The sequence below is a fragment of the Pyrgilauda ruficollis genome, unplaced genomic scaffold (genome assembly GCF_017590135.1).
Source record: "Pyrgilauda ruficollis isolate IOZ18807 unplaced genomic scaffold, ASM1759013v1 scaffold24, whole genome shotgun sequence".
Classification (NCBI taxonomy): Eukaryota; Metazoa; Chordata; class Aves; order Passeriformes; family Passeridae; genus Pyrgilauda; species Pyrgilauda ruficollis.
This window is the reverse complement of record NW_024523648.1, coordinates 11,689,617-11,833,795: the sequence shown is the minus strand read 5'-3', so window position 1 is coordinate 11,833,795 and position 144,179 is coordinate 11,689,617. Positions and strand designations below refer to the sequence as shown.

At 39.9% G+C, this 144,179-nt stretch overlaps 2 protein-coding genes across 5 annotated transcripts; both read right to left on the bottom strand.

Annotated features, from left to right (window-relative positions):
- Positions 1-910: 910 nt before the first annotated feature.
- Positions 911-66,355, bottom strand: SYNJ2 (synaptojanin 2). Of its 4 annotated transcripts, XM_041470038.1 has the most exons (27): positions 65,638-66,354; positions 56,512-56,598; positions 48,095-48,365; positions 45,468-45,693; positions 37,197-37,283; positions 35,378-35,439; positions 32,528-32,624; positions 29,362-29,534; positions 28,871-28,952; positions 28,491-28,640; positions 28,228-28,393; positions 26,188-26,379; positions 24,007-24,091; positions 22,589-22,729; positions 19,505-19,697; positions 17,717-17,875; positions 17,343-17,499; positions 15,285-15,402; positions 13,299-13,517; positions 11,980-12,058; positions 10,466-10,634; positions 9,908-10,057; positions 7,185-7,319; positions 6,060-6,172; positions 5,240-5,348; positions 3,758-3,960; positions 912-2,018 (listed from the first exon to the last, which is right to left on the bottom strand). In XM_041470038.1, exons 1-27 carry the CDS (start codon positions 65,756-65,758, stop codon positions 1,248-1,250), a joined length of 4,515 nt encoding a protein of 1,504 aa, XP_041325972.1. In that variant the 5' UTR covers positions 65,759-66,354; the 3' UTR covers positions 912-1,247. The 4 variants fall into 4 exon arrangements, with proteins under 4 accessions (XP_041325973.1, XP_041325972.1, XP_041325974.1 ...); XM_041470039.1 differs by lacking the exon at positions 22,589-22,729 and having other exon boundaries at positions 911-2,018; positions 65,638-66,355; XM_041470040.1 differs by lacking the exon at positions 65,638-66,354 and having other exon boundaries at positions 913-2,018; positions 48,095-48,255; positions 56,512-56,586.
- A 13,767-nt stretch (positions 66,356-80,122) lies between these two features.
- SNX9 (sorting nexin 9) lies at positions 80,123-140,354 on the bottom strand. Its single transcript, XM_041470036.1, has 18 exons — positions 139,979-140,354; positions 121,835-121,921; positions 119,358-119,432; positions 118,075-118,197; positions 105,116-105,299; positions 104,184-104,337; positions 102,687-102,771; positions 101,838-101,963; positions 101,397-101,514; positions 98,447-98,577; positions 96,097-96,188; positions 95,104-95,207; positions 92,371-92,448; positions 87,227-87,303; positions 86,175-86,264; positions 84,634-84,748; positions 83,122-83,213; positions 80,123-81,845 (listed from the first exon to the last, which is right to left on the bottom strand). Exons 1-18 carry the CDS (start codon positions 139,988-139,990, stop codon positions 81,798-81,800), a joined length of 1,791 nt encoding a protein of 596 aa, XP_041325970.1. The 5' UTR covers positions 139,991-140,354; the 3' UTR covers positions 80,123-81,797.
- Positions 140,355-144,179: the final 3,825 nt, after the last annotated feature.

Below are 144,179 nucleotides of genomic sequence, written 5' to 3'. Positions count from 1 at the left end.
GCTTAGCACTGGGCTTTATGGGCTTGGCCTTTGAAGGTTCTGGGGATTTTTTTGAAGTGTCTGGCAAACAAGAGAGTAGAGGAGGATGACAGGTGCTCGAAGGCAGCATCCTCTCTTAGAGGATCTCTTGTGTTCAAAATTTGGCAGTGGCAGAGAAACAGGTAGGCATTGTAAGGAAGAAAATGGCTGCAATCCCAGTGTTTGGGAAGCTCAGAACAAGCTAATTAATTTTCCTGTGGAAAAGGGAAAAAAACCTTCTTAACTTTTTAAATACATCTTAAACATTTTTTTGAAAATTAGTTGTTTTTTCAGCTTCACCACCTGCTTAAAAATGTTCTCTTTCCTTTACTAATGAAAGATCTTGATGCTTCTCTTAACAAGTTACCATGACAAGCTGCAATCTGGTTATTAACTGCCTGCTTTGCACAAATGGCATCTATCGTGCACAGTTCCACCCCACAGGCAAGGCAAAAAGGACCAGCTCGCTCCTCGTCTGCGCTGTGGAAATAGAAGACTGACATGGCATTTGCTTATGAAGACAGAGTGGGAACAGGGACAGAACTATGAATTGCTGAACTGCCTTTAGCGTAAGACATGCCTGAGCCGATACCTGTGGCATCAGCTGGTCTCAGCCATTCCCCGTGTTTCCTCAGGATCTGCTCGGACAATGCACAAGCAGCCTAGAGCGTTTCTTTGCAGTGAAACAGCATGTGGGAAACTACAGTCCCTTTTCAAAGTATGCTGTTGGACATGGGCTTGGGAACAAAAACCAGGGTGAGTTTTGGAAACTTGCAGCAGAGCAGTACCAGTGTTACTGCTGTTATACTGGTGTACATTCCTCTTGGGATGTTTGTTCCAGAATAACTGGCAGACTAACTCTTCAAAGTAAGGATGCTTTATTTCAAACAACCGAAATTGATTAAAATACACATTCCAAAGGAAATTTTTTTTAATGTCTTTTTTTCCATACATGTTCTTACATATGATTTGTACCTGAAATGAAATAAAACATCTTAAAATGGATTAATAAAAAGAAATAACTTAGAATAAGGAAGTTTTCAAATGAGCTGTAGGTAATGTTAGGTTGTATGTATTTTATATACTTCCCTCCAGGGGCCGTATCATTAAACATGAAAATGAAATGTAGCATGGACAGATGATCCAGTTCATTAAATATAAAAAAGATTTTTTTTTTAAATTTTGCATCATAATTATGATTTCTTTTGGAAGACTAAGGAGGTAAAATTTTACAATTCTAAATCACTATTTGTTTTCATAAAGGTATTTTTGTTTTGTTCTGAGACAAGCAGTTTGTTGAACCCTTCTGCCACTGCACTGCTGTCTTCATCATCACTAAATGTAACCCAGTGACTGAAATCTTTCAGATTGGGGTGATTTAAATTTTCTGAAGTGTGTGCTGGAGAAGTAGCTGGCGGTGCCTGTGTGGAAAGAGGGAAGGAAGAATGAATGTCCAGGTCCAGCAGATTGGTGTTCTCTGGAAGGGAGCTGGTGTGCAGTCGTTGTGGATGCTGGCCTGCTGGTGCAGAAGGGCCCTGGAGCTTCACCATCAGTTCTGCAGCACTTGGTGCCAAGGGCTGAGTTGTGCTGTTTTCTGGGCTGGCAGAGGCTGAGGGAACAGGGACATGAGTCTGAGGGCAGGACCCAGGGTTGTTGTTGTTGGAGTTGAACAGTGACGCACGGAAAAGGGGGTTGTCACTGCTCTGGAGAACTTGGAGATGAAAAGCTGCAGGAGCCGACTTTTTTCTTCGTGGAGGCACCTTTGGAGCAAAGGGAGCGTTCTGGGGAGGCAGTACCATGGCCTCAGCTGTGCCTGCTGACAGAGGCTGCCTTTCACTGCTTCCCCTGCTCTCTTGAGGCTTCCCAGCTTGTGTTCTGGGTTTAGGGACTGGAGTGATCTTGGTTGGTCTAAGAATAGCTCCAGCTTCTAGATGGGGCTCTAGCAAGCCAAAAGGAGACTGTGCTGTCTGTTGGTCGAATTGGTCTTCTGGAGACATGGCCTGAGGAGGAAATAGAGGAAGAAATGTGAGAACAAAAAGGAACCTTAAACTTTGAGTCACTACTGGTGCAAGTTTAATTGACAGCGTTGCTAAGAAAGGCTGACAGTCCTGGAAGACAAAAAAGCACTGTGAAGAGGAGGCTTGACAGCACAGTTCTGCACTGTACCTGCTGGGCTCTGGGCCCATGCATTGCGCCTGGCACTCACCTTCAGAGAGCTAGTGAAGGACCAGGACCCTACAGGCTGCTTAGTCACAGCTCTTTCTGACCATCTCCCTTTCAGGTTAGGATTTTTGCTCTGGGCCAAATCAACAAAGTTCTGAGGAGTTATTTGTTACATCTCTCTGCTGACTAATAGTACTTAAGCAAGATTGCATAGGGAGGCCCATGCCTTTAGGTGTAGCTTATTTGGATAGATAAGATTGAAGGAGAATTAGCTTAAGCTAACCCAATAAATGCATTAAGGGCTGTGTCCTGTCTCACTGATGCTGGCAACTGAAGATAAAAATAAGCTCTCAAAGTCCAGTCTAGCATACATTTACCACCATTTAAAAGTATATAAATAACAAGCCCAGCTCAGTCTAGGAGGGCAAGGACTGCTTCAGATTTCTCACACTCTGTGTGACTGAATGAAAGCGTTTCAATTCTTTATTGCTCTTGCACAGTATTAAAAGATAATGTACAGGATTTTTCATGCAGGCAAAATATTTAGTCAGTATCTCATGCTGGACATATCCCTTGGCACTTCTTCCTATGTGCTGTTAAGTTGCCTACATTTGACTGTGGTAGAGGGGGATTGAGTAGAGCTTTTCAAGTACACACCTCCCATCTGACTTCCCTCAGATGGAGGAAGGAGTGGAATTCCAGGGCAGAGTCAACCTGAAATAATCTATTCCTGCAGAAGCTCTCACATAACTAATACCAAAATAGCAATCCCTCTCAGCACCTTTCAAGAGTGACTTGGAAATGGTGACAACTTCAACAAAACAAACTGACCATCCTCAGCATAGACTGTGCTGTCTGGGTTGGGTTTTTTGGTGAATCTGCTAAGTAAAGAGAGCACAACGTCCATTACAGACAAGGGGTGAATGCCTTTACCAAAGGAAGGTAAGGCAGGAGCCCTAAAAATTTAGAAGAGAGCTTCTTTAGCAGAGATTCTGTCAAAGGAAGAATATAAAGGCTGCATTTGTCTTCCTCTTGTACTCAAACTGCTTTACAAATTAGATAATCATTTTAGCAGCTCTAGAGATGAACTACTGTCTCCATCACAGAGACCTGACATATATTAAAACCTGAACACCTACAGCTTTGTATTTTTGAGAACATGAACTGTTGAGTAGACTTCAGAATTCAAACTGAAAGGCTGAATCCCATTACAAGGTGTGTAAGGAAAGCAAGAAAGGACACAGGACACAAAACTGATGAAGAAGCTGCCTCAAATCTTTACAGAGCAGACCACTCATGGTCAAAATTAGAGACTGTGATAAAGAACAAACAAGTCTTAAATCCTGACAAGGTTTTGTTCCAGAAGAAAAACAAGAGAATGGACTAACAAATAGAAAAGCTGCATATGGCTCTCTTTCCAATCTTTCTTTCATTTTTATGCCTTGGTGACTGTAATACACAAAATTATTCCAGCACCTGCTGACATGACAGGACCTCCTGCAAAAAACAACCAGCCCACCCCTCCATCATTCACACTGTAATGGAGGCTGGATGCATTTTGCTACAATTCTCTTACATTTTCCCCCTTGGCTCCGGTCCTTTGCAGGGGCACTGGCTTCTTTGGGGTTGGAACTTTGGGTGGTGGACGATGAGGCACAGGCACTGCTCCCGCCTGCGACCCTTGGAATGAAGCTGACTTTGTGATGCTGGGAAGAGCCTCGGGTTTGGAGGAAGTTTGGTTTCTGGTTGGAACAGGCTTTACTGCATCTTCCTGTGCTCCTGAAAAGCAAAAGCAAATATGGCATCTCGGGCTGATCAGAACATAGACTCAAGATAATTTCTTTCACAACCATGCTTCTCAAAATGTTCATGCCTACAGGGCCAGCTCAGGTCAGGAAGGTAGGTTTTGGAGCTAAGCACAGACCTTTGCAATCCTGTAACATCTGTAAGAGGCTGTTAGGGGAAAACTTCCCTGCCTGAAATAATTTCATGCCAAACCAGCAGTGCTGTGCCACCATTTGGTCAAGTGGAAAAAACACTGGCTGGGGGTTCAGGAGTACTGGGCTCAAGCTCTGAGCATCCTTTTGCCATTACCTGGAAAACCAAGTTTATGATACCAAGTGCATCTTGTAGAGTGTTTTAAAAAGAACTGTAAATGCCAACTGGTGGTACAGTACAAGGGACTGGAAGTGATGCTGACCAGACTAGTTTTCTTACCCACAACAAGTGAATGTGAATTTCAAAATCAGTGGAGAATAAATCTGATTTCAAAATGAAATGAACAGCACTGAGGAACAAACATCAAGATGCCTTTATATTTCCATATATTCCCATATATTTCTGAATAAATGGGATTATTCCAGACTGCATTCATTCTAGGTATAAATGAAAAGGGATGGTTTTCTCCTAAACTGAGAGCCTTGCAACTCAGGTAGCCATTTTCATTCACAGAGCATCAGTAGAAAGACTCCATGCAACCCTGGGGGATACATTCACAGTACCTAAGTTAGTTTTGTGCCCTGACTTGCCCTAGCAAGAAGCTCTCTACTCCAGGGGCTACACAGAGAGCCTAAACACAGAGTAGCCTTTTAGCTTAGCTATTCAAGCTGAAGTAGTGCAAGCTTTTATCTAGGTTACAGTTGTACTTGCTGTCCAAATGTGAACAGAATCCAGGTTATTCCTCCTAGAGCTGCATTTGCTCTGTAGTTCTGCTTGGAATAGTGAGCATTCAGTAAATAGAGCAGTAAATATCCTTTATGCAACTCTGAGCTAACACAGGCACCATCAGTTTAGTAAAATCTCATCTTCATATTTTAATTTTTCTGACTAAATCTGGGCATAAATAACCCAAGGTTCTACTAGTAGCAGGTTCTACGACAAAATGTAAAATTTTAAAAATTTTGAAAAAAAGGTTAATATTATCAGAACTGACAGAGAATACCACATACAATTTTGCAAAAATGTGTTCAGGTAGAATTCTGAATAGCAATATGTGCATTTGGGCTATGATGAGATGAATACACCTAGAGTTTTCTTTATTTAAAGATGCTGTGCTTACCTCCTTTGGCCTCCATAAGACATCTAATAGCTTCTTCTGCTTCCTCAGCTGTGGTGGTTTTGATCTGCTTGACGTTGTAAGGTTTGCTTATTCCAGTCCGGACTTTGGGCTTTGAAAAAACAGGAGAATGAGCCATCTTGAGAGAACTGGTTTTTCTTGTACACCTCTAATCTCACAGCTAAGCTCATACACCTGGAAAATTCTGTTCTTGCAAGTGGCTATTCAGTGACCTATAAATACTAAAGAAATGGGAATCTTTCAGCAAATTGTACACCTTTGCTGGCAGCTGACAGAAGGCCAGTGCCTGAGTGCCACAGCTAGTGCCGTAGCCATCCCTTGTCCAATGCGTTAGGGTCCTCATCCAGCAAGACAGGACTGAGGAGGCATTTCCATATTCTGCTCTTGGTCTCCTCAGGGGACCAACAGCCTTGCTGGCAGTGGCCAAGACTTTTCCTGAATTCTGGGCACTAGCATGGCCCACCAAAACAGAGGTGAGAAAATAATTAAACCATATGATGATAGTGTTAAAAATTCAAGTTAGCATCTGTCAGAAAGCAACAACAGTGCCCTGGTCTTACACCACTCATTCTCTTCTCCCTCTTTGGCATTCCTAACTCTTGTTAATTTATTAACATTTTTCTGCTGCCTAACAGGGCCTACAGTTCAGTATTACAGTACAAGAAGTTATCTTGGCATTTTCAGCTCAGACATGTGATGGACTTCCTTCCTTGTATGACAGGTGCATCCTGTACGTTATTCTCAGTGTGGATGGGAGGGAACAGGACAATGCCAAGGGGCCATGCTGAGCAGCAGGACTCACTGGCTGCTGAGGGGCTCCGGGAAGCAGCTTTGCCGTTGCCAGGATGGAGCAGGTGGATTGGCTTCCTGGAGAGAGGGAGCCATCTGAGGGAGACTTTTTGCCTGATGTTCCAGCTGGAAGAGGAATAAAAAAATGGCTTTGTACATTCAAGAGGCGGTAAAAAATCTTATCTGCAATGGAGCAAAACCAATGTGCATTCCATCGCCCTCACAAAATCTTGAACTGTTTCAGGAAGCAGTTTTGTAATTAGTCTTTCTTTCATTTAATTAATTAGATAACCTCAGCTGAGCATTAACATTGCATTCTAGGCACAGAAATATAGATAGCAATGTTGGCACTTCTGTGCAACAGACTCAAAAATGAATGGGAATAATCCTAAAAAACTCATCTATCAGGTGAGCATCAGAGAACTTCCAATTTGAGTCTGGAAAATGTACACAAAAGAGAGACTTTTGGGCTGCAAGAAAAACATGATGTATAGCTTGTCTAATACAGGAGGCAAAGATGATTAATGCTCATCTAGCAATCAGCTTTCATTCAGAAGTAGCCCTAAAAACAGGAGCAGCACAGCTCTGGATGGCATCTCAGGGGAGCAGAGCTTAGGTAAAAGCATCCCTTCCCTTTGTACCTCACTGAAAATCATAATTCACTTTGCATTTCTTTTATAAAGACAATTGCTTGTGAAGAAGGAAAGGAGAAAAACTGTTCTGAATAAGTATTTTGTCAAAGGTTTTTAAAATTCTGATTACAATTAATTCAGAATCAAAAAAACTGCAAGAAAACACTCAGTGACTTCAGAAGTCAGCAGGCATAAATACCAGTATCTTTATTGCCAAAAAGTGGCTGCTCAGCTCGCTAACCTGAGTAGTGAGCTAGTATGAAACATATTGGCTATTCCATCCCTACTAAAGACATTTATTTTGTGGAGTATGGGTTGTCCTGAAGACAAACTTCTCCCATTTCTAATGGCAGTAATACTCGGGCTGAAACAGACTGGGAAGCAAGTACGAGTCCCTCGACAACCTGACATTTCAGAACAAGCTATGACCTTCTTTGTCACCCAGAAATGGCAGGCAAAAGCTGTTCAGCTGGAGCCAACACCACCTTAAAGGAAGCTCAACTCACCGGGAGGGGGAGGCCTCTGTGGTGGCTGAAGTGGCCGAGGCCGGGTAGGAATGGACAGAGACCTGCTTGGAATGCGGCGGCTGCGTTCCCCACTTGCCTCCAGCTCCCGCTTCAAATCAGCGAGGTCAGCATCATCTAGGGACATTTTAGGAAGTGTCTGAATTAGATACACTCTGGGTGAGGCACACCAGATCTGAGAGATCAGGAGAGAGGTGACTGTGAGTGGCAAGCCTCAGCCAGGTCTCTCAGCAACACGTTCTCATTTTTTTGCTCTCCCACAATGTCTGCCTGCTCCCATTGCAGGAAACATCTACCCTTTTGTCAAATGCTTCTTTCTCTCTCTCTCCTTTTCCACTATTTATTAGCCGTTTGCACCAACACAAAGAATGCCTACATCTCATTCCAGGGTTACTGGGCGCCTTGTTAGATTCCGAGATTTTCATAGCCAGACTTAGTGGCAGCCTGCGCCCATTCAAACTGCCATGGCTAGTCGTGGTGAATTCCTCGCTTTCCATCCCAAACACAAGAATTCCATTTGAGGATTAGACACCTTTTCTTCCACAGGAGACCTGTTTTTATACCAGAGAAAAATCTGTCTGAATGGCTCAATCATGACATCTCTGCTTTCCAGCAACATCTCCTAAAAGGTACAGCTGCCTCAATCTGCTAGCTCTTGGCTGCACCTTACATCACTAACTAATTACTCAGTCTTTCATTCCACCTAAGCCTTTCTGACAGCTGGAGACAGGAGAAGTAGGGATTGTTTTGTTCTCCCCCATCTGCTATAGTGAGGACTTTCATTTCAGTCCTCTCACCCTGCCATGGCTGCCCAGCTATGCAGCTCTTGTTCTTTAGAGCACCGAGATTCACTGGGTTTAGTTTTGGAGAGATGGGGAAGGAATTATGCAGCAGCAGTCTCTTGCACTTCAGGCATTTGTAAACAAATTCTTGTTTTTCAGAAAGCTGTGCTCTGTAGGGGATCACGAGCTGCCTCACAGCTTCCTGCTCCCACTCAGCAGCAGATGGCAACCACAGAGACAGAGCCTGTGGTCTGCCCAGCCCGCCCTCCCTGTGCTCTCTGCATTTTCAGTACTTCTAAGCTGCAGATATGGGCTCATCAGTAGGATCCAAGCAGTCATGCAGGCACCTGGAGGCACGGTTTGAAGTTCTGGCAGTAAAACTGAACACAACAAAAGCCAGCCATTACCACTCAATTCCATCCCTGGAAGGCTGCTGGCAGGGACATCAGTTTCATAAAGCTGTGCCCTTCCCTGACCTCAGAAACACACACACACTATTGTGCCTGTCACTGTTTTCCATCTGTGTCTACCACCAGCTACACAGTCATCATATCTTCAATTAGAAGTTATTCAGCCAGAATTGGGAGCTTATGGAGGAATCTGAAATTGCAGACACTTTAGGATTAATTGAATATATCATATTTTGAGTTACGTGAGATCATGACCCCACCCTGACCTCCTTCAAACTATACTCCATTACCTCTATTTACTTTGTGATATTTTTTGTGAAGAAGAGTTAGTGTGAGTGACAAGATTCACTGCAATTCTCTGTGGCTTAATGAATCATCACACAATAGGCCAGAGGTGGTTTGAGGGCAAGGCACCCTATAATACAAAGTGATTGACTTCACAGTATTTAATAATGGGTGATCACTCCTTGACTCAGGGATAGACTTTTGGGTCTGGCCACACTGAACCCAGCCTATGACTCAAGGTGGGCAAGAAAGCCATAAATCACTCTGTTTGGAAAATCTGTCTGTGTAAGTGTACGAATTTCATTTAATCTTTTTGAACTCTACTTCTGACTCAACCTTTGAGGGTATTAAAAGTTTTCACTTTTATGTCAGAAGACAAAGCACTGCTGAGAGAGAGCAGAATGACAGCTACTGAATCACTGCTGTCACAATCAGGTGTTTAACACATATCCCAGCCTGTCAATGCTTGGCCACTCAAGCACATCCTGATCACATCCCATTGTTAGACAGGCTTGGCTAGTTCTTGCCTCAGTTTTTATCAGTTTTCTCTCCACAGCTTTATCTTCTTTTTACCAAGTCACTTCACAATAATGTGCAAGAGAGCCAGGTAACCAAGGAAAAAGGTTACACATTCATTAAGAACCTAAAGGATGATTATATGTATATATATTTTATGAACCTCAACTCCTTCGGGAATAAATCAAATGGGAACAAAGGAGAAACTTCAGGTCTCTGAAGTAATTTGAACACAGCAACCTCCCAGCTTACAGCTAACTCTTCTGCCACTGCTACTGCTCAAAGGACAGAGTTGAGCCCATCACTGAATCAACAGGATTCTTCTGGTTTGATTTTGCTTTGGCCCTCACCAATAAGAAAATAGTATGCAATAGTATCCAACAATTTTTTTGTTGTATGTTCTGGTGCCAAACAACATCAAATGGATAAAAAGATTTCATTTCCTCTGGCTAGAAAAGGAAAACCAGCATTTTTCAGCTTTCCTGCCTTGCCCTAGCCTAAAGAGAAGGAGAATCATCATGAGTTTCATCATTTGTATTGTGTTATGCCTGAGGACCTCACTAACTACAGTCACTAACTCAAGGAGAGTTGAGCATGAATAGGTATTACAGGAGAACTTGGAATGAAAATATAAATGAACAGGGAAATACAGACAACAGGAGAACAAACAACAATTCTTCAGGTCTTACCTTAAGGAAGGTGGATACTTTACCTTTATACAGGCGGGGGGGTTGTCCAGATTTGTTTGAAAGAGCTGTGGATGCACAGTGTCCAGGGCACTCCGACATATCTTCTACTGTGTCTGCTGCTAGGTGTTGACACAGAGCATCCTCTAAATAATCATCTTCATCCTCTATATCACCTGGATTAAAATATTAGATAACAAAGAATTAATGAGAAAATTCATTCTCTGTCTCTCTACACTCCCAATTAATTAATTTATACTATCAGTTAATTTAATAATTTAATATATAGGCTGGGCAAGATTCTTGTGTAACCATACCATGTGTTTCATTACAGTGTGTCTCTACAGACAGCTGTACCACGCACTGAATTTGCTAACATATAACACTGAATTGACAGGATGATCTAAGTAACAGTTCTATGCCCAGGCACAGAGTCAGGTCAAGGCTTTAATTACAGTCATCTTTTTAAGAAGTGTGGCTTCATTACAAATTAAGGTGCCACTGACACTCATACTGTACTGCACTGTGCAACCAAAGTCAGCAAAGCAATTTCTCACTACTTAGCTTAGAAACATACAGCTTACCTTCTGATTCATAGTCCAAACTTGAGAAGTCAAAATTTTCTTCCAGAAGGTGGGAGTTTGCCGTGGGGGACATGGGGACAACGCTGTCTCGTTTTCGAGCAATTTCCTCCTGAAGGCCCTTTAGCCAGTCCTTAGTCTTGGGCTGGATCTTCACTATTCTGCCTCTAACCTAAGCACAGAAATAATTGTTACCCTTTGCCAAGGACCTTCAAAAAACAAGAATGCCTGAACAGAATATTCAGATTCTGCCAGCCTGTTCAGAATCACACAGATCACAGATTGAGTTGGAAGGGGCCCAGAAGGATCATCAAGTCCAGCTATTAAAGGAATGGCCCATGCAGGCATTGAACCCAGGGCCCCAATGTTATTAGCACCATGCTCTGACCAAGTTGTACAACTGCTTCACTTCAAAAGTCAAATGGAAAGGAAACACTCTTACCCCCCACAACCAAGTTTTCAGACTGTAAACATATTCTTGAAAGAAAATTAGTTTCACAGCTCAAAAGCACTGCTGCTGCATTTGGGAAATACTGGAGAAATAGGTGAAACATCAAATATTGTCAAAATGATACTGGAATAGCAATATTGGCATGAAAAAGTGCCATTTTTGAGTCAGCAGCCTTAAAACACACAAGAGTTTTGTATCTGCTTCTACCTGTAAGGAGACTGACCAGAAAATCTCATATGTGATGTATATGGAAGGTGTATTTTCAAACCCATTAGGACTTCAGCTGCTTATGTGTGTTGCTCTATGACATTTGGGATGAAAGGCAGACAAGCCAGCAGCTTTGACAGGAAAATCAGTTTGAAAAGTTCCCAACTCAGATTCCTAGCACCTTCACATACTGTGTGCACAGAACCGTGTTTCAGTCTGTGCCATAAATTACATCAATGGCAGGAGTCAAATTAGAAGATAAAACTGCAAATACGAAAGAAGAATGAGAGTTAAAATCCATTACTTCAGAATTAAGTTTACAGGGCAGCACCACAAGCAGTTTTTTTTCAACAGGGGGTTGATGATTTGTATAGTGTGTGTGTGGGAAGGAAAAGCAGGGGACGGCAAGGTAAACGCCTACTGCTAATGCTGGATTGGCCATGGAAGCCAATGAATCATGTTGTTACAGCTTAGCAGAAGGAGCCTTTTGATACACTGGAGAAACAAAAAATCTCCAAACCACAATCTTGAGGATGCTTTGGCAACAGTATATGCCAGAATGTCAAGAGAACTGCTTCAAGCAGCCACAACCATGAACAAGTCCATTTGTTCTCTACAGGCGCCAGAGGCAGATCCTAAGCACTGCTTGGGATCCATGAAAAGTCACCTCGTGCCATCCTGAAACGAAAGTACTGCATTAACAGCCTCAGCAGATGTGAAAGTTAAGGACTTCATCAGCACTATCTCTCTTTCAAATAATGCTACTTGATTTAGGTAGAAACTCAAGTACCTCATTCTAAGCAACCACTTTTGAGAAATTTGTTATGCAGTTATTATTATGAGTTTGAGAAAGTCTTACTTTGGCACCATCTATATCCATAACACGAAGAGCTGACTTGCTGTCTGCAAATGTCACTAGCATTTGACCTCCACAGATCCTAGTGAAAAAAGGCAGAGAAAAACCATTTTATTTCACCATTGAATAAAACCCTTTGAAGCCCAGCATGATAGAAAACTACCATATAGATCTAGACACAGGACACATATGCCGTGATATGCATTTGGTGTTTTAGTTGTATTTTCCTTCACATTTCTGTTTTTTGAGAAGGAGCAGGTGATCTATGAATCCCAGCTGGGCTCCTTTTCTCTCCAATCCTGCCTTGTGTGACCCCAGCACCCTGCCCTTTTCTGGATCACCCCTGGAATAGCAGGACAAACATCTCAGTAGCTGTTGAAAGGATACCCAGTCCAATATCTACACTCCCCCTGGACTAACTTCCGTGGTTCTGCATATCCTTCACCTCAGATGACATGTGATGTTCCCACAGTAGTATTCCACCAAGATCTAAAGCAATTAAAACCAAAATAAACTAAGAACAATCCACCAAAACATGTTCTTTTCTTGCTCCTTTTCTTTACAAGCAACGTAGTGCTGCTCTTCCTGCACAGCTGCTTTTGAAGCCTCAGCTTATATTGGTGGTACTTCATAAAACTACACAATAACAGGTCATCAGCTTTCTCCACTAACAAATGAATCAAATAAACATGAACAAGTTTTTGGCAGTGTTTCTCAGAGGTCAACTGTTAGGTCTTTTGCCTGTATTTCTCAAAACAGAAGTCTCACAGTTGTGCTGGAGCCCTGTAGAGAATCAATCAGAATGAAATTAAGCTGCTCTGCCAGAAGGTATCACACTCTCCCTCTCAAACCCAGTGGGTGATAGCTCTGTGAGAAGCTGTACTGTTAACAAACAAGCAAAATGACCCCCAACAGGAAGGAGAGCCAGCCAGGAATTTCTGCCAAGTGTGAAAGAGTGGTGGAAGAGAGCAGACCCCCCATCCCCAGAGGAGGTGAAGCAGGGCCCGAGGATCCATCAGAAGCAGCAATGCTTGAAAGTGAGGCCTGAATCTAAAGATCATGATTTACATCAAAGTCTCTGCTTTATGACACTGTACTGAATAAAATTACCTTCTAGTCAGACAAGAGAGCTGTTGGATTACTTCTTTAAAAGGTTGTTGAGAGGCATAAAATATTCAAAACGCTTGCATTCAATTTCTAATGAAGAACTGAAAGTGCAGTAAAGGAATTCTACATACTTAATTTTCCAATACAGAGTTAACTCCGTCAGGACAGTCTGTGCTTTTTAATAGATGCCATGCCATTTCACATCCCAAACCCACCTGACCAGAACAACAGTGCCATAATCCTCAAACATCTGCATAAGCTCTGTACGCAAGTCTTCAGGAAATTCATTCTTCTCTTCAGGTGTTGGTGATAGCAGATTCACCACTACTGTGGCATCCAGTGGTCCCTGGAAAGATGACACTTCTCGGAAAACACTGTCACGGGCAGCTTCATTAACTTCCTGAACTTCCACTTCTACAATAGCTAACACTGGCCTACACAAAACAAAGGAAAAATACTTACTTAAAAATAAGAAATGCTTATATAAAATTAAAATCTATATAAAGAAGGAGGACAGGTAAGCTTCATTTTTTCTGCAGTGGTCAACATCATATTAATTATATTTCCCAGTCCTGCATTAGCTGAATGTAATTGAAGACACATCGTAAGTGAACTGAAATAACAATTCTATGAAGCACTTATGGCAAACCTACAGACCAAATATCAGGATACTTCACTCATTATCAAACAGCTGTGGCCCCAAACATCTATAAATCAGGATGGAAATATATTATTTTCTGTTGGACAAGGCCACATATCTTCTTCCAAAAATGAAGGACAAGGTATTCTAGATGTATAATGTTGTCATGTAGCAAATATGTGCCAATTCATTACACTATAAGCAGCCAACACTGCAAACTTGCTTCTTGAGCCATTTCTTACAAATTACTTCTCTGTGTGTTAGAGCTGAATAAAATTGAGAGAGCTGTCTGAAAGAGTAGAACTCATCTCATCTCAGTGGGTACAATCCACATTCTCAGATTTTCACCTGCACATACACACAGACCATGACTGGGACAGCTGCTCTTACAACTGTGTCAAAATTGCTGCCTTCTACTTGCAATAGTCCTGGCTCTTGAATACACATTACCAGAACATATGAAAGCAACAACAGCAGGGCTAGAAAGGGATAACAGAGGGGAAAATGTATAGGAAGCATTAACTATTTCCATAAGAATTGTGAAACATAATGCATTTCCATATGTCACAAAGATACAGCTATGCCCTTTTTCTAGCACAAACCATGGGAAAGCAAAGCTGCTGACTGTAATTAAAAAGCAGCTTTTGGAGTCAAGTTTGCTGAAATAGAAAACCATGTATAACAGTCATGTTTCACAGATCACATCCTCAGGGTCCTATATAATGAGAGCAGCAGCTCTGCTGTGCTTTGCAGAACACAGCAATGTCAGAGCCTTGACACAAAGAAATTGATTGCAAGAGGCATGTTCTTTCACTGCTAGACGAATACAGAACAGGCCTGGCATGCAAGAGCACCACCAGAAGCACAGACAGCTACTGGGGGTCACTTAGCCTGCTAGGAGGAGCAATATCGTAGCATTTCCACAAAGCATGCAAGGGATGAGACAAATATTCTGAATATAAGGGACCTTTCAAAGTGTATTTATCTCAGAATTTGTTTCTCAGAAGTGAAGCAGAGAACAATTTTATCAAAGACAGGCCATTCATACCCCTAAAGAGAAGTTAATTATATAGACCAACCAGAAACACTGGCCTTTGATTTTTCTACCTTCTCCCATTTCCATTTTTAAAGGAGGCACAGAAGCCCCACACTTGAGTACTGTGAAGAGGCCAAACTTGTCCCTGAGTGACCTGGCTTACACCCCTTCAAGCCACACAGTCCCAACCTCCTTTTCTTCTGCAGCAAGCTGAGTGGAAATCCATCAAAGCAGCTTCCTTAGGTATCAGAGCTTTTCAAAACCAAGCAACAGAAAGCTCTGTTTTCTATAGCTCTTGCTGCAGCTTATCCAACCCTTGTTGCAATCACTGTGCAGGAAAAATAAATACATTACTGTAGGTACTTGCCACTCTGGTATAAAACTCACCATGAGAGGAAAAGACCATCAAGCAGATACTGAACATGGAATAAAGGTGTAATTCCTGTTTTAATCAGACGTGGTCCCTTGCTCTGAAGGTGTAATTCAGCATTACATATTTTAAACTCTCTCTGATTGTTTAGTTACCTGTGGTCAGATGCTTGCAGCTCTGCTCTCCCATAGTACATCAAGGCTCCAGGGGTCCAAGTGTGCCTGACTTTAGTATCAGCACTCAGATCACTGTCCAGAAGATTGATCTCTCCAGCTATGCAGCACAAAACATGATTTAAAATTCACTCAAATCTAGTTTTACTAACAGTTAAACACTATTTTATTAGGAAGCTCTCCACAGACCCTACTAGTGGGTGGTGGGGGTTTTTAGTTCTTGTATATTTATCATTCAAAGAAGACCTTGTCTCCTACAAGATTTACAAATTAGGGGCTAGAAAGAAAAAAAAGATAAATGACTGGGAGTGAAACTGAGACACCTGATCAGTAGAGTAAGACACCTGCAAAATTGTTGACCAGAATGTTACCCAATTAATTATCTGTACAACAGGCGTTGATAGGTTCATATTAGTATTTTACCTCCTACCTCAACATTGAGCATAAAACCAGGCACTGTACTTGGAAATTATTTTGTAAATCTGAGTATTAAACAGGGATTGGAGAAATAATACACAAGAGATATGAGAAACCAAACCCATGAAAATCCAACCTCCAAATAATTCCATTGCAACCCTTAAAGTGACAGAAGGTGCTCCAGACATGATGCGAGAGTGAGGTACTGTATTGTTGTTAGTAACAAGGAAGTTTTTAGGTCATTGTTTGAATGAATGGATAACTCTGTCCCTCTTTCCTGTGAAGCTGAAAATGAGTTAACATGGAATATGGCATTTCTTCCTAATCACTCACACTGGGGCTGCACTTTCTTCTCGTAAAACGAGCAGTCATTTAGCCTATAACAACAACAAGATGCGACACAGTAAGAGCTGAGAGGCAGAAGAGCCTTGCCACCAGCAGTAAAGGAGAGGAACTCTGGCAGCAAACTAAGCAGACTTTGCAGGGTTGGGAATGTACCAGTCAGTTATGGACCCATGTGAGCCAGCTGTGGGAGGCCTACAAACTCTAAAGAAAGGGACCTGCCTTGACTCTTGCAGACCAGCCAGCTAGTTAGGTCCTATGAGCTGTGTGTACTCCAACTACTAAAGTTCCGAAGGGGCAAGTTTTGCAAGCAAAATAAGGAATATGCATTAGAAATGCTGAAGGGTGTTCTTTCTCCCAAAATGAAAACAGCCAGCACAAGAAGGCTGTTTTAACTTCCCTATTATATCTCATACAGCTTTCTTTCCTGGACTGCATCTCTATCAATGGTTTAAGCTCTTCATTTTACTTTGTTTTTCATTTCTTAGATAAGAGTGAATAACTGTATCATGATGACATGCACTCTCTCATTGCCCTAGTTTTGCTTTGTAGTTTTTACACTTAACATAGTCATGGTATGACTTAGATTCCAAGCAGAAATTTCCAGGCATGTGAAAAACCACATCTGCAGGCACAGACCAAATTAATTCTCCAGCAATTACACTTCTAATATGAATTGATTTAAATTTTAGAAACACTGGGGGATAGATATTCCTGCAGACTGAGAGAATTATTATGAGAACTATCTCTTGATACGCAAAGAAATACTTTTTATTTCTTAACTGCAACTTTTGAATAACAAGTGAAAACAGGCTTTCTGTTGTGTTGGCCACTCATGAATTCAAAGTACTTTATAAGCCCTAATTAATGAAACCTCCCCCAATTCTATAAACTACCAGAAATATTCCTAAGAATTACCAGTACAGAAGAAATTACAGAAAACTGTTTCTACATCTACTGAGAAGAGCAGTTTTAACAATCTAGCCATTATAACACAGAAACTTTATGTGGACTAATGATTCTGTTGAAAAACAACAGAATTATTTCTGTACTACTACAGCTGGGCTGTTTTCAATTCCTCAGTGAGCTCCCAGCACCTGTCGCATAAAGCCTTTGTTCACACACACAGGAAGAAAGGGCCTTCTCTATCTCTGACACTTAATCCAGTGAAGCTGAAAGAACATCTGCTCAAGTAAAGCACCATTCACTAGATTAAATCCCCTTAAGTGGGTTCTAGATGAATTCTAAACCAACTTTCAGGTAAAGAAGGATTCCACGCACCTGTTTTTTCAAAGGGCAGTTTCTTTCTCCACCAAAGCACTCTGTCAGTCCACGCTGGGGTTCTGCACTTATCACTTGTATCATAAGCCTCCGAGCCAACATCGTATTTATACGTTGGTCCAAAATTAATAGTCCCTTCATGGAAGTCTTTAAAAATCTAATTGAATAAAGAACATCTCTTTAAGTTACAGATGAGGAAGGTGCCACTGTGATATATCAACTTCCTTGCAAACAATGCTCTGATTTTTAAACCAATTGCTGCATTCAAGTGCTACAAACAAGAGACTGAATGCGCAACCTCTTCAATCTCTAGAGGAACAAGAAAGACCCAGCCAACATGCAGTTATTCAAGAAAATGAGACACACTGCCTTACTTTTCCATTGGATTTTTGCTGCTGTAGTTGATCAAATTCCAAAAGTGTCTTCCAATCTTGACGTTTGAGAAAATAAAAGACTTCTTCATACGTTAGATTAATGCGATAGTTAAAATCACCACACCAGAAGACATAGTCATGGGAGAACATGTTCTGCCCCTAGTTTTGAGGAACAGAATACTGTTAATGTTAAATCACATTCATGAAAACACCTTTAAAATGCACTGAAATGTAGCACTCTCTGAATTACTAAATACTGGACCTACTCATCACAATTTATTTGTCAAAATTCATTTTGTGTTAAAATATAATGGTTCCTTCACTGGCTTTGGCACCCCACTGAGCTGAATTTTGTAAACAAGAATGTCAGACTCTGACCCCTCTTTCCTGAAGGTATGTCTAAGCTGGATCCTAGCTTTATATTCACAATTTGTCTGTCATGAATATTCAAAATATATGTTTGTTTCCCTAACACATTTCACATGCATATATTTGCATATTCTAAATATAACACAAAATGTGCTTCTGGTACCAAGGCAAATTTAGCAACAATCTCCTGAGTAAGAACAACCTCCAAATTCAATCTTATGTGCACGTCACAGTTTTGTAAAGGTATTGAAATCAAACATTAATGAAAATTCACTCCAGTTCTAAATTTAGCATCCTACCCTCTAACCAGTCTTTTTTTTTTTTTTTTTTTTTTTTTTCCCCATAAACCCATAAGGGAAACGTTCCAGACCGCAGCTGTCACAGCACTAGAGGGCACTCTTTATATGCATTATACACACAAGGTACCTTTAGCTGTTTTAAGTGTAAAGGACACCAAACAGTTAACGAGGTTTAGAAGGAAAAACCACCATAAGCACAACTTTATGGCCATTTGGAACAGATCTTCTTTGCGGGACGTCCAGTCTGTCAGTATTAGCTCCTACATAAACCAACTGATTGATATGCTGCACGTGCCAAGCCTCTAAACCTTATAAACAACAGGAAGGTAACATTTTATGCTTTGCAACCTAAATGCCATTTTTTGCTGACAACCAGAATACACAAACCGGCCCAATCCCTTCCTGGCTTAGGCCTTTCCAGAGAGGCCCAAGAAAGAAGGTATTGTGGAAATTAAAGCAATCAACACTAAGGGAAGCAAAGGAGCCCTGCTACCAAATCTCATGGGTTATCTACTGGCCTGGAATTAAAACACTAGAGTGATTGGTTTGACACAATTTAGGAGGAAAGTTACTCATGCAGAGCAGTGGTGCCTACTTGCCATGCTCTGAGAGAAGCCAGCAGTTCCTTGAGAGTGACACATTCATGAGGACGAAATGAAGGGAACAGAGGGTACCATGTCAGTGTCCAAGAACTGATCCATCCCACCCGACCAGAAGCAGCCAAGGCACTGCTGCACTGAATGGCATGGATGGTCTTTAAGGAATTCTCACTCACTAGAGCCAGCAAGAGCTATCAATATCATGCTCTCCAGTTCCAACATCAGTCATCTAGAGCTTAACTGCACAAAGCCTAGGACTTTTCAAGCACTGGAGCAACTCTGTTTTTTGAAAGGATTAGTGCTTTTGTAAAGCAAGTGCTATATTGGGTAGAATCTAGTCTTCTGTGAAGCATGCTTCCCTATTTATTTATTTGCTCACATTTTCTTTAACATTTTCTTTCATGGTATTGAGATGCCTTCTTTGATGACCTGTCATCAAAGGCAGCCTGAGACCAGCTTTCATGATGTAAAGATACCAACTTTATCTCCAATATTTTTAGCACACATACATCTATACTTACCATTGGGAAGCTGAGTTTCTGTGTGATTTCTTTATAATCTTCATTCCTCTCTTTCACCTGAGTCTGCCCAGCAGTCAAGTGACTGCATATAAAGCAGAAACTGGTACTATAGAACTGAAAACGAATGCTCACTGCCCCTTTATTCCCAGCTTTTCCTCCCATTCCTGTCTTCACGGTGTCTATCGCTACATCCCTGCATTAAAAAAAAAATAGAAAGGGAATAGAGTAAAGGGCTTCAGGGACAAACATTCAATTAACTTTGACTGCAACATAAAGGGGAAAGCCAGTTTACAATGCCATGTCTTCTCCCCTCTAGAAAGCATGCTGCTTTTAGGCACATCTTTTAGTTTATTGATGTTCATGTACTTATATTTCAAATTAAGTTTCATATAATACTATAGAAATAAAACTATTTGAAAATATTTTTCTCCTTTTCTTGTCCCTTCCAAACAGATCAGCAAGACCTAATTTCTGAAATACTGGGAATTTCTATAGAATATACTTTTCAAGTTTCCCTGTAACATGATCCTTAAAATACTGACAATAACTAAATTTACTACTATGCTGCCTTTTCCTTTTGAACATATGGGAATCTGCTTTTCAGACAGTTAACAATTTACTGTTCATATGTGTTGAAACCCAACTTCACAATTCATGATGGATTTTCCATTTAATTAAAGAGCAACAGATCATAACCCATACTTCATTAAATCAGATGTGATAAAATCAGAGATTATTGGATGCAACTATTTATATGTAACTTCTCAAATGAGTTCTGTACTGATGACAAATTGCTTGAGGTCTCCATGTTGCTAATCACTTAGTATTTCAATGTGATGATTAGCACACACTTCACTGCAGAAAGATAACTTGATAAAGCAGACCACCTGCTCTCAGGGTAATTTCTCCCAAATAGCCAGGCTACTCCAAGAACAAAGCCTGGCTGTCTGATCAGATAAGTAATTGACGAGATCATTGTTTTACCAACCCCAGTACCATGCATGTCTTTCCCAGTGAGAAAATTTTACTTTCCAGAGAAAACATCAAGCAGATCTGACAAGAATATTACTGATATTAAAAAGGGGTGTGCAGAAAACTGCTAAGTCTTATTTGAGTTATTCTCAGAAATTCATTATGTAAATGATGCGAGATGTTACAGGTCTCCTTTCCCTACCCCCTTCATTTTCTTCTCTCTTCCTCCCCCATCTTTTGTACCTTTTTTCTCTATCTTTAATTTCCTGTCTTTTCCTGACAACAGGAGACCATCAGAAGACACCCTCAGGGAGGCAAAGGAGGAACATCAAAGTTTTCTGTGAAACAATGGGTTTTAAGCACTCCTACAGAACCACGGTGTTCAGTCTTTTCTCTCACTCCTGCTGCCTGCCTACCCATCTCCTGAGTGGTATTCAACTGATTTTCGTTCATGGCAAAGGTTATGCTGACATAACCCACTGTAAATTCAACTGCTTGTATTTCATCAATCCTTTCACTGATGTGTAAACCAGATATTGTCTCATTATTTCTCTACTCTCTATCTTCTGTCTAAATCTCTTCAATCTCTCTAAGCATACAAGCATTTTTTTGCACTTCTGATAATTTTTTCTTTCCTATTCTAGACATGGGAAAAAGACCTGCAAGCATACAGGTTAGATTTGATTATGCTCACATAGCACATAGCAGCACACCTGCATTAAATGAGGAAACTTGGTCACTAAAATCAAACCCTTCCCTTTTTCTCTTGAGTTTCAAAGGCCTACATCCAATTTCCAGCAGTTTGACAACTGCAACAGAACCACTGGGCTGTTCTGCTTCTGATTTCCATTTAAACCACGAATTTCCTACTGGATTACTCAAAGTTTTTGTAAGCCAGGTGAAAAATCACAAACTGAGAGAAACACTTCTCCTCTGGACTGCTTCATAGCAGCAAAAAAAGTAATTATTTTAAATTATTTTGAAGAAAGATTACTGGAAAGCAGCAACGCAAGACCATCAGAGTTACCTGCACTGTATTGCTCTGTCTGGCCTACAGCACCTGACGCTGCACAAGCTCTGTTCTGAGGTTTTCAGTAGATATGAGATCACAGGGAAGAGAGGCAGCTTTTGACATTTTAATCACAAAATGCAGTGGCCAATCAGTGCCCTAATATGGGGTTAGAAAGGAGTGTTTGCATCTTGGGGCTTTAAGGTCAGACAGATGCCCAAAGATAGTTTTGGCTAATTATTCACTTCCTAACCATTTACATTTAGCCTGCATAATTCTTTTACACTTAGCCTGCATAATTCTTGCCCACAGCAAAGGAATTTTAATGCAAGTATCTCCATGGGTTGGTAATTTTCTAGGAGGAGTTTGATCACTCTCCAGGGACAGCTGAGCTAGTAAGCAGAGGATACATAGCTCTGCACTCTCCTGACTGGGCACACAGTTCAGGTTTTCATGATGCTTTGGACAGACAAACACTTCATAGGTTCTCTTACCTCTCTATTCTATAAAATGTCAAGAGCCAAAATTAGATCTCTTTCCCCCATTCTTTTCAGGTCTAGAACTACCCCTGTTTCCACAAGGAAACAGTATGGACAGGGCTAGAAGTAAAACCTGCCTGTCAGGCAGGCCCTTGCCTTCACTTGGTGCATCAAACACTCTTGGACTTACTAGCCCAGGTCATTCCTTTCCCAGGAAGATGACATCCAAACAAGGTGCTCCACCCTGACTGCCCACCTGGAGCATGCCTGGCTTTTCAGCTACCTGGAGGAAGACACTGAGGCTGCCCGGCCTTTGTGCTACCTCCAGCCTGTTGCTGTGTGCAAGCATGCATCTTCTCCATGCTGAGCAGAGACCAGAACTCACGTCTGCATGACTCCCATCAGCATGAGCAATCCCCCTCCATGTTCTCTGGCCACACTCCAACATCAGATGTCACTGAAGACACAGGTTGGGTTTTGGTTGTTTTTGTTGGTTGGGTTGGGGTTTGTTGTTGTTCTTAGGTTACTTTTATTTTGAGGGAGTTTTTTTGTTTGTTTTCATTTGGTTTGCTGGGGTTTTTGGGTGGTTTGTTTTTGTTTGTTTGGCTTGGCTTTTTTTTTTACCTGATGAAGGGGACATGATATGGTCGTACAAAGATGAAAAGACAAACACCAACAAGCTGTGCTGATGTCAGCTGAATGTAGCGATGAGTCCTGGAAATAGCTTTTTGAAGCTGCTCTCCCCACATTTTTCTATTCGTTGTACTGGAACAAACATAAAATCATTTAATGGAATCACAACAAACCACATACAGTCAATAAAATGAACAGACTAACTGTGCCTTAGGTTTATAGACATCCCATTAGGCTGTAGAACTTGAAGTGCTGTCAAATGCATGGCAGAGGCCAATAATACCTCCTTGTAAGCCAGCCTAAGGTTAGCAGGGTCAGTCAGCCCAGGCACAGCACACAAATAGAGTTATCCTGCTTCTGGATGTGTGAGGGATTTTGTTTACTACACTTAAAAACATCCACACTCACATGACATTGGATACACCCATTCACTGGGGATATCTGGAAGCTGATTACAGCAATCACAACCGTAAAAACAAATTTCCAAATCAATCTCATGACTTGTAAGTTTTTCTGTGCTCACAGTGGCAAGAGCTCAGGATTTTCTGACTGGAAAGTGACTGGCTACTCACAGCTGTTGGCTGTTCCTAGCAAAGATTGGTGAATAGCTGCATATACCTTCACGTCAGTAGATCTAGCTTTTTCTTTTCTCCAAAGTCAACATATCCATGCAGATACACTGCCAGCCCAGCGGCCACACTAAGTACTGCTGTAACTTGTCATTCCCAAAAGAGTCAACTAAGTGGCCAGCCTAATGAATCAGCATTGGAAACATGATCTTCAGGGTTCCACCTCCATCCAGACTCACAGGGACCAGAAAACACAATGGCCTACCACACATGCTGAGATGCCAACCTTAGGTTTTGCATTTAACTTCTTCTCTAGCCACAGTTTTCACAAATAGAATTAACTACAGAGACATTTTTAGACAATTTTAGAATTCCCACATGAATGGCAATTGGGTTTGCAGCCACTAAGCACATTTTTCCAACATCAGACAGGGCTTAAGGACAAGTGTTAAATCAATCTCAACCATCAAAATTCTTCTCTGACAACAGAGAATTTTCTTCTCTGACTTAAAAGACTTAGGAAACTGTGTATTCTACTGCACAGAATTTCACAGATAAAGAGCACTTTCAACATCATCCCAGTGCCATTTTTTAATGGGAAACATATTTCCAGCTGTGGTTGCAAACAACAGACTTGGAACGGAGTGATCCCAGTGACCATAAAAATGAACATGGCCAGTTCCTTTGGGGAAGATTATGTTCTTTTTGTTGCTGTTTTGTTTGTTTGGTCGGGTTAGATTTTTTACAGTTGCAAGGGGTTTTTTTGGTTGGTTGATTTTTTAGGTTGGTTGATTAAGGGTTTTTGTTGGTTTTGTTTGTTTGGTGATTTTTTTTACCTACCTGGCATTCACAATGTTCCCTGCACTTAATTCAACCATCTCTTCAAATCCCACTGCAAATATGTCAGGAGGGCAGTTATCATCATCTGTTGGCAGGAAGGAAAAGTCATACCAGAATTACAATTTTGTTGTTTCTTCTAATGATTTGTATTCTAATTTCTGTCAGAGATCCTTCCTGTAGTTCTATCTTGTGTATCCCCTGCCAAGCTATACATATTCATAGCTCCTTTAATCTAATCTCATAAAACATCCCCTGCAGTTCCTCTGAATTTTTTTCCTGCTTTTCTCCCACCAGTTGGTCTCTATCTCTCTTGCAGGAAGCAGTTCAGAACAGAACATTATACTGTAGCAGTGTTAAGCCCTCTCTCCCACATCCCACTCATCACTCAAGCCACAACACCTCACTACTCACCATCTCTTACCCGCTTGTCATTTTACCCAATGTGCTCTTCCTTTCTGACACAGATTCCTGTGTAACTGAACTTAATTGTCTACACACCAGTATGTCACCTCCATCTCAATGCCTTTAGTAGATTTATCTAGTTTAAGAACACTTCTGAAGTTTCTTCTTGCCTTCTTTCTTCCAAGTCCTTCTTAGATCACCTGTATTTAAGGTCAGATCACCCTAGAGCACAGTAACCCCCACCCCTCTTTCCCTGGCTCTGTGGATATTACTCTGAGGCAACATCAAACATCAGATGCTGTCATAAAATAGTGTGAAGCAAATCTGTTGACTCATTAGGTCTGTCCATTGCCTGAAGAGTTTTTAATTTTTTTAAAGTGTCATATGACCACAGTGACTGTAACTTAATTCAACATGAAGATTTAAATATAGACTAACATAGGAACCTAAATCAAATCTGACTCAGAAATCACAAACAAAAAGCAGCATATGCAGCAACTCTGTACAGACACAAGAGTGAAACTAGCAGGACAGCTAGCTTCCTTTACTAGCTTAACCAGACAGGCACTGTCACATGTATTTCCCATTAATAATTTTGAACATCTGTCTTTGAACGCTTGTCCATTTGTGTAGGCACTGCACTGACATTAACATGGATTCAGACTTTTGCATGGTCGCACCCTAGCCCTGCCCATTCACATAACTCAGCTCTCTTCCAGAAGCTGCTCAGACCTACCATGTCACAGCTGCCTGTTCCATGTAGCCCTGCTCCTCTGCTTCTCTCGGGGGACGGTCTGGCAAGGCTATCACATGACAGACTCTCAACAAATTTTAGTATTGCGGGCACAGTCATGTGCTAACACATCTGAAGTGTTTCTGAACTAGACTAATCACTTACCTAGGCTGCTCAGAATACAGTGGTCTGCACCTAATCACATACCACCCAGGAACTAAGGACTCAAATGAGACAACTCATATAAGGGAGCCAAGGATTTGAGGAATGTATTCCTGAGCTACAAGGTTAGGTACAGGACTATGCCTGTGATGCCTGCAGGAAGTGAAATATTTCACTGTAACAACAAAAGCATGGGTTTTGCAACCACTCAATTTTTAAATGACAGAATGTTCTCTTTTCATTTACGTTAATTTAAAAATCTGTAAATCAATTACAATACCTGACCTTGTTCCATAAATAAGAAATTCAGCAGCCAATTTCATCAAGCCACAAGCATAAGAGTTTTCTAAACTGCTAAAGAAAGGAAATACCGCCTTCAACAAAGTAAATCTTTTCGTTTGAAGGCTTTGATAACAACATTTCCAGACAATCTCATAGTCCAGATTGTATAGATATGTTTAGCTCCAGATAAGAGACCAAGGAGATGCTCTGATGGCACCTAAGTACGTAGCTCCCGCTCATGATAAAAACAAAGAACAGAGATAAAGAAGAAAATTACATACAGGGTGCAGAATAAGCAGATACATCCCATGATGGCATGAAAGAGAGCTCTGAATTCTGACCTGCTGTAGGTTTGAAATAGTCACATGGACTGTTTCAAAGTGTTCAAAGAACTCTGACTGTCAGGAGCTCTTCACATACCATTCCACTACTGCAGGGCAGCAGCAAAAGCATGGAGAAGCTCAATACACCCCAAAGAACTGACAGAAAATGCCCTCCAAAATGTACTGCCTTTGAAAGGCTGGTCAAATCTTGTGTCCTGACTCACTGTCTCTAGTGATGCCAGCAAATACTGTTTGCACATTTTGCCTGTGAAGTCTTACCTTGAAATTCTGAAACTCCTGAGAGCTTGGGAGAATCCAGCAGCCAGTCTGTTAGCTCACTGGTACCAAGGATGTTGCTTCGAAACTGCTTTCCCCCATTCACATTCCAGGTCCCCGTGGCAACACGAACACGCTTGGAGCTTGTGAATTCAAACTGACGCTCTGACATGGCCTTCAAAATACTTGGAGTTACTGACAGAAGAGGGGAGAGAGAAAGATGGTGTTTAAAAGAAGAATGTGCTGTAAAAGGACAGAAACCATCCACACTGCAGCAGCATAGTCACTCTGAAATAATAACATTACCTTAGCAGCAACAATACAAAAGGTAGGGAATAACCCCTATGGCAATGGCAGTAGCTACAAGATAACTGGGGTTGATGTCAGCAATTTCTCTTCCAGAAATCAGGCACCCTTTGAAAGCTTGGGAACGGCTGGTCATCCACTTTCAGCTTACATTTTTCTGTACTTCTTCAAGTAATAAGCAAAAAAAAATCTTTTACCTCCTGTAATCTTTTCAGTTTAGTCTACAGCACTGTCATGGTTTAGCCCTACTGGGCAACCAGTGCTTAGTAGTATGTATCCCAGCTCATTCCCTGCCTCTGCAGCAAAATGAGGGAGAGAAATGCAGGAGTAAAAGTGAGAAAACTCAAGGATTAAGATAAAGATAGTTTAATGGGACAGAAAAGGGGAAGAAAAAAAAAAAGAAAAGATAACAGAATATACAAAATCAGTGTGGCACAGTGCCCAGCCAGTTCCAAAGCAGCAGCCCTCACTCAGCTTTCCCCACTCCCAGTTTATATACCAAGAATGGCATCATTTAGTATGGAATATTCCTCTGGCCATTTGGAGTCAACTGTCTTGGCTGTGTCCCCTCCCAGCTTCTTGCTGCCCTCCAGCCTTCTGAATGGGAGAGCATGAGAAGTGGAAAGTCCTTGACTTACTATAAACACTATATAGCAACAACTAAAACCCTCAGTGTGTTACCAGCCTGATGTGGTTTAAACCCAGCTGGCAACCAAGTACAACACACAAGCACTCGCTCATTCATTAGCCTCATATTAAATCCAAAACACAACATTATACCACACACTAGGAAGCCAATGAACTCTATTCCTGAAACCAGGACAAGCAATCAAGCATGTCAGAAGTTACAACTTAAACTGAAACCCTTAGAAGTTTCAAATGTGGAAGGAAAGATGGAGAGCAGCACAGTCTCACATCAGTACAAATCTAGCACCGCCATGCCTCTCTAGCTGGGTAAGAACTCCTCAAAAAAAAACCCCTGCTATATTAACTTATTTTGCTGAGTATAGAAAATTAGCAATGTGCATTTGCTGTCTAAACAAATGAAGCAGAGTTAATCATTAACTACCCAACTTGCAGTCAGGCATAGAGAAGTAATCTATATTTTCCTCATGGTCAACATCAGCGAACAAGCAGTGGCCAATCTGACTGAAGTGGTTTCTGGAGTAAATGGTTCTCTGGAGTAAACTGACCACCAAATACTCGTGGGTGAAATTATTCTATATTTTGCATGTAAGTATCTTCTCAGAGAGAGCTGAGTTTATTCTAGATGGGTGCAAACAAATGTGTCTATGCTGTGGACTATTAGGAGCCTGGAATAAAGCAGGAAATGAGCTAAAATAACAGAGATGCGCCTTTAAAGATCCAAATGGCCAAAAGCATGTGCAAACAGCAAGGACACAACTAAGCAGATAAAAAGGCTGAGCTCAAGGGACTTCCTCAAGACAAACTCAGGACAGACTGGGAATATAGCCCTAAAATCCCTCCCTCTGGTCCAACTCTGTCAGAGAATATCACTATCAAAGAGCAGAAAAACATACTCAAAAGTTCAAAACAAAATATGAGAAATAAGCATAAGAGTTGTGCTACGGTCACTTGAAAGTAGTGCTTCAAACAACAGATCTGTGCAAAAGGTTATATATTGATTTTTTTTTTTTTTCAAAAGGGTACAATTGCTTATATCTGACAGATAAAAGCAGATGCAAAAGCAAAGGGAAGGGTTTAGACTGGCTTTACCCAGCAGTGCAGTCTGGTCCATGAGCATCTTGCCTTTGTCTGCATATTCCTCACGGTAGAAGTCACCCATGAGCAACAACTCGATGGCTTCCTGCTTTACTGTATCAAAGAAATTTGATTGGATGGTACGAGACACAGAGCGGGCACCATCCTTGAGCTTCCCAACCTACAGCAGACAGGAATTACGAATGCAAGTGACACTGAAGCATAAATAGGACATCTTTCTTTACTTGTAAATAAAGAGTTTTGCCATTTTCCTTTACCTTGTTCTTCCCCTCAAGGGCACGATTGCCACTAAATACTCTGCTCAGATTTTGACCATTGAGAGTCCACATCTCCTTGTAGGATTCCACAAAGCGCTCAATTATAGGTTTAGAGTTCAAATCAAGGCTCTCTAATTGAGCAAACAGTATCTGGATTAGGTGCAGAAGGAGAAAAAAAATAACACAAAAAAGAAACCAACATTGTTTTCAAATGTGTTTTTGCTTTTTATCCTCAGTATTCCAGCCAGCACCATCCTCTATCATAGAGCAGCAAGACTGACCTGTGTAACTGAGACTTACAGCCTCTTTCCTGTCTTTCCCATGGAACAGCCAATGTATGTACTACAGGTATCCCATGGAAGGTCCTCTGACAAACTCACCTCCTGTGCAACGAAGGACTGGACACTATTAGAACGATCCAGGCAGTCCAAGCAATTCATTCGAAAAGTACCTGTCTGCAGACTTTGGTAACCAAACACAAGAGGAGGGAGGAGAAAATGGTATATTTTAAAATAACATCTAATCATGAGTTGATTGAACAAGATGATCAAATGTTCAGCCTGAATACACCCACCCACGTATTGACGGTGCAAGCACACTGTGCACAATATATTCCATTAACACATCTAATTACTTGATTACATCTGCAACACTATATTAGCAAATCCACGCACTAGTAAATTTGCAGATTTGAAACCATGGAGACGCAATTAAGCCAAATCATTGATTTAGCACCAAGACTACACTTTGTCTCAAAATTTTATTTCAAGATGGTCAATTTATGGTCATGGTCCAAACACAGCAGGAAACCTGGGAAGGCCAGGACAAGCAGTGTCCAGCTACACTGGGACAGAAGGGCAGAGACACTCACCGTGGACTTACATGCTCGCCCTTAGTGAAGATTCCAAAGTCTTCCCAGTGCAACTTCAGCTGAGGCCTCAGCAAATTTTCCAGTTTCTCAGTTTTCCCACCTTTTGCAAATTGGTGGTAGTCAAAGTTTATCATGGGACTGTCTTCCGCATGGGAAGAGGCCCATAGCAGTTTCTGTTTAGATAAGAGAATGAAGGAAAACAAATCCTGCTCAAGTCACGTGTAAGGATTGATACCTTGGTACCTAGCATGCTTTTATCATTAATAAGCCTTGACTGTTAATCACAAAGTTCGTAGGGAATTTTGAAAGGCCAGACATGAAAAAATTAACTGAAGTTCCGTGTTTGTTTTCTTCACAGAAGTAAACCTGACTGCTAGAATCCATTTTCCTGCAGGGGAACTCAAACTGTAACTGCAAAGTATACATTAGAATTGTGCCTTGGCTGGTGGCAGCCCTGCAGCAATGGGCTGCTGCTACCTCTGTGCATGAGGTGAGGACAGCACTAGCAATGCTCTAGGCAGGCTCAGGGGGAGGAAGTTAAGTAAGCAATTACACCCCAGGAAACGAACTATAAAGTGCTTGTGGTAAACTGCAGAAGTGAAAGAAGAGGCACAAATAGCCTCAGTACTTCATCTCCAATTTCAATGACCTCACATGCATTTCTGTAATCACCACAAATTTCATTAAGGTATCTGCAATAGTAATACATCCTGTTCTCCACAAGAAAGGCACAGAGAACCATTACCTTAACTCAAACTATGCAAGCCTTTGTCTATTCTCTTCCCTCCTGCACATTCTCACCCCAAGAGATGGATGCTTTTGTCCACTTACATTGTGACAAACACTGGACAAAACAAATCTGATATTACATTCAAAGTGTACATGTAGCAGTTACACCAGCATAATTGTATTGAGTAAGCCATTAAGCTTTTCCTGCAGAAAGAAATTTAAAGGCAGTGCTTGGAGAGAGACCTGTAAAATGTATTTCATTAGACTGTTACTGCTGACACCCCAATCTGCCCTGACAGATGCTGGCACTAGTAATGCACTTGAGGATGGCATTTACCCACTGCTGCAGTGTAAATTATTGTCAGAGTATTTGCAACTCTACACTACAGTCCTGCTTTTACTGTAAACATAATTACATCTGTTATAGTGAATGCTCGTGGGAGGAACAGCATTTCCTGGGAACAGTATTGATTTTTGGTCTGGTCTGATTCACGTAATGCATAATGAATGGTAAATGAATGGTAACTGTGACATTCTGATCAAGAGAGCCCAGCAGCAGTAATTACAGGAATAATTTGAACCAACACTGATAAGAATTACTAAGGTTGAAGCAAGAGTGAAGAGAAAGGAATAAAAGCAAAAAAAAGATGGGGAAACTAATGACAGGAGACCAGCTTGCAACCCTAATCACACTCCTATGAATTACTTTATTTTTAATTCAAGACCTTTAAAGTCATCGAAGTCAAATTAACTCCATATTCTTTCCTAACATCCATTTCTTAAAATACAAAGGTAAAGAAATGACCAAGGAGTCATTCTGAATGAATACAAAACTTCGGTTTTCAGTGATGTCAGTCTAAATTCTTTGAGCTCGCAGGGTATTTTCAGAGTTTATTTGTTTTTAAAATAAAAACTTAGACAAAACAATTTAAAATTTATTTAAATTAAATTAACAAATGCAAGGTCTTTTTCTAGAGATGCCCAGTTTCTGACTTAATGTCTGGTTGCATGATATTGGCTAGAACATGATCTTCAAGAATGTGAGAGTTTGAGAAAATATCAGTATCAAATTATCAAAAAATGTCATATTTTTATCCAGTAAGTTATTTCAGCATTTCTGAATTTCTTATCTTTTACCTTTAAATTTCAGTGGGGTTTGCAAAACAAACTAGAAAAACTATTTTAAAGAGAGGGGAACCAAAACATTACAGAGGCTTAGCCACGTCATGCAGAAATTCAGTAAGAAACTGAAAACAGAAATCAGGTCCAGACTCCACTCCTGTGCTTCCTCACTGCCTTGCAAGTTGAAGTCATTAATTACTTTCTTTGGCCACATTCTGTACAAGGGGAGACCTTCACTTCATCATTTTCTGCTGGGGAAGTAGATAGTCCTTCCCAGCTCTTTTGCAGGAGGAGGAAATGGTTACACAGAAAAAACTGACGGCAAACTTGACACTCCCTCTAAATTCACTATTGCAAGAAAGAGGGAAAGAAATCAGGCACTATTATTTAACCAAAATTTTTATTTTGCTTAGTTTCACATTATAAATGTTTCAGCTCAGAACTGCTGGTATCATTCATTACCAATGATATATACATGGTACTACATTCTTTACCAATGATATATACACACATACTACAGATGTATACTTAAATCATCCTATCATTAGTTTTAGGAAAACAACCTCTGAAGTATCTATGTCAGTTTGCTAAAACAAGAGGCACTTAAGGAGGCAGACTTCCATCAACCCCCAGCCAGATTCAGGCAGCTATTGCACTGCTGCAAATCCCACTCAGGGCCAAACTGTGGCTTTAAATTCACACTAGTTTTAAAAAGAAAAATCACACTAGAAAGAAGAACAGCTTTAGTTCCACTGTGCCTGATATCCTTGCTTTCAGGCATTAGTTGTGCCTGGGGACACTTAGGGGCCAGGAAAATCCCTCTCCAAACTGTCCAAACTGTCACCTGGTGCTCAGGCAGCCAATTCCCAACACAGTGCTAGATAGCTATTTCCCATTACAATCAGAGCAAGAGAGCTCAGTGATGCTAAATCACTGTGCTCAGTGATCGAAGCTCACCCAGCCCCCAGGCAGCTGTGGCAATCCCAGGGGAGTGCATAGGTGGCTACATACAATGTCAAAGCTGGCTATGACTCACTTTTGCAAATGTGAACTATCCTTAGGAGTATTCAGGCAATTTCTTTTTAAGTTTGGTTAAAGAGAATTTACTCAAATGTATGAAGAAGTAAGCAGAAAGGTAGTGCTGGAAACTAAGCCATGAAACCAAGAAGCGCCATTCTCAGTATGCAACATGTGGTAAAGAATTAACATATTTTCTTTAGAAATACTATTCATCACCTCCTGGGCAAGAAGGAAAACAGAAGAACATGGAGGCTCAAGGGAAATCAGTAGTTAAAATGAAAATCATTGCTTTTACCTTAAAAGCTCTGTTGAGCACCTCCTCTCCTCCTCTGCTTCCCAAAAGGTTAACGATCACTTGTTTTCCATACTGCTCTTTCAGAAGCATCATATGCCTACAGCAAAAGCAACCATAATAGGTACTAAACAAAACTAAGTTAAGTTGCCTACTGCCATTTTCAAAATACAAAGTAGAGATCACTGGTTGTTTCATCCAGCAGAAAGTTTTAGCCATACCATCTAGAGACATCTTTCTCTGTTTCCTTGCAATCAATTATTAAAGTAAAAATGGTGAAAGTACGCAATTAATAGATACAGTATTCTGTACTGAAATTAAAGAAAGAATTCTTAGAAAATAGGCCCCAAATCTTTTATGTCACTGTTAGCTTTGACATTGCCCTTCATGCTCCTGCCTCTTGGCTGTTAGCCTGGGAACTACACAGGAAAGACAAGAAGAGAGGAAAATGTATTACACTTCAACAGAAATTGTCTGGCGTCTTGCAGAGCTGAGACTACTAAGAGTCAGCAGCAGCAATGGAGCCTACAACTCCAGTGCCAAGGCCAGAGAGGTCCAAACACACGTCACAGGTGACAGGGTTCAAACATCTCTGAGCTACTGCAACATGGAGACATTCACTCTGAACTCAAATCAAGCAGGAAGACGACTAATCATAAGAACTGCTGCACTGGATCAGAACAAAGGTCCTTTTAGCCAAGTTGTCTGGCTCAGATTCTGCAGGAAAAGCACAAAATAGGACAAGTATAAAGTGGGCTGGATTTTTTGGTCTATGTCACTAAAATCTCAAAGACTGACATTTAGGGACTCTCAAGTTAAGAGCTTTTAGCCAGATGCCAAAACACCCATTCTCCCCTCAAAGTATCTTTTTCAAGTTGGAATGCGTGGTCTGCAGAAGCTGTGCTGGTTCATCAAGAAATAATTATATCCTAAAGCTGATTTCCATCATGTACAGACAACACTGTAGTAGTACTTAAGAGGAAGCTGGATAGAAATAGACAAGAAAAGCAAACTCACAAAAATGAGAAGTTATTACATGCTGCAAAATAGCGTGTAATGGCGAAGTGTGCAAAAACCAGCAAGCATACATCTTCTGGCATTACTCTTTAAATCCTTTAACCAGAAATACAGAAATCCTTTGACCAGAAATACACAGAAAACCATGGAAGGGAAGAAAGAAGCCACCAGCATTGCCTTCAGGAAACATAGCTAAATATATTTTCTGGTGCATTCCTGATTCTGCAGCCAGTTCTCTGTATGCCAGCTCATCCCATATACTTGCACCTTTCTGATACCAGCATCAAGATCCTACCTCTCTGCCAGTGTTGCTTCCTTACAACAAAACTATTCAAGCTCAAGTCACCTGTTTGAATACTGTAAGCAAAGCTCCCTGTGATTTCTCAGGGAGAGAGACAGAGGATGAAAAAATATCTAACAAGATTACCATGTTTCTCACACGGTTAAACCTAACAGGCCAAATTAACATCTTGGAAAAGCTGTAGCAGGTTGTTAAATTCCAGTGTATTTTTCCATATAAGCAGTCACTTATTCCTTGCCCATTTTCAAAGGAGTGTTAGCAGAGAGATCCCTAAGTTCATCTAACTTACTGACACAAGGGAAAGAAGGAATAGTGCAAGTTTATCCTTATATTCACCTTTCTTAGGAGAAAGCTATTCACCAGTTTTATTAGGGTCAGGACTAAAAGGTTGTTCCTTCCTGAAGTACTCTCAATTCCATGGGCGGTACATGAGGATGCTAAATAAGTTACTGTTTTCTTCTTACATGAAATATCTCTGTTGTGGAATGCAAACCTCTATGGATGGAGCTTCAGGGACACTGGCAGGGCAAGTTATCACAGCACCAGACGGCCATGAGACCAAGAGTCTCGAAGACCATTGAATTCAGTAGGATTTAAGAGCCTTAAAAGCTTGGAGAATGTAGGCCAAGAACCTCTGGAGCAGAAACTGCTATGGTGCACAGTCCCTTTAGATTCTAATCCCTGTTTGGGGTCTTCAGTATTGCAAAACTATTAACTGTCAATAATGTCCTGTGTGCCAACAGTTGTGGTAATAGAGGCCTTACACAAAATCAACATACAACCTGATCTGCCAAAACCAAACCAAAATAGAAATTAATCACTTGACCTGCACTTACAAGGTGAAAATTTCCCACAGACCAAATTCTTTATGTGCTTTTCAGGCACTGTTCCCATGGATATCATAGAAATACACCCTTAGAGGACAGCATTTCCTAGTCAGACATTCAAAGGAATCAAGCTAATGCATGTCTTTTTCTAGTTTCCAGCTGACAAACAGAGTCTTAATGGTTTAAAAATGTTTACAAGCCAGTCTTTGCATAAAATAGAAAACATCAGCATAATAGCATCATACAACGCTGGTCACAGAATAAGGCATTGCTGTTTCTGTGTAGGAGGAAAACAATGAAGAGAAGACCAAATCCAGAATGGAGTGAAAGCAGTGTTTACTCTTTAGCTACTTCTGTTACAGTGGTAAAGCACACATATTCTGTGTACTGTAAGTGTAAACTCACATCTGTTGGCTCACCAAGGTTTGCAGAAACACTTCTTCTACTTATCACTCAGTATTTCTAAACTTTTACAGAAATGAGCCAGAAAACCAAATTAATTCAATTACCGCTGAAAACAAGAAGGAAAAAAGCACCAAAAAAGTGACTAAATTAAGTAAACCAGTTTAATAATCTGCCACACCTGGGGGATTTGCCACATCATCTGAGAGATGTTCCACATCTCAAGATTTCCTAGGAAGACAAAGTTGTGGAACCTTGGATACATGCCAGGCTGCTGTGTTGATGCCAAAGTGGAATGAAGCTTACCTGTCAAAGGCAGGTGCATTGGCTTCCAGACCTCTGTTAAGCCTTAAATGGCGGGAACCAACCTAAAATGAAATATTAGAAGAACAAGAAATAGAAAAAACTTCTTAAAACTGCTAGAGTCCTAAGTCACTAGATGTCTCCCTTTTTCCTTCAGAGAAAAACATTTTTTTAACAGCACCAGACATTTCTAACAGACTCCAACCACCCCCACACATAATATCCTTAACACAAAAGCCCCAGCTTTTATTAGACAACATTTACAGTTACAAGTGAAAACACAATTACCATTAAGCAAAGGGATACCTACACATCTTTTCATGGCCAAACAAATGACATCTCTTTGCCAGCTTCCTCTTGCAAATAGCACACACTGCCTTACATGAGTATTCTGGGAGCCCAGCATTCTTACTGCCCTTGCCTTGGTAGAGACGGATGCATTTATGCCAGTTCCATGGGCTGTGTATTCTGACTTCTTTCAAAAGTATCAGAACAGTGTTTCAAAAATATGAAGGATGAAATTCTGTACCATCAAACTAATAGGTCTTTTGATATGTATGTCAACAACAGTAGCCTCAAGATCCTTTTGAACGGTAGCTACTGTTACAAAATTATTACAGAGTGCTTCTTTCCTCTCCAAAAGCTACACTCCTAAATATGTATAGAATCATGCATTGTTTCCTATACTTCATCATCTTTATTTGTTTTTCATGAGGTTGGTTTCTGCAATTCCTTCTAACATCAGTGCCAGTATATTCACACTCAAAGAGTAAGAGTACATCATCTAATCCAGATTAGGCAAAAAAAATCAGGCCTACTAAAAAAATCAAAAATTCTGTTTAACTAGAGATATTACCCACTAGCCAAATTACGTGAGGGAATGCTCAATGGCTCTGTAACATAAAGAAAAACAGTGCTGGATACAGCTACACCATGGGTGGGACATGCACAATCATATGGACAAACTTGCTTTATAAAAATATAGAATACTTGCACTGGATGGTGTTAAAAGACAAGAGGGATTCTTCAGTAATTTCCTTTTGTGCTAAATCCAGTGCCTCTGAATAGCACATAGGTTCTAGTTTAATGATCAAAAAAAGTATCATGTAACCTTTAAAGTATCTTTAAAAACCAGTTATGCAATGTGCTTTCTCTACTAACACACACAAATATATGTGCATACTCACTTCAGTTGCTTATCCCTCTGTTAAAAGAATGCAGAGTGTGTTAGGAAGATTCTTATTTGTATTTATTACAACTGTATATAAACTGCAAGTCACAGACCATATATTTGATGCAATAATCTTGTGATGAAATCCTACATCTTTGCCTCACAAAAGATCAGATTAGATCATTATCACCCTTTTGACTGAAATTCCAAAAACATGCCATTCCAACATTTTACTTTGTTTCAAGGTAGCATGCTCTTATAGAGCACTGGTATCCCTAGATATTCCAGTGGCATTGTGGAGGTCAGTATCATCAAGCCAACCAGGCATTTCAGAGGAATAAAACTGAAAATGTTATAAAGATATAGCTGTAAGCTTCAGTTTATAACATTAGGACACAGTCCCTCACAAACAGTTCCCCATAGAGGCATTCAAACATACAAAAATGTTAAACTTCAGTCACCTATAGCCATTTGTCTGGTATAGTTCTGTTTATCTAAACACACAAAATTTCCTACAAGGTGAAATGAAAGATCTCAGCACTTTCACAGAATGAACTTTGAAGATCATATTTAAAAAAATATTTTATGCTAATTCTAAATTATAAGTAGTAAGAGAGAGAAGTAAGGTAGACTTTCTGATTATTTGTTTACCTGAAGCCCCGTTTGCTGCTCCCAAAACAGTGGAACAGAACCTCTGATCTGCACAAAGGAAGAGACATCATCATCCAAGTAAATTGTCTGCAAAAACAAAATAAAGGAAAGTAGTTCTGCAGTTAGATCTATCAGCCTGTGGCCCCTTCATCAGGTGACAGTTAAAGACACTGAACTCCAAGGGTAAAAAAAGTAAACCATGTATCTCCCTGTATCCACTTACCGATCAGCCTCTTTTCCATAGTCTCACAGGCAGTGGAACAAAGCACAACGTATTTGCTTTCATGTCATCACAGCAAATTCAACTCACTTCTCGCCAGAAACAAGAAAAAACTTAAACCACCACCACATCTTTCACTCAAAATCAAGTCGGATGTGATCTACTGGTGGAGACACTCGGAAAGACTAGGCATATACTCTCCTGCTGTCCCTCTCACAAAACTCAACTGTGCAAAATGTCATTGCTCCTTGTGACTGATGATGGGTAACGTCAGGTGGGGGATAAGCTTATCTCCTGCTGTATTTACCATTTCTTATTTCACTGCGTGCTGTGCCTTGTCAGAGAATCCAAATAAAACTTGGTGAAACCAGCAGCTTTGCCACTCCCATCCTGAGGTACAGTGAGCAGCAATGTGACCTACTTCTTTTCCAGGGGGCTTAGAGCAAGAGGTTCCAAATTCTCCACTTCCTTTCCCAGCCAGACCTCAAACTCTCCCTTTATGTCTTAGGATCACTGTTAACAAGCTGATTTTGGGTCAAATCCATACGAAGAACAAACACTGATTTCCCCTTTTGCCTTCCCCCGTCCACAGCCCCCGGTCAAAGTGTTACATTATGTTAACTTAGCATAAAAGGTACTATCTTCAGATTGAATATGACCACAGAGCAACTGTGCAGAGCCCAGCTCACTCCTCTGGCCTATACTTAGCAGTGGAATCCTGGCTGCTCTCCACGGAGGATATGTGATACACATGATACGCATCTCCGTTATCTCATGCATGACAATGACAGCTCTGCAGCCCTGGGGAGGAATGGTATCCAGGTTATCCAGGTACTGCACTCACCACATCATATCATTTGGCACAGCTGCTGCCAGCTGGCTAGGAGCTCTGAAAATAGAATAGAACATGAAAATGGATTTCTCTACAGCGTTAAAGTGTTTTGCCTTTTTGGGTTTCCCACTAGATATGGCCAATGGCTGTCTCAGGGAAAGTGCCTGACCTTGGCCTCTTGTCTTCATAAGCATTATCAATGTACAGTTTTTAGAGCTACACATGTGAAAAAAAAAGAAGAGGTATTTAGATACAATTGGTGACAAAACATTTATCTAATATTTGCCATATTTTTGCAGAGCACTTGAAACTGTCTCCATTTCACTAAGATGATTTAAGTGATTTCATCATGGACACAATATCAGTGCTAGAAGGATAGCCAGCCCAGACGTACTGCAAAACTATGTTTCCATCTTTTTAACCTCTTGCCAAAGCATTAAGAACCCTTTTCTCTGAGGTGTTGCTCAGAGAAGCTTTCTTGCAAGGCCTGTGTCACAGTTTGAGCAACGTGGCTCTAAAACACGCTCTCCCAGTAAAGTTTTCTGAACATTATTGGCACCTGAGCACAGGAGCTAATTTCCATGGCAACACACTGGTGTGCCTTTTCTTTGTACATTTGTGCTCAGAAGAGATCATTCCTTCTGCAGCTGGACTAGGAGAGGAATAAGCAGCCCCACCTTCTTCCTCTTTATCACATTCTCCCTGAGATAGGTCGTGCTAAGATGAGTCAGAGACTTCTACACACTGAATCATCTTTTCACTCACAGCCATGGACCCACAGAAGCTCACTCCAAGGTAAAGCAAATTAATAGCACTACTACAGTTTCAGCATTATCCTGACTAATACTAAATGAATATCAGAACCTGAATCTACGCAAAAAAAGATTCAGGACTGGCCTACTTAAAATTTTGACAACAATCATCATCTCAGCAATTACTGAGTAGAAATGAAACCCCTAACGATGACAAATACAGACAAAGCTTTACCCGAAGTACAAGATGGCCATTTAAACAGCTTGCTACAGAGGACCAATTTTCTTACCAGTATTCTGGGAAATCCCTGTTTCTACACCTAACTGCAAAACTGACAACTCAAGTATTTCTTTGACCAGCTCTTTTAGATATCCAGCTGCAAATCTCTAGACCCACTGATAAACAGACAGTAATTCTAATTCAGTACCTGCAGTTTAACATCCTTCTGAGTTACAGTTTAAATTGAAAGTATTTCCTCAGTTACACACCATGAATATATAAGCTAACTTCTTCCTGCCAAATACAGAAGAAAAATACTGACCAAACATTTATTTCTGCAGTAACAGATGCTCTATTTCCACTTATGAGTGAGTTAACAGATGTTTGTTACCAGTGCCACTCATATTTTCTGTTCAATGGTTTTGACCCATTACCTCTTCTGTTTTCTGCTCTATTAAGCTGTCCATTTAGAGAACTGAACAACAACCAAAATATTCAAACTACTTGATCATTCCTGTAACCTAAACAGGATGCCTAAACCTTGACGTGATGGGCTGGGGGATCCTCTGTGAAGCTGAAGTCTAACACAGGATTATTTTACGATGGCAGAGCATTTTAAAGAAATTGACTTTTTTATGTATGTTGCCATGTAGCTTTTAGAAATTAGATGAGGTTTTTGAACTGGGAGCACAGCCTCTCTAACAGTCATTCACAAGAAAGTACTTTTTTTTTTCCTATTCACTTACAGGGCTCATCATTCTCTTCTCTGCAGCGATTCTCTGGTCTTTCACAATCCTTTCACCTCATTCTCATGACCCAGATGAATCCAAAATTATTTTCTTCCAAGCTGCCAGTGAGTTGGAAAAAGACTTAATATTTTTTTTAATGAGTGGGAGACTCATTAAAATTACTTTTCTGCCAGTCATTCCTTCCTAAACAGACTCTAACCATTTCATTAAGCATTATAACTGCAAATCTTCCCTCAATTTCAGTAATACCCACTATCCTTCATTCACCACTCCAAGGAACATGACCCTTGATCCTGACACTGCCTTTTAGTGTACACATCTCTTGATCTTACAATATTAGTGGCAACAGACTTCCTACCAGCAGACTTGTTAAGAAAGCAGGTTTAAAGATTAAGACAACTTTCCAGATCAGGAATGGACATAATCTTAGCAGTCACATACACTGTAAGAAACCCTATTTACTAAATCTTAAAAAAGCCTGATAATACATTTAGATTGAAATTACACTCATAAAGAAACTATCCCAACTTTGTTGCTTATGCATGGACAAGTACAGTTTCTTTTCTCATATTCTTCACAGCCTTGATCAGTTTTTGTGCACAACATCATGTTTTCTACAAGCACATATCTGTCCCACTTTTTTGTTGTTCTAGTTTTGACTTTATTACCCTGTCCTCTAACAGAGCCATTTCCCTTATTCTAGACAAAAGATGAATAGGTCTTTAAGACAAGAACTTAAAGAAAAGTTAAATGCCTTATGTCCAGAATTTTCCTGTACTCTGTTTTCCTTTTCTCATGGATAAGAAGATCATACTGGTTTTTCTCTAGAAGTTCAACAACAAGCAGTTACTTTTTGGACAACACTTGGTCATTAGGATTCATACATCCTGCTAAATCTCTGTCTTTGTGGAGTCTTATCTCTTCTTAGATCCAAAATGACAGCAAGTTGGTGCCTATGTATCCCAGGGAGAATATTAATTCCAATCAAATCCTCAAAACATTTGAGGATTACTTCATTAACCTCAAGGGCTCTGGCCCATACTACAATCCAATGCAGACAGCTGCATGAACTTTCAGACCAGGTTCCCATCAGACAGCATTGCAGCAACCCATGTGGAAGACCTATTTGCCTTAACATTAGATTACTTGGCCTCTGACCTCTGGTGTTAGAATTTGCCGTGTTTTTCTTTCAGCTTCTGTGGTCTTAGACTCTCTTTGCAGCCTCTTCCTCCAGCTTAGGATCAAGGGTGATAGTGCTGACAGTTCAAAGGGACATTTTTCAATCTTTCTCTTCTGTTGCATAGGGCCAGACCTTGCCCCTGCGATCCAAGGATCTTTCCTGATAAAGAAACTTCATGCACAGGTACTGCTAGAAAGCTTCTGGGCAAGAAGCAAACACCTGTGTCAACCCACTGGTGCTCTAATCTGAGCATGCTGTGCCCATTTATTGCTTGGAATAATTTATTCACTAATCTCCATCACCCAGCTTCATTAGAAATAATAATCATCCAGTCACAACTCCAAACAGCAAAATTCACTACAGACTCAAGGGGTGCACAAAGACACAGTCCCTGATGAAATGGATACTCAGATGGCTTATTGGGGGATGCCCAGCTCTGCCACACAAAGAGTGTGGACAGCAGATGGCCTAAACACACCTCTCTGTGAGTGCCTTTAGCTCAAACCATGGGACCCAAGGATATATTTGCCAAAATAATCCTTTTTGCCTTGCCTGGAGTCATACTAAAACTTGATCCAGAAAATAAATCAACCACATGATTGCATCCATTCTTCTCCTTGAGAGCTATCCAACACAGTCTAGAAGGTATTGTGAAATAGGGATCACTTTCCTTAATCCATGTCTGACAATTTTTTCTGAAATTGGAAGAAAGGGAAGGTTAATTCAAATTCATGGTATTTCCTTTTAATGCTTTCTAAAGGTTTCAATTTTCTTTACTGAACAATTCCATGAAGGTGAAAAAACTGAAACAATTTATTTGTCTTTGGTTAATTAGAATTGTTCCTTGTAATCCACATACTAAGATTTTAGCATAACTCTTTGGAGGATAACTGGGAGAAGAGCTGAAATGTAAACAGTAACAGGCACACAGACTAAATGAAGAAAGCATTTCTAGTTCCTCAAAGCTATCAGAAGAAAAGAATTACAAAAATGCAACACAGTCTCAACTTCAAAGGATTACTAGGGGAGGAAAAAAAGGTGAAGGGAAACATTTAAACTACAACTGAGAAACAGACTGATTTCGAAGCTGCTTGAGAATTAACTGCAATACTGCAAGTGCTGCAAGTAGAAAGGTCTACCATCCCATTACAAAATATTTGTCAGCAAATCTGAAAGTACACATTGAAGGGATTGCCTTATTTTCTCTTCATTTTCTTTGTCCTTAAGTGTTTCCTACAATATTTTCTTTCTTCATAAAGACAAAAGCCAAATTATCAAAAGCTTAAAGATATACTATAAGTTGTTATTCTTTTCTTTAAAGAAAAAGTGAAGGTATTTTACTTTTCCCCCCTTCTTCTGACTCACAGCAGTTAAGTGAGCCCACAAAAAAATGACTCATTGCAGAGCTGAAATGCCACAAGGCTAACTCAGTGGGAGACAAAAGCATACCATCTATGCATAAAAGAGCTGCCTGGAGATAAGATTAATTGTTTCTCCCTCTTCTAAAATAGAAAAATGTTAGAAGCAATTCCTACAAAGAGGGGAAAAGTCCTGGGTTTTTAGAATCCTAGGGTGCTATTTATCCATGAAAGCACATAGCCAACATGCTGTTATACTGTACAGGCTCCAGCAAATGGAAACAAAATGTTATTCAGCCAAGATATTACCTCACAGGAGATTAGTCAGTCGTTTACTATGAAAGTAGGAGAGAGTTTATTCTTGGACTCTTCCTTCCTAACGGCAAGGGGATGCCAGCTTGAACTGGATCTCAGGCATCCTAGTGGTTAGCCCAACTTTGCTTTCTTAGGACATGCAGCTTGGTAAAACTAGTTTTTAGCACCATTAGTAACAGCAGCCTTCTTTTCTTTGGTTTTTGAAACCAAACAAAAACACACAACCCTTTAAAACTGCAAACTCTTGTTATAATTTTGAACCTGCTCAAGCCTTTCACCCTAAAGCCATTTTCAACTGGATAAGCACCTTTGCTTATCCAGTTGAAAAAAACACTCAAAAGCCTTCAATTTTCCCACTTCAGCATATGGCTGAATGGGAACAAAGCACAGCAATTCCCACGAACAGCCTGACCCAGACCCAGCTAAGGGAAGCATAAGCAATCAAGTACTGTTTTGCCACTCACCAGGAGCCAATCCTCAGGTTTTCTGCTGAAATGCAAAGGCCACCTTATTTTTCATGCTAATAATTTGTAACACGATGTACTCCAGAAATATAACAAAATAAAATGAGTTACTTCTGACCCACCTAGTGAGCAGGATAGCAGAAGTATTTCCCATAATAAGTCAACTGCTAATTTTAGTGACACAAATGTGAGACTCACTGAAAAAAAGCTGAGAACCCTTTCCAACACTTTCTTTCCCCTGCATTTCAGTAAGAGAACATTCTCCAAATCCTGAGTAAAAAAACAGGATTAGTCCTTTGCACTAATATTCGTAAGAAGATACTCAACTAAAATAACAGAATGTACCAGGTATCACCTAAAATGGCAGATCTCCCTTCTTCTGTCCCCAGGTTCCAAAGGAAAATTCCACTTTCCAGTAAGCAGACATAGCTGTATCTCCCAATGCACTGACAGACTTTCTAGAAAGGTGTAGATGTTCCAAGACTTCACTTGCAACTGGTTTGGAGCAGTGGCACACAAGAGAATTATTAGTAGAGAATTTGGAGGCTGACATTAGAGACCCAAGCACTTCAGGGGAAGAATTTCACATTCAACAAGCAGAATTTGTGGGAGCCTGAACACTAAGTGGCAAGCTGTCAGCCTACCTGAAAATGCAGGAAAACCAGGACAAGGGGGGACATGAGCAATAAGCCACTCACATCCCCAGAGAGAACTCTGACCATTGGACAGAAAGTCACACGTTTAACATTGGCCATACTTTGAGCACCTCTTAGGAATCAAACCTCACCAGCAGGCTGGGGAATACCAGTCTGCAACTCCTCCAGGCATCCTCCTGAGGATGAAAGCACTGTCAAATCTAAGCTAGCTCTACACATATCTTCAGGCAGAACTAGGTGTAAAGGTCAAAGCTGTATTACGAAGACAACATCTTAGAGGAAATGTGGAAAGTACCCAAACATGGCTGGATTTTGGACAAACAGTTGCCTGAAGGCATGCCTGGCTCATGCAGTGGAATAACAGGAAGGAGCTCACTGGGTGAGAGCTGCTACATTCACACATTGCTGTGAGGAAATACTAGTGCTGTCAGCCCACAAAAGTGTGGGCACCTTTGAGAGGGGGTGCCTTCCTCAGCCTTCAGGCACAGGCTTCCAATGACACAGCTCAAGGATCTCCATGCTGTCCTCACTGATTCATGCTCCCCTTATGAGCATCACATAAGCAATCTACTTTCATTGTACATGCACCTACATATATAGACACATACATACACAATCTAAGCCACATATGCAGCTCTGTAGATATGCCCAGAAGATGCTGAAAACAACCAAATTCTAGGAGCAAATCCCTGTTCTTTGTTGAAAACTACCAACCATTTGTCTATTCTGTTTATGCAGTGATCCATTTCTGTATGATGGTTCTGACTGCTAGTCAGTTCAAAAAGGAAAAGGTGATTTTACTTGAGTAAGAAAGCACTCACTTCAGCTGGCACAGAAGATTTCAGATTCTCCATGGTTCAGTGCTTTTTACCGACTTTCAAGGCAGTAAGCTAAACCATGTGCAATAAAACCAAGTGATTCAGTTGTTTTGTTTGGCTGTGCCAATCAAGGGAGCCTGCTGAATGCATTTCACACACATAATTTGTCTCAGCATTAGCTGGAGGCTTTTACCACATATGTATAAAAACTGCCATACCACCTCACATTGGAGAGAATCCCCCACAAACCAATGGGGAATATAAAAGCAGTCTCCTCCAAAATTAGTTGAACTGGAATTTAGCTGACTCTGAGAAGATGTTGTTTTTTCAACACTTTTTTTACTAGAGAAAGATAATTTGATAGTGAACTTTACTAGTCAAAGATGAGGTCCCAGCACCTTTACTAGACACCTTCCTGAATGGTTTAAAAACCCTTGTCTACATTTCACTACAGTATCAAATGGCCAGACTTTCACACTCAGGAAAAAAATGAAAAGTGAAAACCGTGTGAATGGAAAAGCCAGAAACAAAGAGCAGATTGCAAAGAAATGCTTAACGGACAAGAACAAACAGATCTGCCATGCAATAACATTTTAAATATTCTTGAAAAAAATCTTGCTGAGTTCCTTTAATTCTCGTTGAAAATTCTGCCCCAATTAAACACGAGTGGACTAAATGATGCAAAGCCATTGGATACATGCACTTACCTGTTCTGTCTCAACAAAGTTAGACACATGTCCATCATCATTGACCCCTCGGACGTGGAAGCGGACGCCAGCTCGCTCGCAGCTGATGCGAGAGATGAGGCAGGCTTTTGCTTTCTTGTGGGAAGCATAAACAGTGCGAATGTCCACGACCCCACAGACCACTTTCAGCAGCCAGTCGGAGCAGTTCACCTGGTAGTGTTTGAAGGGCACATGCAATAGCTGGTTCCTGAAAGGTTCAACAACATACACACATTACTGAATAAAACAAACAGATGGGCATGGGTGCCACCTGACAACAAACACTAATTTAATCAATTAATGTTTTATGACCCCTTTTCTGCTGTACCTTATCTCTACCCAAACCCAGGAAGTTTGGGTAGAAATATTCAGGAAGAAACCCTTGTGAACTACTACAGTGAACTGAATATGGCAAATTTTAACCACATAGCTACCGCCAAGGTGCTCTCTTTATATCTTGTACCTGTCTTATAAATTCAGATGCAAATGTCACCTCTTTCAGCTCCAGAAATTTATATTTAGTAATCTTTTCACAAATTATAATGATGTCAAGCTAATTACCTTTTTTGGAAGAGTACTGCCTGGACCTTAGCATTCACTACATGATGAAGAACTGGTTCAAAATCCACCAGGATTTTCAGAAAAAAAATTCCAAGCAGAAACTGGATCTGTAAGTCACTGGAGATATTGCAAAAAGTACTACTAAAATGAAGAGGAACATCTGTTCTAACCTTCAAGATCAACAACTCAAGAAACCTATCATGTCTAGTTAACAATTATGCTAGTCTCCTCTACTATGATGTTTTTCTTTACTTCACGTTTCAAAATGTGCCTTTAGTCACATAGAATGGCCAGGAAAATATCTTTTATGACCATGCATTGCTCAATAGAGGATCTGTAAAAGAGAGTGAAACCCTTGAATAATTGTTCTTTCAGAGTACAGCATTTACCAAAAAAGGTGCAAGGCATTGTTACATTTTTAATCTAAATATGTAATGGAAAAAGCAGCTCTTTTTTTTAGGTCTATTTAGCTCTTTTTAAGCTCAGTTTTTGCTATCTGTTCCACCTCTTTCTCCCAGTTCTACTCGCATAGGAAGTCCTCACTCAGGCAAATGCCAGTAGAATTTTTTGTTGTTGTTGCAGTTCATTAAACAGGCAGTTTGTGTTGCTTATAACTAAGGTCATCTTACACTTTTCATTCTATAACTATTTATCTCATTGTTTACTTTCCTCAAGCATCTATTTTTTGTCTGAAATTTCCCATCTAAATACCTCAAGATAAAAATTTTTGGAGCATCTTTTTGCCCTAAATGTGATGTTGTCACCACTTTTCCCTGTTCTACAACGTACTGGAGAATACAAACTCTTCAAAATTTACTTCTAGATTAGGCAGAAGCAGCAAATATCTTTCAAGAAGAAGAGTGCCAAAAGACAGTAGAGGGAAAAAGAGTTGTTTTAAATGTTCTTTATTATGGGATATTGACATCTTAGCAGTCTCATCATTGGAGTACAACTAATTTCTGCCATTTGTCTGACTTGACAATGCTTGGTGAGCTTTTGGAGAGGGATGCCTCATTAGCACAGTTGAAAACAAGTATATATTATCTATCTTTCTTCAGTTTTAAAGTCAACCCACTAGATCTCATCAGTCAAAATCACATCATAGCTGGAAAGATTATTTAGCCTAACTGAACTGCTCTCTCATGTTAATTTATGACCCATTATGAACTTTTTTGCTTATTTAATATTCACCTACTTTGGGCCACAAGCCTCAATGCACATTCTAGCAGTACATTCACATTTAACCCTGCCAGTTATTTTCCACCTACATCAAACCCTCATTTATTTCCAGAACAGCTATGCCTGCTGTGTGACTTTTTGTTTAAAAAGAAGGAGGCGGGGGTGGGGAAGGGTATAGAAATGCAAGTATTATGCCAAAACTTGCAAAGCAAACAAACTGAATTACATCCACCCAGCATTGTGTTTTCTCCTTTCCCCTCAACCAATACTTACCACAATACGAGATAATTTTTTGTTGCTTTATAAGCACAAGAAAGTAAAAAGCACAGAGCAGTGTATGGTGGGAGTTTTCTTTTGTGCAACTTATGTTTGCACTGAGCTGTAAACATATTAATATTGATGTTTTCAACATAAAAACTAGTGCACATTACTGAAACAATAAATTACAGACTTTAAACATATACTTTTAAACAATAACAGATACTTCAGTGCAAACGATGGGATTTAGGAACAGTTCAAGCACAGGTTTCCATTAGATAACTTTAAAGAAAATTATTAAAAAGGACTGCAGGGGAAACTATTCATGACACACAGACAGACGTTTCTGTAGTATGAGCAATATATATCTTGTATTTCCCCCTCTGAAGCCTGAAATGTCATTTTATAATTGCACTTCACTATCAGATTAATTTTAATTAAACACAAATTACCATGAATTCATTAAAGCCACCTGCGCTGTAAAAGGACATGTCAATGAAATGAGAGGAGATGGACTTGAAATGCAAATGTTCATTTCCCTCTGAGAATGTCTGACCAATGAGACACAGGTGGGGACAACAGAAGACCAGGGTATAACATGCAGTACTAACCAGAAGAACGAGTTACCAGATTCATAGCTGTTATCACCCTGCTTCTGAGCCCGCACAGTCAGGTCAAAGTTTGAGCCTGCATTAGGCCAGGAGAAATAGAACATCCCAGAGTTCAGTATTTTCTTCAAGGCAGTAACGCGCTCGTCTTCCTTGGTTTCTTCCTGGAGAGGACAGAAATCTGTTGCAGTAATTTTGTAAACTTCAGCATCCAGGATTTTGCCCACCGACGTACAGCCTGTCACCAGGACCAGAAAGTGCAGCCGAGTGTTACCTAGAAAGTGACAGACAGTTACAAAACGGTTATTTCCATCCAGGTGGACTCGGCTACTCATCAGTCCTGTCACATGCAATGCCGACAGGGCTCCAGCAGAGGCCAGCGTCTTTGCTTCACAAAAGAACAAACAGGAAAAACAGGCATGCAGGCCACGTTCTTCACATTTCTGAATTCCTCTTAACTGCAGATAAGTGGCTGCAATTGCACAATATTCCATAACACTTATCCATCGACATCCTTTGTTGCACTAGAGTGTGCTTTCCCCACTGACTTTATGAAGAGCAAAGTGCTTACCACTGGAACAATACTCAAAAAATCAATTTCACCACCCTACAGAACATACAGCATTCAGATTCTTTACCAGCTTCAGCTGAAGCTTGGCATGTTCAGACATGAAAATTCGTAAAATTTCAGTATTACCAATTCTTGAGATTTTCTTTTTTCTATCACTAAAGCATGTACATGATTCAATGACAACCTCAGTTACCACTAAAACTATTACAGCTGCCATAATTGTGAAATCACGAAGCAGCTGAACTTTAGGGTCCCAAAACTAAAAGCAAAATTTGGAGCTTAAGAACCTAACTGTAATCAGATCTCTCATACACAGAACCATCTCAACCTCTGCTCATTCTCTCTGAAATGATAATTAAGAAACAGTAAAACAATTTTTCTGGAAATGCTAAAAAGAAACTGCTTGATTCACTTAAATTGGCCTGTAATGGCAACAATGTCATCCTAGTCACTCCCGTTAGTAAGAAAACGTGGAAATGAGCCAGGATTTATTAATTTAGCACAGCAGAACCAACAGCTGACCTGCCAAGAGCAAGTTAATTAGCTAAGGGCACAGTGACAATCTGGGACAGTATGGCTTCAGACAGCAAAAGGGAACATTTCTTAGGATCACTTTTCAACCCTCCAGGGTGACCCACTGTCTGAAAATGCACACCAGCTCTCACATAACAGCTATTATTTTTCTGGAACACCAGTAAAAGTCCTTGCTTTCAGATAACAGGCTGGCTACAGAAGCTGGAGTTAGGGGTGGTTTTCAGCAGGGCCAGAATATTTGTGTAGGCACGTGGGACTGGAATGGCAGGACAAGGTGGGAGATTAGATCTTATTCATTCTGTTCTGCTGACTCCAGTTTTGTATAAAGGCCAGTGTAGGTGGTATTTACTAAAAAGCTCTGTTCATCACATTTCTTTCTGTAACAACACTGCGCCGTGTTCTCCTTCTTGAGTGCTTTCAAGAAGTATGTTTTCTGTGCTTGTGATTTTGCAGCAGAGGGCTAGAAATACTGACAGTTTATTCCTCCTTTGCACATGACTTTGTGTAAATATAAAGAATAAAGAGGAGGAGACACATCAGTTATCACGAGAGTTCATAGCAGACCAAATACTGCCTTGCAGCCTCCAGAAAGGGTTAGGAGGAGTTAGCTGCCTCTCAGGATGGCTAAAAGCTTCTGTGACTTAGCTGAAACCATGCAAAACTGATCAGCTCAAAGTAAACTTCACTCATGAGACTTTGGAAGCAATACATAGAAACACTATTAGCACGCCTTAATATCCGTCAGCTTTGTTAGTCACAAAAAAACAGCAGTGAAAGACTTGGAGAGCTGCCTGGGAGCGATGCTGAGACAAAGAGTACAAGTACTTTCATTGCCTTCGGTGACCTTAAGCTTTCCTAGATGGTTCAGAAGAGATCAAATGAGAAAGTCAACATTAAATTAGCCAAAGAGAACAAAAACTTAATAATACAGGGCTTGTTACCTGTGGTTCTGTCCTTTGAGGAGCTTGCAACCAGTGGAAAATCACTGGATCTAAACAGAATGATCCTCTAGTTCAAGAAGGAATTGAATAGGAATATTTGCCTTGACTAGAAACTTGCTTTTGCTTACCAGAGACTTTAAACTCTTTTTACTACCTTCTCCACTCAGCCACTCACCCCCAAATGGGATGCTCATCTACACACTCCAAGGTCCAGCATCTCTACTCCCTTAAATCACTAGCTAAAAAGCTCCAAAAAAGTAATCACACCTGAGAAGGTATTGCATTGTCTCTGAAGTATAAGGAGATTGGTTTTCTAAAGCTGTGATACTTTTCTACCACTGGGCAGTAATTCCACAGGAAAGAGTCAGGGTTGTACAGCCTGGAGAAAAGAAGGCTTGGGGAAAACCTTATTACAGCCTTTCAACACTTGAAGGGGGGCCTATAACAAAAGATGGAGAGGGCTTGTAGTGACAGGACAAGGAGCAACAGTTTTCCACTGAAAGAGGGAAAATTTTGATTGAATATAAGCAAGGTATCTTTTACAACGAGAGTAGTGAAACAGTGCAACAGGTTTTCCAGGGAAGTTGTGGGTGCCTCACCCCTGGGAAGTGTTCCAGGCCAGGTTGGAAGGGGCTTCGAGCAACCTGGTCTAGAGGTAGGAGTCCCTGCCCATGACAGGGGCAGTGGAAGTAGATGGTCTATAAAGGTCTCCTCTGACTCGAGCCATTCTACGGTTCTATTCACACAGAATAATCTCTCTAAGTACTCCAAATTACACAGCAGCCACCACACACTTTTCATAATACCTTTGAACAGAGAGAGGCTGGCAAAGGAGCTCACACTTACAGCCCAGAAACTGGAGAGAAAGGATGAAAAGAGAGATTTAAGGTGTGTTAAAGCTAGCCTGCTTTGCTACTTGGTCCTCCCAGGCTGCTCTGTGAGCTGAGGTGGCCTTCAGACCAGCTCTAACTTCTCTTATTTGCTTAAATCACTCAGGATTTGTTTCAAAACAGACAATGCAAAAACCCGGTAACATCACAGTCCTAGCTTAATACAAATCTCTCTGACTCAGTACCTTGGAAAAAAGTCCCAAGCCCCATCCTCTGATATCACTTTCATTCCAGATGGTATTTGGACAGTGTTCCTGGGAACCAGATCTGGGCTATCACTGCACTGTCTGCAGGAGGAAGATCCCTGCTTGATGGGCATACCCTCTTGGCACAGGGAACAAGCTAATCACAATATCCTATTGACAGTGCTCTGTGCCTGTGTCCTGTCCATTTTATTCACAGCACAGATGTAGCCATGGGGTTCTGAACAGAGGTAATGCTCCTGTCAACCTTTCACCCTTTTAGAACCTCGCACAGCAGAATTAATGCTGCCAAAACACTGCTCTGCTATTCATCTTTTAGTCATGTTTCCATTAAGGTGTAAGAAATTGCTCACCACTAAGCTATACAGCTACACACAGAGAAGGCTTTCCCTGTCTTCCCTTTTATTACCAGCAACATCTAGATGGGCCTACACTTTTAAGTTATGACATGAAAATCCTTCAGATTGCAGTTGCATCATCAAGTCAATTTCACTTGGAACCAATCACCAGCCACATCAGCTGTAGACTATTTACCATACCCATGCTTTGGAAAATAAGAATTTTATTTCTCCTTTAACTTACACAAGTAGTTTAATGCACAATCCTGATTCATACTAGCTTTTCTAAACTGTACACATAGATGAAAGTGATTTAGGAATGTAAAAACTGCAATTGAAGGTCACAACTGTAGAAATGTCCTTCCTGTCCTTGGGATGCAATCTGGAATGTTTTAAAGAAATCTCTGAAATCATTTTAGAGTAAGAAGTGATGTGTTCCTTACTGGTCATGCTTTCTACAGCAACATATCTATGAAAAAGCAAGACCCACATACAGTACTAAAAAAAAAAATAATTATATTTCAAAGCTTATAGGCAAAACTTTGATCTTAGATAAATGGGTACAAATGTTCATGCATTGTGACCAAGATCATTATTTTGCTCTATTACAGCTATCAATCATTACAACAATCTGTAAAGAACACTTATGAAGAAATGTAAGAAATGTTTTGCTCACAGTGATATGTGCTGAATACTGTTTTATTAGGTTGCACAAGAAAGGCAGAGGATGAAGAATATTTAGCACAGAAACAAGACAATAATAATTTCCACCCATTTTTTCAAATGCTCTTGTGAAACTAACTGCCTTTATCCAAGTTGAACAGGAAATGCAGTTCTGGTACGTCACACTGTACAATAATAAGCTGCAGTTTCTGTATTTAACCTGTCTACATGACTCAAGGCAATTGTTTCCCCTGCAGCTTAGGGGAAGATTTCAATATTCCCTATTTTGAGCTACAGCAAAAAGGAGTCAATATTCAATTCTTATTTTGTCCTTCTCAACTGCAACTATTTCACTTAAGACTGCCTTTTCTTTCCAAAATGGATTTTCTCCAATTTTTGCTCTATCTCCATTCCATCACAGTCATGCCATTGCCTTATGTTCCCTCAGACTTTTCCATCTCCACTCCACACATACTCCACTTCATTTTGTAGTCCACTAAAAACCAATTTTACCTCTCATCTGTCTTCAAAAATAGCAACAGAACACAGCAGAGCAGTACATTCTAACCACCTAGCTGAAAATTCCTGAGTATATCTACAGCGGAATTATGAAAAGAGCCAAGACTTTCCAAACTACTATTGCAGTCTTAAAGGTACTCCTCTTTCTCTTTTTTCTAAATACAACTACATTTTTAGGATATGTGCAAAAAGAACAGAAGACAGGTACTTAGTTGTCCTTTTAGCCTTTGAAATGTCTTCCTTCCAACTATACACCATATATGTACAAGAGTGAGAGTATATACACACTCACATGAATTCAGAATGCCTCCCCAAATACAGCAGCTGTATTAAACCAAACAACCTATGTGGTGGTGGTGTTAAAATATCCCCTGATGTGTGCATCTGTTCCTGACATCACAGTATCTGAAAAAAACACTGTAAAGCCAGCTCTTTTAACACTTTGCTTAAGATGTATTTGTCACTGCTAGATCTTCTTTGGCAGCAAAGTCTTGGCTGAGGTACAGCTCAGAGACACTGTACAATTCATTCTGCTGCCATCCATCTCACAAAAGAAAGCAGAACATAGTGAGTCATGTTAACAGACATAAGTACATACAAGTGAATGTTATTACTGGTGGGAAAGATTAACTTTGTGAGTCAGTTTCACATATTTCATCTACTTTTTTTGTGAAAAGCATGATCTATTTTGGCAGGCATACAATGTGATTTATTTGGATTTCTAAGTAGCGATATTTACAGATTAATTAAAATGTTCAGAGACATCTTTCATGTCTTGGCAAAAAGTTTCCCCTTCTGCTCTACAAATATACTCTTAATATCCCAGTGGAATGTATTTTCACAAATACTCTCAGTTAATTTAATACTTACGGTCTGCATGTTTCCAGTAGTAAGAAAAAATGCTGATACTTCTGAACAAAGTCTATGTGATCACTGAAGCTCAGTGAAGAGCTAGCGAATTATGCCTTTGTTAGTAGCTGCTAAAATACATTATACAAAAAGGGAAAAAGTTACATTGCATTCCTGTGGTCCTTTGACTCATCCTGGCTGGATGCCAGGCGCCCACCAAAGCTGTTCTGTCCCTCCCCTCCTCAGCTGGGTAGGCGGGAAAAATAAAATGAAAGGCTTACAGGTCAAGCTAAGGGCAGGCAGAGATCATTTAGCAGTTATGGGCAAAACAGACTTAACTTGGGGAAATTAATTTTATTTATCACTAATCAAAACAGAGTAGGACAGTGAGCACAAAACCTTCCTCTACATCTCCTTTTTTCTCAGGCTTAACTTTATTCCAAATTTTCTCTTCTCCAGTGGTACAGGGGGATGAGAAATAGGTACTGTGATCAGTTCATCACACATTATATCTGCCACTCCTTTCTCCTCATATGGAGGACTCCTCACTCTCTTTCCCTGCTCCAGCATGAAGATATGGAGGACAGTCCTCCTTGAACTTCTCCAGCATGACTCCATCCCACGGGCTGCAGTTCTTCACAAACTGCTCCAGTGTGGGCCCCTCACACAGGGTGCAGGCATTCTGGAACAAACTGCTCCAGGGTGGATCCCCCACAGGGTCACAAATCTGGCCAGCAAACCTGCTCCAGCATGGGCTCCTTTCTCCATGGGTCCACAGGTCCTCCCAGGAGCTTGTTCCACAGTGTGCCTCCCAAAGGGTCACAGCCACCTTCAGGCATGCCCCTGCTCCAGCATGGGGTCCTCCATGGGCTGCAGGTGGATCTCTGCTCCACCATGGACCTCCATGGCTGCGGAGGCACAGCTGCTTCCCCACGGTCTGCAGCCTGTGCTGCAGGGGAATCTGTGTTCAGGCACCTGGAGCACCCCCTGCCCCTGCTTCCTCACTGGCCTTGGTGTCTGCAGAGCTGTTTCTCTCACATATTCTAACTCTGCCCTTCTCCAGCTTCAGCTGGACAGATTTTTTCCCCTTTCTTAAATCTGTTATCCCAGAGGCAGTACCACTGTTGCTGATGGGCTCAGCCTTGACCAGCAGCACCTCTGTTTTGGAGCCCACTGGCAATGGCTCCATTGGACACAGGGGAAGCTTCCAGCAGCTTTTCAGAGAAGCCATACCTGCAGCCCCTCCTGCTACCAAAACCTTGCTACACAAACCCAGTACAACTTCTTTGTAGTGTTAATCTTTTACATAAGCAACAGCTAAAGGGATGGAACTCACATGTAAGGTGGAAAGTCTAAATCAGACTGTGACAAAAACAGGCTACATCTTGAATAGTGAGATAGCAGACATGTATCTTTGCTTTTTTAAAGATATTTAGAAGCAGAAAATGGTTGCTTACCTTCACTTACCATTACAGCCAGACCCTCTGACTTTTCACTGAATTTTAACAATCCCTTCCAAAGCAAGTCCTGTACCAGAACTTGTAATCTAATGCTAGGACAAGGCACAGGTACAGTGACAAAGCTCAGAAAGGAAAAACCCTTACACTTTCAGAGCACTGAAGTTAAGCATATGTTGTTTGAGAAGAAATAAGGGCATGAGAAAAAGTAAGGCTGAGAATATTTCACACCCTATTTGAAATCATTCACCTTTTAACATGAAGACAAAAACTGGATATATTTGGTTCCCACCCCATAGAAAAACTACCCTTATCTGTAGCTTGAAGAGATTGAATTAAATAGTTACATTCCTTTATTACTACAAGAGGATTCATTAGACTTCTATGAAGAAAAACAGACCCAAGTGCCAAGAAAAACTAATCATGATTCCTCCACTTTAAATTACATTAGTAAATTGATATAAATCTCCAGAGAAATGTCTAATTAACTCCATGAGAAACAAAACAAACAAAAAGTCCACACTCATTAAAAAGGACTAGATGGACCTACAGTTTTAAATTATGACACAAAAATCCTTCAGATTGCAGTTGCCTCTTCAGGTCAATTTCAAGTCATATTTCTCAGGCTGCAAAATAGTAAGCAGGGTATAAAATGACACAGTTTTATCTACTGGCCTAAATACACCAGTGCTCACACCACTACTGCCTTTGGTAGAGTCCTTGACCAAGCATCAAGTTATATGGAAAAGTCTTGTCATTTCTCCAAGTGAAAATTAGGGCTCATTGTACCAAGCCGGGAACAACATGTACAGTGCTTTTTGATGCATCTAAATCATCTGCGATTTTTAAGCACTGTGTAAGGCCCTATCATCTTCAAATCAATCACTGCAGTTCTCTTCTTAAAACATGTTATTTCCATTAACATTCCTGCAGGCAGTGTAATAACAAGTCCTTTGCTAAATCAAGATTCCCAAATGGCACCAAAATTTACAGAAATGACAATAAACATTCCTTACTATACCAATTAAAGCCAGAGGCCTTCTTCTGCAAATCCTTATCCATATGAATGATTAAAGGCAATTAGGCATTATAGCAAGAACTGGCAATCTGCAGTACTGTACTCTCAGATGACCATGATAATCAGTGTCTAAACATGATTCTTAAAGAAGAGAAGAATTAAGCAATCATAGCTTGCCTTGGACAAATGTGGTAGGGAAAGAAGAATGGCAATTATCTTCAGGCAGCTAAGAATGTCAGACAAAACAAATTAAGAAAAAAATCCATCCATCATTCAGTGATATGGTTTTGGCCCAAAATAGAGAAAGAAACAGATATTTTCCAGACTGTACATGACGAAGTGCAACTAGCTTTCACAATTTAAGAAATTAGACCACTTATTGTCATTTAGCATTGTCTGGGCATTTTATAATCTCAGTCATACAGATGGTGACTTACCACATTTAAGCTGAAGCTCTCCTAAGCAGCCATAAGCATCCATGAGCTTTCCATACTGTCCCTTAATTGCATCCTTTTCTTCTGGAGCTAAGGAACAAAGAGAAAGGCAGGAAATTAGTTATCCAGTCTTCATTAAATTTTCAGGTTGCTATTATTCCTATTGCATAGGAACCAATGCTACCTAGGTTGATTTTTTTCAGTCAACAAGACTACAGTGCAAAGGTAGGGTTAAAATCCTGTAAAACCATAGAGATTAAAATATGATGGGACAGAAAAGCACATCTCCACACACCACCCTAGAAGAAAAAAGAGTACTCACTTTATTTTCAAATCAACCTGATCGTTAGTAACAATTTTATTCTATGGAACAGATGGCACATCAGTCAGATAAAGAAATACATGAGCACATGTAAAATTTACACTGTTCTAAAATAAGAACAACAATCAAGTTTTGCCATAAGCTAAAATATAATATCTTGATGATAATACATTGATATGTCTCGATGTACAAAAAGAGAGAGTTTATACTTCCAGACTCTCAGTCTAATTCCAGACAGAACTGGAATTTTTTTATGCAAGATAACATGATTTGATGTAGACACAACACCAGATGTTGATTTCAAGAGGAATTACACACATTTTAGTGAAGTAAGAATTAGTTAATTAAGTAAATAAAGGATCAGATGCTCGAGTTATATTTGTGCATTTCTGCAACAAGCAAATTCAATGGGCACATACTGAACATCTAGATATTAAGCCAGACCACAGATCAAGCTTGTCACTGGCTACTTTAGCATAAAATCAGCATACTTCCTGAATGAGTAAGTCTGCATTTTGTATATATTTCCCAATAAGGAGTAAGGTTAATCTCCCAAATGAGGAAAACATACTGTAACCTGCAAATGTCCTTTTACTTCTTGAACTACAGATAAACAGCAACATAGTACTTTCAGGGATTTGCTAATAATATGCAATCTTATGCTCCTAATTAACTTCAGCAGTTAAAACCTGAAACCTCCGGGTATAAAAAGGACAAACTGAACTGCTTGCAATGGATGATAGAAGAGCAAAGACAGAGACTTCTCTTCATAAATGTCACGAGGCAAAAAGCTCAGTGAGAAACACTGAAAACAAATAAATATCCCATATATAGCTGACACTTTGAAGTGAAATGAAGGACAATTCCTCTTGCAAAATTCCTTCAGAGAGGCAACCCCCAAGAGTAATTAAAACATGTTTATCTCAATTTTTGGACTTGTGACAAATAAAGAAGACTTGTTTAATTCTTTCTTAATTGTGTTTTTACTACCATAGTTTCACAACTTACTTACTCTACTTTCTTAGAACACTGAGAAAATCAGGAGAAACTAGCAAAACGTTGATACCACACACACCAGTGAAGCAAAGCATAAGCAGCAGACAGAGGATAAAGTTATTTTTATTGGGTAACATAAATCTCTGGACAATAATGATTTAAATACTCAGTAATGGCACATTTTAAGGGTTGAGACTCCGCAAGCTCAGTTCTCAGGCACTTTAAAAAAAGCAATTTCACAAAACTAGTTTAGATAGACTTTAACAACGTTTCCATCTTTGAAAAAACCTCCCTGTCAAGGCTTTCTTATGTATTAAAAAAAGCAGGTTAAAAAAGGTGATGTTTCACTTTCCATGGCATCTTTATTAAGCAGAAAAGAGCGCCAACAATATACTGACAATTTTTTTCTTAAATCTGTTCCCTCCTTTAAAAGCTGTCTACATTGAAATAACTGGGCTACTTTAAAATAAAAAGGGAAAACCAAAACCAAACTTCTTACTCCAAATATTTCAGCTTTAAGAAGAAATCTAAAACAAGGGAAACACCAAGAGATTCAGATCTGAGATAGATGCGAGAGCTCATAAAGCTGCAGGTCAGGCACAACCTGAAAGCATTTCAAAAGTCACTTCAAAAGCATGGCGATGCTCTTCAAAATAGAATTACAAGTTGGAAAGTTGGCTGTTAAAAGTGTCTGGTAAGAGCACAGTCCAAAAGAATGGAATTTATTTCAGCATAGAATTAGGCAACACATAGCTCATTCCACCACTGGCAAGAAGTACCTGCCACTGGCATGTATGGAACCCATTGGAGTTTCCCAGGTCATGCCAGTGGCATCACACACCCGTCAGCTCCCGGCACAGCACTCCTCCAAACACGCAGCCAAACAGCTGCGATTCCGCAGTCCTGGTACAGAAACACGGCTGTTCTGGGCAGGCCACGTGTCAGAACCTGCGCCTGCAGAGCAGCATCAGCCGGGACAGCAGCACCAGCAGAGCTGCCTGGGAGCAAGGAGCAGGAAGGAGCAGGAAAGGAACACGCCAGACACAGCTGTGGGTCATGCAAAGAGAGAGACCAGAACATTTTAATGTCTACGGACCACATTTGGGGGGGGGGTGGTGTGTGTAAATTCCCTTTGTTAAAGATACCAATGGAATTTGAAGTCTCCTGTCCTGGTAAACTCTTTGGTGTTGCACAAAGGACACTATTGAGAGGGCTTGAGCCAGGTTCATATCCTGTTATTAAAAAGAAGTATTTATAATTCTCAAAATCTCATTGAAATCTCAAATAACTGACATCAAAACCTAAAACATCTCCTAGAGCATTCAAGGAATGCTAGGACACGAGTCAGAATCAGAAAGAGTATGGCTACACAGAGAAAAAAACTTATGTGCTACTTTGTTGGATGAAGAAAGTTAAAGGGAAATATTTCTATGAAACACTTTAACCCTTGTAAAACAAGAGGCATGCAATAATTCAATGAAACCAAGCTGCAATAAAATCAATTAAAAGTGACCTTTTCCATGCATAAAATATTTCAGAGCCAAAAAACCCCACACCATGAAAAGACATACAACTACATTATACCATATGCCTGACCAACTGTGACTTCCTGCTTTTAAAAGCTGCAATTTCAAATTACCATCTAGCAGGAACTGGCCAAACATATGCAGTTTCCTTCATTCAATCCCTCCTTAGGGCTGAACCCCTAGACTTCAGCAAGAATCAGCACAACTCTCAAGCATATGGACTCCAGAAAAGTCAGTGACTGGAGTAAGAGGGTAGAGAAAAATACCAAAATTCCAAGTCCAACACTAAGGACAGACACAGTAATACCTGCAACTTCAAGATAAAAATTAAGGAAAAGTTCGTGGAAAAAAAAATAGTCTGAGACTGGGTTATAGATTCTGTTTCTCCCTTGTGATTTTTCACCCTGATTCTGGAAATAGTCACCTGCTTGGCTGTAGGTACTGCTATAAAAATGTAATCTGAAGCATATTTCTAAGTACTTTAAGAAACATAGGGTTGGTGTCATGGGATGACTTTATTTGTGTCATTTAGCATAAAGCAAGTACTTTACTGTATTTTCAATATCTTTCACCTCTAAAATCTTCCTTTTCACATTCAATCTGAGCTAGACAGGCATTATGAAAGTCAGACTGTATTCAGAAACACCATATAGGCCAAGCAGTACAGAGTTGGGAAGAAGTTTGTGGTTAGAGCAACAGTTAAGAGAATCCAAACACTTAAAACATTAAGCAATGTATTCACCAATTTTCTAATAAGATAAGTTTCTGGTTGAAAACACAACAAACAAACCAGAAAATTGGCATTTTGGAAAGGTCAGTTGCTTGGTTTTCTATATTAGATTGAGAACAATCTCCTCCTAGTGAGAGAGAATGTTTGCATACTTGCATGTGCATATATGAATACATCAGCTCACAATCAAATAATGGATTAATGAAACCACCAGGTTTCTACTGGCCAGCTGCAAGCTGCTGCAGGCAGTCAAGAAAATAAAAGGATAGTCCCCAAGTGACTTCTCGAAAGCTTGGCCATTATCTTTATGTGGTTTCTGCCATAGCTGACTCATATTTACATAGAAACTTGCAGCAGTCACTACAGACATAACCACTACAAAGAATTAATCCCTCACAACCACTACTTGTCTCCTAGCATAGAAAACAAGTCTTGTAATCAACACTCTACACTTACACGAACACATATTCCCTCTTCTCTGTTTGCATTTTGACAGTAGTGAAAAAATTGCAACACACACTTTTTCCTACAATCTAAAGCAGGGATGTTCAGCCTGAGAAAAAAAAAATAGCTTGCAAGTGCCCAGTGCCAGCATAACCAGGGAAGACAGGACTCCTGCTCCACAGACTGCTGCCACAAATGGAAAAGTCTGAACACCACTAAACTACAGAAAACCTCACAGAAGTTTGTGCTAGCTGTATGAATATTCTGGTGTAGGAGTAGAAATGAGCCATGGTGGAGGGCTCACTGTTTTGGATAGAGTGCTTAGAAATACCTTCACAGTACTTACACAAGCACTGGTGCTTGATTTCCACACACCACTCAGTTGTTCACATAAATACAAAACCAAAGCTAATTGTAAACAGTTAATGTACATACAGCACACAAACTGCCTTCTGCACAAAAGAAGGAAAATATGCACAGGTAAATAACTGCTACTTCCTGGTTTTGCAAGACTTTAGCCTGATTTCAGTCTGCTGCATCAGAGAACCACACACACACCTGCAACTGAAGCCGCAGAGGAGGCACAGAGCTCCTCCACAGAGCATAACTTAACTCTATATAAGTTTGTCTCTAGTAAAGGCTAACTTTCCAAATCTGTGGGTAAAAGTCAGGAATAACCTCAGACATATTGGCAAAAATACACACTGTATCAGCTTTGAACTTCTGTACTTTCCAGACACCATGGTCATTTAGGATTTAACATAACAGGTGATGTAACATCCTTCATAAAACCAGCTGCAGAATCAAAGAGCTTGCAAAAAAAAAAAAAAAAAAAAAAAAAGAACTCAGAACTCTGCAGCCCCTTTGGCTCTGCCCTTCCATACACATATTATTATGCTGAAATTCAATAGCAGAGCACTCCTGTTGACAGCTCTTCACTGAAACTACCTGCCAGAAAAAAGTTAAATCACCATATTTTCAGCACTATAGTCTTAGTTTAGTTTAGCAACTGCCTTGACAACAGTCCAGAACTACCTTGTGCAGTTCACTTCATCTGTAAACCACTGAAACTGTAACGTGTTTAAACTAGGAACAGCATCTCTATCTATACTCCCTGTTGTATTAAGCAAAAATTTCTAAATCAATGACAATTTTTCTTCATCCTTCATGACTCTAGGTTTCTTCCACAAAATATATCGATCTTCTAGTTCAGAGAATTCCTGGAAGAATTGTTTCAGGCTGTCACCCATCCTTCTGGAGATGACTAAAGCTTTAGGACTGCCATTGGACAGGGAAAAAATAAAAAGCTTGAAGCAAAATGTGTCATTCAATTCAAAGCAGTGAATTTTACCCTCCACCCTACAGTGACATCATGAGAGAAGGAAAACAAACTCCCATCCTCAGAAATACTATTTAACTTACAGTAGAACAGAAAACTGCTCTGTTGATATCACATCACTATACAGATTAAGAGGTTTAGGGATATGCAACTAGGTTTCCTGCAGTGATTTCTGATTTCTTGATTTTTTCAAAAGTTTTTTAGTTTAGGTTTCCATTACAGGACAAGTATTCTCATTTTATAAATTGCTGACATTCAGGCAATTAGAGATCTTTACAATACTTTTCCACTACTGGAAAGGATGCAAAGGATATCAAGGATGAAAATATTTTTCAGGTATTAAATCTCTGTATGCAGTAAGGAAATTATGAAACATAATCAATTTGTGACTAAAATTGTCATCATTATCTTTATAAGATATCAAGAGAGGAAAAAACATGAAGTCATCCATTCACAAGACAGCATCAAATTGCTAGCTTACACATTTGAAAGTGTTTATTTTAATGAGAAGTTTGCCAGAGCTTTATAGCCTTATTGATTCTGTACAAGTGTGTGGTTTTTCAGATTTCTTTTTTTGTAACACTAATTCTAGGACAATTCTCACTCCCTTCTGCCACTTGAACTAGGTTAAATTCAACATTTAAATTTCTTCTAGCACAAAATTATTATAGAAGCAATTAAACTTTACGCAAGTGCAGATGTCACGCCTGTTCAAGGGCAGAGGTACTTGCTAATTATGGGGAAAAAAAGAATAATGACTAAAATTTCTTCTCAGGCCTTCACTGTCCATCTATGATTATTCCTCTCTGTTTACATGAGGGTGCAATTGCAAAACTACATAAACTGCTGTACAACTTAAGTGCTCCAGGTATTTATCAATCTGCTTTTATTTAGTGTAGAGGTTTGCATAAGACACAGTTGCATAACTCCTTCTCACCACAGGTATGTAATTTTTAAAGAACTTTATTTTAGAAAACTAGACAGAGAGGCCAAAACTAACGCAATCCTAGGACTAGCATGTCTGAAACCACACATATACAAAGTTTATGTTAACCTCCCACTGTCATGTTCTATGGTTAGTAACAACCTAAAGACAAGTCAAACAAAACAGAATTAATGTTGTTTTTGTTACCACCCTGCTGTGAAGCTTCCTCTTCACAATTCTTCTAAATTCACCAGCACAATACCTACTACTGGTTTTCCCTCCTTTTCTGGTCCTCTGCTGCATAAACAGAAGAAGTTATCTAAACAGGCTCCACTTGACAAACTAGCTTTTCCTACAATTGAGGAACCAACCCAGGAAGAAATAGAGGAATCAAATGAAATAAAATGACAAAGTTATTACCATGGAGTGGGCTGAATGCCAACACAGACAGATTGCAGTTATCTCAAGACATGACTTCCAAAAGACATGGCAAACAGGCTTTTTACCCTACACAAATCACTACTGTTAGAATTCCTCTAACACATTTTAAGAGACTGTATAAATTCTATAATCATAGAATCACAAACTCATTAAGATTAGAAAAGGTGTCTAAGATCATTGAGCCCAACCATTAAACTAGTACCACTGTGTTCATCATTTAAACCATGTTTCCCAGCTTCCACATCCACACAGTTTTGGATCACTTCCAGGCATAGTAGTTCCACCACTTCTCTGGGCAGCCTGTTTCCATACACCTGACCATCCTTTCCATGAAGAAATTTCTCCTACTATCAAATCTAAACCCCTCCTGGTGCAAGTTGAGGCTATGTCCTCTTGTCCTGTCACTTGTTACCAGGGAGAAGAGGCCAACCCTCACCTGGCTATACCCTCCTTTCAGGCAGTTGTAAAGAGGGATAAGGTCTCCCCTAACCTCCTTTTCTCCAGGCTGAACAACCCCAGCTCCCTCACCTGCTCCTCACAGGACTTGGGCTCCAGATCCTTCCATTCTGGTTCCATTGTCCTTCTCTGGACACGCTCCTATTTTGAGATAGACCAGAATGCCACTGGCCTCTTTGTTCACCTGGACACACTGCTGGATCATGTTCAGATGGATGCTGAGCAGCACCACCAGGTGCCCTTTTCAGCTGGGCAACTTTCCAGCCACTACATCATTTCAGGCATAGCAATTCAGATGGGGGATGGAAACACTGGGGGAGAAAAAACTACTCTATGCTGATGCTTCCTTTAATTAGTGAGATTTCAAGTCTTTCCAACCACTGATCATACAGGTGGCTCAGGGCTGGCTAGGTGAATACTGAACTCTCAATTTTATTCATGCACATTGGCTTTAGGAAGTGGAGCTGCTTTAGATTTTTATCAGAATAACAAAATACAGACCAAACTCCATTAATATTTAATATAAAGTTTTCATGTCAACAGGTTTTAGGGTTTCAGGGAAAGTGAGTAAAGTGCTGCTCAGTACTAACTGACTTTTCACTGCCAGTTCACTGAAAACTGACAGAAAAACCCCTCTCTAGAAAACTGTAACACATTTATGTCCACTATTACCAAAGAATTTCACAAGAAACGGAACCCCCAAAATATTGCATAATATGGAACTCTAATAAAACATAATAAACAAACAAAAATCCCTACAGTGTGGCAATAACATCTTTTCCATGACTGGTCAAAATTTTCACACTATCAGAACTAATCTTGAGAAAATCAGCTACCCCTTGATGATCTTTCTGGCTTTCAGAATTCCTCAAGTCCCTAAGACCTAAAAATCAAGAATTTTAGTCTGCATGTCCTGCCAATGTGCATTGTGGAAGATTCAGTGGACCCAGATCCTGAGGTGACATTGTGACTGACATTGTGCAAATCACAGATCTTCCTACAACAGTTTGAGCTGCTTGAACACGGACTCCTACAATGCTGTGAACAGCAGCATGATTGCAGGCACAGGTATTATGCAGAAAACAATTTAAGAACACAGCACAAGCATGTGTTCTCCTACATTGCTTTTTGCCCCTTGCATTCGCAGTCACCTCATTTTTCTGTGTCTGCCTCAACATTAGCGACATCAGCATTGCGTTAATTCACGTCTAACAAGTACCAAAAGCACAAGGTGAGACAACCCTGAGAACGTTTATGAGACTCCTCAGTAAGAGCCAGACACTCAAGTAACCAAACACCGTTCAAACCACAGGGGCAGCACAGCAAGAAGGCAGCAGTTTTTTAGGGGAGACAAATCTCAAGTCAGTCATCCCAAAACATCTCTGTTGTGAGCTGGCTGTCTTCACTGGTGGTTAGCACCTGATGGAGCGGAGTAGAAACTTCCTCAAGAGGCAGCGGACCTGATTTCTTTACCTGGTCCCTCCTCTGCAGCCAAGGCTGTAGGGGATAAGTTTGTATACTAAAGGTGCCCTGTGCTGGGACCTAGCCGAGTGACCTCTCCTGCTTCTTCTACCCCGGCTGCTGGTGAGGAGGCTAAAGATACCCAGAGCAGCGATGGAACACGGATCGGGAGATGCTGGGCAACCCTCCATGCACGGCACGTACCGGGGGTCACCCAAATGCGCCAGCAAGTGGCCGTGCCTGGAGAGCCGTGCTGGAGGTCGGGGTGTAAGTGAGGCGAGACGCTCTCCGCAGCCAGCATCCCACTGGAGGCGGGTGTGCGCGCTCCCCTTCCTCTCTCCGTGACACGGAGGAAAGTGCCCCAATGCTCTTGGGCATCGCCAGCCGCCGTCGCACCCCAGCGTCCCTTCCCAGGCCGAGGTGCGCACCCACGGGCACGCCAGCTCCGCGCTCCCACGGGCACCCACGGCCGCCCCCGCCCGCACTTACTGAGCGCCGCCACGGTGCCGGCCTCCAGCAACAGGCAGTCCTGGCGGCCGCGCGCCTCCAGCAGGGCGCTCGGCCCCGGCTCCTGCTTCCAGAGCAGCCGCAGCCCTTTGCTCAGAGCCATGGGAGCCGCCGGCCGCGGGGAGGAGAGCGCAGGGGTCCCGGTGGAGGGGCTGGCGAAGGAGCCGCCGTCTCGTCGGGCGCACGGCGCGGCGCTCGGGGGCCGCCGGCAGCCCCGCGGGAGCCTCTCCGGGCGCCCGTCCCCGGTCCTGGCCGCTTCTCCCGGGGAGGCGAGCCAGGAGGGCGGCCGTGCCCCGCTGCCGCTCGCCGGTCACCTCAGCAGGCCTCCGAGTGCCTCCGCGGCGGGGGCGCCCAGCGCCGGGCGAAGGAAGCGGAGCGGCCCCCGCGGGCGGACCCGCCGCTGAGGCCGCCTCCTCGGGGAGCCCCGGCTGCGGCCGGCGGGGCGGGAGCGACCTTCCCCTTTGCTCTCCGCCTTTCTCTTCCCACCCACGGTAAACTTTCCAGTTAACTTTGTCCCTCTGGCTCCGGCTCCTCCTCCTCCGGCACAGGTAGCAGCCGCCGGCGGGGCGCTGCCCCCCGCCCTGCCCGCGGGTGAGGGGAGGAGCGGCGGCCGCGCTGCCGAGCCCGGCGGGGCGCTGTGGGCCCCGGCCCGGCCGGGCCGCTCCCGGCCCAGCTGCTCCCGGCCCTGCTCGCCCCGGCCCGGCAGTGCCGCTCCCCACCCCCGCGGGTGGCGAAGGTCGCCGTCGAGCCGCCGGGAGCGCGGCCGGCCCGGCAGCGCCTTGAGGCGCCGGAGTTGTTCCCTCGGCCGGCGCGGCTGCTGCCCGGGGAGAAGTGCGCTCCTTCCCGCTTCCTGCGGGAGCGGCCGCCCGCGATCCCGGCGCCGCTCCCCGCTGGCAGGCAGCTCCCCTCGGGGCTGCTTTCCGACTGCTGTCCCGCGATATAAAGAGTTTCGGGCAAAGGCACAGTGCACGTGTTGCAGGGTTCCCATCACGATTCCCTGGTGAGTCTGTGCAGGGTGAGTGCTGGTTTTTTCCCCGGAGTTCACCGAGAAGGAGTGGATTGAGGAGGCAGGCACAGGTACGCCAGTGTGTTCGGATGAGAGAAAAATTCTCTGTAAGCTCGAGCAGAACGTGTAGTCCTATTCATACACGGGTAAACCACGCGGAATTCTATTTTTTTAACATCACGAATTACAGCTTGAATTAAGATGTAGAGAAAACTGCGAAATTCAAAGTGCCGAAACTACTGTCTGTTATTGTTGTCTCACGTTTAAGTTCAGAAGGTCGGTCGTGGCTGTGCGCTGCCAGGTGGAATGTCACAGTCCCTGCCTTCTTTGAACGTGATGGAAAAAAACTGAAAAGCAGATTACTGTCTTTCTATCACACACATCTGGTTTATTTATTTTATAAACAGCAGTAATTCCGAAAGGAGATTGACTTTATGTTTGTTTATGGTGCCTCCTTAAAAAAAGCATTTTGAAAGGGTCTGGTGTGGAAAGTGCTGTTGGTGTTTGCATGGGGCTTCCTCCCCGCCCCGATCCTAAACTTTGATTATAGTATGTAGGGTGAGATGAAAAGTACTGGGTAAAGCAAAATAAATGACCCAGATACTGTAGAAATTAAGTGACCAGGATGAAAAATGCAAGAGAGTACATAGCTCAAAGTTTGAGAGTTTTAGAGGATGTAGGAACATAGATTAACCATGCTCAATTTTAAACAGAAAAGGGATGCCTTTCTAACAGCTACCCACTGTGAATGGCAGACCAGAAATCAGTTTATGTCATTGACATCTTTCACTCTTTCTCTAGAGAAAAGTGCTCATTTGAGATGAAATACTTAAAAGTATCACTTATTCAGTGCTGCCCAAGAGAGTTGTATCACATTACCTTAAAAAGTTGCCCTGGATCATACACTTTTGTGTTTAAAAATAGCAGCAAAAACTCCATACTCTTTGTTTGTGTGTGTGTGTGTGTGTTGGCCTTTGAGGAATTATTCTTCACATTCCCCTTTAAACTCCATCATGAGAACAAGCTCTCACTGGGAGGATGTGTGTATGTCCCTCTCTTGCCTGTGTTTTAACTCCTTAGTAATTTTTGTCGTTAGTTCTTTTCACTGCAATTTCCAAGAACAGACAATTTAGGACTGTTAATAAAGAGGTTACTGTCAGATTTGTTGGGTAAAATACTTTAGAAGAAAGGATTGGTGCACCTGGAATAGTATATTTTAGCACCTCAAATCATTGTGACGAGATAAGGATGTGAGAGAAAAACTCAGATGAAGTGTGTATGACAAAACACTGCTTCACAGGTGGCTCTCTGATTGAGTCTGTTCTAAGCTCTTACAAAGAGATCTCTTCAGTGTGTTCCAGTTGCAGTACATCCACTCAAAAATCAGTCAGTCAGTTAATTAGGCTTTGTGTTAGAAACACAAGCCTGAGGAAGTAACAATCAGAATATGGTGAAGAGTAGCAGTAAATAAAACCATTCATTTTACAAAGCTCCTTCATAAAGAATGACATCCAAACTTAGGGCTCATATAGGAATCTTCCTCGGTATATTGGGAATGTGTGCAGAAGTGTTCTTTTGATAAGATCTTTTCATCTCACCAGACTGTCTGTGTTTCAGTGCATGGAAGTCCATTTTTGAGGGAGGTTGTTGAGATTGACAGATCATATTTTAGCAGACATTTGGAGTTGAGCTGTCTTGCTCTGGACCTTATGTATGTGAGTATCATGGAAGCATTAATTCCTGCAATCATTTGAGGAGTCTCTCAGGTGAACTCATTCCTTCTTGCACAGCACTTGTTTTCACCCAGGCCATACACCCTCACAACCTCCTCAGCAATTTTTCATTTCATCCTCCTTTCTCTTTGGAGTTTTCCTTCCTTTTAATCTCCTGCCTTGACAATTTCATCATCCTGGCTTCTTTGCCCCTCTTCACCCTTTGCTTCTTTGCTTCTTTATCACTCTTTCTACCTTTGAGCAGTCACAGATATTTTGCATTGCTTTCTGAATATTCCCACAGCTAAAAAGTGGGAGATCTGCTGCTGCCCCTGCAGCCTTCAGCTGGGAGAAGCAGCAGGTGGGTGGGCTCTCTCTGCTATTCAGCATGTATAGAATTGTCAGACTGTTTTGGAGAGTGGAATATTTCTTGTCTGCAGCAGTGTCCCTTTGCTTACCTTTTCTCTTTCCAGCTCCTTTTCCAGCTCCTGTCTTCATAGGGGCAGCGAGATCCTTCTCCCTGTGTATCAGAAGGGGAGGGATCCTGGAGGTCTGATGATGTCTGCTGGCTGTGGAAGTATGTGACATGCAGCTCAAACAGCAGTGGTATGTTAGGGGTAGCCTCCAAGGTAGAAGAACACAGCCTTCAGCTACTAAATCAAGTTCAGTTCCTGTTAACTCACCTGTGGTATAAATTGTGTTGAGGACAATGTCCACACTGTGTTTATGCATATTAATAAGTAATCAGCTGCTACCTCAGTGGTTAACTCAGTGTAATGTCTGAATACTTCTATCTTCTTCAAAGTCACTCCATTTGGTTTGAATTTCCAACCCCTTCTCCTCCCCAACTCCTTGTTTATCTTGGAAGCATTGCCATGCATCATAATGACTCCTGCTCCTAGGTTCTTTTGGTAATGGATGTTTCCACGGTCTGGATAACTGCCTCCCTGAAAAAGAGTCCTGCACGCTGCTCTTAGCAGGCGACATTGTTTCTCTGAAGACCATCTGAAGAGGAACAACAGGGATGTTGCAAGACAGAGTTTAGAAAAGCTGGATAGAGCAAGGAGTATTTGGCTTAGCTGTCTGCTCTGTCTGGAATAGCTGTGTGAACCCCTTATCCTGGACTTCGGGGTATAGAATGGGTGTCCCTGTAGTATCACTTGTCTGTCTTCATGTAATATCGAGTGAACTTGCAGTCTGGGGCTCTACAAAAAGCTTTGGTGATACACTGTAGAAACAAACAAAAGATACTTTTCTTTGTCCAATATTATGCTACTGAAATAGCTTTTTCAGTAACTTTTTGAAGCTCTGAGATTAAATATATGACGGCATTTCCTCAGAATTTTTGGCCACTTGCACATAGCCTCAGTGGTCACAAATTCCTCAGGAAATGTGTGTGCTTACAAGGTCATTGAAAACAGTTTGGGTTTTGCCTTTTATGACAAACTTTTGACTTTAGCAAGTAAAGAAGAAATAAGGGAAATATCTCAGCATATTTTTTCCTGCACATGGCATTCAAAACAAGTAACTGCTGCTAATATGCAAAAACGTCTACTGTGTTTCCACATTTTATATCTAACATTAGAATGAATTTTATTTACAGCTGACTTTGACACAGAGAAGCATTTATAACTTCTAGGCTAAAGTGCTCAAAATGTTGCTCTGAAAGTAACTCTGGGGTTTTAATGTCAACTCTTAACACTGTCGGTGAGAGAAGAGATTTCTATTCTAGCCGGTTACACTTCTCTTGGCCTAGTAAAGACCTTTTTGTGCAAAAGACATCTGGTACTTTGTTACCGAGACAGTCCAATATGGTTTGAGCTAGGCCACTCTTACTCACCAACATCAACTGCATTTCCTCAAAAATAACTGAAGAGCATGAGGAACATGAGGGATACATTAGTATGCTTTGTTTAGATTTTGACAAAGAATGTTTGACCTTGCCATGAGTGTAAGAGGAGAGATGCAGGGACATTTTCTTTGCTTCAGTTAGTGACAATATTTTCAAATTTCCACTCCTGTTTCCAACCTTTCCTGACAAGCTCCCCTTATTCCTTGCCATTTGGATCTGTGATCCTTACAACAGGAAAAAGAAATTTTAATGCTAATTAGTCTGTACCATATTACTCTTTAACCAGTTATTTGGAAGGGGAGGGTGAGTGCATGGGCTCAGACCTGAGCTTCTGGTTCAGCAGGAGCTAAACATATGCCTGACTTTAAGTATATCAGTAGCCTAAATCTTGCAGCTCCTTGCTTGGGTGAATAAACTTCCTTCTCAAGTGAATAAACAGCAGGTCTGGCTGCTCAAGGTGGTTGGACTGGAAGCAAACTAGCTTTAAGCTCAGACTGAGTCAGGGTCTATGTGGCTGCAGGCGGTAGCTCCAGATTGGCAGAAGATTGGGCTGTGAATACAAGCTCTGGAGGTGTAGCAGAAGTGGTTGAGGGATGCTCTAGTGGAGTGCTAACAGTTTTAGAAATGCTGCTAATGAAAAACTATGTTGCTGGGAGGTCAGTGGAATTTCTCACCTCCTCTTCCACCTATACTTTAACTCTGTGTGTGCTAAGTGAAAGAGGGCTCTCTGGAGAGGCAGATCGACTGCATTCACAGGCACTAGCCTTTTCTTTCTAAGAGACTATTTTCAGTAACAGCAGCTGTTTTAAAGCTTAACATTCTTCATCCCAAAACTATGTGCAGAAGAGCAGCATTAGTCAGATGACGTTTATTTAGGCAGTAATAGTGACCAGACAACCAGATAAAATTTTTATTCTTTCTTCCAGACTGGCATGCTTATGATTAGTTGTAGGTATCCTTTTCTTATATTCAAAGGACCAGGAAGCCACAGAGTTTTCCACTGCTTCTTGCCTCATTTTCTGGAACTCCTGATAGGAAAAACAAAATGCTTAATAAAATAGAAAATTTTAATTTAAAGTGGGCTGCTTAATATCTGCACAGGAAGAGCTGCAGGAAGTATGTTGGCAGTTTTTCCTCAGTGAGCACATGCCTCATCATCATCAAAAATTCTGCACCCCTCTTATCAACAGTGAAAGCAGAGTTTATTGGTTACTCCATACCAAGGGATGTAGATTTGATGAGGCAAAAGAAACACCTTCGTTTTGTCCATGAATCAGCTGTGAAGAAAACTCCAGGAAGGGGCAATCCCACATTGCTAGTTATGGCCTTCCAGCAGTACATAGTGGCAATCATTGTCACAGATGGTGTGACACTGGATTACTGGAAGAGACTGCCTGCAACAAAGTGATTCCTAACTTCAATCTTAAATAAGAATTTCACTATTCTGTTGATGCTCCATATCTCTAAGAAGGAAAACCAGAGTTTTCATGGTTGTTCAGAATCCTTTAAGTTTCATTGTCTGTTGGGATGTTGTAACTAGACAGAAAGAAACAGATGAATACAAAAGAGGACAGTGCAAGAACACAACAGAAAGCTGATTATGATTGAGACAATGGATCTGAAAGCGAAATAATTTAAAATAATAAGATCACCCCCTTATATTTATAGAGTATCCAAATCATACAAAAATCAGGAAAGTAAAGGACAATATGCAGTCAGGCAAGTGACAGCAGGACTTCAGATGTTCCTGGATAATTTTGGTGGTACACTCTATTTATTGAGGAAAATGTTAACGTTTGATCCCTCTTACTATTATTAATTTGTAAATGAATTCTGTTAATATAAAAATCTTTAGTTATTTTGTCCTATTTGGTAGCACAGACTATACTTGAAAAAACAAAGCAGCATACAGGGTAGATGAGATATTTAGAAATGGGGGGGTAGGAAGAGAGGGCAAAGAGAATGGCATTTCCATGTTCTGTTCATAACTAATGGATGTTAATTCTTTTAAAGCTTATTGAACTCTAGTTTGCTGTCAGTGGGATCAGACATTCAAGGGAGAGTATCTTTTATTAATTTTCTGTGTGTAAACATTATGGGAGTTGATTGAACATAATAGGACATGTTAACTGAGTTTATGTCCAGTACTGACTATTTACAGTTGTGGTATTTTATAACAGGATTTTGTTAATGAGATGAGCACATGTTCTGTGTTAACAGAAATGTGTATGTAAACCCAGTGGAGGCTTATATGTTAAAGCTCTCTCACATTCCAGTTCTGTTTTATTCTTGAATATAAACCACAAAGCTAAAGTAAAAGTAAAACTAAGGTGGTTTGGGGTTTTTTTTGGTTTTATTTTTTTGGTGAACAAAAGTGAATGTTGGACATAACCTGTCCATTTAAAAGTTTCAGATTTATTTAAGTATTTGAATGAAAAAAAAAAGGTTGAAAATAGTTTTCTGCTTGAAGAACACCTCTTTAATACAATCAAATCAGCCACCTCACAACCAGTACAACAATCCTACAACTACTGAGAAAAACCTTACATCTCTGGAATGAGTAGGTTAATTTCTCCAAAATCTGAAATACTGTCCAGAATCTCAGTTGGTACATCAAAATTCAGTGGGAAACATTCCCCAGGTTTAATGTTTGTGATTTTTTTGCTGCATCTTCCTTAAGATACAGAATTTCTAGCTCATGCCTTTGATAATGGACTACTGGTTGTCTGCCAGATATTAACCCACATAGCAAAAAGAGTCATTCAGTCACTGTCTAAAAGGAACACAAAATGTCTTGCATGCATAGATTCACTCTTCTATGATCAAATGTTCAACATTTTTTCCATTTGAGTTGTTTCCAGTGCAGCATATGTGGTGCTTTTAAAATGAAGTTAGGCTTCTTTCTCTCATTTCATTTTATAAACAGATGCTTTGTGGTGTTATGCCTCCCCATGCTTTAGAAAGCCCTGTCCATTAATTTTCAGATTTAGCAGAGGTTTCAGGCCAAAGAGCAAGGGGAGCAAGAGACAGTGTAATAACACATTCCTATGAAGGAAGAGAACACATTTGTTTACCTGAAAGGCTGGGGGTTTGGTCTTTTTTCAACTGCTTTTTGTAAAGTTTGAATGGCATAGGACAATAAATCTCAGGTGTTCCTCTGCTTCTCAGGAGCTTTATGGCAAGGTAACTTAGACTGAATAGTTTGAAAAGACAATGAATGTGAACTAGTTCAAATCACAGTAGTTAACAGAATTCCTCAGTATAGCACCAGTGTTGAACTGGAGAAGGTTAAATAAAACTAAAACGGTAAAATAGAGCAAACTGGCTAAGGAGTCAAACTCTTTCACAGCCCCATTTATGGTGAAGGCAGAGTGAATAGCATATGTTTTTCTTGAAAGGAAAGGAGGACTGTAGAATGAGGTGATACCTCTGCCAGTGCTGCTGTAAAGGGGTAGCTGACAAAGCACAGTGTGTGAATGAGGGGAACAGACCAGAAAAGAGAAGAACTGAGGGAATACCAAGGTTCCAAGTTATTTGGACAAACATTTTGGTATGTTATATTATTCCTAATGCACCAGTTAAATCCAGAGACTATGTGTATGTGCAAGTAAACATAATTTTTTTAACTCATTTGGAGACTACTATTCTTTTTTTTTTCCACTCCAAATATGTGTGTGTCTCTGTGTGTGTTTTTCTCAAAAGTTACCTGGGTGAAAGGGAGGTGAGAAACCATCTTTCTCTGTAGGCTGTGCTCAATTCCTAGGACATTTTCTCACTTTCATCCACTATTACAGACACCCCAGCAGCACCAGTGACCCGGGAATGCTGCTGTGCGTGGGAAGGGGTGAGCACAGAGGGTGGGCAGGCCAAAATACTATCAGCAGTTTGGCGGGGCAGGGCCGTGTAGTGGAAGGACCTTGTGTGGGTGTGGCTGGAAAAGCTCAGCAAAGCTGTGGCTTTGGGAGAAAGTCAGCTCATGTCACCCCTCTGAAGCCAAGAGTAAGAACCCTTCTTGTGTCACAGACCCTGTCCACTAGAATTCATCTTGTGCAATGTGTTTGCTGCTGTTGTTACCTCTACATCAGTAGCTCTTTGGAATGCCTTTCTTGCTGCCCTCCCATCACTCTTCCTCTTCTCTGTCCCTCCCCCTGTTTCATTCTCTGATGCTTTTTGCCCAGTTGGTCCACTGATGGTTAGATTCTGACCCTGATACCTAGAGCTATTGCAATTACTTCCCGTGTCTTTTAAAAAGGTGGGTGCAGTGACAGATTTCCTCTGCTGAGAGTACAGAGTAGCTATCTTGAATAATATTCCCTGCATATTTTTGTGGGAGTTCAGCAGAATTCTCTCTTTACTTATTCCAGAAATTTGAAATAGACTTTGTCAGGTCTTGGAGATTTATTGCAAACTACATGGAATGGCCAGAACCACTGCAGATCTTTTCCACATGGAAACACTGATGCAGAGAGTTCATAGTCTGCCTGAAAAAAAGCAGAGATGCTCTGTGAGTTTAAAAATGCCTCTGGGAAGTCAGATTAACTAATCTCCATTTAATTGTAGAAGCTGCTGCTCAGAATGGATGAGTCAGGATACAACATATTGCAGAGAAGTCTTTATGACTACTTTTCAGCAAACTGCTGCTTGAAGAAGCACATCTATACGTGTTGATAAAGGTGATTACATGACATTTTATTTATCTGCACTTGAACTAACAGCCTAATGCTGGCTATTGAGTTGAATTTAGTGGTGGCTGGAGTCCCATAGGAGAAAAATCTAAGGTATCCTGAGACAGATTTCTCAGTGTTTCCTTGCCATGCCAGATGTCAGCTACACTCACACTCAACACCTCCTCTCTGCCCTCAGGCCAGCAGCTATCTAGCACAGCCTCTTTGGCAAAGCACAGGGCAGAACCACTTTGCTTTGTAAGATCTTAGCTGGCTGCAGAGGGTCAGCTGAGGTGTCATTGCATACTGGGCCTGAGACGGAACCAGACAGTGACAGTGCACATCTGTCCTGCCCTTCTCCATGCTGCAGAGCTCATCAGCAGACTTGTGTGCCCCACACACACCCAGACCCAGCCAGTGGACCTGAGCTGATTCCTGTTCTCTGGCTCCATCCCAGCAGTGAGAAACAGCCCAGGGCCTAGCTGCAGGTGTCTGCTCGGGCTCCCTTGCAAACACCCACTACAGTGTTTATTTGTGGGTTGGGTTTTGGATTTTTTTCCATGTGACAATAAAATCCCCTTCAGAAAGGGCTGTTTTATTTCACTATTTTAAAATGGCTTAAGACCACCAGTCATTTTTATGAGATTCTAACACTAGATAATTACAATATGAACTCCTTGCTCAGAGGGGAGCTGTGCCAGACGGCACCTACAAACAGCTTTCCTGAACTCCACCCTTACTCTACGAGCAGCCCCTCAATCCCCTGTGAAACCACTGCAGTCCCTGCAAGTTGTCCTTTTTCAGTGATAATTTTACAGCACATTTGAATAGATCCCAAATCCTGCAGCCATCCTGCAGGCTAATCTTGTAGTATTGCAGTCTGTGGACAGCAACCTCCTCTTACTGATTGTGAATTTGGTTTATATTTGGAAGACTTTCATGAACAGTTGCATTGTGGATTTATTTGTTTTTGGATGTTGTTTCCTTTCTGTCAAGCATTAAGACTGTGGTTGTAAGCAGCAGATAGACTGGCACAAGTTGTTACTGTTGCTAAACAAGCATAAACATGCTCAAAGTAGGGAAGAAGTGTTCTAGACTTACCTCCTTCCCAGAGGTTTGGAACAAAGTCCTTGCTTTAAGTTTAGTAGGTCCAATTTGTAACCAGGTAGAAAAGTGTCACTACTTAAACAGGGAAGACACGTGAAGAGTCTTCTTGTTCCTCAGTTCTCTCTGCTGGCATAACCAGTCTGGAATGGTGCAGTCCTGGTGAGTGCAGTCAGATGGGAATCTTCTGGGGCAGTGTGTCAAGCCCAGCAAATCCATCCCAGCAGCAAGAAGCCTGGTTTATATTTTCATACTATATTACAACAGATGCTATGTTTAAGTTTTCACTTCTCTCCCAGCTGTTGAATTTTTAAACAAAATCTTTACTGAGCTTAAAAATACAACTCAACTAGTCAGGAACTAGTCAACAGTTAGAAAAATTACCCTCACCCCTGTTTAGCCCTTACTTTTGAGGCAGCTTTTCCTTTTTGCAAGAGTTTAACTTGATGAGTCACTGGATACACCAAACTTGACAAGATTCTGTGTCTGGCTTGGAATTTGATTAAAAATAATAAAATATAGATAGATGAACATTGGATAAACAGCATCACTCTCTCATTTTGGGTTTTGTTTCCAGTTTGCCATTGGACATTATAGTGACATGTTTAAAAACCCCAACCAAACACAAAGTTTGGATTCTCATATTTTTAGAGACTTTAAGAAAAGTCAGTAGATATTTCAGATTCATAGTACAGCTGTGAGTGCTGATAGTATTGTAAGGGCGTGCTGTGCTTACCAAAGCCCTCCTGACACTCTTATACAATGGCAAGAACATACCAGCAATGACCCCCTCCTGCCCTACAGCAGATACAGGGGCTCAGAGATGCCAACAAAGTGAATGTAGTGCAATGTATGTCAGAAGTGCAAAAAATTTTGACGGGTCCAGAAAGGTCTTGATGAGCACAAAATGCACAAGGATCATATGGGAGCAGGGAGATACTCTTCCTCCAAAATATGAAGCAGAAAAGTGAACATAATGAAATCTTTTCATTTAATAGGATTAAGAGTTCAACTTCTATCTAGATTTACAAATATTACAAAGAGGTTGTGTTTCTTGAACTGTGTCTGAAATGGCAATATTATTTGCAAATTATTTTACATATTTATTATTCCAAATAATCAAAAGGAAGAGAGCATGTTCTTTACAATCCTCATTCTATAAACTTCAGTCTGCTGTCCCACTATTTTTGTGTCTCCTGTGAGTGACCAAGCTCATTAGTCATTGAGGCATCACACAATCACACAGGTGGGTGTGGGGGGATGCTCTGACAAGCAATTTAATAGGGACAGGTCAATAACTAAGGTCAAGTAACTAAAATACAATTCAAAAGAAACCAAACCACTTAATACTGTTTTTTTAAAAAGTCCCCACAATCTTCCTATATTTTCTGTTATTTTAAAAATCCTACTGTTTGTTGTTCTTCTAAGATAACCTCCAACAAACCTCTTGGAGCTAGCAACTTAATTACATCTTTAGAATTACATACTTTTTAGGAGAAAAGTTCATCAAATATTTGTGGTTTTTGGGAATGACATTTCACAAGACTAAAAACCAGCAAAGAGTAACAATTTTAGATTTAGATCTACTGAGATTTAATTGCAACAGAAGGCAACATGAATTAAAAGTGACCTTGAATTGACAAATGTGTCCTATGACAAGTTAACAAATTATATTATGACAAATTAACAAATATATTTTAAAAATGAATAGTTGTTGAAGATGGTAGGTACAAAAGGAAAACTAAGGGTAGCAGAAGTCTGTGTTAACAGAAAATAATAAATATTACATGCAATCTTGCTTCAGCCCCAACAGAAAACTGTGTCGTACAAAAATGTATTTTAACAGAATACAGCCACAGGTTAGAATAAGGCAAGAACAGTATTTAGTAAAAATAAGAAAGCTGGCTTCAGATAGACAGGATCAGTTCAAAGAAACTAATAAATCCTATTGTGAAACAAACAGTTTTAAAATCTGTAAATGAGAAGAACCTAGAGTTCAGAAAGTTCAGCAGGAAGACAGTAAGAATACTAGCTGGAATCTAGAGTAACACAAAAAATTAGGATGGTTTAAGGAAATCTGGCCAATCAGAAAAGATTAAAAGGCCCAGAAGATTAAAAATAGGCAAACACGTTCTTTATAAGACAAGGAAATTAAGCCAGTTTAAATTCAGTATCCCAAAAATACTGCAAAATCTCAGAGTCACAACTCATGTGCAAAGAGCCATGGGAGAGGGGAAAAAAAAGGGAAAAACAGCTAATCCAAGTTTGTGACTCAGATGTTCTTTAAAACAGCATGGGTGTAGCTGACATGGCCACGCGACAGAATGGGCGGATTGGTCACCAGCCAGTCAATATATTCTATAAGGTTGTTTTTGTTAGTGTTGTTTAGACAGGAAAAAAGGGTTTTTTCTGCTCAAGTGATTAACTTAGATGTTAGCATTAATTTTATCAGAAGAGTTATAGGAAAGTATGTAAAAAAAACCACTGACCAAAGACCCCCTGCCCCTTGCCAACTAACTGGCCTCTGCCTGGTGCGTGCACACGCTTTCGCTTTCATGGGAAGCCCTACAAAAGGCAGAAGCAGCAGTGGCAGGACACTCGCCTAGTGCATGCTTTCCTTGCTGCTGGACTGCACGTCCTGAGGCTGTGGAGGGAGTAATTTTGGCCAATCCAGACTGGCAGAGTGTCTGGTGTATGTCAAACTCAGCCACAGCACGAGAGATGCATCTCTTCCTTTGTGAGAATTTTCTTTACAAGGCTGTTAATCTGAATTCCTTCTAAGAGCCTGAACTAGACTAATTTCAGAAGCAGTAAAATTGATGTATTATTTAATTAGGATTTACAGAGTTGAGTGTATATTATGGTAGTACTTTCCCAATTACCTTGTCACAGAAAACAGGACTTGCTCAGGAGTGTAAAAATTTCCATACTCATGTAAAGTTAGGGCTTATTGAAGAACTCTCTAATTGCAGTCAATAGTACACCTCCAAAACCACTCCCTATAGCAGAGTCTGCTGCTGCAGTTTACTCTCATGTTGGATTGCAAACAAGAAATGCAGGTATCCTTCCTCTCTGTACAGCTACATTTTTATTTTTTAAAAATGGATGTAGTTGCAGTAATGGAATAAGCAATTAAAAGTATAAAGTTAAATCCAACAGCTTGGGCAGTTGATGCCTTTTATGAAGTCACTGGGCTAATGCCAGTGTTTGGCTCTCCCTGGAAGGAAAACATAAGCCAGGAAACAGTACTAAGGCTTGTTGATGCTGCAGACACTATTTATTCAGCTATGACAAACAAAACACAGGAGAGCACTGCTCAAGCCTTGCACTAACTTGCTATTTCTGTTTTATGACTACATCTTTAGTGTGCACATTTTCTCTTGCCCCCAACTCATGCAATTAAACTATGCCACTATTCATGTCTAATTTAAAAAGTATCAAAGACAATCAAATTTCTATTCTGGGTCAACACCATGCTGACACAAAACCAGGAACACACAGTAGCACTGTGCTCTACTTATTTGCAGTCAGGAGGGTTCCATCAGCCACGAGCTGGACTGACCTGAATAAAGAAAGCTTACAACATATGCATAGCCTTTGCTGGTTTGCAGTCACTAGCACTATTATACCATCCAGTTGGGATGCCTGCTTTCTGGAAGACACATGGATGCTTCCTCATTCATCTGGCCTGTGTGTAAGCTGGTGAAAAGCTACAGGGAGGATTTGCCTCATACTGCATTCACCCTGTTAAAAACCAACATGATGATTAAAAAAAAAAAAAGATAAAATAGTCTGGTGGATATACATAAATATTTATTATCAGTTTAACTTCATTTTACTAGAAATCTTTAAACAGTTTTTCTTTTTTCTTTTTTTTTTTGCCAAAGTGTTGCACTGGCACAGTTGCTACTGTCATAGCTTCCCTGCACTGGAAATGCAGAGCTTACACTTAAGATTCCAAAACAATCTATTCAAGATAAAGAGCTTTCAACTTAGTGCATATGGAGCTATTTAAGGATTGGTAAAAAGAACCCCTTCCCCCTCCCAAATGAAGAGTCTGTTACAAAGAGATTTCATTACCAAAAAGTGAATATACAAATGCTAAAAAAATGCTGGCTTGAAAAAGTGATTTCAGAATTTACTGTACACATTGTAACAATTTATTATATAAGCTGCTTCTACATGCAAGCAGATCTTACATTTGGTGTAAAACATTTATACACATTCTTTACAATTTGTACATATTTAAATGGCTGTATCAAACAACACTGCACTATGGAATTTTGGAAGCAAACTAAAACTGGGAGGAGAAAAAGACAAGGTTTATAAAAGGTGAACAAAACTTGTGACAATGAGAAGCATCTAGACTTAGGCCTAGTCTGGCTTGGTTTGGTTTCAGGTTATTCAGGCAGACCCAGATTTTCCTTCTAGCACAGAAAAGTAACACCAATGCAAAACAGAGTAAGGCAATTATTGAACTGGCAGACTGTACCCGTCACTTAGAATGGCTTATTGGTAAAATGCCTTTTTAGTTTTTTTTTTTTAAACTAAAGTATTTATTTTCTAGGCACATTTTAGTAGCAACTGTGTTTTGGCTTTCCTGCTTGCCTATGGCAAGAAATGAATTACTGTACTTGGTGCCCATTGTGAACACGGTGGTGGCTTTTTTTGGTTTGATTCTGTGAAAAGCCAAGGCCTCAAATGGTATTTCAGTAGTATGGAAGAGGATACTGAGTCACTTGATAAAAGACGATGATCAAAGAACAGAGTTTGTGTAATAACTAATGATGTTATTCAGTACCTTTGTCACCTCTGAGTTTGCATTAGAAGGCAACAAAAAGTCAACCTGAACCAATAGCACACCATACTACTACACGAAGACCTGAGCTGAGTTGGAATTTGGGGATGTCTACTAGCTGGGGTTAGATGTGGCATTGTCCCCTCTGCTGAAACACTACAAACTGTCAGAGGGGAAGCTGGCCCTGTACAGCACTGAGAAACACCAGTGCCTTATGGCATAACATTGGGGGTGTCAAAGTGCTGGTATAGAAAACTGTTTTTCACACTTTCCTGAATGGCTCGTTCCTTGTTTGTACTTTGTCTTCTTACACAGTGCATAGTGAAAAAGTGAGCCTGACATAAGCTCTGAGGTGGTGTGCCACAAGAACAAGATTTAGTTAGAAGGAAAAAGAAGAGAGGGAAGAATGATTTATATTTACCAGAAGTCATACTGGGAGCAGAATGCCATGGCTGCATATGGGAAACAAAACTTAAGAACAAAGCATTCATTCAGGAGATTATCACAACCATGTGCAGAAACATACATGAGTATAATTCCTCCTGGTTACTGAATTGCTGCAGAGCTCAACTTAATATAATGAGTATTAGGTCATTTTCTTAAGTTTGTCTGCTTTCCCATTTAAAAAAAAAAGCTACAAATGCACCACTCTAGTGTTGATCCAGAGTTTTTGGAATAACAATTGATAGACAAGTCTTCGTGAAGTCCATGGCAATATATCAGTTTGATAATTTAGATCCCTATAACTGACAGCATTACCTAGCTGTTTTTATTTAAATAATGATAAAAATGGGAGAGCTTTCAAGACAGGAGAGCCTTATTTTATGATTTAAGCTGATAAAGTAAAATTTGAAATAATACTTTTTTTTACAACTGATTTTTGTTGGTTTGGGGTTTTTTGGGATTTTTTTTTTTTTTGCAAAGGCTAACAAGTTTTCATTAGCATTGCCCCCACATCAGAAAAGCACTTTGGAGTTGTTCTGTATTGTTGAATACTCCTTATTCTCTACATCACAGGAAAGCGGCTGAGTGCCTGCCTCAGCTTCTGTGCAATCTGAAACAAAGAAACAGAAGGCATTTATTTTAATATGTAGTCACTTTACACTGTGCAGAAATATGATGAAAATCTGCAGGCATTTGTGTATGCAGGATTCTCAAAACATTCCGTTATAAAGACTTCTCATATATACACTTTCTGCCTTGTTAATTTGGTACTTTCACTGCTCCAGTTGTGTTGGAGAAAGCATTGTAGGCAGGGCTGTTATTCTGTCTGTCTAGCACTGCACTGCACCAGAGAGCTACAGGAACAAAGCCAGATTTTCCAGGAAGCTCACCTCCCTGCTGAAGCAAGGCTGAAACATCAGAACAGAGCTCCTGTGCACTCCCCACAGTTCTCATGGTAGCCACGACCCCACATGTGAACATGTACTGGGGGAGAGAGCATTGGTAGAAGAAAACTGGTGAGGCTGCAACCAGAAGGACTGAAATAGACTGGACAAGAGGCTGAATGATGGTAAGGGGCAAGCTAAGCCTAACCCCACCAGATGTGTCAAGGAAAGTCAGCAAAGTGACCTAATGGGGGACCTACAGTTGTCACCCACTAAAGATACCTCTGAAGCTCCACTGGCAACTTTTATGGCTGTGAAGGGGCACCTGTTACTTATGAGACTCCTTTTAGTGACAGAGGTCAGGTTGCAGCATATTCAAACTCAAATGTTTTACCAGCATAACACTTTAGAAACCTTGTTCTTGGTTTGTTTTTAAAAAAATCGCAAAGGATACATGCATGAGAACACTGTTAAATGAGAACTACAGTGGTAGGGAGAGTGCTCAGATTTAAAATATTTAATGTCACCTGAAATGTTCCTGTCCCTCCTGCCCCACACTTGTATACATCAGGCTTTAAATCACAAAAGCTTCCCTTCTCACTCCTATGCTATGGGAGGAAAGTTTTGTTGAAATGTTTTATTGTTCTGTTCAGTACAGCAGGCCTTGCTTACTACACATCAGAGAGCTAAAATTCTTTGTAAGCCTAGTACAGGCATTGGGGGGAAGAAAAAAGTCAAGCTATCAACAATATGGTGTCTGAGCAGTGGTTCTTAGTTCTACTGGGTTTATCCTAACAATCATGTACATAAGACAGTATCTATGGGAAAATATTATTTTAACTCATTCTTTCAGTTCTCAGGGTTTTTTACAATTCCTTTTACAATTTTTTGTACAATTCTTCAAATGTCTGCTCTGTGGGAGCATGGATTAAACCCTGTATTTCCTATAAAAGCAGCAGCACAGTACATGCCAAGCAAACAGTGCTAAGCCCTGTCCCTTACCGTTTCATAGAACTGTGCCTGCTGCTCCAGATAGAGACGAATGACGCTGTTGTAGTCATAGATCCGGTTACTGTGGAAGTGATTCATCTCAGCTGCAATCAGACCCAGGAGACATATTATTTAACAGAAGCATTTATAATTAGGAACAGTTTCACTCAGTTCAAGTTAGTTACTCTGCAGCAAGCTCAGTGTCCAGCCCTGCCAGCAGGGCAGGACTGTTCTCATGCTTCCACAACCTGTTCTGCTTGCAGCACTCAAGTTATAGTGGAACTGTGTGTCAGATTGGTAGGGGGTCAATTACACACCAACCTGGGCACTTCCTGGACAAAGCCAGGTTCTTGTATTACAATAATCAGGTGCACAAAGATTCGATACAAAATACAAGCAGGATTTTCTTCTACTGAGGTAACTGTTCCTTCCTGAAGGGTTTCCAACACAATTTTGGCTTGGACATTCAGATTTCTAAGGGTACAGATATCAAGTTGTAAGCCATAGCTGTAAACACTTAGCTCAACAAAAAAGAATAAAAAAGATACAACCAGTATTGTGTGACTCCTTCTTGACTTACACTGTTTCAATAGATACCTGAGAAACAGCATTACTGAATCTGTAACACCTTACATCAGTTTCTACATCTCAGATCACAGCTTATGGCTCAAAGAAGTTCTTAAATATATTTTGGGATATCAATGGAGGGAGAAGAAATATGCTACATTGTAAAACTCATCCTAGAAGTCTCTTCCACAATTACCACACACAAAACACAATCCTGTTGCGTCACTGTGACTAAGAGGAAGGAAATGAGTTTTCTTGGTTGTTTTTAAAATCAATTTTGTGTGCTACTCTGACTTTGTCACATAATATATCGAGTACTCCTGGCTTTAAATCATCTATAAATGGTGCAACCCCCTCAGTAATGAGTAATCTCATTGAAGTCAGTAACAGGATGCACTTAATGGCTTGATATCCTGCAGGATTGAGCCCTGACTCCTCACTTCTCCAGTTTTTCTAGTGTGGTGTGCTGTACCTTATATTTACAACACCTCTAACCTAAAGAGGAAAAAGATAATTCAAAACCATCCAGGAAATAAAGGTCTTATCCAAAAGAACATGAATCTCATCTAGGAGATGGATTATGTCTAACTAAACTAAAAGTCAGAAAAACGCTTCTGCTAATGATGACCTGCTTCTTGCACCAGAGTCCATGCTTTTAATTTGAGACATTATCACTTCCAAATCAAAGAATCAGTCTGGGGAAGTTGTTTTGGGGTGTTTAAATTGCATTTTCAAAATATGTGTCTTTTGCAATAGCAATGTGAGATTTAAAAAAAAAGGGAGAGGCAAAATAACTGCAATTTAGAAAAATCTAAGCAGGTCACAAAAAAGCCCCCACAAATAATCCAAGCCCAGGTTTTATTCCTGGTAGCAAAAGATTTTCTTTCAAAGTATACTGCTTAACAGAAGTCCTTCAGAGTTGTACAACACTGCCATTTAGCTCAAAATTTGGTTTACCTTGTAGTGCATAAGCCATGGTGCTCACACGTTTCACCATGTTCTGTTTGTCTTGTGGCGTTATTTTACTGGTTGCAACTAACTTGTCACTTTCCTTCACTCGTTCTATTGCTCCCTGTAGAAACCAAATGTAGAAAGGTTAAAAGAGTAGTCAGCTTAGGGGTGTTCACAGTAATCTAAAATGCCACTAGCTACATTTTGAGTTTGCATTCAGTACACATATGTACACAAAATGATTGATTCTGCCTTCTCACATTTTCATCCAAAGTCTGTTATTTGACTTTATTGATTCCAAGAGTCCTTGCAAAAAGCTACTTCAAACACAGGCATGATCAGAATCATAAGCAAACTGAGTTTGGTACAGGCAGTAATACACAAGGATATATACAAAAAGGACAAATGGACCAAGTTTCAAATTACAGATGACCAATAAAACTGACATCCAAAAGCTTGCAGAACCTTCTTTGCACATTTTACAAGAGAAGGCAACATAACACTGTTTTTCAAGAGACTACAACTGAATGAACGTATAGCCATTGATTCAGTAAAATCCTCGAGTCACATAAATAACGAGCATAAAAAGATATGCCTCCCCTACACAAGGTATTTGTGCCAAACAACATGCAAGAGAATCTATTTACATGTCTCTTGCCAGTAGGCTTATGTTTCAAGTTTTAAAAACATTTCTTCTCCTTTTATGGTATTTTTCCCCAATGATTCTGTGGGATGAGGGACTGTAAAAGTCCTGAAGAAAGAATACACAAATCTGATATGCTTTTATCTTTGTTGCTCTCAGAAGTATATTCTTATGTTTTTGTTCTATACATTTAACACTTCAAGTGATCAAAAAAAAACCCAACCCCACATATTTGTGCACTTGTTTTAATACTTCATAATATTTAGTTTCCTTAAATACATTGCAGCAGACACATGACCATAAGGAAAATTCTATGACCAAAAAAAAAAGGCAGAATATCCAAAAGTATACACCGTGGCTTTTGTATTACAAAGAACAAAATTGCTGGGTTTTGTTGCTGGTATTTAGTTTGTTTGTTTTTTCTTCCCCTCAGAAATGTCAGAGATTAGCTCTGGTCTCTGGTTTTTGATATTAAAGAAACTTCTATGCAGTGCATGATTATTTATCACATATCAGCAAGCCAGCCACACACATGTACACAAGTACACTTTAGTATTTTCCTACAATACTTGTATGGTTTTATTATCAACTATCACATAAGGCTCAAATATTACAAATTTACGCTACTGCTATTCACCCCACTGGGACATGAAGTCAACCTGAAGAAAATCATGAACCTTCTACTGCTCTACTACAGCAGAAAGTTGTGATATTATTGAGATAAAGTCTTGTTTTCCTTCCCTCTAAGTACTTCTTATTTCAAAAATCAACACACTAGTTTCACAGAAACTTCCAGTCTTTTAGCAAAAGGGGCCAGGCCACTGCACAAATGCAGGGTACCATACCACCACTTCTGCTGCTGTCCCCACTGCCCAGCCCTTAAAAAGAAAGGCTCTTCACATACCTTATGAGCTGCTATGATGTCAGGGAAGCAACCAAGAAATCCCTTATATTCATGATTTGTTTCCATCAAAAAGTGAAGATCTTTCTTTGGCTAATAAACAAAGCATAAGCGTAAGTAAAAATATCTATGGCAAATTAACATCACAGAAAAGAAAGCATGATGCCAAGAAGGGGCAAAGAGGAAAAAAGGGAAGGAAACAATAAAGAAAACCCAAACCAAAATATTGTTTATGCAAATTTTTCATATATGAAAAAGCTTTAAAAAAATATATAAGCTTTTTAGAGCAAGGCACTGAGCATCATTGTGCAGATGCCTCTGTTCTTTGTTTCATTTAACACTAGCTCATAAAGTGATGGGGTTTTGCCTTTTCCCCAAAGAAGAGTTTCCAGTGCAGTCTCTCCTGACATATACAAATATGTACATGCACAGGTGCATCTCCTCAGTTGTCAACATGGAAAGGAGTCTTAAGAAACTTCAGACTCAGCCTTGAGATAAAGAGGCTCTGCATTTTGGAGACTTTAAGCATAACATGCTAAACATCAATGTATGTCTTGAATACCAATCAAGGTTTATTTAAGCCAGATTTTTACTGAAGCAGGCAACTGCATGTCAAGGCAATGCAGCAGGTTCAGTACACAGGTATTCCCCCACATGAAGCAACAGCAAAATCTGCATCCTATAGACATTTGGGGAATGCAGAGGGAAGTCAGAAACTGTCCTTGATTAAATATCATTCTTTTGTATCAATATGAAGACAGTTCACAGACATCACAAGATGAACACGTTTAAAGAGCAAACAATCATTCTAGTATTTTAGAAACCAGAACGTGGGCTTTCTGACCAACAGAAATACCCTCTCATCACATCCCCCCTGAGCTGACACAGAGTAGAAAAGAAGATGAAAATGCATTTAAAAGTGTTAATAGCAATTTAATTGGTCTATAGCACTAGCAGCTATGTTTTAATCAAAGAGGAAAAAAGAAAAGTCAGAAGTAATCCAAATAAGTGATATATTTGTACACACTACGCCACTGCACTTGTAATACTCCTACCTGATCTGCTACAAGACTGGCAATTTCTTCGTAAGTTTTCCCTGCTTCTGTTATTGCTCCATTGAGATCAGATTCTCCTAGAAGTAAACATCAGTGTTCAAATTACAGTAAGTCAATTACAACAAGAAACTTGCCTTGATTCAAGGCAAATTTATAAAATAGCTTATTTACAATAATAAATGGCTAGCCATCCTTTTATAACCAGCAGAAATAAAGAATTTTAAAAACATTAAAGGAGGAAAATTGAAGGTCTTGTAGAAAATTAATGTTCTACCACAGTACTAGCACTACTTACTTCCACATTTAATAATTTTATGCAGTTTAAATACACAATAAATCTACCAGGATGGAAAGGAAGGAAGAATGAGGAGGGTTACAAAAGATGGACTGACAAAGCTGATGTGCTGCTAGCCCTGAGCTCTCTGACAGTCCTGGACCATAACAGTTCAAAGGTCAGAGAAGCAAAAGGAGGCTCAAGTAACTTTTTTTCTGGACAACAAGATTTCTGATCCTTTAGGGAACTCTTAGACAATATTTTCAAGCTCTGTAAAAATCACTGGTTTTCAGAGTGAGTTTCTAACCTTCATCCTCATATGAAACAGATCAAAGCACCCTACAATCTATGCTTAACAATACAGACATCACCATAAATCCTAAGCTAGACAACAGCACAAGCACTCATAACACTGTGTTACTAATAGGACAGGCTATGTGGGACAAAGATGGAAACAAGCCTTACATTCTTGTATGTTTCATGCAACTTCACCTTCCCATCCATGTTAGCTTGTCCAAAGCACGTAGTCAACAGTACAGAAAGCAAATTGAGGTAGAGAGTAGAAAGGCGAAGGTATAGTTTGCAGATATCAAAGTTCAGTTTAAGAAAAAAGAGTTTTCTTATGCTTTCAGACATGTCTTGATATTAGGCAGTGGTTAGTCTTTTATTAACTTTTTGATTTTATTCTATATTAATCAGTGACTTAATTGAAAAGTACCATAGATTTCATTAATGATTAATCTGAGCATTAAAGTATTTTGTTTTGCTACAACATATGGTCTAATCTACATTAGAGATTTATTACATAGGATTCCTTCATTTCAGCATGTCCTAAAGGAAACAAGGTAATGACTGAATGTTGCTTCAGTTCTATCGATTGATTCCTCCTTTCCATTAGGTTTCATAAAAAGCTGTGAGGCAAAGTGACCGATCCTAAGAACTAATCAGTCCAGTGACACAAACACTGCTAAACAAATCATTATTTTTCTCCTATTTGGGCCTGTTAGGATAAAATTAAAATAAAACCAACACCAATTCCCAGTGTGAGACTCAAGAGGTACGCAATTCATAACATATCTTCACCTTTTTGTAAAACAATAAAAAAAATTGGAGGGTGATCAATTTTATTATTTCAGTCTTAAGACTTAAATATTTTCAGTATTTCAGAATTGTTTTTTCTGCTCAGAAGCAACCTTGAAGTAACTGCTGCTTAGGCAACTGACTCCTAGATTTTGGGATAAAACCTGGTGTGGCTTCAGAGTCAGAAGCTATGTTGGTCTAGATGATGCTGTTCATTTTATAATGCCATGAAATATGGTAACTTTCCGTATCTGACAAAAAAAAAAAAAAAAAAAAAAAAAAAAAAAAAAAAAAAAAAAAAAAGAGGAAGAGTATGTATGTATATTTAAGATGAGCAACAAAATCCTCCCCTTCTGTACTCACTCAAGGAACCTCCATAGATCAGAGTTTCAAAGGATCTAGACAAGCACTCCCAAAACCAATCATCTTTTATTTTCAGGAATCTCAGCTTCTGAACCAATGCAAAGCTGGGAATTGCCTTCTTAACCCCGTCTGTGAAAGCTGAGTTGGGTCCCAGTGCAAGGATACATCAGGATGTCAGGGGTGCTTTAATCAATGGAGTAGCAGAAAGCCTCAAATGTTGCTAACATTTATAGCAAAATTATGTTAGTGTTTAGTACATATATCCCCAGAAGAAACAGAGGGGACCTAAAAGCATTGACTGAAGGTAACTATAAAAAGAGCAGTTAAAATGGGCAGTAATATTCCACAGATATTTCAACCCAACCAGGGTTGAAAGGAGAAACAGATATTTTCATTGATTTACAGTCTACATACTGTCATAAGGAGATGAAGAAAGATGTACAACTATGAGAAGCCTTTTGGAGATGTTTAATAGAACATCCCTTAGCAGTTCAACTCCTTGGTAAATGCCAGTGATAATCATTTCAGAAGGAATACACCACACATATTGGGGGAACTAATACTCCAGGTCTTGACTGGGACAGATGATTTTTTTTTTGTCAAGAAGTATTTTTGTTTTCTTTTCTTTCAAAGGTCATTTTAATATAATTCAGTAAGAAAAATCACAAAATTTGATTTACTAGCAGCAAATACTTGCAGCAAAGCTTTTCTTGATAAGTACACCTCAAACTGATGTCCAGCACACAAGCAGCTTGTAAAGCAGGATTTGCCTGTTGCTAGCTGACAGGATATTGAAACTTGTGTCTAACTGCCTAACAGAATTCCTGAGGGGTGATGTAGGATTAGGAGATCTTACCACGACTGAATGGCATACCAGTCATTCACATTTCCTTAATACAGGAGAAAGACTCCTCCAGATTTGGTGCCGCAAAAGAGAAGCCACGCTATTTAAGGCTGTGTTAACCTTAGAGTATCCTACGGCACAGTAACATAGGCAACACATTGCCAGGCTGCAGGACACTTCTAGGCATGTTCTGGTACTGTCCAATATGCATTTTTGGACCAGGATGATGTTTGCAAAGTGCAGATTCTTGGAACCAACTGTACAGTTCATAAGCCCATAGCCAAGTTAAATCAGAACCTCTCAGTGTGTCCTTAATAGTTTTAAAGGTACCCTTGCCTCTGCAAATACTGGGGACAGATCCCTAACACACTGGGGCTGGCAGTAAATAGGTAAGGCCCATTCTGTAGCATGAGAAAAAGAGCTAGAGTAAGTCAAATTAACAAGTGTATCTTGGCTGGTGCAATCTTAAATATTTTAGGCTAGAAATTCGAAGAGAAGGCAGAAGACATCACTACACATAAAGCTTTGCAGAGCAAGCAGGCATCACTGATGAAAGTGGTACGGGTAATAGATACATCCCATCCTAACTATGCAAAGGAACCAACTAACAGTAAACACACTATGTCAGAAGTCAGCTACCAGTAACTAGAAATGTTTCTGTAATCAAATCAGTCACTGCAATCTTCAGTGGCCTATATGCTTAAACTTTCAGAACACTAGTATTACAAGAAATCAAAAAAAAAAAACCCAAACAAATTTAAAAAAAAAAAAACAAAACAAAACAAAAACCAAGGATGAAGAGATTCAGCTCCCAACAGAAACTGAACTGAGTGTCCTTAAGCATGGCTGAATAAAGCATTCCTCTTACTGATAGTCCAGAAAAATCATACACCATACTCAGCCTAGCTACTACTCCATTGGAAGCAATGTGTCTGTCCTCTTTTATATACTGAGATCTGGAACGCTGTGCCCTATCAGTTTAAATCCAGGTGCTTATGTCTTTTTCAGAGACTGCTTAATCCACAGTCCTGTTCCTGATGGAATGATCAGGTGAATCCATACATGAGCAGCAGGCAGGACAGAGTGAGAGAAGCAGTGATGAAGCCATTTAAAGCTACATCTGCATCTTACTTGCTATCACTTCCTGGGAACTCAAATTAAAAAGCAAAGAATCCCATATATTATTAATGTGGGAATAATACAAGGGTACAAGTTATTGAGTAAAACATGTGGAATCAAGGCAAAGGCATCTGTAGGAAGGGGACTTTTCTCAACAAGATACAGGTGTAACCAGCTGTGACTGGGAAAAAAACCAAAGACAGACATGCTTGCCTTATTCCCAAACTGTCATGGTATCAATTTTTTCATACCATTCAAAGATGCTGGAAATCAAATCAAAGCTTTAATTTCTAAAGCTGATCTGCAATTTTGTATCCTAGCTTCATGACATACTGTTTTCCCTTTACCCTGGCAAAAGAATGTGCTAGAGCCCAAGCAATTTTCAGTTTTCTCAAGACTTCTTGCTACAGGTTTTATCCAGGCAGGATTTACAGTTTTCTAACCCATGCTAAGAATACATAACCATGCAAATCCTCTATTTTATTCTCACATCCAAAAGTGACTTTTTATGCAATATGCTATGCTCAATTCCAACTAAGCAGTCATCCTGTTGAAGTACAGGGCACAGATGAGAAAAAGCTATGGGGACAATGCCTATTTCCAGTACTTTCAGCAGCAGAGAATCTGTGTTTCAGAAGGTTGCATTTTAGTACATCATTTATGGGGCAAAATGTTTTAATATTATAAAGCAAGAGTATGCTATAACATTTAAGGTTTTAGAAGACAGTAATTTTGCTATCAAGTATAGAAAGAACAAAACCTCAAACACCTTTGAAAGGAGAATCTCAGGGAAAACTGATTCAACAGGCACACTCTGTATATGAGGAAATATTTTCCAGTTGTCTGGAAAACATCAATAGAGCTTAACATATTTTAAACTTGGTATAAAGACAACATTTTAGGAAAACTTTGAGCAATTGATGCCCTCCTTTTCCCTCCCACAGCTTTCATACCTAACACAACAGGCTCTTTTTTAGGGCTCTTGAAGGAGAAGCAAAAGTGAAGGACAAGGAAAGGCTATAGTAGCTGACCCTCCAGCCCACATAGTGGATTATAAAACATTGTAGTAAGTTTTCCATCACTGTGTGGAGTTGTTGTATCACGAAGTCACACAATAGTTCTGTGACAGCTATTTTCAAGGCCCCATTTTTCTCTCCTTTCCCTTTGATATCACAAAAATGCCACAGCATGTTTGGTCACTTAGGCCAGTGACCAGATTATATATTAAGAGATCAAACTAAACTCTTCCATCACTACCAACCCACAAGATTATACAGTGAGAGAAGACAAGATTGCAAACTAGAACATAAAAACCCCATAACATACACAAAAGAAAGGTTTTAGAATTTTTTCTAGAACCCTCAAAGAGGAAAGCATAGAGATCTTCAGGAAAAAAAAAAAAGTAGCATGATGTAATTAAAATACCTCTTTTTAAGCAAAGTACAAATGAAGCTATAGAAGTACCTTGGTATCCACTAGTGCTGAAGACCAGTGCCAAGCTCTGCAATGCTTTTCCTATCTTCTGGTATTCCTTGGGTAATGCTGAAAGTGGAAAAAGGATGAGGAAAAGAGGGGAAACAAAAGCAAAAAACCAACATGGGTAAGTGAGACTAAATCTGCAGCATTTCCAAAACTTGATGAAGCAGATGTCAAAACCAACTAGGTATTACATTTTCTCTAGTGACATATTTACAGTCCTATTCTTTACCCCCTCCCCTGCTACACATGTTCCAAAACTGGATAAAGCAATTGCAATCTGGATTCTTGAAAGGTACAAACAGTTGGGGAAGCAGTGTGTGAATGCTATTTAAAAAAATGAAATCTCATTGCATTTCTAGCTCAGTCCTCCTATGCATACAGTGAGATTTTTTTCCCCTCCCCCTCATGGGGGAAGGAAGAGGGGGAAGTGCTGAAGTGTGATATCAAGAATAAGTCTCATTAATATTTTAAGAGAGGAGATTATTATACAGACCCATAATACCTAAACTATTCTCAAATAAAGAATTTTATATTTAAAGGCACTAGAAACCAAGATTACCTAGGTAGAAAAATTACACAAGTATCTGAATAATAAAATTGTTTTTTTATAATCTATTTATTGAACATGCATGCATACATTACTTCATCACAATTACATCAATCAGCTGTGATTTATGAGTGCATTCATTATTAACACTTTGAACAGCACCACTCCAGAGGCCTAAAAAGCAATCTGAAAAGCAAAAGAAACTTTTTATATGCTGCCTATGCTAGCAGAAAAAAAACCCAAGTAGATATGGGTTTTGTTATCAAATATTTGTATTCAGAGGGTACACTGTCCAAGCAAATAGAAGGTTTTTAGCTGTTCTAGCATCCCACAGTATCTGATTTTTACAGAACACCTTTGTGTGGTATAAAAATCCACCGCAAAACCCCCAAATCAACCTCCCACTCCATCTGCCTAATTTTATTGCTTATCTTTGATCAAGCTCTTCTCCAGAAGTTAGACTATTTATGATAACTGCTCTGTCTTACACTCTGAGTACAATTTAGAGTACTAGAGTTCTGTTATCAGCCATTACACTGATACTGAATCTCCAGTGGAAGCTTTAGTGAAGAATGTTTGGTTTCTTTTCACATGCATTTAAGACGTTTCCACTGTCAGTTATTTTAAATCTCACTGAATGGAAGGCATGTAACTATTGCTCAGGAAGTGCCAAAAATACTTCCGATTAAAAGTCAAGTCTAGAGCTGACAGGGAACTTAAAACCTAAGAGACCTCTAAAATTTTGCATGTTCCAGTTTACCAGTCTCTTTTTTCTTTTTGTATTCAGTATGATTGTCTGGAAAAGTTTAAAAAGTTTAAAAAAATTAAAAATTTTTAAATTTTAAGATTTTAAAGAACACAATCACAACTGTATTGCTGCATCTATGCTACTTAATAGTTGTAAGTATTAGAAGGGTCATTTGGTATCTAAAGCCACTAGTGTTGTAAGTTCAGGAAGACTTTGGCAGTTAAAAAAATACTGAATTTCTAGAGTAAGCACAAGTCACAGCCAGCCCTTGGTTTGATCATTGCTTCTGTAACTGCAAAGCAATGTCTAGTCTCTGTACCATGATCTGTACCATGTTAGAGCTCTGTCATCTGTTAGACTATTTTTGTCCAGCAGGAGGGTCAGAGGTGTGTAGAAGGAAACCCTTTTATTCAAAGTTGAGAAATGTAAATAATTTAAAGTTTACATCCTATAGATACTAAAGTCTAATGTAATCACTTCCATGAGAGATGGAGCTTCTATACTTCCCATTCTCTCTGGTCAGCCCCAAATATTCAGCTGTAGTGTTTGATTAGTAAGAGGCAAAAACATAACTCAGAGAACTTCAAGTTCTGGGGACAAGGTTTCGGGGTTTTTTTGTGGGAGTTTAAAGGAAAGTAAAAAAAATTAAGGTGATTCAAGGAGATGTATGTGATAGGTCTTTGGTTGCCAGACACTACAGCCTGCCCTGAAGTGTTTCTTATTATGATCCTCAGCTGTAGTACCTGCTTCCTTTCAATAGCTGCCTTGTGGTGGCCACAAACACTGAACACTGCTGTGGACTAGGAAATTAGAGCCCAGGCAGAGTCATAGGGACCTGGTGTGAAGTTCTGCAACCCTAAATATCTGTGGGAAGGAAGAGACAAGATAGGAAAAAAAAGAATTGGGCTAAAGATTAAGTTAGAATCAAGTTGGTTTTTCTTTTCTTTTTCTCTTAAACTCATTTCATCTTTAAATCACTCCTCCTAGCATGCAATGATCCTAAATAAGGGGTTAATAAGATGCAATTATTTGAAAATATGATTTCATCAAATAAACAGGTCTATTTTGCCCATGTCACTAAAATTCAAATAAATGACCAGTATATGAGAACAGGTCCAACAAGGGCTTTAGCTGCATTACTAGAATTGTTTCACTTTAAGTATTTTTAAACCTATGAGCAGGGAACAGATATTTCTGAGATAAAGAAAAAAACCCCAAACAACCCAACAAAAAGCCCCACATCAAACATATTAACAAAAAACTTACACAATTTATACTCTTAGACTGAAAATAGCCAGAATGCCAAACAATTCCCATGATAACTTAGGAATTTCTTTAAAGATGTGCCTTGAATTACACACATTAAAAAAAGAAGAGAGAAAAGCACCACAGAAATGAGTGCTGAGTTCAGAAGGACACTTACGCCCTGTACACCTCTTCCAGTGCTCCTGTCCCACTGTCAGCAGCTCTTTAACTCCATCATCCATTGCTTTGGTGAACCTACCCACTGCATCACATTTCTGCTCTCTGTGGCATTTTGAAAAAGCAAAAGCAAAAAATAGATACATAATGTTAACTTTCAATGCAATACTGAAGTGTTAAGCAATGTCAACTCTGTCTTAAAAAGTATCAGAGATATAAACCCATTCCTTGAAATTTCTGCCATTTCACTAAATTCAGAATTCCCCTTTTTAGATATAGGCATTATTTTTTCTATTTTTCCTCCTCTGTTAGACTCGTAGACATGTGGCACTGGACTAGCACTCTTATTACAGTGTAACAGAAGTAGTGAAATTCATAAAATAATGAAAAAATAAAAAGCAAATAACCGTGTCAGATATTTTGATTGAAGTCTAGCATAGGTGAATAAAAAGTAATACAGCAACTTTCCTAGGGAAATATATATGCATACTTTCATATTACATGCAGCTATCAGAGTTTTCCATTAACACAGCATTGCATACACAGCAGTGATTTGTGAACTCTACAAAAGAAAACTAAACATATATTTTATCATTTCCAATGAGATTTATTTAAACTACATCTGATCTTACAAATGCTCTCAGCCAAAGCCTGCATGAGACAGCTGTAACAGCCAGGGGACACTGAGTGACTTCCCAGAGCCAGGGCAGCAGCTCCAGCTGTGGCCCAACAACCTAGAGGTTCCCACTTCCCCACCAGCACTTCCTTCCTCAGTTGGAAACCATACCCACATAGTTATTTGCACAAAACCAGCACCTAGGCTTTCTAAGAGCCTCTTGCTTTACTTCTCTTACCTCAGGGGCAAAACATCCTTAAATTTTCTAAACCTCATACTTTGTGGTCTCAAGATCACTGAAAATGTTCATGAACCTGTGCAGGACTCTCAAAATAGTAGCAAAATTGTTCAGTGAAGAACATCTTCACACTGAAGAACCGAACAGTTATTGAACAAGCTGGTTTGCCCACATAGTAAGTGGAGTAATGGCTTTCAAGACTCTCACACACTTTTAACAGCATTCCCACGCACTAGAACATGTGGACATCTGAGATGTTACAGCCACCCCTGCAACTGCTTGGAAATAGTTCAGCACTACTCCAGGCTGCCAGCCCCAGCCCAGGAACGCATATCCCTGGTGAGCATTCTCCTCGGGCTGGTGTACCCTCCCTGCTTGGGCACAAACTGTTTAGCAGACCACATGCTGGGCACTCTCTGCCAGGGATGTGTATGTAGTACATTCCCCCTCCTGCACCCTGGGTACAAAATCCTCCCTCTCAGTCACCCCTTCAGCTTTTACACCACTGGGATATACAGAAACCACATCACTAAAGCGAAGTAGTCAAGGTTGAAATCCCCATGGTTGAAGTGTAAGTGACCTAAAAATGTGCATGTTTTTCTGCTGGTGCAGAACTGCTACCACACAGCCATTTTATCCACCCAATAGGCACTGCATCACTTGCATAAAGCCTATATTGGGTGTAGATACACTACTGCTTAGCTACCAAAAACACTTCTATCCAGTTTATCCACAAATGCACACAAAACATTATCCAGGTGTTCCAGAACAGCAAGAAATGCATGTCATACATACTACATTTTCTAAGAAAAATTATTAAGCCTAAAGGAGAGAAATAAAGGTTGCATAGTAATTCTAGTCTCTGTGAAACTCAAAGGTTTATCACCTACAGAATATACATTAACAAGTGCATGTGTATGTAATATACACATATGTAAAATAAATATATCCATTTGCACTTCCAGAATGAAATTTGATAATTTAAATAACTTTTCATTTTTAATAGCTTTCCATGGATTACAGACATTCAAATCATACTACTATGTTAAAGAAACATTGATCTGCTTATTGGTCCATCTACAATTATCCTAAGATGCTTGGTAAGTTTAGCATGTTTTGGAAGTGTTGAAAGACTTCTTTAAAGGTGTGTGCTTAAGGACTGAATTAAATGTTTAGGAGAACTGTTAATCAACAGACCACCCCTGAATTGAAACCTTTCATTAAGAAGTGAAATCTTCAGAGAAGCCAAGGCTTTTTATAGTTTCCCAAAGTTCTTCCCCTCCTCCTTTGTGCACTTTGTTATCTAAATTCTGGGGTCAACAGACCCTTCTTGTGTATTACTGAGATGCAGTGTAAGAACATTGATATTCAGCTGTCTTCACACACAGGATAAGTCTCATATCAGAAGCTGCTCAAGAAAATCATGCAACTATTATGCAATTAGCATACTAAGTTCTTAGTGGTTAAAAATTCCCTATGTGTTGCAACATCTGTTCTGTTTATACATCTATAGAAAAGAAACTAAAAGTGCTGACTAGCTGGCAGAATTATACAACTCCCCACTAACCATCCAACTAGCATTTCACCAGGACTAGTACTTGCTATGTTATTAAGCCTCAACTTACCGGATCACAGAATAATTCTGGTTAGAAGTATGCTGGTAGTTCAGCCTCTGACTCAAAACTGGTCAGCTCTGAACTTAGTCACAGGGGACTTGAACCCTGGAAATTTTTAAGACCAGACTGGATAATTTACTTTTTCAGCAAATTCTATGTGTATTTAGAAGTATGACTATTTTGAGGAGAAAGCAGCAGGGTGTTTCTGTTTGTTTCCTAATTAGTAACAGAGCTGGAGCTCAGTCATGAAGAAACCATTATTTACTAAATGTTTACTTACTTTATTTATCATTTACTGAAGTATTAAAATCTCTTTTTAAAAAAGCATAATAAAGTGTTTGTGAATAAAAAATGACTTCTTATAACAGGTAAGGCTGCAACATAGTGCTATTATAACCCATTTCAGTGAAAAACTGTGGGTTTGAGGGATGGGGGCAGGGCATTGTTTTTAAATATAATACAGGATCAGGCACAACCTAGATCTGCTCTGAAGTTGCTTTTGTTAGCAGAGCAGCACCACTCAGAGGATCGCAGAGATTAATAAATCCAGCAGAGACAGAGCAGGGCAACAGCCAAAAGAGTTTTATATATCTTCCCACTCTGCTGGAGCATACAAACTGGCCCTTGAAAGACTGGCAACAACGTTACTTTGAAGAGCACAGCTGTGTGGGAATGGTGTGTAGCATTTAACTGGAGCAATTTTATGCCTTGTTTTGACCAATCAGCTGAGTTAGGAATCCCAGCAGTTTCCAGCCCGGCACTACTGCCCACAGTGGGGCAGCTACAGAGCCAAACTCTTGGTTTGAAGGGGAAGTGTGGGGGGACAGCAATTCCTCAATTGCAGTCTGTGTGAGAACTTTATTTCATTTCCTACCTTCTCATCTCGGAAACTGAGAAATTGCTGGAAAACTTCACTTTCTGAGACAACAGGATGGCGGCACATTCTCGTCATCCAAGCCTGCAGCCTCTCCATGCGCATTTTGATAAATTCTTCTTCAAAGCGCCCTGTCACACATTGAACAATAATTGTTACATTTACAGGCTAGCACCTTCAAATTCCTTTTAAAAAATTTAAATTGAAACAACCTGTAATTCATCTAGTGAGTTATTAACAATTTAATGACTCAGAACTTACATGAATCACAGAATCCTGAGTTGGAATGGACTCACAAGAATCATAAAGTCCAACTCATAAATAAATGGCCCATTATGCTAAAAAATCAAAAGAACCTTAAATTACAGTATATTGATTACTGATTAAGAGTTCTCATCCTTTTTAAGATAGCCAGGAAATATTAAAATTACACACCCACAATTCAAAAACATTTTTTTGGAAAAAAACTAATAAACTTGTGGATTGGAAAATTAGGTATTCAGATGACCCAAGAGAAACACCAGGTACAGGCTTGGAATGAAGGTATTTTTCTGGAACAGTTTAGTAAAGTCTTGGTGAATATGAGGTTCAAAAACATTGAAGAAAAAAGAACTACAATCCAAGTTGCCATGTACAAGCTAACAAAGCACTGAAATGAAACAGCTCAAAAAATTAAAGTTGGATTGCTTGAAAATATTTCAAATCACTCAAACACAAATCACAGATTTAAAAGGCAGTGCCTCCTTTAAACATATAGGTAAACTGGGGGAAAAAAAAACCCAAAAAATATCAATAAATCATAATCATAAACTGGTTAGAATACACAGGTTATATACTGGTTAGTTACAGTCTTACATACATGTAAGACTGTAACTGATTTTTTTGGTACTTAAGATATTTTTAATACAAACTAAATAAGTAACCATTTTTTCTTAAACCAGTAATGCATCATCACTGTGTATTCATAAGAACCTTTTAGTTTTAGTAGAAACTGTCTTCTTGAGAGAATCCTTTCTAATTAAAAAAAAAATGCATGAGATCAGACTTCTAAAGCATACAGTGAATGGGAATTTTAAGGAAAGAGAGATTTCTCCAGCACCGAACTCTCCTGATTTCCACAGCAGCGCAGATGACAAGCCTTGAATGCAGGTACTGTTTCAATATAATTCTACTGCATAGTTACTATGGCAGCAGATCTACAAAGTTGAGGGTTTTGTGGTTTGGGTTTTTAGTTTTTTTACAAATATGGAAATTAGCAATTTTAGCAGGTAAATAACAGAACTAACAAAAAATGAACTTTGTGCATGGGTATTTTTCCTACAAATTAGCAAAAAAAAACCAAACCCCACTATAGAAGATATTCTATACTCTTCAGTAATACTTTGCTTCATTTTGAATCTATACAGAAATCTCCACAGCATTCCTGCAAGGAGTGCAGAACACCAGAACAGCAGCAGCTGGAAGTTACATGCTGATCATTAAGCATATCATCACCAGTATGTCATTAAAACTAGGATCCTGACAAAGTCAGTTGGGAGTCTTGTTCTGTCAAGACAAATTGACAGAAATGCTTTTGTAGACAGTCTTCAGAAAGAAGCCTCCTAAACACAGTGAAAGATAAGCACGCTTTTTCCAGTTTGTTCATGTTTCAGAAAAAGAAACACGCTTTTTTTTTTTAATTATTATTTTTTTGCATGGGACAAAGTATTCTCTTCCACAGATTCCAGAAGATAGAAATTCACAGGTAATGGATTTTGCCAAGGTGTGATGCCAGACTCTTGGGTCTTTTAAGATATAATTACAATGAAATCTAGGGACCCCAGCATGTCTTCTGGTTTCCTGTTAACAGACATGCACACGTTTAATAAAAATGCTGGTCAATTCTAAACACGAGGCAAGGGGAAAGAAGTCACTTCCTCACTTTTCAGTTTGCTCGGCATTTATCCCAGCAACTTCATCAATGCTCAGCTTTCTTCAAACACAGCAGAGCTGCTGCATTTTGAGTGATGCCCACAGCCACGTGGTTGGCAACATGCCGATGCTTGTATGTTTGGTTTTGGCTGTTTATCTTAAACACTGTATAATCTTACCAGAAAATATACAAATGGAAATGGGCTAAAGTAATGCATTTTCCTCCTATGCAGGTGTCCATTCTTTCCTTCACAGGCACTCTAGCCTATACTTGTAGGAAGGGAGTCAGAGACTACTGAAAATGCATAGGCATTGTCATATTCTGTTGCAATGACGAAACTTAAGTGCATTTAAAGGACCCAATTCCACTTTTCTTGAAGTGAGAACAAAAGATTTCCACAAGCTTCAGACAGTTTGGTCAAGCTGAACTGACATCAAACCAGAGCAGAACACTATATGAATGAAAGATGCTTTCTAAATCAAGTGTGAAATCAAGCAAGAGGAGAAACAGCTGCAACATTTCACTTTGAAGCAAAAAATCCCCATCCCAACCAGTCAGGTTGGATGGTCCCTTTCCTCTGGGAACCTTGTGTCAAAGTTCCTACAACATAACATATGTACAATCAAATGCAAAAGAGAAAAACCCAAACAAAACCAAACACAATGCACGCCCCTCCCCAACCCTCAAAAAAACCCCATGCAAAAACACTTGCCCAGCCAATCAGCAAATACAGAATAGAAGTAGCCATCTCTTCTCTCCAACAGTAATTTCTATCTCATGTAGTAACTAGGGGAATTTGTTTTGCTTTTAATTACCTTTTTTTAAATCACTAGATACTTGAACCTGAGTTTTGAAGTGGTTCTCCTAGTATTGATCTGTTATTATGAATCAGTCATAACAACTCATCATAAATTTTGAGTGGAGAAAGGTTGAGCTTTAAAAATAATGGGAAAAACAAACAGTAAGAAATAACTGAACCTTATGAAAATCTGATTTCCTTATCTCCCATTTCATGAATTCAGAACTGGGAATAATTACCTGTTACTTGCTTGTCTGGAAGAGAAGGGATTGGAATGGCTAATCCAAATTTAACCAGGAGCCGCTCATACAACCAGTCAAAGTGCTTGTATCTGTGGTTGACAGACCGATTAGTGTTCTGTAAGAGAAACATAACTCTGAACTTGGACAGGCATCTACACACAGTCATGTGAAACAAGCAGGACCAGAATGGTAACCACATGCAATGCAAATAAAATTTATGAATTAGAGCCTTAATACAGAACTTAAAATTCTAGAAAAAAGCAAATCCTTGGGGTAAAAAAATATGACAGCTACCACTTACTGTTACAATGCTCTTACCAAGTCTTACAATGCCCTTATCAAGTCTTACACAATTTCTATTTATGAACAAATGATACATATTTGCTGTCACCAAACATAACAATTTGAGACAAAAGATCCTGTTTCAGATACACTTACAGTGCAGGTCAGCTGATACTCAATGTAGCTCTTGAGACCATACATTTTAGAGCCTTTCTTGGGATCTGCCACCACACAGTCAAACGTAGAGGTAGGATATACCCACATTGGGCCATAATCACCAATCTGTAAGAAATTGCAAATATTATCTTTAAATACACCATGTTGCACCAGCTGCAAACAAGAGGACAAATATCTTCTCTCTTCACGTGAGAGCTTCCATTGATTTCAGTGAGAGGCTGAGAGCCTGGAAACAGAGAGGCTTCTTGCAATCAGGGACAAAAGACCACAGTTGACTTTATCTTGTGTATTTTACAATTTTTCCCAAATAACAAAGGAATGGTGAATTCTAGGGCTATTTCAACCACATTTCGCTAGAACAGCATATAGACAGAAGAGTTGGTTTTCAGATCAGAAAATGACCTGACCATCAGGACTGAATATTGCAAACCTCTACAAATGTAGCTCTTACATGTAACTATCTAGATAACAAATAGACAGTGTAATGCATTTGCTCTGCATTCCAATCCTAAAAAGGCATATGTTCACCACAAGTAATGCAGATACAGCATGAGTAAAAAAGTACTGAAAATAATCATCATCATCATCACACTTATGATTTTTATTATGACAGTTCTATTTCTAATTATATGTTCAGTATCAGTTTCTTCTGACCCAAATATATACAGCAACCTTGAGGATAAAAGTTCAGTTGAGAAACAGGGAAAGGTGAGGAGGATTGTAAAACCCAACCAACTGACCAACAAAACCCAACCAACCAAAAAAAAAAAGAAGACCAAAAAACCCCATACCACCCACACAGAATAATTATACACGACCCCAACTTACAATTATGGGAATTTTTTCTTTGGGTTTTGCTAGCTGCTTTGCCAACAGATACTGTTCCATTCCAGGTTTTGCAAATCCAGGAAACCTAACAATATAATGAAGTGATAAGTTAATTCTCCTTCCTTTGACATATGCAGAACTACCTGCTGTTACAGGGAAAAAACCCTAAATATTTCTCAAGTATAGAAAAAAGTTTATGTGAATTACTGTAACAATCAACATTTTGCACGGAAAAAAGCAGAATAATCTTGGCTACTGACATCCAGGTTTTTTGTGTGTGTCTTGTGTGTCTCTGTGTGTAGTAGGCCCCTTCTTGCAGAGCAAAGTGGCTATTCCTGTTCTGCTGACCATCATACTAAACATAACAGGAGGACACAAAGCAACATCTATCACTCCTCTGCAGCCCCACCCTCTCTGGAAACACCACACACACCCAGATGCTCATGCACCTGAGATTTCAAATTACAAGAATTCAATCATCTGAAAGAATGATAAACAGAAGATCGATCAAGAGCTTCTAAACATGAGTTATCTTAAATAATTTATCCACCAACTAAAAGAAAGCCAAACAATCACTATAATATTCTAAAGTCTTACAAGATGCCTTATAAAAAGCAAATGGTGGTCCTCTTTCTAATTTAGGAGATAATTAGCCCTTGTAGTATTGCCAACCTGCTTGCAGAAACATGAGCAGCAAAGCAGGACTTACTCCACAGACAAAACAATCTCTTTAAAAAGGTATTTTTTTGAGTTTGCAAAAGTGAACAATGATGTACAGGTACTCATGCAACACTGGACATAAAAACCCACTGATGAATAAAATTAACCAGTCATGCAGAGACAGTTGATTTTAGTTAGATACCCAAAGAACCATTATTCTACAATCCTTTTCCACTCTGCTTTCATCCACTCAGAGACTACCACACACTAGCTCTCAGAGTAACAGCACTCTTAGAATAAATAAACGTTAAGCTGTAACGAGATAATGCTAGTATAACCCTGACAAAGCTTGATGCTACTGTAAGATTTTCATCTATAAAATCAAACTTTCTGTGGCTCAAGAATCAACTGGGATGATGCACAAACACAGCAGAACAGAAGTTTTCCCCACTAGAAACTCAGATTGCTCAAGAACTCTGGGGCAGCATCTCTGATCAGTTTCTACTGTATGGACAAATCTACCATCACCTTTGACTTTCATTAAGAACAAACTGTCAAACACAGTTACAGTTTAAAGACTTGATGCTCAGGCAACATGAAAGTGTCATTTGCTTGTATGACACCTCCAAAAATTGCACAGCTTTGTCATGTACTTTCAAGCTTTCAGGGATCTGTGTCCTCTGCTTGCTTAAGGAGTATGCTGAACTACAAATCCACCTTCTCTTCTGCCCCAAAACTGTAATTTACATTGCTTATTTCAAGGATGTTGAATTTACACATCTTGACAAATTCCAATTCTCTTCAATATATACACATTTCCCCTGCATCTTCCATTACTTGTTAAGTGGTAACTTCATAGCAGCTGCACGAGAATTTCCACGCTGGATCCCCCCAGCCTCTGATGCCTCAGTCTCCTTGTAACCAAGGTAAGATGGCGAAGTTGATTTTGGGTCATCCCAGTCATCATCCCAATCATCGTCATCAGCAGCTGCTGAAGTACAGGAGGGATCAGGGGACAGGGAAAGGAAAAAGTTACATCACTTCTCTTCAGAAGCAGAATCAGGTACTTCAGCACTCACATACAAATAATCAACCAGGTAAATATATTAAAATCTCTTTCAGCCTTCTATTTTATGATTCCTCCTCAATTACCACTATCTCCATCAAATACATCCTGCAAAGCAGTGCACTAGAAATCCACTGAGGGAGAGGGGAAATAAAAAAGAAAATAAAAATTAAAGAAGAGATGATGGTGTGTTAAGATTAACTCAACTGTCTTCCATATTCATAGACTCCAAATTACCATTCCCCAGTTATGGGTTCTCCCCTTAATTTAGGCTGTTACTATAAAAGGTAGAGAAGCATTCTGAAAAGCCAGTCACTTCTTAAAATTAAGGATTTAAGCGACTATTCCTTCAAAGGCCTGAGACCACAAATTCAAAGGATTTTTAAAGTTCCAGTTACACAAGCTGGACAACATGCCTGAGAATAGATCATGTATGCACAAGACTTTGGTTTGTCAGATTTCTATAGAAGTTTGAGGCATTTGTTACTGTGGAACCAATTTTTTAAAAAAATGATTTAATTTTTAAAGCCCCTATTATTTTAGTGTCCAGCTTACCCACATGGCAATATGCTTTTAGGAAACTGGTTTGGTTTTGTTTTTTAAATAAGCCATGGTCTATAGTTATAAAAGATTAAATAATTCTTACCTCTACTATCCACCTACTATAACTTATTAAGGAAAAAAAAAAGCATTATTAGCCCACCTGGTCCTTGATATGCCTGTGGATGACCAAATGCTGCTGCTGCCTCCCAGTTATTTGAAGCACTGTTTCTCTGGCCAGGTGCACTTTCAGGTTTTGTTGCCCAGCTGTCAACAGTATTTCCATTATCCCAGTTACCAGACTTCCCAACGTTCCAGCTGGACCAAGGATCATTGGCAATGCTTGCCTACATTGTATGAAGACAAAAGTAAAGAAGAATTGCTGAAGAAGAATACTTTCTTCTTGAAGTCTTTCACCTCCTGCTGGTACGCTGAGTTTGCATTCAGCATTTCACTTGTTTGATTTAGAAGCAGCTGCCAAATCTTGCATTTCCAGCTACACAACTCTTGCATGCAGCAAGCACTTGGAAGAACTGATCAGCTTTCCAGCAATGTGACACCAATACATACTAATAAGAGTGCTTCTCCTCAGGGTAACTAAATTATTTGTTGTAACAGCATTAGGAAACAATCTCACCCATGGTAATTATTTTACACTGACACCTTAGTAAGTATGGTACTTGTGAACTACTAATTACCTAAAGCCATGGGCTAATTAACACATTTCAAATCAGTACACAGAAGTCAAGAATTATGTTTTTGTAAATACTTATTTTATCAAACTCAGATTAGTGGCTTTTCTAAAAGCAAATAATAAATTGTCTATCCACACCACCACTACTGGTGTGGCAGTCAGGGAGTTAAATCCTAACCTGATGAGCTTCCCTGTCAGAGCTTAACTCACTCACAGCAAAGATGGGGAAAGAAAACAGACATCTGCCAGGGAACAGTCTGGAATCTCCCTGTAGACTTACTCTCTCAGCATAAGCTTGTGGTGAAGGCACTCACACACCCCCTTCTGCTAATGCTGTTGTGGAGGTGGAAACCTCAGTGAAGGAGTGCAGAGCAGACATGTCTCTGACTGCTGCATTTGGCAAGTTCATCTTGGCTTAATAGCTTAGCATCCTGCTCAGCTCCTTGATTTTAACAGTACACTTTGAAAAAGCATTGACTAGTTAAGTGTAGTCTACTCCAGACACTTAGTGCAGAGACTTGCTGGCAGAAAGAAAAAACTGCACACATATCGAAACCCACACACCCAAAGTGTAGGAGGAAGAAAGAGAAGAGGAAGGAAAGCAAACACAGCTGAGAAGGCTTGTCTTGTTCAGCAGAGGGAGAAGCTGAGTTTTGTAAAAAGAAGTCTCAAATCCTACTGGTGCTAGTTCATTATTTTTACCATGAAGAAGCATATAAAAGAAGTGCCTTGTATAAGTTAATTAATATTAGACTACAACATTTACATGTTATCTTAGAACATTTGCCAATACAGGAAATTTAATGAAACTCGCACTAAAAACTAAATTATTATCTGCAAAAATGTTGCATAATTGTCTTACACAAAAAAAGGTACAGCTACTCCACATCCCAATTTTGTCCACTAAATATTCTCTCCTCCCATTTTAACTTTATATTCTACTTAGGAATAAGAAGTCTCCCATCAGTTTTTCCTCAAATAAAGTCGTCTGACAGTCAGATTTCACAGACAGTATTAAATCACAAAGACTCAAAAATTATGTTATCACATAACACCTTTATATATTTAGGTTCACAACTCCTTACAGGATCTGGAAATTAAGACCAAACTCCCAAGCTGGGGAGGAAAATCACCATTCACAAGACTCAGAAATCTCAGTGGGTCTCTAGGAATTGAGAGAGACACAGATTACGTGGAAAGCTTCTATAGTGATAGCTTGGGGTGGTTTTTTTTTGGTTTTTTTGGTTTTTTTTTTTGTTTGTTTGTTTTTTGGTTTGTTTGTTTGTTTGTTTTTTTGAGAATGGAACTGATGCAAGAACATTACTCCCTGGGGAGCAGTAGTCTTGGACATTGCTCCCAGTCTTGGACATTGATACCCAGTGCTACTTCGAGCAAATTACAAAGATAGCTTATACCAGTCTGCTCTCTTCCTATCTTCACCTGGTATGAGTTTATGTAAAGAGCAATAACCACAGATGGCATTAGCCAGAGTTCACTCCTTGCTAAATGAAAACACACAGGGCTAGGGCCCAACCACATGGAAAATCATGCTTGCTTCTAACATAACTTGGAGCACCTAGAAAAGACTATGTTGCATAATATTAACATACCAATACTTCTGCATATATGTTTTGCTGACCACTAGCAAATAATAGTCCAGAAATGGTACGATACCAAAAGACTGAGTAAAGTTTTCCTCTTTTCTGCAGTAGTTCATATAAAATCTGGTGCATGAGTAAATAGTAAAGAAGCCTTAAAATCTGCCACAAAAAAGAGGAGGGCAATAATATTGACACTACTAAAGAATGATTGTCAAGAGCAATCATCACACTCACAGACAAATGCTGATATACATAGATGCTGTACAGCAAAGGGAAATGTATTACATATTTGTGCTCCCAGATGTCTTATCTCCATGTACCTACACAGAAGCACTCTTCAAATCAGAAAAATTTACTTCTGAGGTGTCCAACAAGGCTGCGGGGTAAGCTCTTGCTCCAAGGTGTATCACCCATAGGCTATTAAAGGGTAGAATATGCTATTCTCCCCTCTGTTTCTTCCAGCTAAAGGGTCCCCATTTCTTTGTGAAGCACTGGTGAAGAGAGTAAGAGATGGCTTGGGAATCTATAGGTAACAACTTTCAAAGAGCACTTACAGGAATCTCCTCAACTTTCTTGAAATGTATTCCTGCATCCACACATACTGTGGACACTCCTAAGTGGCAGTAAACATGGAGAAGGGCTCAGGAATCAGGCCTGCCATCCTCAAGGTCCTAGAGCATCATGGAGAACCAACTAAATTCATACCAGTTATTAAAAAGGTCATCTCAGCCCCAGTGAGCAGCTCTGTGGATCTCAGCAGCTGACAATCTTCATACAAGAAGCCATTTGTGTGGCCTAGCTCTGGTTGAATAAACCCTAATTAAACCTCAAGTATTTTGCATCAAGCCATGTTCTTACAGCTTTAGTTTTCCATAACAGAAATTGATAATCCTCTGATCTCTCAATCATCCCAAGAAAGGTGAAGAGCCCTTGCAAGAAGCTGATATTTAGTCAATATAATTTGATACAGCACACCTAATATCCAAGTATTCAAGCTTTCTCAAATGTACACAAAAATAAATGCCACACCCCACAACTAAGAAATTGATCAGCCTTCAAATGAAACATTGCATCTCCTTGCTCCCCACAGTAATATCAAAAAAGTACACTGAGATTAAATTCAAGGGTAAGCTCCTAAAAGGAAGCTGATTCACCCTTTTGTAGACTGCTAGGGACTTGCTCATTCCTACGGTCCTAGGAGAAAAAAACAAGGCCAAAGGGCTATGTTGGGAACTGACAACAGAGGGAGCCATTACTGAATGTTGTAAGAGCATGCCACTAAGGGCAGATTCAAACTCACTGCAGAGACAGATCATTACTTATGGGGCCTGGAGGACGGGGAGAGAAGCCTAGTATGTTTTTAAAGATCTTATAATAGTTGAATGAGAAAAAAAATTCCACCACAACAGAAGAATCCTCAGCTTGGAAGTGGAATGTCAGTATCTTTACCAAATGAATCATGAATTAAATGGGAGAAGTGACATATTTACTACTTTCCAGAGAATTCAAAGCTATAGACAGTAAAGCTAAGATAAGGCACTAAGGTGTCTCTCTGCCCTGGTTAAAAATCTTTACTTGATCTCCTGGCCAACTAATTTGTTTCCGGAAGACTCCATCATATTAATGCATGCTCCTGATGGACAAATAGATCCATTCTACTGCTGAAGGACAAAAGCCAAAACAAACACAATGTTCAGATGGTAAAACTAATTTAAGTACCCAGAAAGACCTAGGTGAACTGTGCCATCAAAAATAATGACCTCCAGCTGCAAGAAATGCACCCTGAAATCTACTCAGAGACAGAAGCCATGCTGAAGCAGTGAGTAGCAAATTTAAGCCTGATCAGATCACAGGAAGTTCAGGACAGCCAAAGCTGCAATGAGAAATGTTATGCTCTTGAAGAGGGGTTTAAAAGAGACAGACAGCACAGAGCAATGGCAGAAAACACAAGAAAAGTCAAGGTGACTCAGCTGAATAGCTCACAGGAATGAACATACCTCTCCAGTTTTATAGCTGCCTTAGATACCTGCATGGAAACAAAGCCTTAAGCATACTCAGACATCACACTAAACTTCTTTGGATAAAAGTCTCTGATAGATACATTTCTTAAAACCCCAAACAACTGAGTATATAGACAGACAACTTAAAAAATCAAGTGTTTTTCTCCATGAAGAAAGATGAAGGGCTAAAAGCCTACTCTGCAGCAATCACAGAACTGCATTCACTGTGCTGTTTAAGATAGAGCAAGTGTGCACATCAGCAGATAACTGAAGCAACTGCCATACCCACAATATTTTATGGCTAAGCTTTCTTCTTGGTAGATCATTATGTTAGCACTGTGGTCCAGGGCATTTCTTCCACTTCTGAAGGAAGGTCCTCTTTTCTATAGTACAACATAAACATCTTTAAAGAAATCCTCTAGGAAAAGCAAATGTGGAAATGGGCTAGATTTTAAAGAATAACCAACTTTATGGAATTAGATACTAGAATGTTCCTGCAGATAAATACTTGAAAGCAACATGACCTCCAGAAGCAGCTGCCAAGGAAGCTGGAGTAACGCTGTCCTAGGAACCCATTTGTCTCTCAGCCACTCCTGTCTTCTCACTTCCTTCCTGAGGAAACCATCATCCAACACCTCTACTACCAGCCCCACTGCCCCCCTCATAACTCTGCACCAGAGCTGGGCTTTGCCAGCCCACAAACAACACAAAGCCCAGACACAACCACTAGACATTCCCTGTTTTCAGCAGGAAATAAATCTAAACCACCACTGGACAAACTGAGATAGTACCATGAGCAGAGCTGTTAGTTTTTTGTTCTTTTTCTGTTTCAATTCCCATTTCCTTACCTATAAGGTTATTCACAACCAAACTGGAGTAGGGGCTGCATTGCTTGTGCACAGTGCAGGCACAGGATTTCTGTCTATCATCTCCTGATTCAGTACAAAAAGTGCATCTTTGAAGTATGGAATGTTTTTTTAGAAAGATACGTAATTTAGACTTGAGTGATAGGATGAGGGGAGGGAAAACACATCTATTGTCACCCTGGCTGTTTCCAGGAAATTTTTTTTAAATTAAAGTTTGCTTAGTTTCAACTTTCAGACACTAAAAATCCTGTATAATTTATTCAATGGAGCTTTCTCAGGATTCTGTTTTTGTTATTCACACCTGCTCATGTAAATGGCAATCAAGTCACTTCTTTATATCCTTGTTTTCTCTTAAGCTGATTTCAATTCTTAATGGTTTCTTATTGAAACACAGATGAGAAATTTCAGACAGTTTTCTAAGTAGCAATCACAGCAATGCCAGAAGGAGAAGAAAGACCCTCTTTGATGTTGTCTAGCATCATCTAGACATCCCAGGATTAAGCTACAAAGATTAAATAAGGTTTTATTCTTCCTTTTTGAGAAAAGCACTCTAGTTTTGTTTGGAAACAGAGGAGAGGGGTGTCCCTAGTTGCTTAGTTGTCTTTTTTTCTTTTTTTTCTTTGAGGTATTGAAGAGTATTACTGGCTATTTTCAGTTTATCACTTTCAATTACAAATGCCTGTGATTCCATTTTAAAAGAAGTGCTTGGTGAACAAAAAACCAACAAACAAACAAACAAAAAAAACCCAAAAAAAAAAAAGAGGAGTGTCCACCTGAGCATCAAGAAGAATTTATTTACTCTGTGAGTGACTGTGCACTGGAACAGGCTGCCCCGAGAGCTTGTGGAGTTTTCCTCACTGGAGATAACCAACAACCATCCAGACACAATGCTGTGCCATGTGCTCTAGGATGACCCTGCTTGAGCTGGGAGGTCAAACCAGATGGCCCACTGTGGTCCCTTCCAGCCTGACCCATTCTGCAATTCTGTGAATTGGACAAGGAAAAAAAGCATACCAACACTGTAAATTGTGGAAAACTCTTTCAACAGTAATATTTTGCCTGAGGGTATGGGTGCAGATGAAGGCAAGGGGTGATCACAGTATTACACCAGTTTAACAACTTCTTGCCTAAACCTTTGCATTCCACTGGGTCATCCACAAAAAAGCTCACCACAACTCTGTATTGGAATTGATAAAATCACTGTCACACATTGATGGTTATTTTTTAATAAGTAAATGTGATTTGTTTCAAAGCAAGCAAGCCACTGTTTCCAGTACTGTAGAGAAGTCATTGCCTTGTACTTTGTTTAAATGAGAGTTGGTCACAAATTCCTGTTACCAGTCTGAATGCAATATTGTGACTGAGATGGTGGAAGGGAAAGAGTTGCTTTCAAATCACATGCAGCAACAGAGGATTTTACAGCGTCATTATCTGTAACAGAAACTCGAAGTCACAACTGTAATTGTAACTCCCTTGGTGAACCTACCTGCATATTTTATATGATAGTTTAGCATACTGGTATAACAAGACAAACTGGACCTAGTCGAGTACAAGCGAGTTACATTTCCTGTGATGATACTTCTCCTTTAGCACACACACAGATTCATCAGAGAACAGAAATGCTGTTACAGGAATTTAGTAACATGCATGTCAGAATTTCCACAGAAGTAGAATACGGCACTCTTAATAGAAGCACTATATTTATTTTCTTCAATCTTAGCATTTATTGCTGCTCACAGCAATTCAGGGAGGGGGAGTGGGAGTTATGGTATGCAAATTTAACAATGACAATTTGCCTTTCCAGCACTTCATTGCAAAAAGCATGAAAGATATGAAGTAAAATTTTGGGAATAGCTTCCTTAGTGCTCTCCTTACACATGTTCAACAACTTATGTCTATATTCCTATATCCCTTATGTCTATATCCCAGGTAACTTGAGTTGTCTCAGCTCCTGGACATCAAACTGTTTTCACTAACTACTTATTCATCCTGTCAATACGTAAGTCCCTTTTGGAAAGTCAGCTTTCAGAAGGGAAAGGGTTTTGCACACATACGAATCCATTTATCTCACTTTTCTTCTGTGAGAGAAACTATCCCAACTTCTTACCACTGGATAAAGCAATACACACATGAGAGGTTTCTGTTAAATGCTTCCTGTACCTATCCATGAGGCCTTGCTGCTCTGCTGAAGACACAAAATATGTGGATTCTCTAGGGTCAACACAAATCAATGGAAAAATCTGTAATTCAAAAAAATGAAAACTCTTAGGATACTCATTTTATCCCAAACTAAGAAGAACTGTACAGTCACCTTCATCAAGAACTAGACTTGGCAGTGATTAGAGAATCAGTGTCAAGAAAAGGGAACAAACTCCTCTACAAATGCAACATACAGTTTGGTACAAGAACTATATTTGTATCTTAAATATAGGGAAGCCACATCTGCAGCTCTTACGTCAATGAAGCTGCGATACACTTCCACCCTGAAACAGACAGGCAGCAGTCCAATTTATTTTCATCTATACATTTCTAATACTAGCTTTCTATTCTGCAGAGATGGAAAAAAAAAAAAAAGAAAAAAGGCTATACTGAGATCTAGAAGGAAGGGAGGAGAAACCATACAAACTAGAAATACACAGGACACTAAAATTTATAGCATTTCTATGCTATGTTCAAGGCTGCAGGTTACATAGGCGGTAAACAGCTGGACTACGTTACGGCAAGTTGTACATACAGTCTGCTTATAGACCACTAATGAAATTACTGTACAGAGAGTGTTTTAACTCAACAAAAAGAAGTAGCTTGGGCCAATATAGTTGTAACAAAATCTGAATAATTCAGATAAACACTATCATTAAAAGAGAGCTGCTGCTTGTTCACAACTTTTAAAGTGTTTTAGGTTAGATAAATGAAAAAACACCACAAGCTGTGGTTCAGTATAGGGGAAGAGAGATCATTGCTGTTAAAACAACAGTCTCTGAACCTGAAACACAAACAAAATAAATGTAAATACATCCTTAACTAGAGAAGCACTAATCTTGACCACCAGAAAAAACCCCAAACCAACCCAGCTGGAGGAGACAACTCAGAATGAATTTTACATTAATGATTGTATTTCCATACATACTTAAATTATGAAGGCTCCAAATGCCACCAAGATAATGACCTCTTCATCAACTGCAATAAAAAGCACTACCTAGAAGTGTGAAAGAGAATATCCTCTACTGCTACAGCCTCTGGAATAAACTCAGCATCAAAAAAATACTATAGGAGAAAAACACATGATGCATTTTTCATAAAAAATGACGATCTTTTTGTTCACTTTATGTTAGGTTCACTTGGCTTAACCTGACAAAATTTATATTAATTTCAGTGCCATTATTATTCCAATACCAACAAAGTCTACAGGTAACTTACTTCAATATATATAGATATATGTAACTCTAAGCAATAGAAATAGCGTAAGTGCTGATGTACTTACTCAGTGGCTGTTGCAAATGACAGACTGAAATTAGCACCTTGCATTGCTGCTCAGAGGAACAGCGCATTGACAGAGAAAGATTACTCATTCCTTCTGCTCTCTATATCCAAGAGCTACCAAGTCAAAACAGCATGAGACTCACCAAAAAGCCAAGCCAAGCCTCTATCCTTGGCAACTAAGGCTTCCTTAAATTGTTTTTTCTTTAATAATTTCTTAGAAGCTTTTCAGACATTAAAGCACAAATGTTACAGACAGATGCAACATTAAATTCTCCTATCTGCTTATCTTCTTCTGAGTGTGTAAATAGTCACCTTGAGTCAAATTTTCCCCTCATTTTGTTTTTAATTAGCCTCACTGCCTCCTCTGACTGCTTCAATGTCCCCAGCATCTTCTCAGATAGCTCTTTAAAAGAGCAGCTGCAAACTTTATCAAGGCAGCCATTGCTGGGACACTGCTGATGCAAGGAATGAGCTGCAGAGAGTGAACTGCCAAGGGTCAGGTGGAATTCTTCTCTTCTCCTTAGGAAGTATCTTTGTGCCCTTTTTCTACAGTCACTTTACATCTGTGGCAAACCCAGAGAGGGTAAAATATCAACTTGTTGCTGTGGTTACTGAGTCTTTCTCACTGAAGAAAAGGAAGGAAAAGAATTATTGCATTTTAGTTACTTTTCAGGAGATTATTTGCTGAATAACAACAAAAACCTTCTCAGGAAAATAGACAGGGAGCAGAATAGTGTTTCAGGCACTGATGTTTTCTTCACACCAGAAAGTTATGGTTTCCAGAGTAGGAAACCAAAAGTCTCTTGTTTGTCTGGAAAGCAAAAAGGATGGGGGAAGAAGGAGAAGAGTTGTTTGAGTGGGCATTTGTCTTCCTATGTAATGGTTATGCATGATGGGGACTCTGCTTTTCTGGAGATGGCTGAACACCTGACTGCCCATGGGAAGGAGTGAATGAATTCCTTATTTTGCTTTGCCTGCATGTGAAACTTTTGCTTTACCTATTATACTGCCTTTATCTCCACCCAAGAGTTGACCCATAATCACCCTTTGGTTCTCTCCCCCACTCCTTTGAGGGGGTAATAAGCTGCTGAGTGAGTTGAGCTGCCTACCAGGCTTAAACCACAACACTGTGGTTTAACTGGGCTCCTAAAAACAGAAAAGAAAAAGAACCACACCCACATTTCAACTCAGCCAGATCTATTATTTTTAATAAAGCTTGGCTCTGAAAGACTACAAAACAACCTGGTTTGTGTTGTTTTTTTACTTACTGTTAGAATAATGGAAGGAATTCTAAGAATTAAAACATCTTCTGACTTACTGAATTGGGGAGTGGGGGCGTTGTGCAACCACGTGTATGTGAGAGTGACAATGTTTATAGAAAGCAATTTCTTCAATACAATAGTAGTAACAAAAAATCCTAAAACATCCTGTTCATTTAGAATTGCTTTTATAAAGATTTCTTGTAATAAAATTGCGACCCCACCATGTTACTGCAAAATATAATAGACACCATCAAATGTCAGCATTTAGGAATATTGCTACTTCTTACTCAGTCTACTAGATTAATCTGTCTATAAACATTTTGGTTTCCACTACAGCGCTACCTCCAGCATCCATTCCCCTTACATTGACATGTAATTTGTCATTTTTCTTAACTCTCCATAGCCTGATGTGAGTTTTGTTTAAGATCAAAAGCTTTGTATATTGACCTAGCTGGTCATTAAAGCTTTGAACAGGCTGTGCATCTGAACTCAAGTCAAAGTGCCTCAGCGAACTCGTGTTGAAAAACATGTGATCGCAACCGAATTCAGAGTAATACATCTAGGAATAAGAGCCATACCCACAAAGCAGGAGATTGCATTCTTATTGAAAGTGGCTCAAAGAGACACGTCAGTATGCAGGGGATGAGTGACTCAGCCTGACCTCCTGGAGCAGTACTACTGGAACCAATGCAATCCTTCTCTCTATCAGGTGTTTCTACACCGGCGCAGCAATGTCAAATCTGTCTGACACCGCACGATCGATGCACACCGGAACAGTGCATGCGCTTCACAGACACCAGATCAAAGACACTGCAGAAGAACGCTTGCTATTCTTCCTGAGAGCAAGAAAATAGGGTCTTGCACCACACAGACAAAATGAACAGAAAGAATTTCTTAATTAAGAAGACAATTAGCCACAGAATTTTTGCAAGGAGAAAATGCCTGCACTAGAGAGCTCTCTAATCTGGGAGAAAGGCCTAAGTCAAAAGTGGAAGCCAGAACTGCTTCCAGACTGCTTAGTATACAAATTAAAATTCCATTAGCAATAAGCCACTAGAAAAAACTACCAGATATATGTCAGAAGCTGAGGAAACCAGTCTTCAAATCAAGATCTACAATTTTCTACAAAATGCATATAACCAAATAGCAGTTACTGAACTCAGTTAAAGAAAAAAATACTTGAGAAAATGAAGATAACTTTTGACATAAAAACTTGACCACACAACAGAATGGTTCCTCCTATGGAAAAAAACATGAAAACTGAAGACCTAAATACACCAGCCTGATGAAATCTGCTTCCCATGCATCTTGCATGGCCTTGACCACACCCAGGTGCACACTGTCCTCCTCTCTCCTCCTCTCCATGTCAGTAATATAGTTTTATTGCACTACATACATAATGCACTACAGTACAGTGGTCCTTCCACCTATCTCACACAGCATTTGAAGAATAACTGAGAGGAACAGGACACTTCTAAGAGTAGGGCACTGATGCAAATGTGACAAGCTGTTTTCGTGAAGTTACTCTTTTCCAAAATCTATTAAAAATCCTGCAATCTGTATATATTACAGGGACAGTACACTGTTATCTTGTGTAAACTACAGTGTAAAGTGACCACATTTTCAAGGTTTTCACTGCTCTAGAAATGCAACTTCCAAGACTAGATTGCCAGAGTAATTCTCTATTATTTAGAATATAACAGATACCTTTATTTTTACCTTTCCCTCTGCACAGACACGACCTTTTTTCTTCTCTTCTCCAAGCACAAGCACCATGTGTTAAGCACAGAACAAGCTCTGACAGATACCTCTGTTCACATTCAAAACATTTTGTGTGTTAGATTAGTAAGTAATTCTTCCTAGATCAAATTATGTTTCTCCTCTGAGAAACAGTACTCTCTCATTTGGCAGCAAGTAGCTGCTGCAAATATCTCAAGCCATCTCAGATGCAAAGTTTTACTAGAAACACTACAGCAGGAAAAAAATGGCAAGGGTAACAGACAGCAAGGAAGAAAAGAGATTCCCCACTCTGCACTCAAACTACTGCAATTTTTAATGAGGCAAAACTAACCTATAATCAAAACCTTTGGCTAAGTCTGACATTAAAAACTCATGAGGTATTTCATGAGTTCTGCATTTAGCCTTACGTATTAACTAATAAACATTGAGACAGTCACAGTGAGGTCTGGAGTCCTCTAGTGAGGACACGCAATCACAGAATAACAATCCTGGCATTGTCCAGCTGACTACAAGAAAGCCCAAATCAAACACTCTATAGTCAATGAACAGCTACATTCACTGTCATACAAAAATGTCCCATGTAGAGTTTTCAAAAGATCTCACTTCATGTCAAAGTCCTGTGGTGCAATTAAGAAAACTAATAACTGATATTTAACTGATCTACAAACCAGGTGTGTCCCCTCAGCTGTTACCATAAGTAAAGCATTTACTTTCTAACACAAAAGACCTTTGCATGCTGCTGTTGGAAAAAACGCAGATTTTGTTCTTCTGTTGACCTATGGACTTCAAAATGTTTAACTTTCTACACGTGGGACATGCACCAGTCTGTAGACCATAATAAACCACTTGTGTTTAACATAATATGCCCTCAGATATCTAACCTGGAACTAAATATTTGCTGCTTAATGAACTGGTGCACCAGGCAAAAAGTTATGAATAGAGGAACAAAAATATTCTTGCAGCAAACCAAAAGTCAGCCTCTTCTCCAACTGATAATGCATGAAATTGCTTCGTCTTTTTTAATCCAAGAAACTAGTCTTACTCAAATTCTGAGAAAGAAATATATCCATTCACTCTGGCTGCTGATATATAGATCCCCTAATTGTATCAGACAGCAAAAAAGAAAGCTCTGGTTCCTTAATAAGGTTAGCATACTAGAAGAAGTAGCTTGAAAATAAAAAAGTTTGCTAAGAGTGCACTTACACTTACAGAGACTGAAGTAGTCACAGATTTATATCATTGCAGACTGGAAAGAATAAAAATGCTCCGTTTCTGAAAGTGTTAAGACTACTAAATTTTCCAGCAGTGACAGTATCTGAGCAGTCACACACATCATTAATATTCAACAAAAGTGTTCCCTAATGAAAACACAATTATTTTAATTAGTACTTTCATGAAGGTTCACAAATAAAGTACAGCAAGCAATTACGTCAATAAAAGTTTCCATGCCCACAGTGCCCAAAAAACCACAAGCCATACCTGATTACTGCTTTTGGCAGCAGAGTTGGTCTGAGCTGTATTTGAAGAAAGGGAATCAAAAAATGCCTGATCAGCTAATGAGTTACCGCAGCTAATGCCATCTTTTGCACCTTCGGTTATAATCTGAAATGGAAAAGGTTGAGAAAGATTTTTCATGCTCCAATTAACCAAATTATGCTTTATCATATATAATCACCCTAACACTCATATCACTAGACTTTAAGATGTTTGCATATAACCTTTTTAAATTCAAATTAAATTGAATTTTTTACAAGAAACTCACACGATACTCTGGAGGATTTACTTCCACACCAGATGGAGCTAGGTTTCCTTACAACTACAACACACAAGACTTGGGGCAGTGAACACCTATCTATAAATTACTTAGAGATCAAAGGTTGTTAATGTAAGTGCCTGGAGACTGGGAACTCAGTGCTCAGGGGATGGATTTTGGACAATAAGCTTAGAAAGCCAAAAGCTACCAGACCATGAGCTAACCAACTGAAGCAAAAACACAAGGTCATGTGAGCCAGCATGGTCCTGCTTTCCCTTCCCCTCCTCCCCCTTTTGGTTTTTTTTTTAATAAACACAGCACTGCTGAAGGAAGAGAGACACATGCCTTCAGAGGCTGCAGGAATTACAGCCAAGGTCTTCACCCACCTAACCAGCAACCTGCACACATGCAGACACTGGGCCATTCAAGAGTGAATGAGATTGCAGTCTTTGAACTGTGATCCCACTCCACCCCCAAAACAATACCACTGGTTTTTAAACAACAATCAGAACAAAACACACTGAAGGGACAACAGAGGGTCTCAGTAAGAAAAAAAGCTGAATAGTCCCTGGATTTGGTACCCCACATCCTAAGCCCCAGAAATGTGGCTCCATTCCACATTTATGAGCATGAGGCAAGTCTGCCACAGAAACAGCAGTGTGAACTTGCATTAGTAATTTCACTTCCATATTTCTATCTTCAGACAGAAAAAACCCCCAATTATTGGATTATGAGACCCCCAAAACCAAAGCAGATTCAAAACAACTCATGTTCTGCAGATCAGCTGTATTTACTATAGAGAGCTTCCTGTTGCATTTCTTGGTAAACCACTAAGAAGCTCAGGAGCTTCGGATGGCATGTTTGCACTGGGGTCCAAAGCCAGCTACAATTGCTACAATGAGATTATATATTCCAAGCTTTCTGTTTGAGCATTTCAGTTTGGTCAGCAAACCAGAGGATGGCCTTTTCAGCAGTTCTGCTTTTAGTGCTGAGCAGTGTAGTCACTTACCTCAACATAATCTGTTGGAACAAGTCCTCTCTCGCCTTGGCTGTTTTTTCCTTCTAACCAGCCTCCACCAACATCCTAAAAGAAGTAATATAGAAATAATTTTGCTAGATGGATCTCACAACATGCTTCAAATAGCTCAGCAGGAAGCATTGTCTTGCTGTCAAATGTCAAATGCTCAGCAGGAAGCACTGTCTTGCTGTCAATGTTCAAAACACAGCTATGACTGTGAAACTGAACAAACTCTCTCAAAGCTGCTGAAGCAGCAGATACTCATTTAAACACAACACAGATCATGCTGATTTTACACAGCTATTCTGGACTTCAGATTTTAACAAGCATGAACGGGAAAATTAATTGATTTTTCAACACTTTTGGTCAGTTATGAAACCACAATCAACTGTCTGGCCACAGACTGCATATAAAGACAACTATTAGTATGTCCATTTCAATGGATTAATTTTAATCAACAGACTATAAAGAAACAAGACTCAAAGAATAAAACTGTTGGTGATATCTGTAAAATCTCTGCCTCCTTTATTGAAGATGCAGACACATGTGATGAGTGAGAGCTATCACTCACAGAAATGTTAAGGCTATTCTCAAGATTAAAAGAGCCACATGCCAAGTAAGATCTGGACTCATTCTTTCCACTTCACATTTCTTTTCAGAAGCAGTCTTATGCTATTAGTTTAGAAAGAACTACCAACAGTTCCGCTCTCATCTCAGTGGGACATCCCGATATTGTTTGGGGTTTTTTAAACACATATTCTACGTACACTACAAAAGCTCTGTAGACATTTGTAGTTAAGCTAAGTTAATTCCAGGAAACATTATCAAGAATAAGCCAGCTCTGTTTTAAATTAACTTGTTTAGGGAACACATAGATACATGTCAAGCTAGCTCACAGATGAAAATTGGAGACACATATGCTAGACAGCGATTTTAGGTTTTCTTAATTTGCTTTTTAATTGAATTATTTTTTTATTTACAATTTTGTTCTTTCACTTTGAAAATTTCATATAGTCCTGCACTTTACAGGCACTCCAATAAGGAGAAGCCTGCTTATGTATTCAAGATTCTATGCAGTAAAGATCAAGCAGTTAGTGAAATAACAGCGTGCATTTATTTTCTCTTACATACCTAGAAGCTTAATACTCAAGAACACAAAAATAATGAGACATCTCTGATTATAAATTCTACTAGTTTGGTTGAACTGCAAGAGTAATGACATCTTGAGCCAGAAGTCATATTTGCACTGCTACACTTGAAAGCAATCATCAGTGGACTTGCATGACTTCAGCTATTGCCATCAAAACTTATCATAAAAAAAAGATCAAGAGCCTTTGTGGCAATTTACCATGGACATCATAAAACAAAGTTTTACTTGGTTTTGAGTATACTGCTTTAAGCCACAGATGTCTTGGTCGGTGTGAACTAGCTTCAAAGTGGTTATCTATTTATTTGTATTTAGTCTTACTTTTGTGAAATGGCATTAAGCTCCTGAATTCATTCAAAATGTTACCCCTGCCATAGCACAGCACACTTCCAAGAGGGTGCTGGCTCTGTTAACTATCTGTTTCAAGTATTTAAGATCAGTGGAACTAAAAATTATCAGGATTACACATGACTAGGATCTTCAAAGAATTAAGTTTATTCTGCAGAATGCATGTGTTTTATACAAATGGATAAATAAGACCTTGACTTCATGATCAGTTAGTTTTTGTTTGTATTTGTTTCAACAGGCAAGCCTGTTCACAAAGCCATATCATTACACAAAATTCAAAGCAGAATCAACTGATACTTTGTTACCAAGGGTAAGAATTATATAGGACACTGAAATTCAAAATGTAGACATAAATCAAATGTCAGTGCTGAAAAGCCCTATTCATTTAACAACACCCTGATGGCATCGTGATAGTATTGTCACCACTACTTCCCTATACCTTGTTCATATTTCTTTAATTATGAAAGGACACAAAATTTCAGTAAAAAATAAATAAATTTTTGTTGTGAGTTCTTTACCAAACATGGAATGCTGAAGTCATTGATTAAGAAACTCAAAACCTAGAATTGAGCTGGATGTCCCATTTAAATGCAAGTGGCAAGCACATGAAAGATTACATACACACAAAATGTGCAATATTAGGCACACAAAAATAGACAAGGCATTCAGATGTACAGGCTATCACCACCATTAGTTCCTTCCTCTTACTTGTCTCTCAGCTCTGTTTAGAAGAAAACAAAGCTGAGTACATTCTTTTGTGTGTGGGTACAGTTTGAGAAGGTCCCATCCTCCAAAACATTGTATTTGTTTCCACAAGATTATCAGAAAATTCTTTGTGTTCTGTTTTTTTGCTAATTCTTCAGGGAAGGATAGCCAGGCCTTTCAGATGTCACCAGCACCATTTTCCTTCCATGTGCTGATAGAAGTAGGTCAGGAAAGTGCACTGAAGCAGATTCCATGTCAGTTTTCTTACCGGGTTGGTGATTGTGATGATCTCCCCTTCACTGACCGTCAGCTCATTGTTTCCAGGCTCAGCAGCAAAATCATACATAACACGAGCCTGTAGGTGGAAAAGAATGTAACAGTGAGGCTTCCAGCTTCTGTAGAAGGTTTCATTAAGAAACCATCAGCACAAATTATCCTTAACTTACAGAAAGAGTAAGTGGGGTAAGGAATGTACAAAGAGCAAATCAGCACATAGGAAGCTAACATTTCCTAGATTTGAACTGCAAACTCAACAGTAACAACAACTTTAAAAGATACAAATCTCATGTGGAGCTTGTTGGAGATAATCTGCCATAAGGATTTAAGACTGGTTGTTCTCTGTCATGTCCAGAACTGTACGTACAATGTTTTCCAGGGGAAGAAGGAAGGGTTCCTAACTTTAGCAAACAATATTTTTTTGTTTGTTTTATACAAGACATATTCCAACTCCAATTTGAGTAAAGGGAAGTAGCTCACAGAGCAAGCAATTCAGAAAAAGAAAAGCAAGTAACTGCAGATGTAAGTAACCACTGCTGTGCGTAAAATGTAATACGTAAAATTATGTTTTGAGACTCTATATGGGAAGAATTATGCAAATACAGAAACAAGCAGTGAGACTAGGCTTGTTATATCTGGCATGAGGAGGGAGGGAAAAACAAAACAAATCTAATTTTTAAGTGTTTAGATACACAAAGGCTTTGCTGTGCACTGACTCTGCTATTACACTACATAAAGAAATGTTTGAAACATTTGGTTTTACTAATAACATCATTCAGTGTACAGCAGTGAGTTCCTTCTTGCACTTGAAGGGCGAGGGAAAGAAAATAACAAAAAGTAATATTTTCTGTCAAAGGAGACAATAAAATAATTTCTGTTGAAAATAAACTATATGATAGGAAAAAAAAATACCAAAAGACAGACATTCACTATCAAGTCCTGCCTGTCTCAAAACTGCAGGTTGTTATAATCCACACCCAGACAGAACTTCTTACAGAAAACCCAACGAAAACAGAACTTCCCACCTTCACATTTTAATTTCATGAGTAACATGTGGAAATACTTCTGGCTGGTCAAAAGATACTTTACTTCAGTGTAAATAAAAACAGAGCTGAGAAAAAAAAAACACGTTTCAGCTGTTCAGCTGACAAATCTAATCCCAAACCATGTGCACAACAAATCAAACACTTGGTCTTCTCCACTAGAGCAGTACAACATTGCAGAAAACCATGTGTCCTAAGCACTCTGAATGCTCCCTTGAATGAAAACTTTTCCCTTAGAATGGAGGCTTTCAGCACTTTCAGATTATGCCATGCAAAACAGAGATGAAGAGGCAAAAACTGTGTTCAATAATAACACTGGCTGCTTTCTTTCCAGCAGCACATCTGGCCTCCATGGAAATATAAGAACAAGCTGCTTTACTTTCCTGAAAAATGAACTGAAGAGAAGCAGCACACCTTTAGAAATACAAGAACATTTTAGGCAGGGGTGTAAAAAGCACCACTCTTCAGAGCTGCTCCCTCAGCAGTAGCAGATGGAGGTGTTGAACATGTCCTTTTTCCAGCAGGTTGCTAAAATTTATACAGTTTTTGCAAGTCAATTTAACAGCACTCAGATGCTGGGCATCTGAATCATGGGAAAAGCAGCTTTCTTAACCAAGAAGTCTTCTTAGCCTTTTTCAAGTAATACACCATAGTATTAAGTTCTTGCTTCTATTCACAGGAATGATGAGAGTTTACCAGAAAAAAAGGTAACAGACCAATTTTATCAGCCTTCAGAAAAACTGGCAAAATATCCCCAGTGATGACCAGACTGGAAAGGTAAAATGTATTTCAGTCTAATAAAAGAACAGATGCAAATACTAGATTCTCCAGATACGGCAGTGAAATTAAAGTTACTCAGAAAAGAAAATGGAACTATTTAGCTTGTAGAGAAAGAAAAAACAAGAGAGATATAGAATTTAATAAAGTCATAATGCCGAAGTCTGCTTATTGATCTACTCTGGATGCCTGTTTCAAAAGTTAGAAAGAGTAGAAAACATGGAAAAAATTACAAACAAACCTTGCTAACTACAGTTTAAGAAATTTAAAAACAAATTTAAAAACAAGCAAAAACAATTGCAATGCTACAGAAATGGATTATTACAGAACATTAAGAATTTGAGGTACATCAGAAACCTGGTCTGTATATTAACATTTCAAACACATTCCTCATATTTTTCTGCCAGTACTATCCATTTCACCTGCATTTCTAGGCTCACTTGCCTAGGCTGGAAATGAAGACCTTAAGAACTTCTGGCAAGTAAGCTTTCATACTATGCTCCTACTGTTGAGTTTATAAACTCAACCAATTCCAAAGTAAAACTAAGTGACTAAATGTTTCTGCCCCAACTATTAAGTGTATAGTTAACAATGGAAAACCCTCTAGGCTTTCCCTGGGCAGATACATCAGCCCCAAACCTATTTAAATTTCTGACAATCAGTTCCAGAATTTTCCAAGAAGCTTTTTCCTTCTTACTGGCCATAAATATTGTGTCCAAGTAGCAGATAGAACTTAAGAGTTCTATCTACCTTTGCAACTCATGCAAAATTGCAAATGGGCACGGAAAAAAGTATTTAACAGGAAAAGGATTTTAGCTCTTTGGCACTGCAATACACACACTGAATATTAGAGCTAAGCTTAGGGACACTTTGAATATTCATAAAATGGGAATCTCTGATGAATTCCCGATCATTAATCTGGATCAGTCCAGATTAATGAACACCACAAAGAGAACTTCTTCAAAACACAGCTTAGAAAAAAAAATCTTAAAGTAACTGTTGTGTTTCATATTTACTTCTGATGATATACAAAAGGATCAAACAGTCCAAGAACTACAGGAACTTCAAAAATTGAAATATTTTGTTAGTGGAATAAAGGCCCCTGCTTCATTTACAGAATACTGCAAACATGCAAAACAAGAAAGAACCATTAACAAAGCTATTAGCTGCAAGAAAATTAATTTCATCTACTGGTTGCATGTATATCTCCCCTCTCCCACCACCACCTCTGATCCAAGATACAAATGGTTCTGGATTCTGAAGTTTTGTCAGTTCCTTTGAGAAAAAAAACCCTGCCAATCCAAAAAGCTTTAACTGATTTCGTTGACCAGAGACCAGGCCTGGGTCTTGTACTGTAAGCTACTGCCTCTCTTTGCGCAGGTGGCAACTGAGCATCTCCACTGGGAGTTTGGAACACATCCTGACATTCCCCTCATGCTCCCTCGTGTGAGGAAAGCCTGGCACAGATTAAGCAGAACCCTGTCACAGCACATGGCAAGAAGGAAAAGGTTCTCTGATCCCCAGCATCTCTGCACCTCTGGCATATACTGCAGTTTCTCTAGAATGAGAGGAAGCCAGCAGTTTTGTCTACAAGTCCAAGATGGGGGAAACCAGTAAGAGTTAAAGGAAAATTGGCTTTACTGCAGTATGGATATAGAAATTTAGATTGTAATAAAGGAAATAAAAAGGAAACTGGTAATTCTTAGTGTTGTATCAGCATTCTTTGGAGCTTGTTCTACTGGCTGTAGTTACAGAACTGGACTGTAGTTTCCCAATTTACAGATTTACTGACTTACTACAGTGTGAAGCCTCCCAACATTGAGCACTGTAATCAATAATTATTATTGTCTTTTTATAATTATGATACAATCATGCTTAGGAATATTAAAACACCAAAAGATTCCCCACATTGAAAAGCAGTATCTAGATTAGTGAAATATTTTTCCTCTGAAGGCCTGGAGCAGATTTCACTTTCCTCCACTACTTTTGTCCAAGTTCAGTGCTTCCCTCTTCTTTCCGTAATATTAAAAACCAAAAAGAAAAAAAAACCCAACAAAAAACCAAGAGCATTTGCCAACTTATTTCTGAAAGCAAACGTAACACTACACAACTCTACCTGTCAGTGTTAAAGCTCTTCAGCATAAATGAAGTGGGAAGGAAGATGTCTAGCAAAAGTCATTAAACTAAATTTCCAATGAAAGGTTACACTGTTGCTTCACTAAGTTATTAGATGAATATCCAAAATCCGTGCAAACATCCTGATCCACTGGCTCCTGCTGGATGCCCCCCAGAACCTTGAAAGAGGTGATAAAGCAACAGAAACACCTATTTCTCATGAGAAGAATCTTTCTGCCTTTTCCAAGATATTTCACTTAAGGCTAGGCTCAGATGGAAAAGCACCTTAGCCCAAAACTGAACAATCCTGATGTGCACAGGGCCACACTTGCCTGCACTACAGTTCAGCTGCAGCAGGGTAGCTCAGTCATGGAGAAGGACAGTGCAAGCCCCCGTGTATTCCCCACCAGCCATAAGGAGACAGGCTAACAGCTAATGAACACCAGTTGTGCTCAGAGCAGCTTTTACAACATCTTCCCTGCCTCAGCCTTCCTTGAGGTGAATGATCAATGACCCACGTAGAATGACTACTGTTTTTTCTTTAAGTTCACACTTCTGAAGCAAAATGTTTTTATAATGCTGGACTTCCTGACTGCAATGCAACAGTTCTGCATCAAAGTATGCTTTATAGCACAAAAATTGGAGAAGCCCCTAAAAAATTGGACACACCTTTGAAAATGCTTTCCCTGCACACAGGGCTTCATTTGTATTAGGAAGAGATCTAGTGTTACACCATAGATTCATCTGTTTCAAACATGTGTTACAGTCTAGGAAACTTGTACCACAACTGCTTTTCTTGGTCAGCTGGCAGTGGCAGATAGTACAAAGGAAATACCCATAGAAGTCTCATAGCATGAAATTCCCTAACTGCACACATTTCTCTTCACACTTGGCACTTCAGCAGCTCAGAGCTTCAGCCACCCTGCACTGCTCCTGTCAAAAGACAGGGATTCACAGGTTTAAATTGCCTGGTGCCATGGTCAGAAATACAACTGCTATATCACAGCACCAAGATGACAACATCTCATGCTGCTGGAAGCAGTTCCCATATTGACAGAAAGAGAATCAATTCTGGATTTCTCTTTTGGGAAGTATACGAGGCAGACAAGTGCAGGCTTGTCTGAAACCTGCATCCACTGGAAGAGCAGAAACCATAATTCGGGAAGCTTGGCAGAATGCCAAAAATAATTTTTTTTTTTTTTAAATGAAGAAAAGTTAATCATTAGCATTGGCTCTAAACAAGTCAAAGTCCTCACATTTTAAATGGCCGTGTCAGTGAGAAGACAACCTTTTATTCTAGGACAGCAGCCTAAGCTTTTAGCTGGGATGAACAACAAAGGGCTTTTGGTCACCTCAAGTAACTCCAGTAACACATCTGGTATGAATAAACTTCAGAACAGCTTGCTACAAAAACTGCTTCAGTTAGTACAAATATTCTTCAGTAGGTATAGTAAGCCTTTGAAATCCGCTGCTTGTGAAATACTGATAAGCAGTATGTTGCTCACACTTGGAAGCACTGAAGAGGAAAATGCATTTATTTCTTCCCAGACAACATTTTATTAGTTATCTTCTAAAAGCTTTTTGGATGTGGGTTTGGTTTTTGGGTTTTAGTACATTTTTTGTAACGTTTCTTTATGCTACAAAAAATGTGGGTTTTTTTCAAAATTAGTGGTTTTTTTCAGAATTACTTTTTCCCACGTATACTGTTTTTAGAAATAAAATATTCATTCTAAAGGGCAGTTCTAAAAGAACAAAACAGGAATAGCATAGCTGGGATACAGGTTGGGATCTCAGGATTGGAGAAATTAAGAAAGCAGAAAGAAAATAATAAAGCCAAAAACCTATCTGCAAATTCATCACTTCAGGAAGTAGCAGTATATTTTGATTGCTTCCCAAAGAATGGTTCAAAATGAAGCATTTAATCTAATGAGTGACAATACTCTTCTACACAAAAAACAACTTAAAACTATTTTTGCATTTTCTTTCCTGTACTAATCTTTCTCAGCAATTTGCCCTGTGATTACTGTCTGTAAAAAACTACTGGTTTGTAGGTATTTTATTGCTTAGAAGAAGTGCAAGCCATCTGACTTGTCATCAGCTGAAGCCTTAAACCCCTTGCTATCTTCACTGTGCCAGTGAAGCTTGTGGGAAGACACAGGGTGGGCATGGACCTAAATGACAGCTTAGCCATTGTTTTGTGTCACCATTCACAGACTACTTAAGTTGCCATGTTTTAATCAATGCATCTTTGAAAAACTTCTCCACAGATCAAAACACATGCTAAGTCCCTCTGTGGATATTATAGGGAATTCTGAAAGAAGTTTAAAAGGGCTTGTGTCCAAAACGCTGAGAAAAACAGTAAGAATACAGGAATACAGACAGGAGCCCCTCATGTCTTTCCCACCTCAGAGGACTAAGGACAGTTTTCTTCCAACAGTGCCTAACATTTAGGTAGATTTAATAATTTCCCTACCCTTTAGCCTGAAATCTAAGCTTGTTCACAAGCTAAGTGCCCCAAGTCTGAAGAGATTTTCACTGCATCATCTGCAGCATTGAATCACAGAATCATAGAATGGTTTGGATCAGACTGACATTAAAGATCATCTTGTTTCAGCAACCCTGTTATGGGCAGGGACACCTTCCACTAGCCCCATGCAGCCTGGCCTTGAAAATATAAAAAACATTTATACTACTAACGAAGGAAACATCTGGGGCTATGATTTGACAAAAAAATGCCTTTTCATTTTAGTCCCTCTATCAAGCTCTATCAGACTGCAAGGCAAAGTGTGCATTTGGATAGCCTATGCAGAAATATCAAGTGTCTCCTCAAGTGCTATGACTCTCAGCCTGGAGAAGCAGCTACTCTCTGTCCTGACTGTGGTAAAGAAATGCCTACATGTTCCTCTCACAGGCTTTGCTAAGAGACAAGGAACAAACCAAAAACTGACAACAGAAGAATAAGAGGACACAAGGGACACTGTCTTCTAAGACAGACTCCTACAGAAAGAGTACCTTAGAAATTCAAGAGATTATCCATTGTACTAGCAACTGCCAGTAAAGTGATAAAGATGTATTATGAAGGAGACACCAATGTTTATCTTTTTAACTACTATAGAGAAACTGGAGAAAATGTATATTGCTTGTATTGTGCTAGGCATCACTTCTTGTGCATGTGCTCAGCAACATCTGCCTAGAAAATTTGCTTGAAGAAACTGGAACATTTTATACTATAATTTTATTAAACAATAAGCAAAAAATAAAATTCACTTGTTTAATTAAAACCTCCTTTTAGTATTACATTTCTTTTCAATATGATTTTGTTTTGCTTTTAGCAATGTCAGAATTAAAGCAAACTCATCCAGAAAGTAAAACTAAGTTCAGTAAAGAACTCCACTTCTGGATGAAGAGAGGTCACAATATTCAGGTATCATTACTCCAATTTCTCTCACCAGCTCTAACTGCTGGATCCTCACATTACTCTACAAATTCACATTAAAAATGTCTCTTGACCCGCTGGCTCACTTTCTCTGGGCAATTTTTCAACTCTAAAATAAGTTCACTAGCCTGCAGCTAATCATTTGAAGTCAACAGTACTGACTATACGCATATTAGAAGTAAATTAAACACAGACAAAAATCTTAAGAAACAAGAACTTGTATAATTTCTGCCCACTAGTAAAATATGCTTGCAGACAGAAGTTGCATGTGCCTGCAATATTTCAGTCAGTTATTTAATTAAGTATTTATACTGGATTAAAAGGTCTATCTCATATTGGAATCGACAACAAAACATGAAGAGTTTTCAAAAAGTACAAAACACAAAGTCTGAAACCTTTATAGGGTAAGGGACAGGAAGGCAGGACTCAATTCCCACCAACATGCATGTGGTTTAAATCACTGGCACTTCTAGAATTAGAATGGAAGTAAGGAAGAAGGGTCTAGGAAAGTTTTCAAGTGTTAAAGAGACTTGGAAATGTTTCCTTAGAAATAAAGACAACAGTTTACTAGCCACTTCAGCAACTTGGGCTTTCCTCATTGAGGACAGATTAACTCTTTAGATCTACCATGCAGGACTTCACTGTCTTGCTGAAAATAATGTTTTGGTCATGAAAGACCACCTGAACCCAGTTCAGGCTAGTCCCACAAATTTTTTGTACATATTTTATTTTTGATTCACAGAACATGAGCTTCTTTACAGCTGTCGACCTGTCAGCAAACATCACCACACACCAAACCCCAGTGAAATGTGCTCCTAGCCAGCATTACAGGCAGAATGCACACTAAGAACTTGCATTCAAGTGAATTCCTACACAGAAAGCCTCTTGTTCAACTCAAGCATCTGGGACTAAAAGTCATTGATGCAGAATGAGGTCTAAAATGGTTATATGACTAAGATCTCTTAAAAGTATTGAGTAAAACAGATCTTAAAACTGTAAGATGTTAAAACAAATTACAGCTTCTTTCCATGCAGTTATAAGCCAGGTGGGTAGATAACCATACCACAGAGCATGAAAAAAGCAAAAAGAAACTGTGATGTTTTCCAGATTTGTAGTAGTGCTTAAAAATGTTCAAGTCTGAGAATTATCTATAAGCAGGTCAGTGGTTTAAAAAAGCAGCATATTTTCAGAATAACTATCATGCACTACTAAAAGAGGTGCTTAGTTATATTTTGGTGTGTTCATACTGACTTGTTTATGGGATATTGTCAGACCCAACAACAGGATCTCCATGCACCCAAGCAATACTGAAGCAAGGGAAATTCAGTTGCAGAAATACATTCAAGACGCCCATGTGATTTAGACATATTTCCAAATACTGACTCAGATACTCCCCTGAATCACATCTGAGCTTTCCATTGGGTTAAGCACCTGAAAAGCTTTTTTCTTGTTTAAAACATTACTTATAAACTAGTAATCAATTAAAAATGTACTACAAAACTCCTACCATGAGTGTGGAACTCCAGTGATACCAGACTTTTTTCAGAATTAGTTTACTGCACTGCTCCAAGTGCCCAGCCTTCCCCCTGTTTTCCCTTCTGAATACCAGCCTTTCCCAGATCCTCAGATAAACTGGGTACTCAACAATTTTGAATCTGAGAACATTAATTCCAGTTTCACCATGACTACAGCAAGTAATAAATGCAGCAAGTGAAGCATGGGTTTGTATTTACAGATGTCAGGCAGGATGCATTTATCTCAAGTGTGATTAAAATCTCTGCCTAGATTAATCATTACTGTATCTCTGAAATCAAACTGCAAAACTTGCAACTGTTTACTGAACCAATATTTAATGGCATGTTTCAGAAGCCTGCTGTTCCAAGTCCCCTGATGTTTGCCTGAAACTTTAGTTCTGTCCCCAAACAACAGAGCCAGTAACATGCGAAGGTTTCAGAAAAAGCCAGCAGCATTCACCAGAAAAATTGCCACATTGTGATCTACTCATTAAGACAGCTTGTAGTCACACAATAGTGCTGCCTCTATGAGAGCAGAGATTAGAAAAAATTAGTAATTATCCTAATAATTGGAGAGGCACAAAGTTTCACTAAGGTTATCTAGCAAACTTCAAGCCCTTTCAGACTCAGCACACTATTACACATTGTGGATCTCAATGTACCACATGCACAGGCCATTCTAGAAGCAAATGAATACCTGGCAAAGCAAACTAAGTACATGTTAAAATGATGCTGTTTCAAATAAACTTCATCCGTAAAATACAGAATGGAACAGCTGTATGACTCTGAAGTCCCAAATACTGGTAAATATTAATAGGAAAACACGTGCTGAATAGCATGTTGCACTGAAGTAGCATTTCATGCACTGAAAGCAGCTGGGAAGGAATCTGAAACACAGCAGGATGAGCTCTCCACATGGAATTCTGCTAAATTCTCTGTTACTTGAGTATCCAACATTAATCAATATACTAATGTTTTGTTATATCTCAGTTCTTATTAGAAACACTATTTTGTAAAAGTCTATGTTTACTTTTATTTTATGAACACAAGTGAGGAAACTGTTACACCAACATAAATGCATTACCATTTTATCAGATGAAGCTTCCTTACTCTAGAAATGGGAAAGGTTCACATTTTTTGGGTTCTAAAGTATCCAAGCCTAGAGCTGTTTTAGGCTTTTCTATTGGCAGTGTAGAAAAGTACAAGACCCTGCAAGATTACAAACTTTATTTCATGATAAATGGCAGCTCAATTAAGCAAAGCTCAGTCATTAGACCTGGCCAGAGAACACCCACCGCTTGAACTGGACATTAATGACCTGCAATTTAATGCAATGTGCACACTAGCAGTGTAGGCATATCCCACTTTAGACAAAGAGTTAAAAAAAAAGAAGAAAAAGAATGTCTGGACAGATGCATTTAATAATAAAAAACAAACCAAGAGATGTAATGAATGACAGAACTGGATTAAGTCATGCAACATTGAAAGTTTGACAGAACACCTCACAAACTTTTCTTGCACCAGCAACCTTTACAGTGACAGAAAGCATCAAAGTCTGAAAAGAAAGTTAGAACTTCTGCTTCCTTATGAATTACTAGAAAAATTGGCAGCTTGACAGAATGTGACAGCTATTGATAAAAAAATTGTAATTCAACAACTTTCATACAAACATCCAAGACTGTGGTCTAGTTATTTGCAGCAAGGAAGATGCTTAATTTTGTATTCCACAAGCAATCATTTTCAGAAGAAAATATAGGGCTATTAAGGAAGGAAATTACAGTACTGCTGAAAGAAGAGTGCTGTCACTAGGTAAGCACTAATTACATTATATTATCATATGTAATTGCAATATTCAGTAACTGAATTAAATCTTGACCCCACCCCAAAAAAGAACCAATGCAGCAGAGGAAATAAGACATTTAAGCTTCACTCTCAAATCTGATGAAGCTATAAGGTGAAGTGAAGCACCTCATCAGTATCACCTTACTGCTGCAGAAAGATGAATTGTATAAGCTCTTCAAGCAATATTAGAATTTAAATAAGAACTAGAAAAAACAATAAATGTAATAGCTTTTTATCAATTGTCTTTCTTCTGGAAACCACTTACATAATCACCACAGAAGGAAAAAAAACCAAAACCAAACTCATCATACAGAGGGGAGGCACAGTCTAAAGCTATTCTAAGAGATTTTTTATAGCCGTTCTTGCAAATTAGCCATTTTGTTCTATCAACCCGGAAAGCAAACACTTTGCTTGAATTGAGATGACAACTAATTTTTGCTCTCAACATTGAGAACTGCAGTCTCAGAAGGCTGGGAAAAGCAAAGCAAGTCCAAAACCTACTGTGTTTAAACAGAGATATCATATGAATACACAAAATAAAAGCACAACAGTTCCCATGCCAAGGAGGAGCAGATGGCAACTCAGAGCAGAAGTCAGTAACTCAACGACAAGTCATAAGAAATAAGACCCATCAACCAGTTCTTCACCAGTCTCCACTTTTTTACAGGAGTGGGACTCAATAATTTCACCTGGGCAAGTCCCACTTGCAGAAACCCCGGGCCAGACATGGCTGCCTCTCCCCAGAAGCAGCTGTTTTGCTTAGACTCCCCAGAGACCTCCCACAGGCTGCACTGCCCATCTTCTCACCACCTCCTCCTCCTTCCAGCCACCTATTTTGCACATTGGAAACCCCTACTGTTCAGTGTCTTCCTTTAAAGGGCAGGAGCTGGGGGAAGAGCTGCTCTAAAATATAAGAGGAAATAGAGCTTTACCCACAAAAAACATGTTCACACACTGAGTCGCTGGCTTGACTTTACCCAGTACACTTCTATGAGCATATACCCTGTTACCAGCAGTGCCCAGGATGGCTCATGTGCCCTTCATACCATGCCATATCCCAAATGTCTCCAACTACACAACAGCTGGACCAGGCTGCATAATGACAGCTCCCTACAGGAAGAGCTGTTCCTTGTGCCCTTCTCCCCTTACTGTGTCTTACAGAGGACAAAAGTTAAATGATTCTGGTCTTAAATGTCTTTTATATATATATATATATGTTGTTGACAGAGGTTTCTTATTCATACAAAGCTCAAAGATAAAGAAGGTTTGGGAAAGAAAGTGATAACGCTCCAAGTTTAAGTTAAATTTTCCTGTAAGCAATATGCTTTTTTTTCTCTCTCACTTCTGTAGCACTTGAATTTTGCTTATTGGACTACTACAAGATTGCTCTGTTGTTTGAACTTTCTGTTACTTGGGAAGCTCCTTTCCAATAACAAACTGCTGAGAAAGCAGGAATGCAACTAAAGAAAATACAAGCACAAGCTCTGATTTTCAGCCCTCCGAGAAGTGTAAAGTGAATTCGGAGAAATTGTAATTGTGAAACACACTTTGAAATAGAAGAGGTTTAGCTTTAAATGCTGAACACTGCAATAGCTATTTACTTAAAATAATTCTAAATATCTAAATGCTCATCTGTCCTACTGCAGGGCTGGTTGAAACAAATCACTCCCACTATTTTACAGTCTCTTCTCTATTACCTGCTTTTAAAATGTTTTGCAAGACTGCTTCCAACACCATAAATGTTACAATTGCTTGTAAATTTAATACAGGAGGGAACCCACATATTTGAAATGGCAAAGTTCTCAAATGATTTTTACCTTGGTGATCTCTGTAAACTCTGAAATGTGCCAGATGCCCTAATCAAATAAGGAGAGGTTTACTGCATATTCACACACTCAGACCTGAAAATCTGAGGAGGAAGATAATTCAGAGGAAAACCTTGAAAGAATGCAATACAATAAACCTTCTTACGAAACTACAGTTAACTGTAAAGCCTTATTGCTGAAGTAATACCAATAGACAGAGAAATTCTACCAGAGTGAAAACCTGAAACTCTGAATCTATAAACCAGATGTAGCTTACGACATTTGATATCAGACTTCCTTCTCTTTGGCTGCTGTAATCATGTTTTTAAATGATGACCTCTGGTAATGAGTCTCTGATGACTCTGCCTAGGTGCTCAAAATAACTTTGAAAAACTGAGTCAGAGGAATCATTACTCAAGCACAGCATCACTCAGAATCTTACCAGCTTTCCAGCACAGAAATGAGAAGCCTTGAACTGGTAAGCACAGCAATGTAACATAAACCACTTATCATTGAACCTTTAAAACACCATGAGGCAGGACAGAAAGAAAAAAGAACAGTAAACCTGCGTCTTCATAAAATAACTGTATCAGTTCATGCTCATGCTAACATCTCACCCCTCCAATAGGTCAGGAATCTGTGGTTAACCTGCATTACCAAACATTTTCCCCTTCTCTAGTCATCTTGTTGCCCCTTAAAAAACAAACCACCAAACCAAAATAATCTAAAAAGCCCTAGGAAGTATCCCCACATCTACGTAATACTAGCCTAAAAGACCCAAACAACACTTCACATCATTAGACTGTAACATCAAAATCATTACTTCACCTAATAATTTTGTTCCATCACAACCTACATACACAGATCACCTGTGATCTCATGTTTTGTATTATGTCTTTTTTTGCTGAATTTAAATAATGGAACGTGTTGAATGGATTATGACATGATCATAGAAGAGGATTAACTCACAGATGTCTTAAGATTTATTAACTGAATCTTCCCTTAAGATGAGATTTACTAAAGGAGTCTACTTCCAATGTTAGGACAATGCATAATGTAGATTAACAGAACACAAAGTCTGGGTATTTTGGAGGATTTAGCACAGAGGGGTGCTTCACTTCCCAGATGCAAATCAGAACAAAGAATTGTTTCTAACCGACTCAAGTGATAGTATAAAGGAAAATGTGGGACTTCTTTGGGAAGCCTTACACTGCTGAGAGTAATAGAGAATAAGAAAGATGAAAGGAAGGATACACACTTAAGGATAATAATCTTTAAGGCTAATGTGTTGTTACCTTTCCTTACGTGAAATTTTCATATGTAAATCATGACCTTCCTTCACCACAACTACAAAAACCATGCTGAATTCAACTATACCTAGCCAGTGATTAACAGAGAAAATCCAACATGATTAGATGGACAAGAAAGCCTTGAACAGCATTTCCTTGTTTTAGAAGTACTGTTAAGTTGTATCTTCTTTAAAGAACAGAATATTTAGTCTAAGCTTTCATCTCAGAGGACTTTCTCCCACAAAAAAGGGCCCAGTCCTGAAAACAGAACCAGATAAATGACTCCTCAAACTGCACAAACCATTGAACAATCAAAAACATAATGGTGGGATATAAGTACCCTAAAGTTATAAAGAAAAAAACCTGTTGGTATTGACAGTAAGAGGGGCCTAACTTCACAAAGCTTGTCAACAACTGCCTTATGAAACACCTCTTTTGGTAAAGCAATGTCACCAACATCAACAATGTTACACCAATAAATCACTCCTAGTTTCAACTTCTAAATTAAAACTCACCACATGTTATCAGCACAGGTTCCAGAAGAACTGGAAGAACTGTCTTGCCCATAGCCTATTCTGTTCTTTCACTTCCTTCTGAAATCAGGGCTTAACAAATGGCAAAACATCAGCCTTTTCAAGAAAATGACTTGCCTACATTTTAAAAGAATAAATAAGTTTTAAAATAGGCTAAGGTAGGGAGAACGTTGTTTAAAAGCCAGCATATTGCTTCCTGACATTTCTAGCTCTCCCTATTCAATGAAGCTCAAAAACAAAAGAAAGGACATGAGTAAAGCTGGGACTTGGCAAACTCTATTGGGGAAAGAATAGGAAAGGCCAAAGAAACCACGAAGGAACAAATAGCAGAATGACAATCTCATCTGTGGCTTTTGTAAGCAACTATGACAGAAACATTTACCAAACTGCATCTTCCTTGTGACCAAGTTTAGAAAATTTTTTAGGCTCAGGCACTCTCTGTGTCACGTCATTTGTGACACAGTTAAAAATAAGGAATTTGTAAGGTTAATTCTGTTTCTGAAGTATCTAGCTTAAATCACCTGTTCTTAAATGTGGACATGAAATTGCTTTACTTCTGAAGTCAGGTTCAGTTAAATGACTGTGAAACTCTAGAAGTCTCCTAAACAACATTCTTTTTTTCTTATTTTGATAGGGTTTAATATTTGTTTCATTTTTTAGAGCACATAACCTTGAGCGAACCATAAAATCCACTGCCAAGCTACACTAAGAATCTTGGCAACAGAAGAACTGCCTCCAGAAGCCTTAGATCCTCTATTTCCCATTTATATTTTCACCCTTCTCTGTGAAAGTCTCCTGCTTCCAACTATACCACCCCACCCAACCTTCTGTATCAGCTCTGAGCAAACTTTCAACTACTGCAACTCCCTAAAACTGGAGAAATTACATCACTGCTTCCATTCAGTGAATATTTTTGCTATTTCAGCAACTTACTGTATCTTAAAACCAGGCCTGACAAGTGTTGCAGTAGGCTCCTGGGATGTACATACAGCATGGGATGAGGAGCAAGAAAGGAGAAGGAGCAATGGCCACTGCTAATTTAGCTCACAACACCAGACACAGCCTCCAAAGTGCTTAAGGCCTACAGCCAGCCCACCTGTTTCAACAGAAGACTCCCTACCAAGTTTCCAGCTAACAAATATGCTAGGAAAGCATCAGTAAAGGCTTCTTGGTATGAAAATAGTAGTCCTTTCCCCTAAAAGCTTTTATTTCTTTAATAAGAAATGCATTGATTTTGAACGGTACAGAGAAGAGCCAGCACATTACACAATGGTATACCACATCTTCATACATGAAAACCCCAGGAATTTAATTGCCGCGGTTTATCAAAGTGGGAGCAAGAAAAATGGCCAAGGATTACAAGCTAGCTACAGAAGAAATCCCTATCTGCATACTCCATCCTCACAAAATCTAACACCTTGGTTCAAGCATTTGTAAATCTTGTAGAGAAAATGATAAATCTGAAAACAGAAGCTGGGCGAGTTCAGATTCAAAAGAAAGAAGCATCAACAGCAAGAGAGGTGATTTAAAAACAACAATAGAAAAGACAGACTGGATTTTCCATCATTGAAAGCATTCAAACCAAGACTGAATTTGTCCCCAGCCTTCCTTGGAAAGTATATTCTAGTTTAAACAGGAATGCATTCAGGAAGTGCTAACAGCCTGTGCAGCACAGGCCAGGCCAGACTGTCACCCTTATCATCTATATAGGATTTGACACCATTAAAGTTCAAAAAATTCATACTCCAGACAACTACTTACAGTTTAGTTTTGGTAACAGTTCACATAAAATACAAATACACCTTGCATATTTGTTTTGAAAAGAGGCAATTTGTAAAGGAGCATAAGCAGAAGGTGAGAAATTTGTTTACAATTTAAAAAGCAAAATTTACTTTCCAAAAGAAATGGTGACTGGTTAGTTGGCTGAGCTCCTAAAAACTGTTTTTTCAGCCAGTTACTCCCTTACACTGCTCAAAAAGACAATATATCCTTTACTATAGCTGACGTTTGCACAACGTGAACAAAATAAAATCCAAAACAGGGCGGTTTGCAGAGAGGGACCCATCTCCTGGGTAGAGCTCACAGAAAATAAAGTAAGCTTCTCTTCAGTGCGGCTCAGAGTTACCAGAATAACAAAATAATAGCAATAAAATACCAACTCTTTGCTGACTACCACTTACCAATTTTAGCCTTCAAGTCAAAGTACGTTACCATATCTTGCAACGTGTAGAATGAAAAAAATTGCACCACCTGATTTTAAGCCAGTCTGGATTAGGAAGTCAGAAATTATACGCCCTTCCGTCTGGGGCCATAATGTTTCCAAAAAATATTTAAAGAGCAGCAAAGTGAAAGTTTCCAAATGTATGAATAAAATGGATCGCGTGTTAGGTACAGAACCCAGGATCCCATGAGGACACTGCACCTCAAAGTGAGCTGAGAAATAATACACTGGTTTAGTACAGTATCTGCCTCACATACTGAGTATTATGTAGTATATACACACCAGAAGTAATTATCTTGCTACCTACAATCGTTAGATTGAGTAAAAAATATTCATGCACACATCCCATGAATTACTGGAACCCACCAATGTAAAAAAACCAAGTCGATCAACAACATTCTAAAAGCTCAACAGAAACATAAATTTCACTATATTGACTATATTCACTGTATTTTAAACTGCCTAAATGATTTTGAAACATAAAATCAAGTTTTTGGTGTTTTGGAAAAAGTTTATCCAAACATGAGCCACCATCGGCTTACATGGTTACAGAGACAGCCACTTATACATTACATCTGACACATTCAAGATGCGGAGTTTCTTCAGCGCTGAGACGAGCAACACAAATAGTGCACTGTATGAGAACTGCCTCAGTAAAAGGAAGTTTTTTAACTGCTGGCCAACCTAATGGAATCAGGTGACTCAAAGTAATACTTCAAATACCAAAAAAGTATTCCTGAGATACTTAGACAAGTCACAAATGAGTTGCTGGTGCATGCTAACTCACACCTACACAAGCAGAGATGCTTTCATCAACCAATATAGTAAACAAATATTGTTTATTTAGAAAGAGGCCACTTTCAGACAGGATGGGCTAATTTTGACAGTTGCATTAGCAGCAGATACTGCTGAAGAACTGAACAAAACAATTTAACTTCCTTTCTTTTTTTGTTGTTGTCGTTGGGTTTGATTTTTATTTTTTTTTCGCGTGTAAAATCACAGCTCACTATTAGCAGGTCGCGCAGTGCGGACTCTGGGCTCCCACCGGAGACACGGCACAGCCACCCCCGGATGCCACCGCGGGGGTCAGCATCAGCTGCCCTGACGCGCCGGGGGGCGAGCGGGCCGGGACAGCCGGGCCGGGACAGCCGGGCCCGCCGGTGGCCGAGGCCTCTCCCAGCGCCCCGCCGCTCCCGGGCTCGGTGGAAGCGGGACAAGGGGCGCCCGGGCTGCAGGAGCAGCACCCTCGGCCTCCGGCGGCTCTTCGGCCCTACGGTCGTTCCGCCGAGGAGAGGAGACGGAGGGGCACAAGCACAGCAGAAAAACAACTTTCCCCCGCCCCGGAGCCGCCGAGCCCCGAGCAGGGGCCGGGCAGCGGCGCCGAGGCCCGAGCGCGGCGCTCCCTCCGTCCCTCCCGCGGCCGGGGCAGGGCCCGGGGAGGCACCGGCTCCGCCGACCCCCAGCACGCAGCCCGTCCGCCCGGGACCCCCGCCCGCCCAGCCGGGCCCGCTGGCGCAGAGGGCGCCCCGGCGCCGCCTCCCGACCCCCGGGCGCTGCTCACCTTGGTGGCCATGGCGCTGCCGGCGCGGGCTGCGCTGCCGCTCTGCCCTCCCTCCCTCTCTCCGTGCCGCGGCTGCTCGGTCGGTCGCTCGGTCGGTGTGTCCGGCCCGCCTGCCGCCGCCGCCGCTGGGCCGCGCAGGCGGCTCCTCCTCAGCGTCCCCGGCCGCCGCCGCCTCCTGGGGGCCGCTGCGCGGCTCAGCAGCCAAGCGCCGGCGCTGGGCAGGCGGGGGCTGATGTGGCCGCGCCGCGATGCCCCCGCTTCGGCCGCCCTTTCCGCCCGCTCGGCTCGGCTCGGCTCAGCTCAGCACCCGGGGCCACTGGCGGGGCTGTTTGTCCGCGGCCTTTCCGGCAGGGCCCGGGGGAGGGAGGCACTCGCTGCGCTGCGGCGATCCCCGGGGGAGCCGCCCCGGCCGGTCCCGGGGGCAGTGGGGGCGGGCGGGAGGACCTCACCCACCCGCCATGCCCTCAGGGGCTTTGCTTTGTAGCCAGAGTTTGGCCTCAGATTCGCTCGCGTGGGGGAGATAGGCCGCAGGAAGGCGTTATGTGCCCCTCGGGTGCCTTTGAACGGAAATTTCAAAGCAACCATACAGCAAGGAAAGCAATTTTTTCCTCGGCCAGGCTCCATCCACGGCTGCCAGGGCGGTGTACGTCGTCCCTGACCTGTTTCAGCCGGGCCTTGGTGCACAGCAGTTAGCAGCAGCAGTGAAAGGCACCAAGTGCTAGCTGCTCAAGGTCGGTAGCGTTCCTGCCGGGCACTCTGTGACCATCTCACAAAAACTACCTGCGACCCCACCTGACTTCCAGCCTGCAGGAGAGATGAGATGGGAGGCTAAAGCAAAGGGAATTGGAAAATACGGTGACAGTGATCATGCAAGGTACTGCAGCATCCAAAAAGTGCAGCTTCTTGTTGGTATATTTATAGTGGTTGGCCTGGAATCAGGAGACTTCCTTTCTGTAGAAGGAAATACACGGTGTAATCATCAGGGACGCCAGGGAGAGCCCTAGGAGGCAGGTAGGCTGTAGGGAAACTGCATAGAATTCTACATCTATATTGCCTTGCCCATAGAATTACAAGCTTTTTTTCTGCTATTGTTAAGAGTTTCTCAGGAGAGCTTTATTAAAAGAGAAAAATACGTTCAGAGGTTGGGTTGGATTTTTTACATTGGAAAAAAATTTCCTAGTTGGACCTGTGAAATAGTTTCCATGGAAAGTGAGGATGAGGAAATAAGAGGAAGCTGGCCTGGCTGTTCATTTGCCACCACTTTTTGAGTGATTGAACTGATTAACTTCAGATGTTTCCAAACTCATTCGGTTCTGGTTTTAGCTTTTTCAGAATTCCATTAAATACAGCATTTCCAGCTTCCTTATGTAACAGCAGTACCTGAAGTGAAACCTTTCTGTGTGGCTCACAAGTGATGTTGTAGGACACCACCTTTAAGCTGAAGTATTTAGCATCAGTTTTGCCATGTGGTCCACCAATAAACTGGCAACTCATCTATCTTACAAGCAAAACTTCCTGAAGGTGGCTTCATTCCTGCTCTTCCACTTTCTCAGCAACAATCTTTCCAACATGGCAGGTTTTGATCCAGCCCTTTAGTGAACATCTTATAAAAAGGGGAGAGGTATGAAACCCAGGGACCCAGCACTGTCTCCTTTAGGGATCCCCAGCTGACTGTGAAGCACCCTCTGTCCTTTCTCCAGATGCTGCTTTGGTATGTGAAATATAATAAACTTGTGGCTTTAGCATAAGCTCGAGTCTGTGTCATTCTTTACCTGTGGTCAGCGCAAGTGCCAGAAAAGTTTAATGTGCAGCTGCTACCCAGTGTGCTTTAGCAGAGCTCGGCTTGCTATCTGGGGAATGAAGAGCACAGTCATGATTTGTTCAGCCTCTCTGTGTGTTTAAAGCCTCGACAGTTTTCCACTGTGAGGTACTCCTGAAAATGTCTTACTTGACAAGTTTGAGGGATGAAGGAAATATTACCATTTCTCTCAGTGGGAGAGAATATTCTGAGGAAAAAAAATTAATGGGATTTTTCCAATACTATTTGCAATTAATTGCTGTTAATTCTTATTTCAATGAACATATTCTCAGGAATCACTTTGGATTGCAAGTAAACCTATCCCTTCTTAGCAGTAAGCTTTATTATTTCTTAACACAGAGAGCCAAATACCAACAAATTGCTAATGAAACCACCTAAAATTTCCCAGACTTCTGAAATTAGTTACTTTTCTGCTACCAAGTTGTGTCCTAGTTAATTAGGACTGGATGTTTGCTTAGCATTAGACATAAAAGAAATCTCAGTGGCTTCAGTGGGGTTGTTTACATATCTAAGCATTTTGGTAGTTTTGAAGTGTAGTGCTCTGTGTGGAGCTTATCAGCTTTCACACACAGTTGACTAATTATTCACTTTGTACTAAAGCCCCAATGTATGCTATAATAAATATCTCCATCTCAGAAAAAAAACAATCAGTAACAGAAGAAAACCTCTTACCCAGCATATAAGTAACTTCTCTCTACAGATTTCTACTAGGTGTTTATTTCTGCAGCTAGCTGGTCTGCAGTGGTTCCCAGGAACTCAGAGTTCACGGAGAAGTGATCTTCTGCAGAGCCTCATCAAATGAAAAGCTCCTGCCAACAGCGCTATGCAGATTTTTTAAATGAAAGATGGACTCTGAGAAGGGACATGGAGAACATGTGCTGAATATGTTCTCTGCTGAGCAAGGCCTGCCTGCAGCTTCAAGCTCAAAGGAAGGCAGTGACCTTGTATGTTCTGATTTATGCAAACTTGGTGGGGAATGATAAAGAAACAGTGTTCTTCAGATAACCTTCGCACTGAAAACCATCTGGAGAAAGAACAATGTTTTGTGTTTCTAAGTTACTGTCCTCTGGAGCTCCTTGAGGTGGTGCACCTTGGATTTGTCCCTGCTGGGAGCCCGTGCCCCTGGCAGTACCGGGGTGATTGAGGTGGCCCTGAGGTGTTTACCTCAGCTCTGGAGGCATTTTCAGCAACAATTATCACTAGTGGCAACAACTTTGCAAATGGAGCAGGCCGTCAAGTACATGGTTTTGGGAAGTCTTTGCAGGAGGCATACAGAGATTATATTGGCCTAGGTCTTTATTTTCAAAGGTGTTTTATCAAGTAAGAAGTGATTTAATTTTTTTCTTGGTTGAAAGCCTAACAATGTGGTGTGCACGATAACATCAGTTCCACACTAAATGCTTTTAGCTCAAGGTTTCTAACTACATTCATTAATCAGAAAGCCTAACAAAGACTAGGGAGCAATTACAAGAACATTCCAACTATTTTTTATTCCTTTTAATTATCATGTTTATCTTAGTCACCTGATACACACCTCTTGTTTTAAGAAGGGGTAGAGATTTTTCACATTTTCAAAGCCTCAAAATAAAATTTATTTGGTTTATGAATCAAAAAGAGAAGCACTGTATTTTTCATCTTCAGAAGTCATATCCACACACCTTCACCCACTTCTCCCCAGGAGGTTCTTTGGGTGTCTTATTTCCTCTCAGCTGAGCGGCAGTTTCTCTTTCAGAATTGTGTTAACACCATTTCTTCCATGTTTTTGAGAAGTTTGCTAGATAGCAATATAAAATATTGCTTCCTCCTATCTTCTGTATCCTTCCCTCCCCCAGATTTGGACAGAAAATGATAGAAACTGCCACATGCATGAAACCTACTGTTATCTGCACAGAGCAGGAAGGGAGCAGCTGCTGAATCCCATTTGTGCATCGCTCTGTTCAGCAATGTCCAGTGGCATCACTTGCAAATGTATCTGAAAAATACATTTAACAAAATGCATTCTGAGGAGAAAAAAATGCTAATATTTCCCTTTGTTTTATGTTGGGAGCTTTTGGACACAAAGTACATGAAATCTTGAATCATATGGCATTTGCAGGAAAGCACGATTTTACCTCTCATTTACCCAGAACTGTGCATGGCAGTTTGAAATGATGCTCAAGAGATTACAGACATGCTTTCCAATCTTACTCTGCACCTGGTGCTGGAAGATCACTATCAAAACAGCAAGGCAGCCAGTCCTGAAATACTGCTGGATTTTAGTTTCAGACTTTCCTGGAAAAGCTGCTTTAGAAAATGGCACCCAAAATTGCACCCAAATTCCTGTGAGTTTTCAGTCTCTGAATTTCTCTCTGAATAAGCAGTTCTGAGAAAAACTGTTCTTCA

Excerpts from the sequence above, each read along its gene's own strand:
- SYNJ2 (XM_041470038.1), bottom strand. The coding sequence starts at position 65,758 with ATGGCTCTGAGCAAAGGGCTGCGGCTGCTCTGGAAGCAGGAGCCGGGG. Across the intron at positions 32,625-35,377 it reads AATGCACCTGCCTTTGACAG|GCATATGATGCTTCTGAAAG; the intron begins GTAAGCTTCATT and ends CTTTTGCTGTAG. Across the intron at positions 28,953-29,361 it reads GGCGAGCATGTAAGTCCACG|TCTGCAGACAGGTACTTTTC; the intron begins GTGAGTGTCTCT and ends TGGTTACCAAAG.
- SNX9 (XM_041470036.1), bottom strand. Across the intron at positions 101,515-101,837 it reads AGTATCAGCTGACCTGCACT|AACACTAATCGGTCTGTCAA; the intron begins GTAAGTGTATCT and ends TTTCTCTTACAG. Across the intron at positions 95,208-96,096 it reads GCTTGTTCAATAACTGTTCG|AGAGCAGAAATGTGATGCAG; the intron begins GTTCTTCAGTGT and ends AAAATGCCACAG.